The sequence below is a fragment of the Nycticebus coucang genome, chromosome 3 (assembly GCF_027406575.1).
Source record: "Nycticebus coucang isolate mNycCou1 chromosome 3, mNycCou1.pri, whole genome shotgun sequence".
NCBI classification, from domain to species: Eukaryota; Metazoa; Chordata; class Mammalia; order Primates; family Lorisidae; genus Nycticebus; species Nycticebus coucang.
In genome coordinates, this window is record NC_069782.1 from 58,023,437 (window position 1) to 58,167,615 (window position 144,179).

At 40.6% G+C, this 144,179-nt stretch overlaps 1 protein-coding gene and 1 pseudogene across 6 annotated transcripts; one reads left to right on the forward strand and one right to left on the reverse strand.

Annotated features, from left to right (window-relative positions):
- Positions 1-45,578: 45,578 nt before the first annotated feature.
- On the forward strand, positions 45,579-46,510 carry LOC128580950 (olfactory receptor 7A5-like; annotated as a pseudogene).
- Positions 46,511-56,574: 10,064 nt separating this feature from the next.
- Positions 56,575-108,834, reverse strand: ZNF317 (zinc finger protein 317). Of its 6 annotated transcripts, XM_053585496.1 has the most exons (9): positions 108,651-108,834; positions 63,208-63,333; positions 62,381-62,520; positions 61,750-61,876; positions 61,252-61,347; positions 60,441-60,523; positions 60,239-60,328; positions 58,626-59,964; positions 56,575-56,689 (listed from the first exon to the last, which is right to left on the reverse strand). In XM_053585496.1, the coding sequence occupies exons 2-8, from the start codon at positions 63,236-63,238 to the stop codon at positions 58,642-58,644; spliced, it is 1,890 nt and encodes a 629-aa protein (XP_053441471.1). In that variant the 5' UTR covers positions 63,239-63,333; positions 108,651-108,834; the 3' UTR covers positions 56,575-56,689; positions 58,626-58,641. The 6 variants fall into 6 exon arrangements, with proteins under 6 accessions (XP_053441471.1, XP_053441472.1, XP_053441470.1 ...); XM_053585497.1 differs by lacking the exon at positions 56,575-56,689 and having other exon boundaries at positions 57,403-59,961; XM_053585495.1 differs by lacking the exon at positions 56,575-56,689 and having other exon boundaries at positions 57,403-59,964.
- Between the last annotated feature and the right edge of the window lie 35,345 nt (positions 108,835-144,179).

Sequence of the window (144,179 nt, forward strand, 5' to 3'; positions counted from 1 at the left end):
CTGAAGACATGATCTTATACTTAGAGAACCCCAAAGACTCAACCAAAAGACTCCTAGAAGTCATCAAAAAATACAGTAATGTTTCAGGATATAAAATCAATGTCCACAAGTCAGTAGCCTTTGTGTACACCAGTAACTGTGAAGATGAGAAGCTAAATAAGGACACAACTCCCTTCACCATAGTTTCAAAGAAAATGAAATACCTATAAATATACCTAATGTAGGAGGTGAGGGACCTCTATAAAGAAAACTATGAAATCCTCAGAAAGGAAATAGCAGAGGATATTAACAAATGGAAGAACATACCATGCTCATGGATGGGAAGAATCAACATTGTTAAAACATCTATACTTCCCAAAGCAATCTACCTATTCAATGCCATTCCTATCAAAATACCAACATCGTACTTTCAAGATTTGGAAAAAATGATTCTGCATTTTGTATGGAACCGGAAAAAACCCCATATAGCTAAGGCAGTTCTCTGTAACAAAAATAAAGCTGGGGGCATCAGCATACCAGATTTTAGTCTGTACTACAAAGCCATAGTGCTCAAGACAGCATGGTACCTGCACAAAAACAAAGACACAGACACTTGGAATCAAATTGAAAACCAAGAAATGAAACTAACATCTTACAACCACCTAATCTTTGATAAACCAAACAAGAACATACCTTGGGGGAAAGACTCCCTATTCAATAAATGGTGTTGGGAGAACTGGATGTCTACTTGTAAAAGACTGAAACTGGACCCACACCTTTCCCCACTCACAAAAATTGATTCAAAATGGGTAAAGGACTTAAATTTAAGGCATGATACAATAAAAATCCTCAAAGAAAGCATAGGAAAAACACTGGAAGATATTGGCCTGGGGAAAGACTTCATGAAGAAGACTGCCATGCAATTGCATCAACAACAAAAATAAACAAATGGGACTTCATTAAACTGAAAAGCTTCTGTACAGCTAAGGAGACAATAACCAAAGCAAAGAGACAACCTACACAATGGGAAAGGATATTTGCATATTTTCAATCAGACAAAAGCTTGATAACTAGGATCTATAGAGAACTCAAATTAATCCACATGAAAAAAGCCAACAATCCCTTATATCTATGGGCAAGAGACATGAATAGAACTTTCTCTAAAGACGACAGATGAATGGCTAACAAACACATGAAAAAATGTTCATCATCTCTATATATTAGAGAAATGCAAATCAAAACAACCCTGAGATATCATCTAACCCCAGTGAGAATGGCCCACATCACAAAATCTCAAAACTGCAGATGCTGGCGTGGATGTGGAGAGAAGGGAACACTTTTACACTGCTGGTGGGACTGCAAACTAGTACAACCTTTCTGGAAGGAAGTATGGAGAAACCTCAAAGCACTCAAGCTAGACCTCCCATTTGATCCTGCAATTCCATTACTGGGCATCTACCCAGAAGGAAAAAAACCCTTTTATCAGAAGGACACTTGTACTAGACTGTTTATTGCAGCTCCATTTACAATTTCCAAAATGTGGAAACAGCCTAAATGCCCACCAACCCAGGAATGGTTTAATAAGCTGTGGTATATGTATACCATGGAATACTATTGAGCTATTAAAGAAAATGGAGACTTTACATCCTTTGTATTAACCTGGATGGAAGTGGAAGACGTTATTCTTAGTAAAGCATCACAAGAATGGAGAAGCATGAATTCTATGTACTCTTTTGATATGGGGACAATTAATGACAATTAAGTTTATGGGGGGGCAGGAAGAGCAGAAAGAGGGATGGAGGGAAGGGGTGGGGCTTTGGTGTGTGTCACACTTTCTGGGGGCAAGACATGATTGCAAGAGGGACTTTGCCTAACAATTGCAATCAATGTAACCTGGCTTATTGTACCCTCAATGAATCCTCAACAATAAAAAAAATAATAATAATAATAATGAAAATTTAAAAATTAAAAAAAATACATTACTGGGATTTGCTCAAACTAAAAAGCTTCTGCACTGGGAAGAACACAGTAAATAAAGCAAGCAGACAGCCCTCAGAATGGGAGAGGATATGTAAAGTTTATGTTTCTGACAAAGGTCTGATAACCAGATCTCAGAGAACTCAGAGAACAGAGAACTCAAACTTATAAGAAAAGAACAAGTGATCCCATTTCATTGTTGGCAAGAGACATGAACAGAAGCTTCTCTGAAGAAGACAGGCACATGGCCTACAGACACATGAAAAAATGCTCACCATCTTTAATCATCAGAGAAATTCAAATCAAAACCACTCTGACATATCATCTAACTCCAGTAAAATTAGCCCACATATCTATTCTAAATCTACCAATGTTGACGTGGATTTGGAGAAAAGGGAAGACTTCTGCACTGACGGTGGGAATGCAAGCTAATTTGTTCCCTTTGGAACAAAGTTTGGAGAACACTCAGGGATCTAAAAGTAGACCTGTCATTTGGTCCTGCTATTCCTCTACTAGGTATATATCCAAAAGACCAAAAATCACTTTATAACAAAGATATTTGCACCAGATTGTTCATTGCAGCTCAATTCATAATTCCCAAGTCATGGAAGAAGCCCAAGTGCCCATCAACCCATGAATGGATTAATAGATTGTGGTATATGTATACCATGGAATATTATGCAGCATTTAAAAAAGAAGAAGACTTTACCTCTTTTATGTTTACATGGATGGACCTGGAACATATTATTCTTAGTAAAGTATCTCAAGAATGGAAGAGAAAGTATCCAATGTACTCAGTACTTTTATAAAACCAATTTATAATTATTCAGACTTTTTTATGAAATATAGAGCACAACTATAGCCCAGGATGAAGGAGAGAATTGGAGAGGACGGGGAGGGTAGGGGGAAGGTTTGATGGAGGGAGGGTAAGAGTGCGACCACACCTATCGAGCATATTGCAAGGGTACAGGTCAAATCTATCAAGTATAGAACATAAACATCTTAACATAATAATTAAGTAAATGAAGTGAAAGCTATATTAATTAATTTGATGTAAGCACTCCATATTGTATAAAAAATCAACACATTGTACCCCACAAATGCATGAATGTATTCATGATCAATGTGTATATGACTTAATAAAAGGAAAAGAAAACAATAGCATAGAACAAATAAATATTTGACAAGAAACTGAATTCAGATGGAGATATCATTTTTAACTCTTGCAAAGAGAAATTCTATTTTAAAATAATAATATCAGGTTTTGTTAAGTGAAAATGGAAATAGCAATCTTATATATTGTCAGAGAAAAGGTAACATGTGTAAGTTAATTATGTGGGGAGAGAGAACAGAGTCAGAATGCAAGAGCATGGTTCTGTAATTAAAGACAATGAAACATGCAAACATCTAGTTAGTCCATGGGGGAGAGGGGCAGATAAAAAGAAAGAAAAAAGTAAAGCACAAATACACTCACAGAAAACCAGAAAAAATCTTCATGACACATAAAGGAAACATTGTAAATTAATAGAGATTATTGTGTACAAGTGGATGTTAAAATGTGAAACTCATGGAAATGGACATTTTTTTCCAAGGAACTATATGTCAACTCCAAGAAAACAGAATGCAGCAATAATGGAAATTAGGTAGACAAGAAATTGTCACCAACATCACACATATGTGGTCCACCCAGCTGGTATAAAAGGCTACCGCTTGGTGTGAGGAAGATCTACTCATTTTGGACGCCTTGAACCTGCACACAGCTGGTTCCTGACAACATTTCACTCTGATCAAGCAGAATAGTAGCTTTTTCTCTCTGAGCTAAAATATTATTGCCTTCTTAGGAGTCCTAAAAACAGCCACTCCCTCCTTATAGGGATGCTTCTCCTTTCGCACCTTTGCATTCCTGTGATAATTGCTGTCCTTGGCTCTCAGATCAAACATTACATCCTCAGAGAAGTTTTCCCTGAGCACCCCCTACCCTGGCCCACCTGGTACAGTCTCCCCAAGTCCATGCCTCACTAGTCTTCTGTGTATTCTTCATGCATGAATCATAGCTTTTGCATTTACCTGTGGAATTATTTTATTCAGCACTGATTCATAAACCACATATGTCTAGATCACATCTGAGAAAATCATACTTTATTCTGGTTTCCCCAGGGCTTTGTACCCAAAGAGCATTGAAAGCTGAATGATGGTTGAGACCAAACTGGATTGTATATAACACAAACAAGAAATCTACAAATTAATCTCATATTGACAAAACATGCAAAAGCCTGAAAGGGGAGTACAATGAAGTTATCTGACTGATAAAATCATACACTCCATTACTAATAAATGTTCATCATATTAACAGAAAAAATAATTAATATTTGATAACAATATAATATATATATAATTTATATATAATATAAAGTGGATAACAAATTATAGGCATGAACAGAGCAATGCAGAAAAATATCATAGTTTTAACATGAACTAACATTAATTTAATAAAATTTAATAGTCACTGAAAGGAAGGGAACAAAATAGAATTTCAGTCATGTAGAAAAGAAGGATACTGCTAACTGTGTTAAACCAAATTTTAAACCAAGATCTACCATTAAACCCTTTAAAAAACAACAAACAAAAAGCAGAGAGAAAATATTCCAACTGTTATCATTATTATTGAACATTGTTTCTAGTCATTCAAAAGAAATGCCATAAGAAGAGAAAAGTAAATGAGATGTGAAAACAGAAAACCAAACCCAAAATTGGTCAGTATCAGATACTGTTAGACTGATGGCTTAAAACACTAATTAACTTCCACTTAAACACAACTACAATAAATCAGGGTGATCTGCTTTCTGACATATGTGCAAACAATCATTAGACAAAGTAAGAGAAAAAAATTCCTTTTCATAACTGCAATAATAATGCAGATAAGATCTAGTGCAGAGTGGTACATACGTGTTGAATCTTAGTACATACATGTTGAATTGAAGGGTGTCTACAATCTAATAGACACTGATGATGAAGCAGGTGGGATGGAGAACCAAGTGCTTTGCTAGGGCATAGGTCCTCAAACTTTAGCATGCATTAGAATTACCTGGAGGGCTTATGAAACCTGATCACAGGCTGGGCTTGATGACTCAAACCTGTATTCCCCGGCCAGAAGGCTTGCTTGAGGCCTAGGAGTTCAAGACTAGCTTGGGCAATATAGTGAGACCCCAATCTCTACAAAAAAATAATAATAATAATTAGCTGGGCATGTGCACCTGTAGCCCTAACTACTTGGGAAGCTGAGGAATGCTTGAACTCAGAGGAGTTCAAGGTTACAGTGAGCTACAAAAATTCCACTGCACTACAAACTGGGCACTGGACAACATAAAACAAGGCAAAACACATTGATTGATTGGCCCCATCCCCAGTTTCTAACAGCAGGTCTTGGGTGTGGCATGAGACTCTGCATTTTTAACAAGCTCCCAGGTGATACTACTGTTGCTGCTTCAAAAATCTCACCATGAGAACTACTATAGTAAGGATAAATGAGGAAGAGTGTTTGACAGTGGGTTGGAAACTCATGAGAAAGATATACTTGAGGGAATGCTAATTCCTGCTGACAATGAGAAAGCCACTAGTTTCCAGAATGAAGGGGCACAAGAGCCAGAGGTGACAGAAAACAATTGCGACAGAATCAAGAAAAGGCTTATATAATGAGGGAAATTAACTCCAGCAACTAAAAAAAATCATCATAGGATATTGACTATGAATTGCGTTACCTCCACCTGTTTCTTTCTACACTGTTTTAAAAACCTTCCCCTTATCTAAGAGCTTGCTTGCATCAGTGCAAAAATGCAAAGCTGAAACTGAGCTATATGAGAACTCAGGATCCTTGAAGGGGTTTGTGAAAGATGAGGGAAGTGTCCTTGACCTATCCAGAATTTCTAATGCCTCTAAGTTTGCCTGAATTATATTTTTCTAAGAAACTGTCCTTCAGGTTTTAAAATTCACATGACTAAAAGAGTTCAGTATATCATCAGCTTTAAATTCTGCTCAATATGTAAGATGAATCCATGTAATTTCTTAATATAAGAACATAGTGGCTCCTCTATTGCTCCTATAATAGACTTTCTCAAGATGGATTTTTTTTTCAACAACCTTGTCAAATAAATTTGACTTACTATCTCATGAATTTAGATTCTTGTGTTTTATTCTTTATGAATTCTTTAGGATTACTTTGCCTTTTTTCTAACCTATTGACCAGAAAGCTTAGTTTGATGATTCTCCTCTTTTCTTTTTCTTAAAAATAATCATTTAAATATACATATTTTCCCACATGAAGTATGGCTTTAGCTTTATCCAATAATTTTTGTTAAGTAATAATTTCATTATTATTCAATTTTAAGAGCAATCTAAAAGTTATAATCTACTATTTGACTCATGTTATTTAAAAATTAGGAAACTTGAGGGGGAGACAAGATGGCTGACTGAAGCCAGCATTCCACAGAGGCTCCAATCCACTAGGAGAGTTAAAGGACAAAAATTCAGCAATTAACCTGGTGGATTTGAGCTGCACTAAGAGAGAAGGTTGAGAACGCATATCAACCCCGCTGAGGCGAGCTGCAACCACAAGGATAGAAACAAAAGCTGAGTATCTGTTTCACTAGGGTGGAAGAGAAACCAGCTGAAAACAAGACAGAACAACTTAGCCCCCACCACACCACACAGGGCCCCAGTTCCTCAGGCCACAACACTGTACAGGCCCTCGACAAAGCCCCAGGGGAAAAAAATCAAAGGGAGTAAAACAACCATGGGGCGGAATCAGCAGAAAAACTCTGGTAACATGAATAACCAGAATAGATCAACCCCCCCAAGGAAAGATATGGCAGATGTAATTGAAGATCCCATTCATAAACAACTGGCTGAGATGTCAGAAATCGAATTCAGAATTTGGATTACAGACAAAATTAACAAAGCAGAATTAGGAATTCGAGGAGAAATTCAAAAGTTGTCTCAAGAATTTAACGAATTTAAAGACAAAACCACAAAAGACTTAGACACACTGAAGCAAGAATTTGCAGCCCTCAAGGATATGGAAAATACAGTAGAATCCCTCAGCAACAGAATGGAACAAGCAGAAGAAAGGATTTCTGACATTGAAGATAAAGCTTTGAATGCTCCCAAACTCTCAAGGAGGAAGAGAAATGGAGAGCAAAAATGGATCATTCTCTCCGAGAGCTCTGGAATAATTCGAAGAAGGCGAATATCCTAATCATACGACTTCCAGAAACAGATGAAGTGGCCTCGCAGGGCTTCTGCATGAAATTATGAAAGAGAATTTTCCAGACATGCCTAGAGATTCTGAAATTCAGATAGCAGACAGCTTCAGAACCCCAACACGATTCAACCCCAATAAGACATCCCCCAGGCATATGATAATTAACTTCACTAAAGTTAATATGAAGGAGAAAATCCTCAAAGCTTTTTCTCTGCCAGGAGAAAGAAAACCATTACCTTCAAAGGCAAGAATATTAGAATGACTGCAGATCTCTCTGCTGAAACTTTTCAAGCCAGAAGAGGGTGGTCACCAACTTTTAATCTCCTAAAGCAAAATAACTTTCAACTGCAGAACTTGTATGCAGCTAAACTGAGTTTCATTTATCATGGAGAAATTAAATACTTTCATGACATTCATATGTTAAAGAAATTTGCGATAACCAAACCAGCTCTTCAGGATATTCTCAGACCTATCCTCCATAATGACCAACCCAATCCTATACCACAAAAGTAAACTCACTCAGAAACTTCAGATCAAACTCCAATTTCCACACTGGCAAAAGGATTAAAAATGCCCACTGGACTTTTGACAAACACAATACCCAAAACTTCACCAGACTTATCAATATTCTCCATTAATGTGAACAGCATAAACTGTCCTCTAAAGAGGCATAGGTTAGCTGACTGGATACAAAAACTCAGGCCAGATATTTGTTGCATACAAGAGTCACATCTTAACTTAAAAGACAAATACAGATGCAGGGTGAAAGGATGGTCATCCATATTTCAGGCAAATGGTAATCAGAGAAAAGCCAGTGTTACAATTTTATTTGCAGATACAATAGGCTTTAAACCAACAAATGTAAGGAAGGACAAGAATGGTCACTTCATATTTGTTAAGGGTATTAAGATCTCTCAATATGATGAGATCTCAATTATTAATATATATGCACCCATCCAGAATGCACTTCAATTTATAAGAGAAAATCTAACAGACATGAGCAACTTGATTTCCTCCAGATCCATAATAGTCGGAGATTTCAACACTCCTTTGGCAGTGTTGGATCGATCCTCCAACAAGAAGCTGAGCAAAGAAATCTTAGATTTAAACCTAACCATTTAACATTTGGATTTAGCAGACATCTACAGAACATTTCATCCCAACAAAACTGAATACACATACTTCTCATCAGCTCATGGAACTTACTCTAAAATCGATCACATCTTAGGTCACAAGTCTAACCTCAGTAAATTTAAAGGAATAGAAATTATTCCATGCATCTTCTCGGACCACCATAAAATAAAACTTGAGCTGAGTAACAACAGGAATCTGTATACTCATACAAAAACATGGAAGTTAAATAACCTTATGCTGAATGATAGCTGGGGCAGAGATGAGATTAAGAAAGAAATCGCCAATTTTTTGGAACAAAACAACAATGAAGACACGAACTATCAGAACCTCTGGGACACGGCAAAGGCAGTTCTAAGAGGGAAATTTATAGCACTGCAAGCCTTCCTCAAGAGAACGGAAAGAGAGGAAGTTAACAACTTAATGGGACATCTCAAGCAACTGGAAAAGGAAGAAACTTCCAACCCCAAACCCAGTAGAAGAAAAGAAATAACCAAAAAATTAGAGCAGAATTAAATGAAATTGAAAACAAAAGAATAATACAACAGATCAATAAATCAAAAACCTGGTTTTTCGGGGCAGCGCGTGTGGCTCAAAGGAGTAGGGTGCCTGCCCCGTATCTTAGAGGTGGTGAGTTCAAGCCCAGCCCCAGGCAAAAAAAAAAAAAAAAAGAAAAGAAAAAAACACCTTTTGGGCAGCACCTGTGGCTCAGTTGGTAAAGGCGCCAGCCCCATATACTGAGGGTGGCTGGTTCAAACCCAGCCCCAGCTGAACTGCAACCAAAAGATAGCTGGGCATTGTGGGGGGTGCCTGTGGTCCCAGCTACTCAGGAGGCTGAGGCAAGAGAATCGCTTAAGCCCAGGAGATGGAGGTTGCTGTGAGCTGTGTGAGGCCACGGCACTCTAACAAGGGCCATAAAGTGAGACTCTGTCTCTACAAAAAAAAAAAAAAAAATCTGCTTTTTCGAAAAGGTCAATAAAATAGATAAACCTTTAGCCAACCTAATCAGGAAAAAAAGAGTAAGATCTCTAATCTCATCAAACAGAAACAACAAAGACGAAATAACAACAGACTTCTCAGAAATCAAAAAAATCCTTAATGAATATTACAAGAAACTGTATTCTCAGAAATATGAAAATCTGAAGGAAATTGACAGATACTTGGAAGCATGTCACCTTCCAAGACTTAGCCAGAATCAAGTGGAAATTTTGAACAGGCCCATATCAAGTTCAGAAATAGCATCAACCATACAAAACCTCCCTAAAAGGAAAAGCACGGGACCAGATGGTTTCACGTCAGAATTCTACCAAACTTTTAAAGAGGAATTAGTACCTATATTACTCAACCTGTTCCAAAAGGTAGAAAAAGAAGGAAGACTACCTAACACGTTCTAGGAAGCAAATATCACCCTGATCCCCAAACCAGGAAAAGACCCAACAAGAAAAGAAAATTATACACCAATATCACTAATGAATATAGATGCAAAAATATTCAACAAGATCCTAACAAACAGAAACCAGCAACACATCAAACAAATTATACATCATGACCAAGTCGGTTTTATCCCAGGGTCTCAAGGCTGGTTCAATATACGTTAATCTATAAATGTAATCCAGCACATAAACAAATTAAAAAACAAAGATCATATGATTCTCTCAATTTATGCAGAAAAAGCTTTATCCAGCATCCCTTTGTGATCAGAACACTTACGAAAATCGGTATAGAAGGGACATTTCTTAAACTGATAGACACCATCTACTGCAAACCCACAGCCAATATCATATTGAATGCAGTCAAATTGGAATCATTTCCACTCAGATCAGGAACCAGACAAGGCTGCCCATTGTCTCCATTGCTTTTTAACATTGTAATGGAAGTTTTAGCCATTGCAATTAGGGAAGGAAAGGCGATCAAGGGTATCCATATAGGGTGAGAAGAGATCAAACTTTTGTTCTTCACAGATGATATGATAGTATATCTGGAAAACACTAGGGACTCTACTACAAAACTCTTAGAAGTGATCAAGGAGTACAGCAGCATCTCAGGTTACAAAATCAACATTCATAAATCAGTAGACTTTATATATACCAACAACAGTCAAGTTGAAAAAACAGTTAAAGACTATATCCCATTCACAGTAGTGCCAAAGAAGATGAAATATTTGGGAATTTATCTAAAAGGACGTGAATGATCTATATAAAGGGAACTATGAAACTCTAAGAAAAGAATAGCTGAAAATATTAACAAATGGAAAACATACCATGCTCATGGCTGGGAAGAATCAACATTGTTAAAATGTCCATACTACCCAAAGCAATATATAATTTCAATGCAATCCCTATTAAAGCTCCACTGTCATACTTTAAAGATCTTGAAAAAACAATACTTCATTTTATATGGAATCAGAAAAAACCTCGAATAGCCAAGACATTACTCAGAAATAAAAACAAAGCAGGAGGAATTACACTACCAGAACTCAGACTATACTACAAAACGATAGTGATCAAAACAGCCTGGTATTGGCACAAAAACAGAGAAGTAGATGTCTGGAACAGAATAGAGAACCAAGAATGAATTCAGCTACTCACCGTTATTTAATCTTTGACAAGCCAATTAAAAACATTCAGTGGGGAAAAGATTCCCTATTTAACAAATGGTGCTGGGTGAACTGGCTGGCAACCTGTAGAAGACTGAAACTGGACCCACACCTTTCACCATTAACTAAGACAGACTCTCACTGGATTAAAGATTTAAACTTAAGACATGAAACTATAAAAATACTAGAGGAGAGTGCAGGGAAAACCCTTGAAGAAATTGGTCTGGGCGAGTATTTTATGAGGAGGACCCCATGGGCAATTGAAGCAGCTTCAAAAATACACTACTGGGACTTGATCAAACTAGAAATCTTCTGCACAGCCAAGAACACAGTAAGTAAAGCAAGCAAACAGCCCTCAGAATGGGAGAAGATATTTGCAGGTTATGTCTCCGACAAAGGTTTAATAACCAGAATCCACAGAGAACTCAAATGCATTAGCAAGAATAGAACAAGGGATCCCATCGCAGGCTGGGCATGGGATTTGAAGAGAAACTTCTCTGAAGAAGACAGGTGCATGGCCTTCAGACATATGAAAAAATGCTCATCATCTTTAATCATCAGAGAAATGCAAATCAAAACTACTTTGAGATACCATCTAACTGCAGTGAGACTAGCCTATATCACAAAATCCCAAGACCAGAGAAGTTGGCGCGGATGTGGAGAAAAGGGAACACTTCTGCACTGCTGGTGGGAATGCAAATTAATACACTCCTTTTGGAAAGAGATATGGAGAACACTTAGAGATCTCAAAATAGATCTGCCATTCAATCCTGTAATCCCTCTACTGGGCATATACCCAGAAGACCAAAAAGCACATCATAACAAAGATATTTGTGGGCGGCACCTGTAGCTCAAGGAGTAGGGCGCCGGTCCCATATGCCGGAGGTGGCGGGTTCAAACCCAGCCCCGGCCAAAACCCACAAAAAAAAAAAAAGATATTTGTACGAGAATGTTTATTGCAGCCCAATGCATAATTGCTAAGTCATGGAAGAAGCCCAAGTGCCCATTGATCCACGAATGGATTAATAAATTGCGGTATATGTACACCATGGAATATTATGCAGCCTTAAAGAAAGATGGAGACTTTACCTCTTTCATGTTTACATGGATGGAGCTGGAACATATTCTTCTTAGTAAAGTATCTTAAGAATGGAAGAAAAAGTACCCAATGTACTCAGCTCTACTATGAAACTAAATTAGGGTTTTCACATGAAAGCTTTAACCCAGTTACAACCTAAGAATGGGGGAAGGGGGAAAGAGAGGGGAGGGAAGGGGAAGCGGGTACAGGGAAGGGGATTGATGGGATTACACCAGTGGTGCATCTTACAAGGGTATATGTGAAACTTGGTAAACGGTCTGTGAAGCTAGTGAATGATGCCCCATGATTATATCAATGTACACAGCTATGATATAACAAAACAAAAAAAATTGGAAACTTAAAATACATAACCTTTTTGTTTCCTTTAAAAAAAAATCTTCCTTTTTTTATACACAGTACTCACTAGGACAGTTCACTCAGCTGGCATTGCTCAAAAAACGTTTATACAACATTTTTCTCCCATCACTGTTGTATGCTGCAGACAGACTTACTCCCTGGGAAAGGCAGGGAGATGGAACTTGTGAAGAAGCCTTCCTAACTCACATCTCTAAGAAGCACAAGTGTGGTCTTCACCTCCTCAGGAAACTGACCAGGTGAGGGATCCTAGGGGATTATTTATAGATGTTCAAGCCCTGGGGAGGGAGGACTGATTTCTCATCATTCTTGATTAAATAAATTGTTCTGGGGATGTTGTACTCCCCAAGACATTCAGCTCCCTCAGGATAAAGAGCAAATGGCAAAAAGAAATGATGCAGTCTGATTATGTCTCAGAGAAGGCAGCTTTGGGGCCAGGTGGATCTGTCTTCCCTCTAGCCCTGCCATGGGGCCTCTTTCACTTGGAAGAACTTTTGTCACTATTTGGTTTGGCTTTAGATAAAGAGATCCTCCCTCAGAAACAGGTTTCTGCTACAAACACACCTCTCCCTGAAGTTCCAATACCTAAAATCTCAAAGTAACACTGAAGAAAATAAACATGCATCTGTCTTCAGTGAATTCTCTCTGATTGCATCAGCTACAGAAAGTAGAAAAATTTCTGTTTCAAGAGAGGGAGAGTCAACTATGTAAAATAACTCTATGAGGCCAAGTAAAATAAAGGCTGAAGAGTATCCATTGAAATTAGTGGTGTGAAAAATACAAGAAAGAGCAATTTTGGTATCATGATGGAGAGTATTTTATTTATAGTGGGTTTGAGAGAGACTGAAGAAATGAGGAAAAATTTTTTTCAACTTTTTATTGTAGTAAAATATTCATAACATAAAAATAACCATCTTATCCATTATTAAGTGAACAGTTCAGTAGTATTAAATATATCCATACTATTGTGCAACCATCACCACCAACCACCTCCACAATTCTTTTCATCATCTCAAACTGCTACTGTGTCTCCATGAAACAATAACTCCCCATTCTCCCTCACTCAAGGGCCTGATAATCTCTATTGCACAAACTATAAAACATAGAGGATAATGAACAAATGCTTGGAAATGTACAACCTCCCAAGCCTGAATCAGGAAGAAATAGAAACTCTATATAGATCAACAAATGAGTGAAAGATTGGGCAGTGCCTGTGGGCAGTGCCATATACCGAGGGTGGCAGGTTCAAACCCAGCCCTGGCCAAACTGCAACAACAACAACAAAAATAGCCAGGGATTGCGGCTGTCGCCTGAAGTCCCAGCTACTTGGAAGGCTGAGGCAGGAGAATCACTTAAACCCAAGAGTTTGAGGTTACTGTGAGCTGTGACACCATGGGACTCTATCAAGGGCAACATAGTGAGACTCTGTCTCAAAAAAAAAAAAATGAGTAAAAGATTGAAGCAGTGATTTAAAAAAAGAATTTCTCAACAAAAACAACTACTGGAGCCAGAAGAATTCACAGCCAAATTCTACCAGACCTACAAAGAAGAAATGGTAATTATCCTATAGAAATATTCCATAAGAGAATCTTACCTAATTCACTCGATGAAGCCAGTATCAACTTGACAGCAAAGCCAGTATTCAACAAGAAAACTACAGACCAATAGTCCTTATGAATATATATACAAAAATCCTCAACAAATAGTAGCAAATGAAATTCACCAGCACATTAAAAAGATAATTCATCATGATCAAGTGTGATTTATCCCAGGAATGCAAGGATGGTTCAATATGTACAAATCAATAAATGTGATTTGCCATATCACCAGAAGTAAAAACAAATACTATATGATTATCTCAATAGATGCAGAAAAAGCATTTGATAAAATTCAGCACTCCTTCCTGATAAAAACTCACAACAAATTAGGAGTAGAATGAAGGTACATCAAAATAATAAGAGCCACATATGATATACACACAGCCAATATCAAACTGAATAAGGAAAAGTTGAAAGAATTCCCTCTAAAAACTGAAACAAGATAAGGGTATCCACTGTCACCATTTATATTCAACAGAGCGCTGTAAGTCCAAGCCAGAGCAATTGGGTAAAATAAAGAAATAAACAGCAACCAAATGCGGAATGGTGAGGTCCAACAAACTGTGCTTGCCAATCATATGATCTTCTGGAAAACCATAAAGATTTCACCAAAATACTCCCAGAATTGATAAATAAATTCAGCAAAGTCTCAGGTTACAAAATCAACGCACAGAAACCTGTAGCATTTCTATATATTAATAAAAGTCAATCAGAGAATAAAAGCAAGAACTCAATACCATTTGCTATAGCTGCAAAGAGAATAAAATACCTAGACATATACTTAAACAGGGAGGTGAAAGTTCTTTACAAGGAGAACTACAAAACACTGATGAATGAAATATAGATGACACAAATGGGAAAACATCCCATGCTCATAGAATGGAACAATCAACATTGTTTAAATTTCCATAGTGCCCAAAGTGCTTTCCAGATTCAGCACGATTTCAATCAAAATACCAATGTTATTTTTCACAGATTTAGCTAAATTCATTCTAACCTTCATATGGAACCAAAAAATAGAATGCATAGCTAAAACAATCTTAAGCAAAATTAACAAATCTGGAGGCATTAGATTCCCTGACTTCAAATTATACTACAAAATAAGTGCAAAAATAAAATCATATAGCTACAACCAACTGATTTTGGGCAAAGCAGAAAAAACATACACTGGGGAAAGAATTAATGGCAATGGAAAATTGGATAGCCACATGCTGAAGAATGAAACAGGATCCATATCTCTTATCATATACAAAAATTAACTCAAAATGAATAGAACATATAAATATAAGCCATAAAGCCATTAAAATATAGAAAAATAAGAAAAACTCTTCTTGATATCAGCCCACACAAAGAATATATTACTAAATTTAAGACTAAATGGCAAATACAGCAACAATAAAAATAAATAAAATGGGGAATGCATTAACCCTGTAAATCACTTTGAGTAACATAGACAATTTAATGATATTGATTCTTCCCAGCCATGAGCATGGTAGGTTATCCTATTTGTTAACATCTTTTGGTATTTCTTTTCTCAGAATATACAACCAACATATTTTGAAGAATTTTTTAAAAACTAGTTATTTGATTTCTATGGAACCAGAAAAGAAAAAAGAAACACAAAGCCAAAGCAAATCTGTGAAATAAAAATAAATTGAGAGGCATCATATTACCAGACTTCAGGTTATACTACAAGTCTATAGTGATCAAAACAGCATGGTACTGGCATAAAAACAGAGACATAGATCTATGGAATGGAGTTGAGAACTTATAGATGAAACCAGCTTCATATCACCATCTTATCTTCAACAAATCAAACAAAATTGTTCACTTGAGAAGAGAATCCTTATATAATATATGTTGCTGAGAGAACTGAATAGTTACATGTAAAAGACTGAAACTGAACCTACACTTCTCACTACTTAACAAAAATTAACTCATGCTGAAGTTAATCAAATAATAAAAGCCCCAGAAGAAAGTGTGGAAAATAATAAAACACTGGAAATGATTTTTTAAAAAAAATAAAACCCTGGGCGGCTCCTGTGGCTCAGTCGGTAAGGCGCCGGCCCCATATACCGAGGGTGGTGGGTTCAAACCCGGCCCCGGCTGAACTGCAACCAAAAAATAGCTGGGTGTTGTGGCGGGCGCCTGTAGTCCCAGCTACTCGGGAGGCTGAGGCAAGAGAATCGCTTAAGCCCAGGAGTTGGAGGTTGCTGTGAGCTGTGTGATGCCATGGCACTCTACCGAGGGCCATAAAGTGAGACTCTGTCTCTACAAAAAAAATAAATAAATAAAAAATAAAACCCTAGAGGAAAGTATGGGAAAAACTCTTAATGACATTGGCCTTGGGAAAGAATTCATGAAGAAGATCCCATTGACAATTGGAGCAACAACAAAAATAGATAAATAGGACCCGGTCAAATTAAAAGGTTTCTGCACAGCTAAGGACACAATCAACAAAGCAAAGAGACAATAAACAAGCTTCAGAATGGGAGAAGATAGTCACATGTTATGAGTTGGACAAAAGGCTAGTGACCAGAACATACAAAGAACTCAAGCAGATCAACGAAAAGGAGCAAACAATCCCACCAATCAATGGGCAACTGACATGAAGAGAACATTTCCCAAGAAGACAGATAAATGGCCAAACAAATATATTTTTAAAATGCTCATCATTCATAATCATCAGAGAAATATGAATCAAAACCACTCTGAGATATCACCTAACACCAGTGAGAATGACCCACATCACAAGGTCCCAAAGCTGCAGATACTGGTGGGAGTGCAGACAAAGGGATAGACTGATGCACTATTGATGGGATTACAAACAAGTGCAGCCTCTTTGGAATGAGGTATGGAGAATCCTCAAAGAACTAAAAGTAGACCTTTCATTTGATCCCCCAATCCTATTACTATGTATCTACCCAGGGGAAAAACAATCATTTTACCATAAAGACATTTGCCCTCAAATGTTTATAGCAGCTCAATTCACAATTTCAAAGATGTGAAAACAACCCATGTGACCCATCAACCCATGAATGGATTAACAAACTGTAATATATATATACACCATGGAACTATTCAGCCATAAAATAAAAGATGGAGACTTTACATCTTTTTGTGTTTACCTGCATGGAATTGGAGAACATTCTTCTTAGCAAAATATCACCAGAATGAAAAAGCAAATATCCACTTTGGGGGGGTGAGACACAATTATAAGAGGATCTTTATCTAACAAATGCAATCAGGGTAACCTGGTTCTTTATACCCTCAAAAATACCCAACAATAAAAAAAGCAAATATGCAATGTACACAATACTAATATGAAACCAATATATAAATAACTACATAGCCACAGGAGAGAACACAATTGAATACAAATGGGGGGAGGCAGGAAGGTGGGAAAAGCAAAAGCAGAAGAGGGAGAGTGATTAGTAAGCTCTCACCTAATGTGCACAATGTGAGGGCATACAGCACACCCCCTGGGGAAAGGGCTCAACTGCAACCTGAACTTTACCTGACAAATGCAAACAATGTGACCTAATCATTTGTATCCTCACATTAATCTGAAATTAAAAAACATAGAGAGAGACTTTGCATCTTTTGTATTTACCTGGATGGATTTATAGAATATTTGCCTAAGTAAAGTCTCAAGAATGGAAAAGCAAGCATCCCATGTACTCAGTACTAACCTGAAACTAATGGATCAACAAATACAGGATTGTGTGAAAGGACACACTGGATCTGGGAGGAAAGGGGGGAGAAGGAGGGTGCTCAGTGGGTTCCTACCTATCAGGTGTAGTTTAGGGTATATGGCACATTTCCTGGGCTAGGGACACAACTACATCTCAGACTTTGAACTTTACCTTACAAACACAAATTATGTAACCTAATTGTATGTACCCTTACATTAGCCTGAAATTAAAAAAAAAAAAAAAAGGAATGAAAGTTATTTAACAATCTCAATCTGTGAGGGGCAATATTTGAAATAAATAAATAAATGAGACTCAGTTAATTATAAAGTTTATGCACAGCAAGGGAAAAAATCAACCGTAAATAATCTACAAAATGGGAGAAAATATTATCAAACGCTACATTGAACAAAAGAATCATATCTGGGGTGGTGCCTGTGGCTCAGTAGGTAAGGCGCCGGCCCCATATCAAGGGTGGTGGGTTCAAACCCAGCCCTGGCCAAACTGCAACCAAAAAATAACCGGGCATTGTGGAGGGCACCTGTAGTTCCAGCTACTCAGGAGGCTGAGGCAAGAGAATTGCCTAAGCCAAGGAGTTGGAGGCTTCTGTGAGCTGCCACGGCACTCTACCAAGGGTGATAAAGTGAGACTCTATCTCTAAAGGAAATAAAAATAAAATAAAACAAAATAAAAAACATAATGAAAAGAAGAATATCTGAAGTCTATGACAAACTCAAACAAATAAGCAAGACAAAAAACAAATAACCTATTAAAAAATGGGCAAAGATATAAAGAGTATTTGTGAAGGAAGATAGGCAAATGGCAAAAAATAAAAACATGAAAAAATGCTCAACATCACTAATCATCAGGGAAATGCAAATTAAAACTACAATGAGCTGCAATAAACATTCTGGTACAAATATCTTTGTTATAATGTGATTTTTGGTCTTCTGGATATATAAATAGTAGAGTAATTATAGGATCAATTGGCAGGTCTATTTTTAGATCTCTATGTGTTCTCCAAACATCTTTCCAAAAGGAACGTATACCACAATGTTTATTGCAGCTCAATTCATAATTGCTAAGTCATGGAAGAAGCCCAAGTGCCCATCGATCCATGAATGGATTAATAAATTGTGGTATATGTACACCATGGAATATTATGCAGCCTTAAAGAAGGATGGAGACTTTACCTCTTTCATGTTTACATGGATGGAGATGGAACATATTCTTCTTAGTAAAGTATCTCAAGAATGGAAGAAAAAGTATCCGATGTACTCAGCCCTTTTATTTTTATTTTTTTTAATTTATTTATTTTTATTAAACCATAGCTGTGTACATTAGTATGATCGTGGGGCACCATACACTTGGTTCATAGATCAGCCCTCTTATTAACATAATTATAGCTTTCATATGAAAATTGTAACCAAGTATAGCCCAAGAAGAAGGGGAAAGAGGAGAAGGAGGAAAGGGGAGGGGGAGGATGGGTGGAGGGAGGATAATTGGTGGGACCAAACCTATGGTGCATCTTACAAGGGTACATGTGAAATTTACTAGGTGTAGAATATAAATGTCTTAACACAATAACTAAGAAAATGCTGTGAAAACTATGTTAACCAGTTTGATAAAAGGCTATGTTAACCAGTTAGATGAAAACATTTCAAATTGTATATAAAACCAGCACATTGTACACCATGATTGCATTAATTTACACAGCTATGATTTAATTAAAAAAATAATAAAATAAAACTACAATGAGGGGAGGTGGAGCAAGATGGTGGCCAAGTAACAGCTTCCCTGCAACAGGGCACGGTGAGTCTGGGGAGATAAGACTCCAGACATCTCTGGCTGGTGGGATCTGCCTATAATCATCATTTTGAGGATTCAGGGAGTCAGCAAGAGATTTCTGGACCCCAAGAGAAGGACAAAAACAGTAGAAAACTGGGAAGTGGTTGCGTGTGTTTGATCAACCTAATCCCACCGGTAGCCGTAAGTACAAGCAGCAGTGAGACTGCAAACCAGAAAGGCCTTACCTGTGAACTGTTTTAGTGTTTTTGGACTTGGCACTCAGTTGAACTGCCTTGGGGAGAGATTGATCAGGAGTATGGAGAACTTTGGGCATGTCTATGGCCCCATACTGAGCCGCTGAGCCAGATAGAGATAATAGTGTTTAGCTGTGGGCTGCAGGGAGCCATTGTGAGAGAACTGCCCTGGCAAGCTCCACCCTCAGGGTCACAGAGCAAAAATTGGGCAGGAGCTAGTAACTTAGTGACTGAGCAGCCTAAAGGCAGGGACTGAGCTGCCTTACACCTTAACCCTCAGGGGCAGAGTGAGACCAGTTTTGGCACACTGGAGCCTCGAGCTGTTGCCCTGGGTAGAGTGCAGTGGCATCACAGCTCATGGCAACCTCAAACTCCTGGGCTTGGCACCACCAGGACCTCCATAAGAGCTGCACCCCGACCACTGACCCACAATCCGCAATCGCCGGGCATCTGCACGCCCTGACCAGGAACTGCAGGAGTGACATAACCCCGCATCATCCCTCCTGTACCCTCCCTGCCTCAACACTGGCCTGCTCATCTGGCCAGGGAATCTGGTAACCACGTGCCCTCAGGAGCCCTCCATGCCTCTGCAAAGAGCCCTTCTCCTGGCCAGAGACCGCTGGAGCCTTGGGCTCTCTGTGCCAAAGTCACCGGGCACCAGGCACTCCAAGAAGAGTGTGCACCTATCTCCCGCCCTGTTGCTGCATCTGGGCGTATCACACTCCGGAGCTGCTTCCACAACCAGAACTCCCTGGCTGGGGCAGCCCCAGAGGAACTACACAGGGTCACTCCCTACAAAGATCCAGCAACAATAAAGTGATCCCGCTGGGGTCTAATCTTGGAGAGACACCTCTACAACTCTGAGGACAGCCAGAGGAAATGGTGAAAAATAATCATGAGGTGAAATCAACAGAAAAACTCTGGCAATATCAATAATCAGAACATATTAACTCCCCCAAGGATCAATGGGGCAAACACAGGCAAATAGAAAGCAGAAAAAAGCAGGTGTTCCAATCCTATTCGCAGATACAATAGGCTTTAAAACAAACAAAATAAGGAAGGATAAGGATGGACACTTCATATTTGTTAAAGGTAATACTCAATATGTTGAGATCTCAATTATTAATATTTATGCACCCAACCAGAACGCACCTCAATTTATAAGAGAAACTCTAACAGACATGAGCAACTTGACTTCCTCCAGTTCCGTAGTAGTTGGACATTTTAACACCCCTTTAGCAGTGCTGGATAGATCCTCCAAAAAAGAAGCTAAGCAAAGAAATTTTAGATTTAAACTTAACCATTCAACATCTAGACTTAACAGACATCTATAGAACATTTCATCCCAACAAAACTGAATACACATTCTTCTCATCAGCCCATGGAACATACTCCAAAATTGACCACATCCTAGGCCACAAATCTAACCTCAGCAAATTTAAAAACATAGAAATTATTCCTCTCGTCTTCTCAGACCATCACGGAATAAAAGTTGAACTCAATAACAACAGGAACCTGCATACCCATACAAAAACATGGAAGCTAAACAACCTTATGCTGAAAGATAGATGGGTTATAGATGAGATTAAGAAGGAAATCACCAAATTTTTGGAATAAAACAACAATCAAGACACCAATTACCAGAACCACTGGGATACTGCAAAGGCAGTGCTAAGAGGGAAATTTATAGCACTGCAAGCCTTCCTCAAGAAAATGGAAAGAGAGGAAGTTAATAACTTAATGGGCCATCTCAAGCAACTGGAGAATGAAGAACACTCCAACCGCAAACCCAGCACAGGAAAATAAATAACCAAAATCAGAGCAAAACAAAATAAAATTGAAAACAAAAGAAGTATAAAACAGATCAAAAAATCCAAAAGTTGGTTTTTTGAAAAGATGAATAAAATAGATAAACCTTTGGCCAGCCTAACCAAAAAAAAAAAAAAAAAGATTAAAATCTCTAATTTCATCAATCAGAAATGGTAAAGATGAAATAACAACAGACACCTCAGAGATTCAAAAAATCCTTAATGAATACTACAAGAAACTCTACTCTCAGAAATGTGAAAATCTGAAAGAAGTCGACCAATACCTGGAAGTACGCCACCTACCAAGACTTAGCCACAATGAAGTGGAAATGTTGAACAGGCCTATATTAAGTTCTGAAATAGCATCAACTATACAAAATCTCCCTAAAAAGAAAAGCCCAGGACCAGATGGCTTTACGTCAGAATTCTACCAAACCTTTAAAGAAGAACTAGTACCTATACTACTAAACCTCTTCCAAAATATAGAAAAAGAAGGAATATTACCCAACACATTCTACGAAGCAAACATCACCTTGATCCCCAAACAAGGGAAAGACCCAACAAGAAAAAAAAATTATAGACCAATATCACTAATGAATACTGATGCTAAAATACTCAATAAGATCCTAACAAACAGAATACAACAACACATAAAAAAATTATACACCATGACAAAGTGGGATTTATCCCAGGGTCTCAAGGCTGGTTCAATATACGTAAATCTATAAATGTAATTCAGCACATAAACAAACTAAAAAATAAGGACCATATGATTCTTTCAATTGATGCAGAAAAAGCTTTTGATAATATCCAGCATCCCTTCATGATCAGAGCACTTAAGAAAATTGGTATAGAAGAAACATTTCTTAAACTAACAGAGGCCATCTACAGCAAACCCACAACCAACATTGTATTGAATGGAGTTAAATTGAAATCATTTCCACTTAGATCAAGAACCAGACAAGGTTGCCCATTGTCTCCATTGTTCTTTTACATTGTAATGGAAGTTTTAGCCATTGCAATTAGGGAAGAAAAGGCCATCAAGGTCAGAAGAGATCAAACTTTCACTCTTCACAGATGATATGATGGTATATCTGGAAAACACTAGGGATTCTACTACAAAACTTTTAGAAGTAATCAAGGAATACAGCAATGTCTCAGGTTACAAATGAACACCCATAAATCTGTAGCCTTTATATATACCAACAATAACCAAGCCGAAAAAAAAAAAAAAACAGTCAAGGACTCTATTCCTTTCACAGTAGTGCCAAAGAAGATGAAATATTTGGGAGTATACCTAACAAAGGATGTGAAAGATCTCTACAAAGAGAACTATGAAACTTTATGAAAAGAAATAGATGAAGATGTCAACAGATGGAAAAACATACCCTGCTCGTGGCTGGGAAGAATCAACATTGTTAAAATGTCCATACTACCCAAAGCAATATATAATTTTAATGCAATTCCTATTAAAGCTCCATTGTCATATTTTAAAGATCTTGAAAAAATAATACTTTGTTTTATATGGAATCAGAAAAAACCTCGAATGGCCAAAACATTACTCAACCATAAAAACAAAGCAGAATTAATCACACTACCACACCTGAGACTGTAGTGTAAATCTATAGTGATCAAAACAGCATGGTATTGGCACAAAAACAGAGAAGTAGATGTCTGGAACAGAATAGAGAACCAAGAGATGAATCCAGCTACTTACTGTTATTTGATCTTTGACAAGCCAATTAAAAACATTCAGTGGGGAAGATTCCCTATTTAACAAATGGTGCTGGGTGAACTGGCTGACAACCTGTAGAAGATTGAAACTGGACCCACACCTTTCACCATTAACTAAGATAGACTCTCCCTGGATAAAAGATTTAAACTTAAGACATGAAACTATAAAAAATACTTAAAGAAAGTGCAGGGAAAACTCTTGAAGGAATAGGCCTGGGTGAATATTTTATGAGGAGGACTCCCTAGGCAATTGAAGCAGTATCAAAAATACACTATTGGGACCTGATCAAACTAAAAAGCTTCTGCATAGCCAAGAACATTGTAAGTAAAGCAAGCAGGCAGCCCTCAGATTGGGAGAAAATATTTACAGGTTATACCTCCAAAAAAGGTCTAATAACCAGAATCCACAGAGAACTCAAACGTATTAGCAAGAAAAGAACAAGTGATCCCATCTCAGGGTGGGCAAGGGACTTGAAGAGAAATTTCTCTAAAGAAGACAGACACATGATCTACAAACACATGAAAAAAGCTCATCATCCTTCATCATCAGAGAAATGCAAATCAAAACTACTCTGAGATATCACCTAACCCCAGTAAGAGTAGCCCACATAACAAAATCCCAAAACCAGAGATGAGGGTGTGGATGTGGAGAAAAGGGCACACTTCTACACTGCTGTTGGGAATGCACACTAATACGTTCCTTCTGGAAAGATGTTTGGAGAATACTTAGAGACCCAAAAATAGACTTGCCATTCGATCCTATAATTCCTTTACTGGGTTTATATATTCTTCTTAGTAAAGTGTCTCAAGAATGGAAGGGAAAGTACCCAATGTACTCACCCCTACTATGAAACTAATTTAGGACCTTCACATGAAAGCTATAACTCAGTTACAACCTAAAAACAGGGGGAAGGGGGAAAGGGTGGGGAGGGCGGGGGGAGGTGGGTAGAGGGAAGGGGATTGATAGGATTACACCTGTGGTGCATCTTACAAGGGTATATGTGAAACTTGGTAAATGTAGAATGTAATTGTCTTAGCAAAATAACTAAGAAAATACCAGGAAGGCTATGTTAACTAATGTGATGAAAATGTGTCAAACATTCTGTGAACCAAGTGTATGGTGCCCCATGATCATATTAATGTACACAGCTATGATTTAATTTAAAAAAAGTCACAATATAACAAAGACATGTGTACCAGAATGTTTATTGCAGCCCAATTCATAATTGCTAAGTCATGGAAGAAGCCCAAGTGCCCATTGACCCACGAATGGACTAGCAAATTGTGGTACATGTATACCATGGAATATTATGCAGCCTTAAAGAAAGATGGAGACTTTACCTCTTTCATGTTTACATGGATGGAGCTGGAACATATTCTTCTTAGCAAAGTATCTCAGGAATGGAAGAAAAATTATCCAATGTACTCAGCCCTAGTATGAAGATAAATTATAGCTTTCACATGAAGGCTATAACCCAACTATAGCACAAGACTATAGGAAAAGGACCAAGGAAGGGGAAGGGAGGGAGGAGGTTAGCGTGGAGCGAGGGTAATGGGTGGGGCCACATCTATGGTGCAACTTAGAATGAGTACAGGTGAAACTTACTAAAGGCAGAATACAAATGTCTACATACAATAACTAAGAAAATGCCATGAAGGCTACATTGAACAGTTTGATGAGAATATTTCAGATTGCATATGAAACCAGCACATTGAACCCCTTGATTGCACTAATGTACACAGCTATGATTTAACCAAAAAAAAAAAAGTACAATGAGGAATGAAATGTCACCTTATCCCTATCAGAATGGCCATCATTAAAAATTTTTGTAAAAATAAATGTATGTGTGGATGCAGTGAAAAAGGAATGCTTAGACACTGCTAGCGGGATTGCAAACTAGCAAAATCTCAAGGGAAAACAGTAGGAAGATCCCTCAAAGAACTAAAAGTGGACCTAAAATTTGATCCAGCAAGCCACTATGGGGCATCTACCTAAAGGAAAAGAAATCATTTTATTACACCTGTGGCTGGACATTGTGGCTTATGCCTCTAATCCTAGCACTGTAGAAGGGTAATGCAGGAGGATTGCTTGAGAGTAAAAGTAGAAAAAAATTGCCAGGCATGGTGGTACATGGCTGAGGTCCCACTTACTAGGGAGATAGTAAGATACTAAATTGTTAACAGGACCTAAGGCCATGCAGGAGGACTGCCTGGTCCCAGGAGTCTGAGGTCACAGTGAGCTACAATGACACCACTGCACTCTAGCCAGGGCAAGAGAACAAAATTCTGTCTCAAGAAAACAAAAAAGAACACCTGCACTTAAATGTTTATCACAGCACAGTTCCCAATTGCAAAGACATGGAATCAACCCAAGTGCCCATTGACCGATGAGGGAATAAATAAAAAGTAGTGTATATACATGTATACAGTATATGTACACACACATACACACACCCATGGAGTACACTCAGCCATAATAAGGAACGATACAATGACTTTTGCAGCATGTTGGATAGAAGTGGAGAACATTATCCTGAGAGAAGTATTCTAGAAATAGAAAGACAAACATCACATATGTTCACTAATAAGCAGGAGCTAAACAAGGGGTTACATGATCCTAAAGTGGTGTAAAAGACATTGGAAAGTAAGAATGGGGGACAATGGGAGGGGTGTGCAGGATAAAGACACACCCATTAGGTCAATATACACTACTCCATTGTTCAAAGGCTTGGAATGTTTCAAGATACAGAAGTTTGTTAATCAAGCCACAATATACCAACTTAGCCAAGTTGATGGTCTGCAGATAATTTAAACTTTGCCCTGCATGGCCTTAGGTCCTATTAACAATTTAGTATCTTACTGTCCAACATGTGTCCCACCTCTCTTCCCTTCCCTTCAGGAACTCGATTTTAAGGATTTTCTGTGATTCCCTTGGCCAAAAGCGGGTTTGTTTACTTGGTAGCAAAGGGTATGGTGGGAGTGGAACTCAGGATTTTAGTCTAGTTCACAACCTACACCCCTTTTTAAGCCTAAGTGTGGTCAAGCTCATAGCTCTGTTACTCTGGTGTCTCTGCAGCAAACTACCTTTCCTCCCCAACTCTTCCTACACTGCCTTGATTTTTATTCCAAATCATGGTCCACAGGCATCCATAGAAATCTTGGAGAAGGATCCGGACACTGGGCAAAATTTGACTAAAGGTGTTTATTTTATGTTTTGTTTTGTTAGCGACAGGATCTTGCTCTGTCACCCGGGCTGGAATGCCATGGTGCAATTATAGCTCACTGCTTCCTTAAACAACTGTGTGCCAGCACAGATGGTTAATTTGTTTTTCATATTTTTTGTACAGACAGGGTCTTTCTATGTTTCCCAGCCTGGTCTCTAACTCCTGGCCTCAAGTGCTCCCCATAACTCAGCCTTCCAAAGTGCTGGGAATACAAGTATGAAGCACCACTGCTGGCATTCAAAAGCGTTTCTTAATCCTTTGACTTGCTAAGAGAATGGAGATGGAGTAATATTTTCCTGACAGGAAAGTAGGTATCCCACAGGTCATACCCAAGAGGAGAGGAATTGCTTTAGGAAGATAAAAAAGGCCCAGTGGGAGTTGGAGCAGTTGAGGGGACAGATCATACCTGTGGCTCTAATTCTGCTCAGAGTGGATAAACACAGCAGAATAGATAATTCCCTTGGCCCTCAAGAAGGGAGATCTCCAGATATAGACAGTCAAAACAGCAATTTATTTAATGACAAGCAAAGGGATTCAGACCCCAAATAATAACCCTGTGCCTTTTGCTTCCAGCTCACCTATCCCAGGCTGGGAAGAAATGCCCCTGGGCTACCCCAGGTGTCAGGCTGGCCCTGGGTCCCCTGCTTGGCTCTTTGTCTCTGTCCCTCTGGGGGGCATGGTGCTGTCCTTATTTGTCCTTCATTGGGAGAAGCAAAGATAATAAGACCCAAACTTCAGAATTGTGATGATGCTCTATCTTTGCTCAGAAAGTGCCATGGCAATCCCAGCTACTCAGGAGCCTGAGGCAGGAGGATTGCTTTAGCCTAGGGGTTTGAGGCTAGCCAGGACAACATACAAGACACCACCTCAGAAAAACAAAGAAAGTGCCATGGCAAAGAGGTAAGAAGGGATAGAAGTTTTTTTTTTTTTTTTGTAGAGACAGAGTCTCACTGTACCGCCCTCGGGTAGAGTGCTGTAGCATCACACGGCTCACAGCAACCTCTACTCTTGGGCTTACGCGATTCTCTTGCCTCAGCCTCCCCAGCAGCTGGGACTACAGGCGCCCGCCACAACACCCGGCTATTTTTTTTTTTATTGCAGTTTGGCCGGGGCTGGGTTTGAACCTGCCACCCTCGGCACATGGGGCTGGCGCCCTATTCACTGAGCCACAGGCACCGCCGAAGGGATAGAAGTTTTTACATGTGGTCTGGACTTTCCTGCTGGAGAGTCAAAGATTTAGAGAGAAAATCCACTCTGGAAAGGGCTTGAGAGAACATACACCTTATATTCTTATCTCTATCTCTAAGTAAAGATATCATATTCTTATCTCTACCTCTTTCTGTCCTTTTACTGTCTTGCAGAACCCCAGTTTCAGGCTTGTTTATCCAACGTGCAGTTAAAAGCAAACACCATGCCACCAATGATAGAAAAAGGTTTATTCATTCTGGCCAAAGTGAGAAGACGAGAGAGAAAACCTCTCAGATCTGCCTTCCCACAAAGATGAAGCAGGAAGCTTTCATGTGGGGCTGGGGTAAGGTAGAGGGAAGTCTCTGAATTTTCCATCTCAGATAACACCTTGAGTAACCAAACTTCTGAGCAGCATTAGCAGGTAAGTCACTGCTTTTTCAGGAATTGTCATTTATTCCTCAAAACAAACTCACAGATTCTCTTCCTGACTCTGGGGAGTTATCTCCTCCTCTTCAATGAAGAAATAATGGATCCATAGTTAATAATTGCTCTGAAAGCAAAAGGTACTCGGGATAAAGCAAGCAGCTACCTTGAGCAAAACAACCAAAGGCCAAGTCCAAGTTTACATTTCTTCAGCCATTAAAAATGCCAAGTTACTAAAATCTCAAGGGGCCAGGCTACAACTCTGCCTCAGTTTCTTCTTCTTTTTTCTTTTCCTTTTCTTTTTGAGACAGCCTCACTTTGTCACCCAGGTTAGAGTGGCATGGCATCACAGTGCACAGCAATATCAACCTTCTAGCTTCAAGCGATACTCCTGCCTCAGCCTGACAAGTAGCTGGGACTACAGGTGCTTGCCACAATGCCCAGCTAGTCTTTCTATTTTAATAGAGACAAAGTCTCACTCTCGCTCAATCTGGTGCCTCTCAGATTCCGGGCTTTCCACTTATAACCCTTTCCCCACTTACTTGAACATCTCCTCCTTCCCACCTCCAACTATTTTGTTCATTGAAGGGACATTTCCACATCTATATAGCTTCTTCCTGGTGTCTAACACTGAGCTAGGACCTGCACCTAAAAAAGTACAGTCATGCTCTGCTTGATGAGATTTTGATTAATAGATAGACACACACATGATGGTCAGCCCCTTAGATTATGATGCCATATTCTTACTGTACCTTTTCTATGTTTAGAGCCACAAATATGGTAGATTCTCCATAGGTGACCACCTCCCTACCCACTTCTTTGAGTTGACCTAATTTTCATAGCCAGACATGCACCACATGTACGGATCAGTATAGTAGGCCTAGTTCCTTATGTTGCCCACCTCCATATATTGACCAGCTTTTTACAGTCCCATGGGTGGTCAACTTACAGAGGTTCTACTGTACTTCTCATTGTGTTACAATTGCCAACAGGACTCAGAAATGACATGCTGTACAGGTTCACAGTCCAGTGTAGCCTAGATAGGTAATAGGCTCTACCATCTATTTTTACTTGTTTTCACTGAGCAATTGAGTCCTTCAAGCTATACCATATAGGTTTGCGTAAGTGCACTCTATGACATTCATGCAGTGAGGAAGTTGTGCATTCCTCTGAATACATCCTTGTCATTAAGTGACTCAGGCATGACCATATTTTCACAGGCAAAAAGACAAGTATATGAGGTAATGCTGACATTAAATCACTTATTTTAGCCATTGCATGATGTCCATATATCAAAATATCATATTGTACACCATAAATAGAGGATGTCCATATAGACAACTATTTTATAAAAAAATTCTATAATAGACCGATAGTTTAAATTGCACACAAAATGTATGGCCACCCTGTACATGCAATTTTTACTTATCCATTAAAAAAATAGGTAAGTTTGGGTAGGGTTCCATGGCTCAGCGGGTAGGGCACTGGCCCCATATACCAAGGGTGGCAGGTTCAAACCCACCCCAGCCAAACTGCAACAGAAAATAGCCAGGCATTGTGGTGGGTGCCTGTAGTCCCAGCTACTCAAGAGGCTGAGGCAAGAGAATCGCCTAAGCCCAGGAGTTGGATGTTGCTGTGAGCTGTGATGCCATGGCACTCTATGGAGGGTGATAAAGTGAGACACTGTCTCTAAAAAAAAAAAAAGCCAAAAAATAGATAAGTTAAAAAAAAAAAAGGAACCATTACATCTTGCTTTTCTAGAGAAATAAAAAATCCAGACCCAAACATACACTTGATCCATGTGTAGTTCATTTTTCCACGAGGTATGGTGGAGGTCAAAGGATGGTGGTCAGTGCTGCCTGGAGATGTCAGTGAAGAAGTTAGGACCAAGTATGGAGGGAAAGATAGAACGTTTCCAGGTGAATGTGGGACAAAATAGAACTCCAGTTTAGGGGGCCTGAGGGCCAAAACCCAAATCTATGAACCTCACAGGATGTTCCCAGAATTGTAAGACATGAGTATCTAATATCAAACTGTAATTTTCTAAGCCTTAAAAGCATGATTCTCTGCAAAAATATGTAAATATGTCAAAGGCATATTTAAATCACTAATGAGAGAACCAGCAGGAAAGTAGAGTTAGACTGCAGAGCCTTTGAGGAAAAAGAGTTTGTTTAGTCAGGAAAGGAATGATGAAATGAGTTTTCCAAGTTTGATGCAGAAATACAGGAAAATGAACTCATAACCTTTGGAGTTATTTTTTTCTGCCAGATGGAAATATCACACAGGGCATTAAACCATAACCTTTGGATTAATCTTTTTAACTGAACAAAGAAAATTTTCATCTCTATTGGACAAAACAAAAATTGCAATTTAGTAATCCCCTTTGAGTTGGCATGGCATCACAGCCCAAGCAAACAAACGGAACTTTTCCCTGAGAGAAGGAAAGAGTTAGGCAGACCTATCAATCAGATAATGCTTCAGTGTATTACTGAAAGAAAATGCAATCATTCTTTTGCCTCATTTAAAAGTTGTAACTTCCTCTCAATGGATTAGAAGACTTGAGGAGTGTAGTGGATGAGATGGGGAGCTAAACAACAAGGCAAGGTTATGGAGGGCCTTGGAGTTTGGGCTTTCTTCTGGAGGGCTATAACAGATATTTTGAAGATTCACACAATGATGTCACCCTAGAGAATGGACCAGAAGGGGGTCAACATATTTGTAGCCTGGAGGAGAGATTATGGGAACATGAATTAAAGCAGCGTTGGTGGATAGTCTAAAAAATGAAATCTATAAAAAGTGACATTTATTTCTTGGATTAATTTGGTTTTCACTGATTGGCACTTTTTCATGTTTTTATTCACTTGTATTTGGCTTTATTTTTATTTTTTCTATTTGTTTTTTACTGTCATTAAAAGCTATTATACCAAGTTACCACACTTCTTTTTATTAAGTCATATACACATAGATCATGAATACATTTATGCATATGTGGGGTGCAATGTGTTGATTTTTTTATACAATTTGGAATGCTTACATCAAACTAATTAATACAGCTTATGCCTCATTTACTTGGTTATTGTGTTAAGACATGTATGTTCTATACTTGATAGATTTGACTTGTACCCTTATAATATGCTCCATAGGTGTGATCCCACCATTTACCCTCCCTGTATCAAACTCTACACCCCTCCCTTCCCACTCAATTTCTCTCCTTCATCCCGGGCTATAGTTGTGATCTAACTTTCATAAGAAAGTGTGAGTAAATATGAATTGGTTTCATAGAAGTACTGAGTACATTGGATACTTTTTCTGCCATTCTTCAGATACTTTACTTAGGAGAATGTGTTCCAGGTCCATCCACGTAAACATAAAATAGGTAAAGGCTCAATCTTTTTTAAGGCTGCATAGTATTCCATGGTATACATATACAACAACTTATTAATCCATTCATGTGTTGATGGGTACATGGGCTTCTTCCATGACTTGGCTATTACAAATCGAACTGCAATGAATAATATGGTGCAAATATCTTTCTGAAAACTGATTTTTGGTCTTTTGGATATACTCCTAGTAGTGGAATTGCAGGATCCAATGGCAGGTCTATTTTTAGATCCCTAAGTGTTCTCTAAACTTCTTTCCAAAAAGAATGTATTAGCTTGCATTTCCACCAGCAGTGTAGAAGTGTTGCCTTTTCTCCACATCCATGCCAACATCTGTAGTTTTTGGATTATGTTATGTGGGCTAATCTTAATGGAATTAGATGGTATCTCAAACTGGTTTTGATTTTCATTTCTCTGATGATTAAAGATGACGAAACATTTTTTTCATGTGTCTGTAGGCCATGTACCTGTCTTTTTCACAGAAGCTTCTGTTCAAATCTCTTGCCCATAGTGAAATGGGATCACGTGTTCTTTTCTTATTAATAAGTTTGAGTTCTCTGTGGATTCTGGTTATCAGACCTTTGTCAGAAACATAACCTGCAAATATCCTCTCTCATTTTGAGGGTTCTCTACTTGCTTTACTTACTGTGTTCTTGCCAGTGCAGAAGCTTTTTAGTTTGATCAGATCCCAGTAAAGAATTTTTTATATTGATTCAATTGCCTTGGGGGGTCCTCCTCATGACATTTTCTCCCAGGCTAATTCCTTCAAGTGTTTACCCTGCACTCACTCCAAGAATCTTCATGGTTTCATGTCTTAAGTTTAAGGCTTTTACCCAGTGACAGTCAATTTTTGTTAATGGTGAAAGGTGTCGGTCCAGTTTCAGTCTTCTACAAGTCACCATCCAATTCACCCAGCACCATTTGTTAAATAGGAGTCTTTCCCTCAGTTTATATTTTTGATAGTCTTATCAAAGATCAAATGATGATAAGTGTCTGGGTTCATCTCTTGGTTCTCAGTTCTGTTCCATACATCTACTGCTCTATTTTTGTGCCAGTACCATGCTGTTTTGGTCACTATAGATTTACAGTATAGTCTGAAGTCTGCTAGTATGATTCCTCCTGATTTGTTTTTATTTCTTAGAATGTCTTAGCTATTCAAGGTATTTTCCATGTTCATATAAAATGAAGTACTAGTTTTTCCAGATCTTTAAAGTATGACACAGGTGCTTTAATAGGGATTGTACTAAATTTATAGGTTGCTTTGGGTAGTATGGACATTTTAACAATGTTGATTCTTCACTTGTTGACATCTTCAACTATTTCTTTTCTCAGAGTTTCATAGTTCTCTTTATAGAGATTTTTCGCATCCTTTCTTAGGTACACTTCCAGATATTTTATTTTCTTTGGCACTACTGTAAAGGGAATAGAGTCCATGACTGTTTTTTCAGCTTGACTAGTCTTGGTATGTATGAATGCTACTGATTTATGAGTAGAATTAGCCTGAGATGCTGCTGTATTCCTTGATCACTTCTAAAAGTTTTGTAGTTGAGACCCTGGAGTTTTCCAGATATACAATCATATCATCTGCCAAGAGTGAAAGTTTGATCTCCTCTGACCCTATATGGATACCCTTGATCACCATGTCTTGCCTGATTGCAATCGCTAAGACTTCCATTACAATGTTGAAAAGCAGTGGAGACAGTGGGCAACCTTGCATGGTTCCTGATCTGAGTGGAAATGTTTTCAATTTTATTCCATTCAATATAATATTGGCTGTAGGTTTGCTGTAGATGGCTTCTATCAGTTTAAGAAATGTCTCTTCTATACCTATTTTCTTAAGTGTTCTGATCATGAAAGGATGCTTGATATTATCGAAAGACTTTTCTGCATCAATTGAGAGAATCATATGGTCTTTGTTTTAATTCGTTTATCTGATGAATTATATTTATATATAGTATATTGAACCATCCTTGAGACTCTGGGATAAAACCCACTTGGTCATAGTGTAAAATTTATGTGATGTGTTGCTGGATTCTGTTTGCTAGGATCTCATTGAATATTTTTGCATCAATATTCATTAGAGATATTAGTCTGTACTTTTCTTTACTTGTTGGGCCTTTTCCTGGCTTGGGGAGCAGGGTGATGTTTGCCTCATAGAATGTGTTGGGAAGTATTCCTTCTTTTTCTATGTTTTGGAAAAGGTTAAATAATGTGAGTACTAGATCCTCTTTAAAGGTTTGTCAGAATTCTGATGTGAAGCCATCTGGTCCCAGACTTTTCTTTTTGGGAAGATTCTGTATAGTTGATGCCATTTCAGAACTTGATATATGCCTGTTCAACATTTCCACTTCTTCCTGGCTAAGTCTAGGAAGGTGGCATGCTTCCAAGTATTTGTCAATTTCCTTCAGATTTTCATATTTCTGCAAATAGAGTTTTTTGTAATATTCATTAAGAATTTTTTGAATTTCTGTGGAGTCTGTGGTTATCTCATCTCTGTCATTTCTGATTGATGAAATTAGGGATTTTACCCTTTAATTTCTGGTTAGGTTAGCCAAAGGTTTATCTATTTTCTTAACCTTTTCAAAAAACCAACTTTTTCACTCATTGATCTGTTGCATAATTCTTTTATTTTCAATTTCATTTAATTCTGCTCTAATTTTGGTTATTTCTTTTCTTCTGCTGGGTTTGGGGTTGGAATGTTCTTCCTTTTCCAATTGCTTAAGATGTCCCATTAAGTTGTTGATTTCCTCTCTTTCCATTCTTTTGAAGAAGGTTTGCAATGCTATAAATTGTCCTCTTAGGACTGCCTTTGAAGTATCCCATAGGTTCTGGTAGTTCATGTCTTCATTATCATTTTGTTCCAAAAATTTGGTAATCTCTTTCTTAATCTCATCTATGACCCAGCTATCATTTAGCATAAGATTATTTAGTTTCCATGTCTTTGTGTGAGTTTGCAGATTCCTGTTGTTACTGAGTTCAACTTTTATTCCATGATGGTCCAAGAAGATACAAGGAGTAATTTCTATTTTTTTTAATTTGCTGAGGTTAGCCTTGTGACGAAAAATGTGATCAATTTTGGAGGATGTTCCATGCACCGATGATAAGAATGTATATTCAGTTTTGTTAGGATGAAATGTTCTGTAGATGTCTATTAAATCCAAATGTGGAATGGTTAATTTTAAGTCTAAAATTTCTTTGCTTAGTTTCTTATTGGAGGATCTTTCCAACACAGCCAAAGGGGTGTTAAAAATCTCTGACTATTATAGTGGTAAAGGAAATCAAAGTTGTTCATGTCAGTTAGAGTCTCTCTTATAAATTGAGGTGCATTCTGGTTGGGTGCATAAATATTAATAATTGAAATCTCATCGTGTTGAGCATTTCCCTTAACAAATATAAAGTGATCATCCTTGTCTTTACTTACTTTTGTTGGTTTAAAGCCTATTGTATCTGCAAATAAAATTGCAACTCCTGCTTTTTTTCTGATTTCCATTTGCCTGAATTATAGATGACCATCCCTTCACCCCGAGTCTATGTTTATCTTTTAAGGTAAGACAAATTCTTGTATGCAGAAGATATCTGGCCTGAGTTTTGTATCCAGTCAGCCAACCTGTGCCTCTTTAGAGAGCAATTTAAGCCATTCTCACTAATTGAGAGTAGTGATAAGCCTGGTAATATTTGGGGATTTCAAAAGCCCTCTCTCTTTTCCTTTCACCACTGTGGAAGTTAGAATTTGATCAAAAATTTCTGAGTGAGTTTACTCTAGTGGTAAAGAATTATGCTGGTCATTGTGGAGGATGGGTCTGAGAAGATCCTAGAGAGCTGGTTTAGTTGTGGAAAATTTCTTCAGCATGTGAATGTCATTAAAGTATTTAACTTCTCCATCATAAATGAAACTCAGTTTAGCTGGATACAGGATGCTGGGTTGAAAATTGTTTTGTTTTAGGAGGTTGGAGTTAGATGACCATCTTCTTCTGGCTTGAAAAGTTTCAGCAGAGAGATCTGCAGTCATTCTAATATTCTTCCCCTTGTAGTTTATGGTTTTCTTATGTCTGGCTGCTTGCAGTATTTTCTCCTTCATATTAACTTTGGTGAAGTTAATTATAATACGTCTGGGAGATGCTTTATTTGGTTTGAGTCATGCTGAGGTTCTGAAAGTGTCTGCTATCTGGATTTCAGTATCTCTTGCCATGTTTGGGAAGTTCTCCTCAATTATCTCTTGGAGTAGAGCATCTGGCCCTTTGAAAGCAACCTCATTGCCTTTAGAAATTCCTATAAGGTTGGGCAGCGCCTGTGGTTCAGTGAGTAGGGTGCCAGCCCCATATGCTGAGGGTGGCGGGTTCAAACCCAGCCCCGGCCAAACTGCAACAAAAAAATAGCCGGGCGTTGTGGCGGGCGTCTGTAGTCCCAGCTGCTCGGGAGGCTGAGGCAAGAGAATCGCGTAAGCCCAAGAGTTAGAGGTTGCTGTGAGCCGTGTGATGCTACGGCACTCTACCTGAGGGTGGTACAGTGAGACTCTGTCTCTACAAAAAAAAAAAAAAAATTCCTATAAGGCAAACAGTAGTTTTCTTGGAATTATCCCAGAGCTCTCTGAGAGAAGGATCCTTTTTTGCTCTCCATTTCTCTTCCTCTTTGAGCATTTGGGAGCATTCAAAAGCTTTGTCTTTGATGTTAGAAATCCTTCTTCTGCCTGCTTCATTCTGTTATTGAGGGATTCTACTGTATTTCTCATATCTTGGAAGGCTGCAACTTCTTTTCTCAATGTGTCAAAATCTTTGGTGATTTTGTCTTTGAATTCATTGAATTCGTGAGACAACTTTTGAATTATTCCTAGAATTTCTAATTCTAACTTACTTCCATTCTGTTAATCTTATTTGCAATCCAAATTCTAAATTCTATTTCTCACATCTCAGCCATCTGTTTATGAATGGGATCCTCTGGTGTGTCTGCTTTGTTGTTCCTTGGGGGAGTTGATCTGCTCTGATTATTCATGTTGCCAGAGTGTTTCTGCTGATTCCATCCCATGATGGTTTTTCACCATTTGGCTAGATCAACACGTAAGGTGAAATTAGATTGGGGACTTCTGGGATTGTGGTTAACTAGCCCTTTACCAAAGAGCTGGAACTGGTGACTGCAGCTTTTCCCCTACAGCTTTGCAAAGGACGCATACAGTACTACAGCCTGAGACTCTGGAGACTTGCTTGGTGTGGTGGGGCTAGGTGGCCCTGTCTTGTATTCAGCTGATCTCTGTCCAATCCTAGTGAATCAGTGACACTGGGTTGAAGTCTCAGCTGTGGAGAAATATAAGCAACTAAGACATCCTGCTTCCCATAGGCTGCAACTGGAAGACGAAAGTCAAACCTTCCCACTACAACAGAATCAGGGTACCAGCTTGGAGGGTCCTCAGATGATTCATCCAGTTCAAAAGTTCAAAACCAATTGTCCTAGTCAGCACCCACTCTCTAATGGAAGAGTTCAAAAGGTCTCCAGCAACTAGATAGCAGGGGTCTACTGGCAGCTCCAGTGTGGCTCACTTCAGTACTCTGGGGAGTCAAAGGACCTGTCCAGTAGAAGGTTTGGACCAAGGGGTCTGATGCCTCTTTCCCCACCTTGCACCTCATTCACCACCAGTCTCTGGTAACTCCACAACCAGTCTCTGTTAACCCAGTCTCTATGGCCCAGTTCTGTCCAATAAGCAAATGTGCCAGGGCTTTGCACCTGCCAGAGTCAAAGTAAAGGCAATGCCTCCTCAGCCTGGCCACCACCTTCTGCCACCAGCTGGCAAGGGGAGGTGAAACCTGCCTGCCTTAGGTACTCAATGGCAACTGGGGAGTGTTCCACCCGAGCTCAGTCTAAACCTGAGGGTATAAAGACAGCAAATGTATTTCTCCCTCAGCCACAGCACCTTTGCCCCCGCTACTCTGCAGCTCTGGTATTCCTATAGGGCAAGGTCTGGCTCCCTCTGGCTGTCCACAGATTTGGGGAGGTGACTCTCCAAAATTAGACCCAAGTGGGATTACTTTATTTATGCTGATGCTGGGTGGGAGGTGTCTCCACTTGGGTTCCCTCACTTCAGCAGTTCCCAAGTCTCCACCCATTGCACAGAGACCCAAGCCTCCACCTGCTGCTGAGTTGCACTTTCTCAGAGCGAGGTCAGACACCTTCCCTTCTGTGCCTATCAGCACTGTTACTGGATTCACAGATACAGCATAGCTGCACTGCTGCCATCCATGCAATGCCCAGTCCTAGCCAAGAAATGAAGACATTCTGGTCTCTGCAGGGGTTGGACTTCTAGACCACCAGGCACAGGGGCAAGGGTGGACTGAAAGTTCAAGGTGGCAGGGAAAATATTTGTTCAAACTTTCTGCCAAGAGAATTCTCAGGCTCACAGCAAGGACTCTCTGTAGAAGGAGTCACAGCTTCCAGCAAGTCGCTCCAGTGGTGTGAGAGAAGAGAACCTCAGTTCACCACTCAGTAGTAAGAGATCCCACAGCAAGCAAGCAACTCTCTTGGGGGAGGGGACAGACATACATCTTCTTTGGAATGAGTTCTGTACCTGAAATGTGTTTTCTTAGAGTTGCAGCTTGCCTCAGCAGAGAAGACATGCAATTATCTCTCTCTTCTCTCAGCTCAGCTCCCACCCTTTGGCTTTGTTCTTTGCCTTTTTGGTTCTTTCTGGCCATTATCTCTCCCTCTGAACTGGAGCTTCTGTTGAAAGCTGGCTCCAGAAAGTCATCACCCCCCATATCCCTTTATTCTTTTTTTTTGGTTGCAGTTTTTGGCCTGGGCTGGGTTTGAACCCTAGTATATGGGGCTGGCGCCCTACTCCTTGAGCCACAGGCACTGCCAAGCCCCCTTATTCTAGTTGAATGTAAAAATTGGAGTTAGGGAAAATAGCCAACCCAAGGATTTAGCAAATACAAGACACGTTGAAACAAAATGAACAAATAAACAAAAAAGCAACCAGACACACATGCACACAGATGCACAATCAAAAACAAATAAACAGACAAAAAAATCCAAAAAGAGAGATGTAGCCTAATGTAAGCACTCACAGCAATCATAAAAAGGGAAGAAAAGAAATAGTATTGATAATAATTTTAAAAAATTAACATTAACTCCTACAAGAAAGAAAAGAAAATGACGCAAAAGAGCAAAAAGAACAAGCAACGAAAAAAGAAAAAAGGTACCAACAATAACAATATTATTCATACACACACACACACCCAGAGAGAGAGAGAGAAACGACTATATGTATGCTGTAGGGATTAACTTTAGCAGGAATATATTTATGTTGCAATATACTTTCTGGACAGTAGGTGGCTCCATGAGTGGTTCCCAGGCTTATACCAGATTCCCTGCTTACACTGTTCTTGGTGGTTGCCTGGCTACTGGCTTGGCACTTAGACTCTGCCCAACTGTTGATTCCACGGGTCTCAAATTCTCCCTGCAATAGCTCCCATGAAGTGCAGGATATCCTCTCCCTGCTTGGGTGCAGGATGGTTGCCTGCTGGTGAGACTCAAATTGCAGCACCTGGCCCAGGCAAAAAAGTGCCTGTGGCAGTTGCCATTGCCCAAATTTCAAAACATGTCTGTTTTGATCTTCCCCCATCTAAGTGTCTGTCCCACCACCTAGTCCTGGTGGTGCCACTCCAGACAGCACCCCTATCTGGCCGCCAAATTCCACTCAGGAGTCCACCCTTCACCAATCTTTCCACACGACACCTAGTTTCCCCACAAACTGAGAATTGTAATCCTCTGGGCTGGGGGCGGGGGGGTGGGGGGGGCTGGTTGCCGCAGCCCACTACTTACACAGAAATTTTCCTGGCAGTCTCCACAGCTCCAGATTACACTTCAAGTCCAGCAATCCGCCACTTTGCTGCACACCCCAAACTGCCTGTCCACACCAATATTCCACGCTGGGAATGATTTAGCACATTCACTCTCACCTGTTGTTCCAGGAGAGTTGACCTAAACGTCTATTCCGTCAGCCACCATGCTATGCCTCCAAGTTACCACACTTTTATATTTTCTTATATGTTATAAATTCTCCCTCCCTCAGGCTTTACTTTGTCTTTTAATGCTATTTTATGTTATTTGAGAAACAAATAATTTATTTTATCTATTTATCTATTAATACAGTAGAATCTCCTTAGTTGGCCATCTCCCTACATTGGCCACCTCCTTAAGTTGACCTAATTTTCATAGACCAGACATGCACCACATGTACACATCAGTATATTGGGCCTAGTTCCTTATGTTGACCACATCCATATGTTGACCAGTTTGTTACTATCCCCTGAATGGGCAACTTACAGAAGTTCTACTATACCTTAAATCACTGATTATTCCTTTGTGATTTCTTTCACTGCTCTTCTGCTTAGAACTTTGCACACCTGAAGAGGTCATATAAATATATTATCTATATTCATTTCTAAAAGTGTTTTGGGCTCAGCATCTGTAGCTCAGTGGCTAGGATCCTGGCCACATACACCAGAGCCTGCCAAACTACAATAATAACAACTACAACAAAAAAATAGCCAGGCATTGTGGTGGGTGCCTGTAGTCCCATCTACTTGAGAGGCTGAGGCAACAGAATCACTTAAGCCCAAGAGTTTGAGATTGCTGTGAACTGTGATGCCACAGCACTCTACCCAGGGTAACATAGAGAGACTGTCTCGAAAAAAAAAAAGTGTTCTGATTTTGGTTTTTCCAGTCACTCTCTTTTCTATTATTTATTTGGGAATTTCCTAAGCACCATTTTTTTAAACATCATTTATCTAGCTAGGTATTGTGGCAGGTGCCTGTAGTCCCTGCTACTTGGGAGGCTAAGGCAAGATCACTTCAGCCCAAGAACTGGAGGTTGCTGTGAGCTAAGATGCTATGGTACTCTACCAACGGTGATAAAGTAAATCCTGTCTCAAAAAAATAAATATTACTTACCTTTTTTGGATTGACTTACGATACATCTATACTGTGAACTAAATTTTCATATTGGCTAGTGTTTGTTTTCTCAACTATCCTATTTGTTTCATTGACCTATCTACTTATCTCTATGATGCATTTTAAAGTTGCCAATGTCATTGTTAATCTTTTTCTACAAACTTTCTTGGATTTTTAACTAAGTTAATAGAATATTCCTTAAGATTGACAAGTTAATATTCCTAAAGCATTTATGATTCACTATTTTCAAGTAGATCATAAGGGTCTTGAATTAGAATGATTACTACTGGAGAGTCTAAGGCATGGTTCTCAAAGCTCCCAGAAAGCAGAGCCCATGACTCTTACCTTTTTATTCTTAGCTCTAATCCAGTGCCTGGCATATAGTAGACAATTAATTGAGGAGTAAATGAGGGAGCTGGCGCCCATAGCACAGTGGTTATGGTGCCAGCCACATACACCAAGGCTGGGGGATTCGAGTCCAGGCCAGACTAACAGTGACAACTGCAACAAAAAACAGCCAGGCATTGTGGCAGGTGCCTGTAGTCCCAGCTACTTGGGAGGCTAAAACAAGAGGATCACCTTAAGCCCAAGAGTTTAAGGTTGCTGTGAGCTGTGATGCCATAGCATTCTACAAAGAGTGACATAATGAGACTCTGTCTTACAAAAAAAAGAAGAAAGAAAGAAAGAAAGAAAGAAAATGAGGGGAAATAAACAGTCAGTTAGAGGTTCTCAAATATTTAAACATTATCAAGGCAAAGATATATGATCTTCAAAGAGAGGAACTAAGACCATAATGCATATTTTGACTGAAAAGGTGGAACTTTTTCTTACATACTATATGTATAATGAAATTAAATATAACTGTCTCTGAGTTTATTAACACTCTCTTATGGCACAGACCTAATATTCAAACAGAAATTAAGACTTATTTGTATGCCAGGTGTGGTGACTCATGCCTGTAATCCCAGAACATCAAGAAGCTAAGAAGGATCACTTGAAGCTAGGAATTTGAGCCCCAGCCTGGGCAACACAGTGAGACCCCATCTGTACAAAAAAACTTAAAATGTGTTGGCTATGGTGGCACACACTAGTAGTCCCAGCTACCCGGGGAGGCTGAGGTAGGAGGATCACTTGAGCCTCCCAGTTTGAGGCTGCAGTGAGCTATCATTAAGCCACTGCACTCCAGCCTGGGTGACAAAGTGAGACTCAGGCTTAAATAAATAATTTTTTTTAAGATTTGTTTTATTTAGTTTTTATTAAGTCATATATACATCGATCATAAATACATTTATGCCTTTGTGGGATTCAATGTGTTGATTATTTATACAAACTGGAGTGCTTATATCCTACTAATTAACATAGCTTTCACCTCATTTACTTAATCACAGTGTTAAGACATTTATGTTCAACGCTTGATAGATTTGACTTGTACCCTTGCAATATGCTCCATAGGTGTGGCCCCACCATTAACCCTCCCTCTATTGAACCACCCTCCTCCTTTCTCATCTCCCTCCCCTTCCCTCCTTCAGATCCTGGGCTATAGTTGTGATTCATCTTTCATATGAAAGTGTGATTATAAATTGGTTTTATAGTAGTACTGAGTACATCGGATTTTTTTTTCCATTCCTGAGATACTTTACTAAAAAGAATATTTTCCAGCTCCATCCATGTAAACAAAAAAGAGGTAAAGTCTCCACCTTTTTTTAACGCTGCACAGTATTCCATGGTGTGTATATATATATATATCTCATAATTTATTAATCCATTTAATTTAATAAATTCCTAATTTATTAATCCAAGGGTCGATGGACACTTGGGCTTCTTCCATGACTTGGCAATTATGAACTGAGCTGCAATGAACAATCTGGTGCAAATATCTTTGTTGCCAAGTGATTTTTAGTCTTTTGCACATACACCTTGTAGAAAAATTGCAGGATCAAACTGCAGATCTACATTTAGATCCCTAAGTGTTCTCCAAAATTCTTTCCAAAAGGAACGTACTAGCTTGAATTCCCACCAGCAGTGCAGAAGTGTTCCCTTTTCTCCACATCGATGTCAACATCAGAAAATTTCATCCTAACAAAACTGAATACACATACTTAACATCAGCCCATGAAACATCCTCCAAAATTGATCACAGCTTAGGTCACAAGGCTAAACTCAGCAAATTTAAAAGAATAGAAATAATTCCTTGTATTTTCTCAGACCATCATGGAATAAAAGTTGAACTCAGTAACAACAGGTATCTGCATACTCATGGAAAATCACAGAAACTAAATAACCTTATGCTGAATGATAGCTGGGTCATAGATGAGATTAAGAAGGAAATTACCAAATTTTTGGAACAAAACAATAATGAAGACACGAATTACCAGAACCTCTGGGACACCGCAAAGACAGTCCTAAGAGGAAAATTTATAGCACTGAAAGCCTTCCTCAAAAGAATGGAAAGAGAGGAAATCAACAACTTAATGGGACATCTCAAGCAATTGGAAAAAGAAGAATATTTCAACCCCAAACCCAGAAGAAGAAAAGAAATAACCAAAATTAGAACAGAATTAAATGAAATTGAAAATAAAAGAATTATACAACAGATCAATGAGTCAAAAAGTTGGTTTTTTGAAAAGGTCAAGAAAATAGATAAACCTTTGGCCAACCTAACCAGAAATAAAAGAGTAAAATCCCTAATTTCATCAATCAGAAATGATAAAGATTTATTTTAATAGGATAAAAAGTGAGAAGGCTTTCATTTTCTTTATGTTCAGTAGACTAGCCTTCTTAATAAATGGTATCTTTGTCCTTGGTAAGGGGTTTTATGAGATGGAAATCTCTACCCTAAAAATTTTTTCTAATCTACTATTCACTCAACTAATATTTGCAGAGAATCATTTCTGTACCAGATACTGTAATAGGTGCCTGGGATAAGAAATAAAAATGAAATAGAAAAGTAAGGCACTTAAGAGCTACAACACAAATAGGCAGGATGTACAGTGGAGGATCTGACTTGGTCTCTGGAAGGAAAGCATATTATGAAACATCAATCACTATGATTGTGGTGGTGGGATAAATTGGGGCAGTCATGAATAAGTTACTATAATAATGGAGGAATAATGTACAATCTTTGCACAATGCCCTTCTCTGAATTAAACTTGAGAAAAGAGAATAGCCTGTTTCAGGTTACTGGCCAATAGCATGAGGACAGTAAAACATCAGTTCTGCAACCCCCAGTGATCTGTCTCTGTTTTCTAAAATTTCCCTGGGATTCAGACGGACCATATCTACAAGGCAGAAGAGAGACGTTCACAAGGATAACATCCCCTTCACAGGAATCATACAGCATTAATGGAATAGTTACAAGGCAGGACTATGTAAGATCTCTGCATTTTAAAGACAGGCATTCCTTCTTGTGTCTGTAGACCATGCTCCTTTCTTCTTTGGAGAAGCTTCTTTTCAAGTCTTTTGCCAAAATGGGATCACTTGTTCTTTTCTTGTTAATAAGTTTAAGTTCTCTGTGGATTCTGGTTATCAAAGCTTTGTCAGAAATATAACCTACAAATATCCTCTCCCATTCTAAGTGCAGTCAGCTTGCTTTACTCACTATTCTTGGCTGTGCAGAAGCTTTTTAGTTTGATCAGATTCCAGTAATGTATTTTTGGTGTTGCTTCAATTGCCCAGGGTGTCCTCCTCATTAAGTATTCTCCCCAGCCAATTTCTTCAAGTGTTTACCCTGTACTCTCTCCCAGTATCTTAATAGTTTCATGTCTTAAGTTTAAAACTTTTATCTAAGGAGAGTCAATTTTTGTTAATGATGAAAGGTGTGTGTCCAGTTTGTCTTCTACAGGTTGCCAGCCAATTCACCCAGCACCATTTGTTAAATAGGGAACCTTTCCCCTAATTTATGTTTTTGATAGGCTTAGCAAAGATCAAATGGTGATAAGTAGCTGGGTTCATCATTTGGTTCTCTATTCTGTTCCATACATCAACCTATTTTTGTGCCAGTACCATACTGTTTTGATCACTATAGATTTATAGTATAGCCTAAAGTCTGGTAGGGTGATTCCTCCTGATTTGTTTTTATTTCTGAGTAATGCCTTGACTCTTCATCTTTAATCATCAGAGAAATGCAAATCAAAACCACTTTAAGATATCATCTAACTCAGTAAGAATAGCTCACATAATAAAATCCCAAAACTACAGATGTTGGTGGGGATATGGAGAGAAGGGAACACTTCTGCACTGCTGGTAGGAATGCAAACTAATACGTCCCTTCTGGAAAGAAGTTTGGAGAACACTTAGGGAACTAAAAGTACACCTGTCGTTCGATCCTGCAATTCCTCTACTAGGTATATATGACCCAACATCACTCTACAACAAAGACATTTGCACGAGAATGTTTACTGCGGCCCAATTCATAATTGCCAAGTCATGGAGGCAGCCCAAGTGCCCACCGACCCATGAATGGATTAACAAACTGTGGTATATGTATACCATGGAATATTATGCAGCCATAAAAAAAGGAGACTTTACCTCTTTTATGTTCACGTGGATGGAGCTGGATCATATTCTTTTTAGTAAAGTATCTCAAAAATGGAAAAACAAATACCCAATGTACTCAATACTATTATGAAATCAATATATAACCACCCACACTTTCATATGAAAGATAAAACATGATTATAGCCCAGAAAGAAGAAGAAAAGAGGAGGGGGAGGGGATAAGGAGGGGGAATGGGTGGTGGTAAGATAATTGGTGAGACCTCACCTACTGTGTATATTGTAAGTGTACATGTCAAATATATTAAAAGTAGAGTATAAATGTCTAAACCCAAGAATTGAATAAGTGAGGTGAATGATATGTTGACCAGTTTGATGTGAACATTCTAGATTGTATATAGAGTCAGCACATTGTACCCCATAATTGCAGTAATGTACGCAGTTATAATCTAATAAAAAAAAAATAAAGACAGGCATTCCAGGGAATAGCGGTAGATGCCATGAGTGGACGGTAGTATTTAAGAGATTTTGGTCAGCTAAAGAAAGTGAAGCACTTAGATAAAACATAAATCTTTGTGAGGGAATGAGATTGACAATGTATAGTACATTCCTATTTTATCATTGTTTTAACATTATGCTTACCTCTTTCCATAAGTTATTACTATGGAATCAGGGAACCAAACGCCTATTTCAAAATTCATCCTTCTGGGACTTTCAGAGGATATGGACCTACAGCCTGTCCTCTTTGGGCTGTTCTTTTACATGTACCTGGTCACTGTGCTCGGAAACCTGCTCATCATCCTGGCCGTCATCTCTGACTCCCACCTGCACACCCCTATGTACTTCTTCCTCTCCAACCTGTCCTTTGTTGACATCTGTTTCACCTCCACCACAGTGCCCAAGATGTTAGTGAACATCCAGACGCAGAGCAAAGCCATCACATACAAAGGCTGCCTCATCCAGATGTGTTTTTTCATGATTTTTGCAGGGCTAGATAGTTTGCTACTGACTGTGATGGCCTATGACCGTTTTGTGGCCATTTGTCACCCCCTGCACTACAAGGTCATCATGCATCCTCATCTTTGTGGTCTTTTGCTTCTGCTTTCCTGGTTAATTAGCCTGACATATTCTCTGCTGCAAGGTTTGTTAGTTTTGAGGCTGTCCTGCAAAGAAACAGAAACCCCCATTTCTTCTGTGAACTTGCTCAGATCCTCAAGCTCACCTGCTCTGATAACCTTTTTAATGACATCCTGCTATATCTTCTATCTGGTCTGCTGGGTGTTATTCCCCTGACTGGGATTGTTTTTTCTTATTCTAGAATCATCTCCTCCATAATGGGCATTTCCTCTGCTGGAGGAAAGTACAAAGCCTTTTCCACCTGTGGGTCGCACCTCTCTATTGTCTGTTTGTTCTATGGTGCAGGCCTTGCAGTCTACCTAACGTCTGGAACATCCCAGCCCTCCAGAAGAGATTCCATAACCTCAGTGATGTACACTGTGGTCCCCATGCTGAACCCCTTCATCTACAGCCTGAGGAACAGGGACATGAAAAGGGCTCTCAGGAGACTTTTCGGCAGAGGAGCTTGCTCTCAGTGAGATAATGGAAGTCGAGGATGGACAGCAGAGATCCAGAGTGCTAATAACTGAACCAGTTACATGCCTATGTAATATATAGAAAAGAAATACCATTTGTGATATACTAGAAAAAAATCATTCCCAGCCTGAACATAAACTTGAAGGAGCACTTCGAAAGGCTCATCATCTACTGAGGAAAATGAAAGGTAGCCAATCTGTAACTAGAATTCTCATGAAAATATATTATTTCAAGGATAGAGACACTTACAAACATCAAGGGAGGAGAAATCAATGAAATGCAGCAAGGGAGGAAAGAGAGTGGGAGTGACAACACACATTTGCACATCACTGGCTCAGTTATGCTCTACTTTCTAGCACCATGCCTGCTTGGCAATTCTTTTCCTTGATCTCAGTTTGTAAACTGTTTTATATTGACCTCCCTCTCCCCATAAAATTTTATTTACTGAATCTTGCTTTGGTGATTGTCATTGACCTATTCTGATGACTTTCATAAGAAAATGCTTTAGGTCTATTTTAAGAGAAAGAAAATTCTGGTCTTTGTCAATCTGTATAAACCAGCAGATCAGACATAAAAGTCCAAAGCAATTTGCTCGTTGTTTTCCTTGCCAGCCCTACATTTCCCCAAAACTTTATGTCTGATTTCTCACAATTTAAGCTGTAAATAACTGTCAACTCTTCAGAGAAGCCTAAACACCATCGTCATACTCATTGTAGTTTTCATAACATATATTATGAGGGGCAGCAGAGCATAGTGGTTAAGAGGGCTCTCTGGGCTCAAACCTCTCTTCATCATTTGCTATTGGATCTTGGGCAAGTTACCTAAATTCTCTGTGCCTCTTTATTCTCATCTGTAATACTAAGGATGACAATACAGTAGTCCCCCCCTTATCTGCAGGGGATACCTTCCAAGGCCCCTTGTGGATGTACTAAACACAACTGCTCTTAATCAGAACATGTCCATGAATTCTGCCTGCAAATTTAATGCTCTTTCCATTTTCAAAAAGCAACTATCACACACCACAGGCATAATTTTTATAATTTTAAGTGTAATAGTAAAACCAGCATAAATTTCATTTTCCTCTTTCACAATTTCACCGGTAGATGTGTTCTTAGTATAAATCCTAGCAACCTCAACATACAATATTTTTCTTTCATTATTAAGTACAAAACATTCACTTTTTTTTTACAGGTTAATATGAGGGTACATATGATTAGATTACATTCTTTGCATTTATAAAGTAAAAAGTCCAAAGTCTGGGTTGTAGTTGAGTGCTTCACTTAGGAAAGTGCCATATACCCCTACGTTGTAGCCTATAGGTGGGAACTTACCAAGTTCCCACTTAAGGAAGCACTTTATGGCTTTTCTTTAGCATATTTTAACTGCCAGCATCATTACTCTTCCACTTAAGGGCCATTAATACATAAAAACAAAAATTACCTGAACACAAGCACTGTAACACCATGGTAGTGGATCTGATAACCAAGTGACTAACAGGCAGGGATGCAGACAGTGTGGAGATGCTGGATAAGGGAATAATCTGTGCCCTGCAAAGCAGGGCAACATTGAAATTTCATCACATTACTTAGAACAACATGTAGCAAATTTCAAAACTTATGAATTATTTATATTTGAAATTTTCCACTTAATATTTTCAAATCATGGCTGACCACAGGTAACTGAAACCAAAACTGTGGGTAAGGGGGGGACCTCTTTATCTTTTTTGAAGACTTGTAGTGGGGATAACTGTTTCACATAAAAGACTCCAGAACAGCTGGGTGTAGTCACAGCTATGCTGGAGTCTAAAGGAGAAGGATCCCCTGGGTCCATGAATTTGAGCCTAACCTGGGCAATATAGCAAGACCCTGGAGAAAGAGAAAAGAGAGGAGAGACGGAGGGAGGGAGGGAAAGAAGATAAAAGAGAGAGGAGAATGGGGAGGGAGGGAAAGGGAGAAAGAGAGAGATCCAGAACAGTGTCTGGCATAAGCAGCCTATGTTAGCCATCACAAGATCCATAAGGGTCTGTGACCATACAAAGGTGAAAAGAGATTGCAAGCCAGCCAGGTACTCTTCTTTTCCTTTAACTATAATAGCTTGTCCTGCCATAGGGGGTAGAGTGAGACTGGGAAAGAATCCCTTAACAGCAGAATAGAGTTGGAAAAACTGTGACTAGTAAGAGCACAGGTTGGATAGGATAGCACCCTAGTCCAGGCTCAGGGCACCCAGGAAGTCATATAGGAGAAAGTGCCCAGCGCAAAGTTTAGTGCTCTCAACAGGCTTAGGAGCACTGCATGCTAGACACTAGACCTGAGGAGTCCAGGAAATAACTTTCCCAGACATAGAGACTAAGGAAGGAAGTGGGCAGAAGTGGCCCTGAACAAGGACTCCCTAGAACAGGGAACCGAGAGGACAAGGTTTCTTTTACGAATAGTCTCTCAAACTAAGCAAAAAATAAAAAACGGCCCTGGGTTGAGCTGAGGACTGTTGAACTCTCTTGATGAGCATGGGATTTGGACTGGGAAACATTGAAATATTTCAGTTTTAACTTCATCTTTTATTAGGATATTTACATTTATCCCTAAGCAGCTTCAGATTCTTCACTTGTAAATGATTGTTGAAGTGATTGTGGAAAATTAATATCAAGTGTCTCATGTAAAGATTCTCAACTAAATCATGGACATATTTGTGAACACAGCATTTATTCGTTTACTTGTGCCAAAAGACACGGATCTCTTGGCAGGACCCTGCACCTCTGCCCACCTGCATTCTTCCCTGCAGGTGTCGGAACACGAGATACAAACTGATTGCTACAGTGGGGAAAAGTGCGCTTTATTCAGAGCAATAAGGTCTTAGCTTCCGTCCACTCTATGGAATGGAATCCGTGGTCCTGGTGACCTGGACATAATTAGGTAAGGCCAAGATGACCATCCTAACAAACTTAGAGCAGTAGCCGATCATCCTCCGTCTTTACCCATAATATCCTTGTCTAGAAACAATTCCTCTACCACAGGGTTTCCCTGGGCACTGTTGACATTTGCAGCCAGATAATTCTTTACGGTGCAGGCTGCCCTATACCTTGTAGAACATCTAGCAGCATCTGTGACCTTAACGCAATAGATACTAGCAGCACCCTCCAATCCCCATCATGTTGCAGCCACCAAAAATGACTCCAGATATTGCCACATCACCCCTGGATGAGAACCAGGGGTACCTACAACCCAGGTACGTCAAGGAAAGGAAAATAAAGAGGGAAAAATTGTAAGGGAAGACCTTGGTTGTCCTATAGCCCAGAAGAGAGTGGCCTGAAGATACCAGTCTCTGTCACAAGGCCCTAACATGGAAAAGGAGGCCTTCCGTTCAGAATAGAAGAAATACCAAAGTGCACTTATTGAATAAACATTTCTAGTGATCTCAGAACTCTAGAGGACGAGAACAAGGTTCTTTGGTGTGCTGGGGTGATTCTAGGATAAGCTTCTCAGAATCATAAACCTAATTTTCTTCCACCTGTGCACATTCTGCTCTGTTTCCACCTCTAGAACACTCCATGTGGCTCTTTCCAACATGTAGTTTCCAAAGAAACACTTGAAGGACTCCAAATAAGGGCCCAGATAGTTGCAGCTCAGCTTCTTCTGCTAGAGGACAAAATAAGACCTCCACTGTGGGCAGTCTCAGTGGTGAGGAAAGGATTGAGGGGGAGAAAAAGGAAACCAGTGGTTAGAAGTCAGGCCCTGATCTTCACAGAAAAATGTGGTTTGAGCTCTTCAATAAAGGAATAAAGCACCAGAAGCTGGACCCACTCCCACTCAAAAGCAGACTGTTGGTCACTTGGGAATGTACTGGAGGAATTACAAAGGCACATGAGGAAACTTTGGGGAGTTTGCTATCCTGTGGTGATATCATGGGGATGGAAAGGCCAAAATTTGTATCTTTTAAATATAGTAGAACCTCTGTAAGTCGACCACCCAAGGGACTGTAACAAACTGGTCAACATGCAGAAGTGGTCAACATAAAGAACTAGGCCTACTGTGCAGATAGGTACATGTGCCAGTTCTACTTAATTACATAAACTTAAAGAGGTAGGCAGCTGGTCAACTGTGGAGTTTGACATGTAGGTGAATTTCCTACATGTCAATAAGGTGGTTCCCTCTCAATTGGACTCATGCAGTAGAAATATGGAGGCCTTGTGGCCAATCACAAAAAAGAAAGGCTGTGATATCTCCCCTTCCTTGCACCCACGCCACTTCTGTTAACTCTGCCCTTTCATTCTAGGCTCACCCAAGTGGCTGCAGTGCACCAGGGCATGCAAGCAAAGCTGACACACACAGGGGCTTGCCAAGTGTTTTCTTGCTTGTGCAGTGGAGCTTGTGACTTTCTAGATTCCCCAGCAATGTGTAAACAGGCCCTACTCAGACCACTAGGGAGATCTTGAGTGAAGAACAAGCAACCCCCATGCCAGACAGGAGAGAGAATGCCCCACCAGCCGAGCACAGCCCAGAATGTCAACCAGCAAACTGTAAACCAAGGAAATGGAGGTCATGCAACAAAAGCTAATAGAAACAGGCCCCCTTCATCCCACTCCTTAATAGGATACCAGTTACCTGGCTCAACTGCAAATTGTTATCAAATGTCAGTGGATTTGTATCAGTTTCGAATTAACAATGAAACTGAGACTGACATTAACATACTTATGTTTGTCATACAATGTCCCAACAACACTCCGGCTTTGCCTCCTACTTCAAAGATCTTTGATCTCCAGAATGTGATATATTGTCCATTCCTCTATCCCTCTTGCAATCAGGAGTGGCATGCTTACTCAGGCCTGCGTGTAAACTCGCATAAGCCTTCTGCACTCAGGTTCCGCCATCTCTTCTGTGACTCTTCCTGATTGCCCTCCTTGGGGCCTCCCCGTGGATTCTGTTGTCATACCAGCTCTCTGGTTTACTGTTGATCTCTCTCTCCCCTAGATCTGTACTCCCATAAGGGCAGCACCATCTCTTATCAATCTTTATTCTCCAAACCCAATTAAGAGTGAGGCACTTAACTGACACTCAATAGGTTCCCTGAAGGGGAAAAATTCCTCAGTGGTTGAAGTTTACCCAAATGTCACACAAGGCAGAGCTGGTCCCTCTGGAATTGTATGATCTCAAGAATTGAAAACAACAGGGACAAGAAGAGTGTGTTAGTGTAATTAGAAGTTCCCTCCAGAGGCTGTATGAGATTCTTTGTCTATCCCAAGAACTGGCAGGTAAATACAAAGAGATGCAATAGCCCTGGGCCACTAAGGCTATCCATGGGATTCATTATCTTCCACTCCCCTAGTAACTGTTGACAGAGGAATGGGACAAAAAGGGAGCAGTGGTGCAGGACCACCCCTGGCTCCTCATTAAAGAAATGGCCCCATTCCACTCTTTCCCCACCTTAGGCCTCTAGGGTACATAACTGTTTTCCCAAACCTAGACAAAAGCCAGTAAGTGATTGCTACTTCTTCACAAATAAGCCTAGGAAAACTTTTGGCCAAGGATTCCTGTGCATTCAGCACTTTCACTAAAGATGTGCAGCTGCCCCTGACCACACACCCAAAGACTTGTGTGGAAGCACTGCACAAGAGAGAGGAGTGGGCAGGAATTTCAGGAAGCCTAAGGCAAACAGTGAGCCACACACTGGGAGCCCAGTGGCTCTGCCAGCTGATAGAAGAGGTGAGGTGAGGGCTATCAGAGGAAGTACTTGACTCTGGTCTCAGATTCCAGCTGCCAAGGCGACTCTGTACTTTCTTCTTCTTCTCCGGAAAGACAATGACAACACTCTAGTGAAGTTGGGAAGACTTGTTAATCTATGCAAAGAGCTCAAATAACCTACCATTTTCTTGGGAGAGGCACAGAGACAACTATCAAAAAATTATCATAAATGTTAGGTCAAAATAATTGTCAGTACATCTCTAGGCTTCATTTAACAAAATAATAGTATTTGTCAAGGCCCAAGGCTGGAACTTCTGTTTCTGGGAAGCAAACTGATTGAATTTAGATTCTCAAATTGGTTTTAAGAATAGATTTTATTCTGAATTCAGAAAAGTAGCAGTGAGCTAAAGACAAATAAAGGCCTTCACATGGCCTAAATAGGAAATATCTTCTTGGAAAAAATCCCAGAGTCCATGGCAGATAGAAGTGAATGGACTCAAGGACGTTATTTAAAAGAAAAAGAAAAATTTTAATGCAGACCCAATTGCCCTTGAAAACAAAAATGGAAGTTTTGACATGACCATGCAAACATTTTTCAAATCTTACAACCTGAGAACCAAACACATAAAGTAAGAGAGACCAAGAAGTCTCATAGAACAAACTGGAATTGCTCTGTACCAGCACTGAGAAGAGCCTGGGTAATCCAAAAAGCATTCCAGCCCTTTATTTTAGGAGAAGCTGAAATACACACAGAAGCCACCTCTTGAGATTCCTGTGAAGACTCTGTTTCCCGAAAAGGCAAAGTGGCAAAAAATGATTACGCAGTGTACACTATAGGTCTCATCCGTCCTGTACTCCAACTCCAAAGTTTAACATAAAGATCCTTACGACTGTAATCTGTTTTGTGTACTGCAGCATTTCTAGTGCCGAGAATACATAGAAGCAGAACACAAATACAGCATTAATGGAATTAATCAGTTAATTTCCAGTATTTACAAGAGTTTAATATGACCCATGTGTCATTTATAAAAGCATTTGTTTCATAAGTGATGCAGGCAAAATGTGTTGTCCACTCTGATGAGGTGTCTGAGTACAACACACCTTGCCACCAAATTGGTAACCACAACTAGATCTTTTCAAGAAACACAAATACACTCAGATTCAGAGGAATTGGGGATCTCTAGTCTAAGAAACCCATGTCTAAGCTCAGACTTGAGAGCTCCCAAAGCTTTTTACAAAGAAGACAGTCAGAATGACACATAAATCTTTCAGGTAAACCCAAGAGAGGAAGGAGCCCCACAGTCTTCTTGGACTCTGTACTCCAAATCCCAAACTCAGTCCCCAGGACACAAATGCTGAGTTTGTGTATGTACTATGTGCAGGTGAGGAATGATGCCCAGGCTACCTGCCATAGGCAGCACAAGGGTGTGGAACTAAGTGATGAGTTAAAGAAGTTCGAAAATGGCCTGAAGATGAACCAGGCAGGGGTGGAAGAGAATCAAGCAACAAATCTGGCCCTAAGTCAGTGTTCACCACCCACTCCTGCAAACACCCCAGATCCTGTGTCCTGCTGCAGTGGCTATGGTTGGATCTCCACGTGGCAGGGGAAGGGAGCTGAACAGACTCATTTGAGAGCATGTACACCTCCATCAAATATGCAAGGTCCAAGGTCAGCACAGTCATGAGACCCTGGTGGGCCCTCCAGGCTCATTCTTAGCCTTTCCAGCCTACAACTGGGATTCCTATGGGATTGGGTTCTACCATGTAACAAAATGTGGTTTGCAAACTGCCCAATGTTATCAGACCTACCTGTCATCCCTTAATGACTGCTGATGAGTACCTGAGACCTCCTTTCAGTAAGATTCTTTGTTCTTTACATGGGGTTCTCTCATGTCTGGTGGAACAAGGAAGAATGAGGTGGAAGGGAAGGTGTGTCTGTGGGGGGGGCAGTTACTTCATACCTCAACAATCAGGCTGGTAAGGTGTGTCTGGGGGGGGCAGTTACTGCACACCTCAACAATCAGGCTGGGAAGGTGTGTCTGTGGGGGGGGCAGTTAACTGCACACCTCAATCATCAGGTTGTGAAGGTATTATGTCTGTTGGGGGGCAGTTATTGCACACCTCAACAATCAGGCTGGGAAGGTGTGTCTGGGGGGGGGGGCAGTTACTGCACTCCTCAACAGTCAGGCTGGGAAGGTGTGTCTGTGGGGGGCAGTTAACTGCACACCTCAATCATCAGGTTGTGAAAGTATGTCTGTTGGGGGGCAGTTACTGCACACCTCAACAATCAGGCTGGTGTGTCTGGGGGAGTAGTTACTCCACATCTCAACAATCAGGCTGGGAAAGTGTGTCTGGTGGGGGGGCAGTTATTGCACACCTCAACAATCAGGCTGGGGAGGTATGTCTGGGGGGGACAGTTACTGCATACCTCAACAATCAGGCTGGGGAGGTATGTCTGTGGGGGGCAGTTACTGAATACCTCAACAATCAGGCTGGGAAGGTATGTGGGGGGGGTGCATTAACTGCATACCTCAACAATCAGGCTGGGGAGGTATGTCTGTGGGGGGCAGTTACTGCACACCTCAACAATCAGGCTGGGAAGGTGTGTCTGTGGCGGGGGAGTTAACTGCACACCTCAACAATCGGGTTGTGAAGGTATGTCTGTGGGGGGACAGTTGCTGCACACCTCAACAATCAGGCTGGGAAGGTGTGTCTGTGGGGGGACAGTTATTGCACACCCCAACAATCAGGCTGGGAAGGTGTGTCTGTGGGGGCAGTTACTGCACACCTCAACAATCAGGGTGGGAAGGTGTGTCTGGCGGTGTAGTTACTACACACCTCAACAATCAGGCTTGGAGGTGGGAGCAAAACACATAGTCTTTTCTACCTTATCTGCAAAGCAAGCCTTGTTGCCACAGATCCTCTCCCTCATCGCCTCCAGAGAACCAGGGTAGTTCCAAGCTGAACCTTTCAGAGCAAATCCACACTGAAGTGTGGAGGAACATCTATTTCCTTAAGGAGCTAAGACATACAGATTTTAAAGAATCACTAAATGGATTCAACAAATAAAATGGCACTCAGTGAACTTCAAGCTATATCTGATGTTCTACAAACTGAAAATAAAGAAAATTGAAAAGAAAAACAACTTGAATTCTGCAATGCTCTTCTAATGGATTTTTCTATTGGTATCTTGGTCCTCTCTTTAGCTTATCAACCCAGAAGCCACTGAGATGGGATCTGTTTCTGAAAACAGATACTAGTTGTCACCCTTTTATTCAAAATCCTCCATACTTCCTGCCACACTGAGAATGAAAAGCAAAGACTACTGCATTCTCCTGGCCTCTGAGCTGCTCCTGATCAGGTTACAATACAGTGCACGCTCACAGTTCACTTACATCGCTGCTCAAATGGCCCTTTAACAATTTCCCTACCCACCCAAAAACTCCACTCAAGCCCCAAGTTCCTGCTGTCACCATCATAAATGAGATTTCCTCCATGCACTTACCACTACATGAATACAACACATCTAACTCATCTGTGCATCAGTACCCCACCCCAATTAGACTCCATGTAATCAGTTCTCATTACAGACCCTGCGCAGCACAGAACAGTGCCTGACATAGAGGTGTGGACTCCGGAGCAAGGTACCAGGCGTTCAAACCCAAACAGCAGTACTAGCTCACAGACTGAACTAAACTTTCTTGCCTCAGACTGTACCCCATGCACCATGGAGATGGTAACAGGAGATGGTACCTCTTTCCTTGGGCTTTTGTGAAAACACACATCTATCAACAAATAAGAAAATAGCCCGGGTGTGGTTGCTCACACCTGTAATCCCAGCACTCTGGGAGGCTGAAGCGAGAGGATCACTTGACACCAGGAGTCCAAGACCAGCCCGAACAAGAGTGAGATCCCACCTCTATAAAAGATAGGAAAATGAGCAGGTCTGGGATTGTGCCTGTAATACCAGCTACTCAGGAGGCTGAGGCAGGAGGATCATTTGGGTCCAGGAGTTCGAGGTTGCTATGAACTGTCATGATGCCATGGCAGTCGACCCAGGGTGAGAGAGCAAGACACTACCTCAAAAAAAGAAAAAGAAAAAGAAAGAAAAGAATGTAAAACCTATATCCAACAATTAAAAGCATAAATGTTTTGTCCATACATTCAGGTAGCAGTTATAAAACCTACTACCAGGTATGTGAGTTCCAGACAGCATCCACCTGGGTACAGAACCCTCCTCCCACCATAAATAAAGTAAGTAAATAAAAAAGCAATGACACAGCCATAGAAGCTTAAACCAACAGTCAATTTTATTTCTTCTCATGTATTAGGAAGTTTGGGAGCAACAAATCCAGGGCTAGTGCAGACACTCATGGAAGTGACAGAGGGGTGAACAGGGTCACTGCAACCTTTCTTAAGTGATGTTCCTAGAACATGGCTTTCATCCTCATGGTTACATGATAAAACTTTTGACACCAGGTACTGGCTCTCCTTGCAAGGTGAGAACTAGGGTGTAAAGCAAAGAACAGAACAAAAAGAAAAGAATTCAGGTAAGAATGAATGACTTCTTTTTAAAGACCTTTCCCAGAAGCCCACATAGTGACATATATCTGCTTGTCTGTCAAAGGCCAGGGCTATGGAACATGGACAACACTAGTTGCAAGAAGCACTGTATGAGGTTCTTTAAAATAGCACACCTTATGGGCAGCGCCTATAGCGCAACAGGTAGGGCACAGGCCACATGTACCGAGGCTGGCAGGTTCAAACCCAGCCTGGGCCAGCTAAAAACAATGACAACTGCAACAACAAAAAAATAGCCAGGTGTTGTGGCAGGTACCTGTAGTTCCAGCTACTTGGGAGGCTGAGGCAAGAGAATCGCTTAAGCCCAAGAGTTTGAGGATGCTGTGAGCTGTGACACCACAACACGCTACCCAGGGTGACAGCTTGAAACTGTCTCAAAAAAAATAATGAAATAGCACACCTTATTAATCTGACAAAACCTGGATTCTCTTGATGGGGAAAAAGGTGAGAGTGGACACCAGAGGAACAAATATGTGCCACTCTTGGCTGCACAGCAAGCTGCCAGAGGATCCAATGAAGACACCATGCTCTAATCACAATGCACGTGAATTAGATACCAGTAACAAACAGGTACTAAAAAATACCCACATGTTACACAGCACATAACACAATCCTAAGTAAGCCATTGATCAGGTGAGTTATCACAAAGGAAATTAAGACGTTTTGAGGATGAGGCTCTAGTAAACATGCTATATACAGACTTTTCGTGATGCAGGTTATTTGGAAGAACATAAACTTAAAAATAAAAACTAAAAGTTAATGAGCCGGGCTCTGTTTCCATGAAGAAAGATTGGTTAAGTGCAATTTCATATCCACTGGAAGAATCCCACTGGGGTCTCTCAAGAACTCTCATATGCACAGCAAGTGAGGCAATCAAGGCTGATGTCACAACCACATAGGGATTATCACCACTATTATATTGTCTAAGTTTGAAAAGAACTTTCTCCTATTTAAGTGCTCACAAGAATTCATAAAAATGGATTACTGTGGGTAAAATCTAAGAAATAAAACAGTGATTATTTGCAACCTCAGCAATGGTGATATTTGAGGGCACATAATTCTTTCTTTGAGGGTGGGAGGTCCTAAAGGTTGTAGGAAATTTAGCAGCACCTCTGATGTCTTCTTGCTACATGCCGCACCACCTGCCTCCCTCTTTGACCTCCCCTCCAGTTCTAATAAATCAAAAATGTCTCCAAAGGACACTGCCAAGTAACCCCTGGACAGCAAAATCATCCCCAACTGGGAACCACTGCTGTAGGTCAAGGGTCAACATTGCTTTTCTGCAAAGGGCCAGATAGCTAGTATTATAGGTTTTGTTGGCCACAGATGGTCTCTGTCATTTATTCTTCCTCTTTACAAATGGAACTGTTGTCAGTCTGCAAGCTATATAAACCATGGTCTGCTGTGACCTGTGTTAGTGACTTTCCTACATTCCTCTCTTCAGTGTGATTTCTCTCATGGATAAAAAGAGCATGAGACCAGGGAAAGTTTCCCCAGTCACTGCAGAGATTCACAGAGACTCTCCCCAGTGCAGTTAACTCTTGTGCCCAGGTGAGAGGTGATGCTATAGTCATCTTGACATTAGATGCCAAGCCAGGGCTTCTGTTCCCTAAGTTCTCATATGTTTAAAAGCAGAATGCACCCTGAAGGCTTCTCCATACTACAAAGTATGTTTTCTACCCCAGAGTAAAGTCTCACAAATCTCCTAAGGGATGAGAACAACTTGTCTTTCCATAGTCTCTCCAGGAACTGGATTTCTCCCAAGCTATGTGTATTCTCTTATGCCCAGCAAGGTGACAGCTCATAAGAAGCTTTCTGCCTTCTCACGTGCACAAGGCTCATTTCCAGTCTGAGTGCTCACATTAAAGCAGGCTCGCTCACTGGAGTCTTTTCCACACTTGTGACACAAAGAGCTTCTCTCCTCGGTGAGTTTTCACATGACTCCTCAGGGATGAGTGGTCACTGAAGGTTTTCCCACAGACCAGGCATTCATAGGGCTTCTCCCCAGTGTGGATTCTCCTGTGCACATTCAGGTTAGAGCCTATGCTGAAGGCTTTCCCACAGTGATCACACTCATATGGTTTCTCTCCTGTGTGACTCCGCATGTGTGTCTTCAGGGTCGACTGGTTTCTAAAGGCTTTCCCACACTGCCTACACTCCACGCGTTTCTTTACAAGATGAATGCTCATGTGCCTCCTCCGGGATAAGTAATCACCAAACACCTTCCCACAGGCCGTGCATTCATAGCGTCTCTCTTGAGTGTGAATTTTCCTGTGTGCAGTTAGGTTTGAGCTTGCACTGAAAGCTTTCCCACAGAGATCGCACCCGTAGGGTTTCTCTCCAGTGTGAGAGTTCATGTGTGTCTTCAGGATAGACTGGTTCCTGAAGGTTTTCCCACACTGTCGGCATTCAACAGGCTTCTTGACAATATGAATTCTCATGTGTTTCCTCCGTGACACAAGATCGCCGAAGGATTTCCCACATTCCTTACATTCATAGGTTTTCTCTACCATGTGGTTCTTCTTGTGCAAATTAAAATTAGATTTCCATCGGAAGGCTTTGCCACACTGCATGCACTCATAGGGTTTCTCCCCAGTGTGGTTCCTGACGTGCTCTTTAAGATGGGAGGGGTGCTGGAAGGCTTTCCCACAGTCGTGACACTCGTAGGGCCTCTCTCCAGTGTGTGTTCTCTTGTGTGCAATGAGGTGGCAGCTCCTACCATAGGCCTTCCCACACTGATCACATTTGTAAGGCCTCTCACCAGTGTGAACTCTCATGTGTATCTTCAGGGCTGAAAGGGTCCGGAATGCATTTCCACACTGACTGCAGTCAAAGGGCTTCTCTTTGAGGTGAGTCCTCGCATGACTTCTAAGGGCTGAAGGGTCATTGAAGGCTTTCCCACAGTCAGTGCATTCATAGGGTTTCTCCCCAGTGTGTATTCTCCTGTGCCGGGTGAGGGAAGCACTTGTGGTGAAAGCTTTTTGGCACTGATGACATTCATGCATTTTTCTGCCGTCAAACAGGCTCACATGTTGAGTCAGCTGTGGTCTGCTCTTGAAAGCTATCCCATAGTTGCGGCGGTGATAGGGCCTCTTGCCAGTATGCCTTCTCATTGGCTGGGTAAGATGAGCACCCATGCTGAAGACTTCAAACAAGTGAGCATATTCAGTGGACTTCTCTCCAAGACGAGCTCTTTCCTGCTGGTTAAGAGATGAGTGCTAAGCATTTCGCACATTCGTTACATTCCTACGGATCAACCCTGCATACACTGCTATGAATAGAAGCATGCTAGACAGATGTCATATTTTGCAGTGCAAATGTACTATTCCTGTTCCATTTGAACGCTATCAGAGAACATGCAAGTGCTAAGCTGTAAGGCTCCATGACTGTAAATTTTACAATGGCTTCTGCATGCAGTTTGTTCACTACTTAAAATTGAACTAAGACTTAATGCTCAATATTGGAAATACTTACTAATGAGAACTTGGAGTGAAGAACTTTGAGACTAGGTGGAGGGTTTTTCCCAACTTCACAGTATTCAGTGTCTCTGGAACATGCTTCCTCCTGGGGAATTCCCATGTGCCTGGTTCTCAAGCTGCTTTTCTAACATGCGCTGCCCCAGTCTCTATGAGAATGTGGAAGGAATAACTAAAGGAATATCCCAAGGAACTCTTACCATTGTCACAACACTGGACGTCTCCTTTCCAAAGATATCTTCCATAAGAATTGACCACTTGGTTTTAGATGGAGTCTCCCAATCTGAAACACATTGGAAAAGTATGAACTTTCTCAAAAAAGAATATGTTGTAATCATGGTGACAAAAACAGGTGGATTGTGTTGCAGATACTAACCCTAAGGGAAGGTGATACAAAAGGACAGGACACAAATGTAAACAAAAATAATTGTTGAAAATCTGATTGTGTGAGGTATTTGCCAGTGACGGGGAGAAATTTAAGTCAATTCAGATGGATGCTGATAATGACAGAGTATGATCAGAAATATCGAATATGGGCAGCACCCATAGCTCAGTGGGTAGGGCACTGGCCACATATACCGAGGCTGGTAGGCTTGAGCTAGCCTGGGCCAGCTGAAATCAACAACGACAACTGCAACAAAATAATAGCTAGTGGGCGCCTGTGGTCCCAGCTACTTCGGAGGCTGAGGCAAGAAAATCGCTTAAGCCCAAGAGTTTGAGGTTGCTGCGAGCTGTGATGCCACAGCACTCTACCAAGGGTGACACAGGGAGACTGTCTCAAATAAAAAAAAAAAAAGAAGAAAGAAATATTGAATATGAAAGAATGGGACAAAAAGCCCACATGGAAACACCAAATGCTAAGATAGAGGCTAAAGAATTTGTGAGAGAATGGATGGGCAACAAGAGAGAGAACACTTCTCAACTTCCCTGGTTGACACTTTCCAAAGCACCTCCCCCACTCGCTGAGTGGAGCTGAGTCACAGCACAGTTACTTTCCTGATGCTCACGCACCTGGACGAGGGCCTTGCTGGGTGCCCCTCTCCTCGATCCTCAGCTCTTCCTCTTGCTCCAGGTGAGAAATGAGGCTGGGCTTGCCAACCTGATACCCTGTACTCACAGGAAAAATACAGTTGAAGGAGAGCCGTAGGGGGAAACCCCATTCCATTAGACTGGGATCAACACTTTGGTGTGCAGTGTTCTGAAGGTGGACAAGTCTGACTTAGGAAGAGAAAAATAATGGTGCCAAGTTTCTAAAGAACACACTTAATATCTTTCATAGAAAACAAAACTGCAAAGCCCCACACGCTGGCCTTCCAAAAGAAAGGCACCTGTGCCTGAGCTCAGACACACGCTGGAGACCCTCCAAGATCAATGGTCATGGAAGACAGCATGAGGCTGGGCGCCAGAGCTGCCTATGTTCTGAACTCTTGCACAGATCCTGGGTCACAGCAAGTACTTTAAAACATCTGATTCACAAGTGAAGAAACAAAGAAATGGTGCCAGCCATACCCAGCGAAGTGAGGTTGCTATAGTTCTCCAGCATCACATCCTTGTACAGTTTTCTCTGGGAAGAATCCAACAGGGGCCACTCCTTCTCAGTGAAGTCCACAGCAACATCCTGGAAAGTCACTGATTCCTGAAACACCACACATGTTTGGGATCAGTGAGGAACCAGCCTACTGGTGTTCACAGAAGGCAGGCTCAGGCTGAAGACTGGGCATGAAAGACCCAACACGGGATTTTCAGACAGTGTGCTACGTAGATTTCCTCTGGACATCAGTCCTCAGGTATCTCCTCTTCCCTATGAGGTAATCTTGTCCCATTTCATTGCTTCAATTCTGACAAGGGACAAAATCTCTCCACTTCTAGCCTGGTCTGAATGCTTTCAGTTTTACTTCCTCTTTGAGGGTGTGTGGACCTGAGAACCCTGCAAGCATGGGAGAACATTTGCTACATGAATCATTTCCCCTAACTTCCCCAATACCAGGACAGCCTCTGCATATTCACTGGCTCTCTTTCAGGCCCTGCTCAGATGTCCACCAGTCAAGACGAAGATCTGAAAGAATTCTGATAGGTGCTGGTGGGGGTGGTGCTGGGAAGTGCCTCTTCCATCCTCAGGGGCCCGGAAAGCATGGTGTACCTGGGAACCAAACCCAGCTGGTATGTGAGGCTCCAGATCACTACAAGCACACAGGTCCAAGTTCTGAGGACAGGAATGGTCTTTTGAAGAAAGAGGAAATTCTGGCTCTTGCAGACAGGTGGGGTCCTGGGTAGACACAGCTAGAGGGGAATAGAAGATCTATATGAATCAGATAGTCACCTGCTGTGACCCAGGAACCTGCTCTGCATCACAACCCCTGCAAACAGGGCAATTGCTCCACACTAACTCTTCAGCGTCCACCACAAACACACTCTACATCACAACTCCCACCCCATAAACAGGGCAACTGTTCCACACTAACTCTTCAGCATCCACCCCCAAAACACACTTTACATCACAACCCCCACAAACAGGGTAATTGCTCCACACTAACTCTTCAGCGTCCACCCAAAACACACTCTCTCTCACACACATGTGTTATAAAAAGCCAGGGCAGCCTTGTTCCACTCAAAGACAGAAGAGAGGCTGGTAGGCCTACATACCAGCAGGAAGAGACATATATTCCCAAGTATGAGTGAAGAAATAGAGGCCCTGAGAGAGACAATTGTTACCTTGCTCAAATTCATCAAAATGATAAATAGAATAATGCAAGATTACCCATCACCTGTGCCCTCTTTGCACACCAAATACAAATCTGTTCTCCCTGTCCCAGACACACCAAGACCCTAAGTCAGACACAGTGACCAGGTGGCTGCTGGGGCTCTGCTCCTCTTGACTCACCCACCCTCCCTTGGTAGCCCAGAGAGGCTATAGCAGAGGCCACTTACACTCAATTCCCCAAGGTAGGCACTGACCCAAGAACTTACCGAATGTGGGAGACAGCCCAAGAGCAGTCATCCTGTGAGAACGACAGACAATTTGCCTGAACAACAGCGCACTGGGAGAACCAGAAGGCTACTCTCTTGCCCTCACAGGACTCTTCACACTGGCATCTATAGTAAATGAAAGAACATCAGGAGTAAGTAATCAAAGGCTGCCCTCTCCTGCCCACCAAGGAAAACTTTTTTTTTTTTGCAGTTTTTGGCCAGGACTGGGCTTGAACCCTCCACCTCTGGCATATGGGGCCTGCGCCCTACTCCTTTGAGCCACAGGAACCACCCAAGGAAAACTCTTTTTTTTTTTCTTTAATTAAATCATAACTGTGTACATTAATGTATTGAGTTTTGTTTCTTGGCATTTCCTCTTTTGAACAGCAAGTTCTGCCTGATCCTGGGTCTTTCTCTTACTTAGGTGAAGCCTCCAAGCAGTGTGTATATGTGTGTGTGTGTGTCGGGGGGGGGGTCCCTGATCTGCCTCAAGTAGAATTCAATGTGACCCTCTTCCTAAGTGATCTGCCACCAACCACAACTCGAACTCTTTTTGTTTTTTTTTTTTTGGTTTTGGGCCGGGGCTGGGTTTGAACCCACCACCTCCGGCATATGGGACCGGCGCCCTACTCCTTGAGCCACAGGCGCCGCCCAAACTCAAACTCTTTCACTCCTGAAATACACCGGTCCCAGGCTCTTCCTCTCACCTTCAAGGTACACCATAATTTAATATGGTTCTATCCATGAGGAGGGTCCAGCCAGGACCACACACTCTAGTCGCCAATATCTTTTGCACCCACATTCCACATCAATAGATACATCCTTGGGCCACAGTGTATGCTGCAGCATCACTACGATCAGCCTCACCTCCCAGACAATTCAGAAATCTGCTCTCTGGGCCAAACCTCCTACACAACCTTCTTCTCACAGTAATTCCCCCACTTTAGAGAAATTCTGAGCCACCTGTGCTTTTGCCATCTGTGCCCTAAAAGCCACCTCCTGCTCTCACCTATCCAACCAAGATTCATTACAACTCACCACTTCAACAGTTTATTTTTCCAAAATCCTTTATCTGTTAGAAACCCTAAATAGCAAAAGGCCAGCATGGAAAATTCCAACCATCTGCCTCCCCCCTGGAGGTCCCTGGGAAGACACTACCAGTCAGAACTGTAGAGTAGAAACTCAGAAGTCATTAACTCCAAGGGGAATCTACCCTACAGAAAAGCAGACTAGTTGATCTAATCTTCCAGTCTCCCAAAGATCATTTATAATCTGGCCAGTTTTTCTGAAATAAAACTTTTCTTACAGTTACCTTTAGTGTCAGCAAATATTACTGCATTTCATTTAATGGTAATCATAACTTAAATACACACAACAGCAAAGAACTGGGAAATGAAGATTAAAACACAATTTCATTTATGATAGCATACATCAAATACCTAGGAACAAATCAAGTAAAAACTATGCAAACACCTAGACAATTAAAAACTATGGAAACAGTTGCCTTAAAGTTACCTTAAAGAGATAAGTAAATAGGAGCTATTTCGTTTTCATGGACATTTAAGACTCAGTATTACCTGTATTAAAGTAATCAAACCCTTCAAATTCATTTGTAGACAAACACAGTCCTTATGAAAATCCCAGTGACTTCTTTCTTAAAATTGACAAACCAAATCTAACTTAATGGCTCAGCGCCTATAGCTCAAGTGGCTAGGGAGCCAGCCACATACACCAGAGGTTCAAGCCCAGCCCGGGCCTGCCGAACAGAAATGAAAACTACAGCCAAAAAATAGCCAGGCATTGTGGTGGGAGCCTGTAGTCCTAGCTACTTGGGAGGCTAAGGCAGGAGAATCGCTTAAGCCCAAAAGAGTTTGAGGTTGCTGTGAGCTGTGATGCCACAGCACTCTACGGAGGGTGACATAGTAAGACTCTGTCTCAAAAAAAAAAAATCTAACTTAAGAATGCAAAAGATCTAGAAGAGTTAGAACAATGTTAAGAAAGAAAAACTTGGAAGATTCACATTACTAATTTGACCACAGTAATGAAGGGTTACTAGAATAACTACAGACCTACATATATGCAGTCAAATGTTTTCAATAAGAATGCAAAACTTGAAACAAAGGAACTTTGACCTCTCTTCTCACTCCATACACAAAAATCAGTAGGAATTTGAAAAAAAACTTTGCAATTAATCAGATAACAATAAATAAAAATTCATAAGCCTTTCATGACCTACCTTAAGTTACACAACAGTATCTTAGACTAAACTGAAATGGAAATTTAACAAAACCACAAAAAATTGACTTTACCAAAATCAAAAATTCTACTCATCAAATGACACCTTTAAAATGAAGACTGGGAAAAAACATATGCAATACATATACCATATTTTGCAGTGTACAGTGCACACTTTTGCCCAAATTTTTGAAGGAAAAATAAGGACATACACTATAAGTAATATTAACTCCCTATCTGTTTTAAATTATTTTATTTATTTATCTACATTAAAAGTAAAACTAGAGGTTGGGCACAGTAGCTCACGGCTATAATCCTAGCACTCTGAGCAGCTGAGGCAGGTGGACTGTTTGAGCTCAAGAGTTCAAGATCAGCCTGTGCAAGAGTGAGACCCCCATCTCTACTAAAAATACAGAAAAGTAGCTGGGTGTAGTGGTGCACACCTATAATCTCAGCTACTCAGGAAGCTAAGGCAAGAGGATTGCTCAAGCCAAAGAGTTTGAGGTTGCTGTGAGCTAGGATAGCACCACAGCACTCTACCCAAGGCCACTGAGACAAGGTGTCTAAAAAAAGAAAAAAAGGTTCTTAGAACTCTAGAAATCAATGACAGTATCAATATGCAAAATAAAACCAAGAATATAGTAATCATTTTCATTGAACTTATGATGAAAGCCAATATTACACAAAATATAAAAGCAATCACAGTGGACTTGCAAGCCCAACTTGCTATGTTATCTGGTGGGCTATCCAGTTAATGGGAAAAGAGTGGGCATCACAAACATAGTCAGCTGGTAATGGCTACCTACAATTAACACCTACAAGCAGAAACAAGAAAACATCTATCACCCAGGTTTGGATCCTAAGATGGAACAGTGTCAATAAGAAAGCAGATGTGAAATCATTTAAAAATGCAGCATCAGCAATGCTATGGAACAGAGGATGATGAAAGTTACCGAGATGAGGAAAGTGACCCTTCAGAAGATACCATTAATGCTTAAATTGAAGAAGATGATAGTTCTCATATTTTGACAGTGTTGAAGAGCTCTTGGCCTTCTATGATGCATAAATATCATAAATTTGTTACTGGTACATAAAATTTCTTGTAGACGTACATCTGTTATGTGTTTTATTAATTTTTTTGTTACATTAAACTTCTTATACCATAATATACTAAAAAACAACGTTAATCGGCTCGACGCCCGTAGCACAGTGGTTACAGTGCCAGCCACTGCAACAAAAGCAAACAATTGCCAGGCATTGTGGCAGGCGCCTGTAGTCCCAGCTACTTGGGAGACTGAGGCAAAAGAATCACTTAAGTCCAAGAGTTGGCAGTTGCTGGGAGCTGTGATGCCATGGCATTCTATCAAGGGCGACATAGTGAGACTCTGTCTCAAAAAAAATAAAAATAAAAACTATGTTAAAATTCCTTTGTAATACAAAAAAAGTTAATTTTTTAAATTAAAAAATTAAAACAAAAGATATTTTTTCTTCAAAGTTTGGGCAAAAATGTGGGTGTGTATTATACACAGAAAAATGTGGTAACTGGCAAAGAATTAATATTCAGATTACATAAAGAACTACAAAACAACTGGGAGCTATGGTTCATGCCTGTGATCCTAACACTTTGGGAGGCCACGGCAGGAAGATCAATGAGCTGTGATGATGCCACTGCATTCTAGCCTGGGTGACAGAGACACTGTCTCAGAAAATAAATTAAATAAAACAAAGAAATGAATGTTAGGCCAACAGCTGACTGCTTCTCAGCAATAAGGGAAGCCAGAAAATAGTGCAATGTCTTCATAGTTTTGGCATAAAATAAAAATCCTATAACCACTGAAATGTCCATTGAGAAAGAGAGCAAAACATTTTTTTTTGCTTTTGCAGTGTACCATGTCCCAGAAAAGAGATAGTCTAAAAGATGTTACTTCAGAGATAAAGTAGTAATCAAAGAAGGAAAGCAAAGAGTGTGAAAACCAAGTAAAGCACACACGTGAATAAAGCAAATGTGTGAATAAAATGAAACAAAAAAAGACTATGCAATTATCTCTCCTGAGATCTAAAACAGAAGGAAGTATGTACAACTACATTATATCAATAAAAAACATGGCACTAAAATGCATAAGAAAGGCATGTGAATCAGGAGAGTGAGAACATATAAGAATCTAATAAACAAACATACATAAGAGCTGCTCATGAGAACCACTGAAATAATACAGTGAATAAAGTCAAACTGTTCAGTGAAAAAGTAGAACGAGAAAAAAATAAGCCTAGAATAAAGAAAAAGTAAAGATATGACAAATGTAACATTCAAATATATTAATACATTGTTAATGAACTTAATGGTTTAACTAAAGTACAGATATTCATAAAATGGATTAAAAATAATTATATGCTATTGCAAGAGACACCTAAAACATAAGGATATAGGCTGCATATTATTCCATGGTATACATATACCAAAATTTGTTAATCCATTCATGGGTCGATGGGCACTTGGGCTGCTTCTATGACTTGGCAATTATGAATTGGCTGCAATAAACATTCTGGTGCAAGTATCTTTGTTGTATAGTGATTTTTGGTCTTCTGGATATATACCTAGCAGAGGAATTGCAAGATGGGACAGCAGGTCTACTTTTAGTTCCCTAAGTGTTCCTACCAGCAGTGCAGAAGTGTTCTTTTCTCTCCACACCCACACCAACATCTACAGTTTTGAATTTTTGTTACGTGGACTACTCTTACTATAGTTAGATGGTATCTCAATGTGGTTTTGACTTGCATTTCTCTAACGATTAAAGATGATGAGTGTTTTTTCATGTGTCTGTAGGCCATGCACCTGCCTTCTTCAGAGAAGTTTCTGTTCAAGTCTCTTGCCCACAATGAAATGGGATCACTTGTTCTTTTCTTATTAATTAGTTTGAGTTCTCTGTGAATTCTAGTTATCAAACCTTTGTCAGAAACATAACCTGCAAAAATCTTCTCCCATTTGGAAGGCTGTCTGTTTGCTTTACTTACTGTGTTCTTGGCTGTGCAGAAGCTTTTGAGTTTGATCAGATCCCAGTAATATATTTTTGGTGTTGCTTCAATTGCCCAAGGGTTGGGGCTGGGGGGGGGAGGATTGGGGGTCCTTCTCATAAAATACTCTCCCAGGCCAATTTCTTCAAGTGTTCCCCCTGCACTCTCTCCAAACCTCTTTTATGTTTACATGGATGGAGCTGGAACATATTCTTCTTAGTAAAGTATTTCAAGAATGGAAGAAAAAGTATCCAATATACTCAGTACTATTATGAAACCAATATATAATCACCCACATTTTCATATGAAAGACAAAACAAAATTATAGTCCAAGATGAAGGAGGGAAGAGGAGGGCGAGGGGAGGGGGGAGTGTAATCGGTGGGATCTCACCTATGGTGCATATTGCAAGGATATATGTCAAATCTATTAAGAGTAGAGTATAAATGTCTTAACACAATAATTAAGTAAGTGAAGTGAAGGCTATGTTAACCAGTTTGATGTAAGCATTCCAAATTGTATATAAAATCAGCACATTGTACCCCATAAATCATTAACGTACACAGTTATGATTTAATAAAAAGTTAAGAGAAATAATTAAATAAATAAATTCATTGATAATTTTTAAAAAATAATTAAAACATAAGGGTATAACAAGAATGGAAATAAAAATACATAATGAATGTTTTATCCATTTCAGTGAGAATGGATAAAACAAAATGCGTCATGGAGAGAAATGTGGTATTATCTCATGAAAAGAGACACGAATCATAGATGGGGTGTATAGTGGTATATAGATGTTCCCAAAAAAAAAAAAATTGGGAAAAAAGGAGGTGGGCAACTCTAATGAAAAATAAGCAAAATCACACTAGAGTGTCACAAATACAGTTCAAGTATACATTAACAACTACCATAAACAGACTGAATACGATGCAACAGCATTTCCTAAGTATAAAATCAACCACATACGGGACCACGATATTTGGGAAAAAAAGAAGGGGCAACTCTAATGAAAAATAAGCAAAATCACACTAGAGCTCTCACAAATACAGTTCAATTATACGTTAACAACTACCATAAACAGACTGAATACGATGCAACGGCATTTCCTAAGTATAAAATCCAACCACATACGGGATATTTGTCTCAAAAAAATGCACCAATCTCTTTATTATGGTGCAATGAAGTCAGCAAATAATGACCAAAGGAAAAAAAGTCACAGAGACTGAAATTAAATTCTAATTACACATGTCAAAGGAGCCATGATAATTTGATACTTAGAAGTGAAACATATAAAGTACTATTTTACAATTCATTGGGATATGATAGGCATCTAATGTAAGAAAATAGAAAGAATCATATCAAAAAGTAAAAAGAAGAAAATGATCAGTAACAGTATAGAAAACATAAGTATGTTAAAACAGTCAAATCAAGTCAAAAGTTCTTAGAGAAAAAAACAGAATTCTGACAATTGTTCTACAAAGCAACATACATTTTCTAGTTGGTGAGCAGAAGCACCCTGCACCTGCCTCTCTAGAGCAGAAGACCAAGGGCTATAAAAGGATGCCCACCTGCAGGTGGACCCTCTTGGACAGAGCATTGTGGATCATCACAAAGGTGACAGCAGACAGTGAAAGAATGAAGGAGAAGGGGATGGGGGAGATTCACTCACTAAAACTGGAAGGTATCTGGAGGACACACTGACACTAGGGGGAAGGATATAGGAGAGGATCCTGGGGCCCTCACCACCACCGGGGGCCTCCGTTCTGATCAGGGAACTGCTTGAAAACTGTATGGAAAAGTTCTATTGCCACCACTCTGAGATCTCCAGTCTGGACCTCCTGATTTACACAGGGATCAGTTTCACTGTAACTGATCCCACATCACTTTTTGCTGGGGTGGGGAGGGAGCAGATACAGCAGATGCTCTTTCACACACCCCCACCAGGGAATTTGAAGGGAGTAGACAATGACACTAATTGAAGGGTCCCATAGTAGCAGCCCAGACTAGAGAGCCCTGCCCACCAACTAGTGGAAGAAGCACCCTGAGCCTGCACACTGCCACACAAAGATCTAGAAACCCTATGCCCCTAAAACCTGCACTCAAGACTAGAGGATCAAGTCTCCCAAACCCCATATCCCATGTGAGATCCAAGCCCCCACAGACCTACGCATCAGGTAGAGGGCCACATCCTCATAACACACATCCCCACAATCCAGCTCTCTATGACAAACCCACCAGTCAGAACCCCCCCCACAGCTAACCTCACTAAGTAGCCACTGCCACCACTGTGGGAAGACCAGGGCAGAGCAATCTCCTACAAAACCTGCCTCCACAGAGCAGGACTCACACAATCCTGAGCTTCCAACAGCAGCCTGAGTACCAGCTTGGACTATGGCAATCAAAGGGGAATAGGATACCACAGAACAATGACATTACAAGATCACAGCACATCTGCCCTCTCTTACCAGATCAATCTTCTGGAACAGGACCAAAAAATGCTACCTAAAGACCTCTCTTTCTTTTCACTAAACAGGAGAGCTCCCAGCAAAGGAGAACAGAACTGCAAACCTACCTGCCCTGAACTGAGAGATGAGTTTTTAGCTGAGAAGACATCAGTAAAAGAACTCTAGCTACATGAAAAGAACAAAACAGTTCAACACTCCCAAGGAATTACAATGGATCTACAGCAATGGACCCCGCAAACAAAAGGAAATTGTTGAAATGTCAGAAACGCAATTTAGAATATGGATGGCAAATAAGATGAATGGACTTGAAGAGAAAGAAAGATCATATGAAGAAGCTTAGAAAATATAACTGGACATGAATAAAAAAATAAAACTCACTGAAGAGCTAGACAACATAAGAAAGGATAAAACAGGGGGGAAGAGGCAAGATGGCCGACTGAGCCAGCCTTCAGCAGAGGCTCCCATCCAGAGGGAGAAATAATGGCCAGAACCAACCCAATAAAGGGGAAGATTGGGAGCTCAGCTAAGAGAGAGGATTGATAGGTTTTCACATCACCCCTGCTGAGGCAAGCTGGGACTCCAAGGAAACAAATTTCAGGTACAAAACCCATCCCAAACAGGACAGGAATCCTTCCCCTCTCCCTCCTCGGGACAGCAGCTTGAGGTGAGTAGTTAACAGAGGACCTTTTGTTTCATCAAAGGGGAGAGAACAACTGAGGACCAGGACTCCCTCCACAAAGAGATACCAATGCAAGCCCAGGCAGTCTCTTGCGTGGGACTCTCAATCCACCCCTCCCCTCTCTCCTGGCAGCCTGGAGGACAACCCCCTGCAGAATCCAGAGTGTCTGGCAGATTTTGCTAGGGGGGAAATCTCACGGGCTGTGGGGTAGTTGTGCTGAAACTGTAACTTTAATAGAGGCAGGGAGTCACAAGGGGAAAGAAACTTGCCCCATGTTGGAAAGAGCATAGAATGGGATCAGCACCACTGACCACTGGGGACCTGGGTGGTGCCTGCCAGAACCCGCCCACTTCTGCTACCCACAGGGCACTGCCCTCCAACTCCCTGGCTCCCAGTCCAGGTCCTGCAACCCATGCTACCAGCAGCTCTGCCCTCCAGATCCCCCACCCTCCAGCTCCCAGCCTGTGACCTGCAGCCAGCTCACGCAGCAGTACCCCAGACAGGCAGCACCACCCCCGACAGTGGCAGTGCCAACCCTGACAGTGGTGGCTGCTCCACGGTCCCTCCCACTGGGGTGAAATTTGGGAGAGACACCTCCCCGAATCTGTGGAATGCAGAGGGAACCTGACTTGACCTGCAGGGGCTCCAGAGGTGGGTGTGCCCACGGCAGAGGCGTGGCCTCTGAGGGATAGAATCACACTCCTTGACTGTAACACCCAGCTGGGTACAGATGGAGATGGAACACTCCCCAGTTTCCAATAATCAGTGGAGGAAATCAGGCCTGAACTCCTCCCACCTGCAGGTGGCTCAAAAAGATGGCCTGGGGGAGGAGGCATTGTCTCCTCTTTGACTTAGGTGCAAATCCCTGGTGTACTTGAGTATTAGAGAGAGCTGGGCTGCAGCCCTGCAGGGTAACCAATGACTGGGGGTGATGGTGATGCCAAGTGGGAAAAGAGGCACCAGACCCCCACTGGGAATAACTGTTTTTGGGGTGGGCCTTTCTGACTCCATGGACCACTTGAGCTGCTAGTGAACCCCTGCTGTCCAGTTGCTAGAGACCTTTTAAACTCTCCCATTTGATCTGTCTTTGTGCTGACAGGGACAATTGATTTGGAACTCTTGATTTGGGCCGATCACCCAGGGATTCTCCAAGGTTATACCCTGCTTGGGTTGTAGAGGGAGGGTCTGATTCTCCTCTCACCGTTATTGCCAGTGGGGAGACAGGGTGTCTCAATTGCTTGTATTCCTCCACAGCTAAGATTTCAACCCAGAGTCATTGATCCACTAGGATTGGTCAAAGTCTAGCTAAATAAAAGACAGGCCCACCTAGCCCCATCATACGAAGTGGGTCCCCAGGGTCTCAGGCTGTAGTACTGAATGGGACCTTGGTAAAGCCATAGGGGGAAAGCCGCAGTCAACAGTCCCAGCACTCTGGTAAAGGGCTGGTTAACTACATCTCCAGGAGCCCTCGATTTAATTCTACCTTACCAGCCTCACTAAATAAATGGTGAAAAATAACCATAGGGCAGAATCAGCAGAAAAACTCAGGAAACATGAATAACCAGAGTAGATCAACTTCCCCCAGATACAACAAAGGAGACATAACAGAAGATCCCATTCATAAACAAATGGCTGAGATGTCAGAAATTGAGTTCAGAATTTGGATAGCAAATAAGATTAACAGAATTGAAATAAAATTGGGATTAGAAGTTCAAGGAGTAATTCAAAAGTCTCAAGAATTCAATGAATTCAAAAATAAAATCACCAAAGATTTTGACAAATTGAGGAAAGAATGTGCAGTCCTCAAAGACCTGAGAAATACAGTAGAATCCCTCAGTAACGGGATGGAGCAGGCAGAAGAAAGGGTCTCTGACATTGATGACAAAGCTTTTGAATAGCTCCCAAATGCACAAAGAGGAAGAAAAATGGAGAGCAAAGATGGATCACTCCCTGAGAGTTTTGGGACCACTCCAAAAAAGCAAACATTCGCCTTATTAGAATTCCTGAAGCTGATGAGAATGATCTGAAAGGCAAAGATGCTCTACTCCAAGAGATATTAGAGGAAAACTTTCCAAACATGGCAAGAGATACTAAAATTCAGAGAGCAGTTTCAGAACCCCAGCACAACTCAATCCAAATAAACCATCCCCTAGACACATTCTGCAATTAGCCAGATGTAAGAAAATCATAACCTACATAGGGAAGAATATTAGAATGACTGCAGCTTTTTCTGCTAAAACTTTTCAAGCCAGAAGAGGATGGTCATAAACCTTCAATCTCCTAAAACAAAACAACTTTCAGCCCAACATCCTGTATCCAGCTAAACTGAGTTTCATTTATGATGGAGAAGTCAGATACTTTAATGACATTCACATGTTGAAGAAATTTGCCATAACTAAACCAGCTCTTCAAGATATTCTCAGACCCATCCTCCATAATGACCACCACCACTCTACCACCAAAGTAAGCTCACTCAGAAATTATTGACCCAAACCAAACTTCCACAGTGGTGAAAGGATTAAAAATGTCCAGCAGTCTTTCAAAAAAATTGACACACAAAATACTACCAGACTTATCAATACTCTCAATTAACATTGAGAGTTAAATTAACATTGGCTTAAATTGTCCACTACAGAGGCACAGGTTGGTTGGCTGGATACAAAAATGCAGGCCAGATATCTGCTGCATACAAGAATCTCATCTTATCTTAAAGGGTAAATATAGACTGAGGGTGAAGGAATGGACATCTATAATACAGACAAATAGAAAACAGAAAAAAGCAGGGGTTGCAATTTTATTTGCAGATACATTAGGCTTTAAATAAAAATAAGTAAAGACAAGGATGGTCACTTCATATTTGTTAAAGAAACACTCAACATGATCAGATATCAATTATTAACATTTATGCACCCAACCAAAATACTCCTCAATTTATAAGGAACATGACATGAACAGACACGAACAATTTGATATCTTCCAGCACCATAAAAGTCAGAGATTTTAACAACCCCTTTGGCAGTGTTGGACAGATGAGCCAATAAGAAAAAAGCAAAGAAATTTTGAATTTAAACTTCACCATACAACAATGGAATTTAACAGACATCTACACAACATTTCATCCTAACAAAATTGAATACACATTCTTCTCATCAGCCCATGGAACATCCTCCAAAATTGATCACAACTTAGGTCACAATTCTAACCACAGCAAATTTAAAAGAATAGAAATTATTCCTTGTATTTTCTCAGATCATCACAAAATAAAAGTTGAACTCACCAATAACAAGAATCTGCATACTCATACAAAAACATGGAAACTAAATAACCTCATGATGAAAGATAGCTGGGTCAAAGATGAGATTAAGCAGGAAATTACCAAATTTTTGTAACAGAATGATAATGAAGACACGAATTATCAGAATCTCTGGGATACAATAAAGGCAGTCCTAAGAGGGAAATTCATACCACTGCAAGCTTTCCTTAAGAGAATGGAAAGAGAGGAAGTCAACAACTTAATAGGACATCTCAAGCAACTGGAAAAGAAAGAAAATTCCAACCCCAAATCCAGCAGAAGAAAAGAAATAACCAAAATTAGAGCTGAATTAAAAGAAATTGAAAACAAAAGAATTATTCAAAAGATCAATGAATCGGAGGCACCTGTGGCTCAAAGGAGTAGGGCGCAGACCCCATACATGAAAGGTGGCAGGTTCAAACCTGGCCCCAGCCCCCAAAAAAACCCCAAAAGATCAATGAATCAAAAAGTGGTTTTTTGAAAAGTTTAACAAAATTGATAAACCTTAGCTAGTCTAACCAGAAATAGAAAATTAAAATCCCTAATTTCATCAATCAGAAATGACAAAAGCGAAATAACAGACACCTCAGAAATTCAAAAAATTCTCAATGCATACTACAAACAACTCTATTCTCAAAAATACAAAAATCTGAAAGAAACTGACCAATACTTGGAAGCACACCACCTTCCTAGACCTACCCAGAAAGAATCGGAAATGTTGAACAGACCTGTATCACATACTGAAATAGCATTAACTATACAAAATCTCCCAAAAAACAAGAGTCCAGGACCAGTTGGCTTCACATCAGAATTCTACCAAACGCTTAAAGAGGAACTAGTACCTATATTACATAACGTTTTCCAAAGCATAGAAAAAAAGGAATACTCCCCAACACATTCTCTGAAGCAAATATCACCCTGATCCCCAAACCAGGAAAAGACCCAAAAAGAAAAGAAAATTACAGACCAATATCACTAATGAATATTGATGCAAAAATATTCAATAAGATCCTTTAGCAAACAGAATCCAGCAACACATCAAACAAATTATACATCATGACCAAGTTGGTTTTATCCCAGGGTCCCAAGGATGGTTCAATATATGTAAACCTATAAATATAATATATCACATAAACAAAATAAAAAACAAAGACCGTATGATTCTCTCAATCGATGCAGAAAAAGCTTTTGATAATATCCAGCATCCTTTTATGATCAGAACACTTAAGAAAATCGGTATAGAAGGGACATTTCTTAAACCAATAGAGGTCATCTATAGCAAACCCACAGCCAACGTTGAATTGGATGGAGTTAAATTAAAACCATTTCCACTCAGATCAGGAACCAGACAAGGTTGCCCATTGTCTCCACTGGTTTTTAACATGATAATGGAAGTCTTAGCCATCGCAACCAGGCAAGAGAAGGCGATCAAGTGCATCCAAATAGGAACAGTAGAGATCAAACTTTCACTCTTCACAGATGATATGACTGTGTACTTGGAAAACCCCAGGGATTCAACTACAAAACTCTTAAAAGTGATCAAGGAATACAGCAATGTCTCAGGTTACAAAAATCAATACTCACAAATTTGTAGCCTTTAAATATACCAACAAGCATCAAGCTGAAAAAAAGTCCAGGACTCTATTCCTTTCACAGTGGTGCCAAAGAAGATGAAATATTTGGGAGTTTATCTTAAAAGGATGTAAAAGATCTCTATAAAGAGAATTATGAAACCCTGAGAAAAGAAATAGATGAAGCTCAACATTCCATTGATGTTAACAAATGGAAAAAACATACCACACTCATGGCTAGGAAGAATCAACATTGTTAAAATGTCCAAAGCAATATACAATTTTAATGCATTCCCTTTAAAGCACCACTGTCACAGACCTTGAGAAAATCATACTTCATTTTATATGGAATCAGAAAAAACCTCAAACAACCAAACATTACTCAGAAATAAAAAAACAAAGCAGGAGGAATCATGCAACCAGACCTCAGACTATACTATAAATCGATAGTGAGCAAAACAGCACATACTGACACAAAACCAGAGAAGTAGATGTATGGAACAGAATAGAGAACCAAGAGATGAACCCAGCTACTTACCATCATTTGATCTTTGATAAGCCAATTAAAAACATTCAGTGGGGAAAAGATTCCCTATTTAACAAATGGGGCTGGGTAAACGAGCTTGCGACCTGTAGAAGACTGAAACTGGACCCACACCTTTCACCATTAACAAAGATAGACTCTCACTGGATAAAAGATTTAAACTTAAGACATGAAACTATAAAAATACTAGAAGAAAGTACAAGGAAAACACTTCAAGAAATTGGCGTGGGAGAATATTTTACGATGAGGATCCCCTGGGCAATTGAAACAACACCAAAAATACATTACTGGGATCTGATCAAACTAAAAAGCTTCTGCACAGCCAAGAACATGGTACGTAACAGCAGAAGACATTTGCAGGTTATGTCTCTAGCAAAGGTTTAATACCAGAATCCACAGAGAACTCAAACATATTAGCAAGAAAAGAACAAGTGATCCCATCGCAGGCTGGGTAAGGGACTTGAAGAGAAACTTCTCTGAAGAAGGCAGGCGGATGACCAACAGACACATGAAAAACTGCTCATCATCCTTAATCATCAGAGAAATGCAAATCAAAACCATTTGAGATATCATCTAAGTATAGTAAGAATAGCCCACATCACAAAATCCCAAAACCACAGATGTTGGCATGGATGTGGAGAAAAGGGAACACTTCTGCACTGCTGGTGGGAATGCAAACTAATACTTTCTTTTTGGAAAGATGTTTGGAGATCACTTAGGGATCTAAAAAAAAAGACCTGCCATTCAATACTGCAATATATCCTAGGTACATATCCAGAAGACCAAAAACCATTTTGCAACAAAGACATTTGCACCAGAATGTTTATGGCAGCCCAATTCATAATTGCTAAGTCATGGAAGAAGCCCAAGTGCCCATCAACCCATGAAAGGATTAATAAATTGTGGTATATGTACACCATGGAATGTTATGCAACCTTAAAAAAAGATGGAGACTTTACCTCTTTCATGTTTACATGGATGGAGCTGGAACATATTCTTCTTAGTAAAGTATCTCAAGAATGGAAGAAAAAGTACCCAATGTACTCAGCCCTACTATGAAACTAATATATAGGAGGTGGAGCATGATGGTGGACAGGACGGATGTGTAGCCCACCTCTCCCAAGCCATCAGGTGAGAGGAAAGGGGATCTGGACCTTCCCTGTGTGTGAATTATTGGAGTGGACAGACAGCTGGAGACACTCAGTGAACTGGCGGATTGCTATATATGAGAGGTAATTTAAAACCACAGACTCTGTTGTAGAGATTCTTCCCTGCTCAGCTGTGATGGCCAGCAGGCCCCTCCCATACGGAGGTCAGCAGCTTGTAAATGCTGACAAAACCTAATTGACAAATATTTATTCCTGAACTGAGGGAGGCATCGGAAAGGAGAGCCACTCAAAACCACGGGGAGCTGGGCAACCTGTTGGACAATTGAAGGGAAGGGATCCAGCGCGGGAAACAGACATTTTGAACTACCCAAAAGGGCGGGCACCTTTCCCCCAGGTGTTGGAGGGGGCTGGCGGTTCAGGCTGCACAGCGAACTGTCAGGTGCCGATCCAAAAGGGAAACTCTGAACCATAAAACTCAGAATAAGGTCCCCGAATGCTCCAACCACGGGAACCGGCTTCAGCCGCTAAAGCCGCGAACTCAGCTTCAGTCCCGGGAACCAGCTACAGCCGCTAAAGCCGCAAACCCGCCAGACACGGCGCAAACCCAGCACCACTCTCCCCACAGCTGACTGCAGTCGCCAGTTGCAGGAGAACCTGGGAACAGAATGGAAAGACTTAAGAAGCCTGGACACCTGCACTGAGTGAGAAGGTCGGTCGAAAGTGCTATCTGGAAAAGAACAGCCGAGGTTACACGATTCTTAGGCCACAAACTTTTACAGAAATTCCAAAATGGTGATCGGCCACCATCGGTGGTTACCATGGTAACAGTATAAACTGTAAATCAGGTATAAGCCTCGGAACCACTCACAGCGCCACCTGGTGTCCAGAAAGTATATTGCAGTATCGATACATTCCTACGAAAGTCGATCCCTACAGCAGACATACAGATGTATATAGGTATATTTCTACACACAAGAATATTTTTGTAGTTGGTGCCTTTTTTTTGTTTTTTTTTTTGTTATTTTTTTGTTTTGTTTTGTTCTGTTGTTTCCTAGAGGAGCTTTCAATAATTTTTTATTATTACTTTTTATATAGATATATTTTTTATTTCTATGTTTTCTAATTATAATTACTTCTGTCTTCTCTTTTGACATTTGTACTAACACCATTTTTCTCTCCTTTTTTTTCTTTCTTTCAATTATTTTACGATTATCACTATTTTTATTGCAGTTGTTTTTGCATTGCTGTTGTCATGGGTGTTGCCTGTATGTCTATGTGTTTCCGTCTGTTTCTGTATCTATAGGACCGTGTACCTGGTAACCTTTGTATCTGTTTATTTGTTCATTTGGTCTCAATGAGCTTGGTGTTATGACCTGCAACTCTGAGCTACCAGCACTCCCGCCCACTCTCACGCCGTGATCTGGAGAACTGGCCCCCCAGGAGTCCAGATTCTTGGGTGAACTCTCGAGAGGTGTAGACAGGACCTGGACTGCAGCTGCCCAGGGCTGATTCTGCAGCACAGGAGTGAGAAGACGACGGTCGAGTAAGAGGGAATTACACTGGAGCGGTGGAGCCCGGAGGTGCAGAGCAACAGCCATCTTCAGCAATAACAAGGAACACCACCAGATATCCCATAGCCTCTCCTCCTGTCTCCCTGGGCACCAGATGAGGCCAAGCACCTTCTCAGACAGCAACCACCACAGAACAGACCTGGTACTGAAACACAGGCCCCATGAGTAAAGGGTTTGCCTGAGGCGGTACTGACATGGGTGGAACACGGGAACTAGAAAACACACCCGCAGAGCTGGGAAACTCCCAGGGTAGGGCTGATCCAGAGGACCGCTTTACTGAGCGTTAAGATTCACCTGGCCCTCAAGGGATCACCAGCCTATAGACAAAGGGGGCCAAGAGGCTACAGCTGACAACTACTTGTGCTGCGAATACAAACCCGCAGGACTAAAGACAGGACCTGAGGCACAGGTTCTGGGAACTCAAATCAGCCTATCCTCTGCAGAGGAGTCTAGGAGGGTCAGAAACAAACTCCCATGGGATTGTTCCGTTCACCCAGTCACATAAACTAAGGGTGGGGATGGAACTGAGTGAACACCTCCAGCCTCCATCAAGTGCCCGAGGTTGACAGGCCACACCACCCCCTGCTGGATAAAGACAGAGAGTAGTGGCCTAGACGAGCAGACTCAGACTACCCTGTGACTTAGGCAGGTGCAAACCCCTGGAGTATCTGCTTACTGCAGACAACTGACTGGGTCACAGCCCTGTGAGGCTAGCAGTGACTGGGTGTGACAAAGCTGCAAGGTGGGGAAGCAGGCATCAATCTTCCCAGACTGATCTATTTACTGGGTGGCTCCTCCTAACTCCACGCTGCACTGGAGCAAGCCATATTAGAGCAGTCACCAGACCCCTGTGATCCAGTTCCCAGGGACCTCTTGAACTCTCCCACACGAGACAGCTGCTGACTGAGACAATTGATTTGGACTTTTTCAACTTAGACACTCACCTGGGGACTATCCAGGTGGTGCCCTGAGTGTGTGATTGTAAAAAGGTTTGATTTTCCTTTTCCATTTGTTACCTGTGGTAGATGGGATGACTTAATTGGTGGTATTTCTCCACAGCTGAGAATTCAACCCAGAGTAACTGTTTCACTAGGGTTAAATAGAAACCAGCTGAAAATAAGACAGAACCACTTAGCACCTCTACACCAAACAGGACCCCATTTCTCAGGCCACAGCACTGTACAGGTCCTCGACAAAACACCAGGAGAGAAATCAAAGGGAGCAAAACAATCATGGGGCAGAATCAGCGGAAAAACTCTGGTAACAAGAATAACCAGAATAGATCAATCCCCCCAAGGAAAGATACGGCAGATGTAATTGAAGATCCCATTCACAAACAAGTGGCTGAGACGTCAGAAATCGAATTCAGAATTTGGATGGCACACAAGATAAACAAAATGAAACTACGAATTCGAGGAGAAATTCAAAAGCTGTCTCAAGAATTTAACAAATTTAAAGACAAAACCACCAAAGACTTAGACACACTGAAGCAAGAATTTGCAGCCCTTAAAGATCTGAAAAATACAGTAGAATCCCTAAGTAACAGAGTGGAGCAAGCAGAAGAAAGGATTTCTGACATCGAAGATAAAGCCTTTGAACACTCCCAAACTCTCAAAGAGGAAGAGAAATGGAGAGCAAAAACGGATCATTCACTCAGAGAGCTCTGGGATAACTTGAAGAAGGCAAATATCCGACTCATAGGAATTCCTGAAACTGATGAAGTGGCCTCACTGGGCACAGAGGACCTTCTGCATGAAATTATGAAACACAATTTTCCAGACATGCCTAGAGAACATGAAATTCAGATAGCAGATAGCTTCAGAACCCCAGCACGACTCAACACCAATAAGACATCCCCCAGGCATATCATAATTAAATGCACTAAAGTTAATGTGAAGGAGATAATTCTCAAAGTGGCCAGGCGAAAGAAAACTATTGCCTTCAAAAGGAAGAACACCAGAATGACTGCAGATCTCTCTGCTGAAATTTTTCAGCCAAAAGAGGGTGGTCATCAACGTTGAACCTCCTAAAGCAAAATAACTTTCAACCCTGGATCTTGTATCCACCTAAACTGAGTTTCATTTACAATGGAGAAATTAAATACTTTAATGACATACATATACTGAAGAAATTTGCCATAACCAAACCAGCTCTTCAGGATACTCTCAGACCTATCCTCCATAATGACCAACACAATCCTCTACTAAAAGTTACCTCACTCAGAAAAATCTGATCAAACTCCAACTTCCACAATGGTGAAAGGATTAAAAATGTCCACTGGACTTTTGAAAAACTCGATACCCAAAATTTCACCAAACTTATCAATACACTCCATTAATGTGAATGGCTTAAACTGCCCTCTAAAGAGACATAGGTTAGGTGACTGGATACAAAAACTCAGGCCAGATATTTGTTGCATATAAGAGTCACATCTTAACATAAAAGACAAATACAGACTCAGGGTGAAAGGATGCTCGTCCAGATTTCAGGCAAATGGTAATCAGAAAAAAGCAGGTGTTACAATTTTATTTGCGGATACAATAGGTTTTAAACCAACAAAAGTAAGGAAGGACAACAATGGTCACTTTATGTTTGTAAGGGTAATATTCAATATGATGAGATTTCAATTATTAATATCTATGCACCCAACCAGAATGTACCTCAATTTATAAGAGAAACTCTAACAGACATGAGCAACTTGACTTCGTCCAACTCCATAATAGTAGGAGATTTTAACACTCCTTTGGCAGTGATGGATCAATCCTCCAACAAAAAGATGAGTAAAGAAATTCTAGATTTAAACATAAACATCCAACATTTAGATTTAGCAGACATCTACAGAACATTTCATCCCAAAAAAACGGAATACACATACTTCTCATCAGCCCACGGACTCTGACTCCAAAATCGATCACATCTTAGGTCACAAGTCTAACCTCAGTAAATTTAAAGGAATAGAAATTATTCAATGCATCTTCTCGGACCATCATGGACTAAAACTTGAGATGAGTAACAACAGGAATCTGCATACTCATACAAAAACATGGAAGTTAAATAACCTTATGCTGATTGATAGCTGGGTCAGAGATGAGATCAAGAAGGAAACTGCCAATTTTTTGGAACAAAATGACAATGACGACACGAACTATGAGAAACTCTGGGACACTGCAAAGGCAGTTCTAAGAGGGAAATTTATAGCACTGCAAGCGTTCCTCAAGAGAACGGAAAGAGAGGAAGTAAGCAACTTAATGGGACATCTCAAGCAACTGGAAAGGGAAGAACACTCCAACCCCACATCCAGTAGAAGAAATAACCAAAATCAGAGCAGAACTAAATGAAATTGAAAACAAAAGAATAATAGAACAGGCCAATAAATCAAAAAGCTGGTTTTCCGAAAAGATCAATAAAATAGATAAACCTTTTGCCAACCTAATCAGGAAAAAAAGGCAAAGATCTCTAACACATCAATCAGAAATAACCAAGACAAAATAACAACAGACTCCTCAGAAATCAAAAAAATCCTTATGAATATTACAAGAAACTTTACTCTCAGAAATATGAAAATCTGAAGGAAATTGACCATTACTTGGAAGCACGTCACCTTCCAAGACCTAACCAAAATCAAGTGGAAATGTTGAACAGGCCCATATCAAGTTCGGAAATAACATCAACCATACAAAATCTCCCCAAAAAGAAAAGTCCGGGACCAGATGGTTTCACGTCAGAATTCTACAAAACCTTTAAAGAGGAATTAGTACCTATATTACTCAAGCTGTTCCAAAGGTAGAAAAAGAAGGAAGACTACCCAACACGTTCTATGAAGCAAATATCACCCTGATCCCCAAACCAGGAAATGACCCAACAAGAAAAGAAAACTGTAGACCAATATCACTAATGAATACAGATGCAAAAATATTCAACAAAATCCTAACAAACAGAATCCAGCAACACATACATCATGACCAAGTCGGTTTTCTCCCAGGGTCTCAAGGCTGGTTCAATATACTTAAATCTATAAATGTAATCCAGCACATAAACTAATTAAAAAACAAAGATCATATGATTCTCTCAATCGATGCAGAAAAAGCTTTTGATAACATCCAACATACCTTCATGATCAGAACACTTCAGAAAATTGGTATAGAAGGGACATTTCTTAAACTACTAGATGCTATCTACAGCAAACCAACAGCCAATATCATATTGAATGGAGTTAAATTGGAATCATTTCCACTCAGATCAGGAACCAGACAAGGCTGCGCATTGTCTCCATTGCTTTTTAACATTGCAATGGAAGTTTTAGCCACCGCAATTAGGGAAGAAAAGGCGATCAAGGGTATCCACATAGGGTGAGAAGAGATTAAACTTTCGCTCTTTGCAGACGATATGACGGTACATCTGGAAAACACTAGGGACTCTACTACAAAACTCTTAGAAGTGATCAAGGAATACAGCAGCATCTCAGGTTACAAAATCAACATTCATAAATCAATAGCCTTTATATATACCAACCATAGTTAAATTGTAAAAACAATTAAGGACTCTATCCCAGTCACAATAGTGCCAAAGAAGATGAAATATTAGGGAGTTTATCTAACAAAGGACATGAAAGACCTATATAAAGAGAACTATGAAACTCTAAGAAAAGAGATAGCTGAGAATATTAACAAATGGAAAAATGTACCATGCTCATGGTTGGGAAGAATCAACATTGTTAAAATGTCCATACTACCCAAAGCAATATATAATTGCAACGCAATCCCCATTAAAGCTCCACTATCATACTTTAAAGATATTGAAAAAACAATACTTCATTTTATATGGACTCAGAAAAAACCTCGAATAGCCAAGAAATTACTCAAAAATAAAAAGAAAGCAGGAGGAATCACGCTACCAGACCTCAGACTATACTACAAATCAATAGTGATCAAAACAGCATGGTACTGGCACAAAAACAGAGAAGTAGATGTTGGGAACAGAATAGAGAACCAAGACATGAATCCAGCTACTTACCATTATTTAATCTTTGACAAGCCAATTAAAAACATTCAATGGGGAAAAGATTCCCTATTTAACAGATGGTGCTGGTTGAACTGGCTGGCAACCTGTAGAAGACTGACACTGGACCTACACCTTTCACCATTAACCAAGATAGACTCTCACTGGATTAAAGATTTAAACCTAAACATGGAACTATAAAAATACTAGAAGAGAGTGCAGGGAAAACCCTTGAAGAAATTGGGTTGGGTGAGTTTTTTATGAGAAGGACCCCCCGGGCAATTGAAGCTGCTTCAAAAATACTTGAAGCAGCTTCAAGTATTGAAGGACTTGATCAAACTAAAAAGCTTCTGAACAGCCAAGAACACAGTAAGTAAACAAGCAAATAGTCCTCCGAATGGGAGAAGATATTTGCAGGTTATGTCTCCAACAAAGGTTTCATAACGAGAATCCACAGAGAACTCAAACGCATTAGCAAGAAAAGAACAAGGGATCCCATCGCAGACTGGGCAAGGGACTTGAAGAGAAACTTCTCTGAAGATGACAGGCGCGCAGCCTTCAGACATATGAAAAAATGCTCATCGTCTTCAATCATCAGAGAAATGCAAATCAAAACTACTTTGAGATAGCATCTAACTCCAGTGAGACTAGCCTATATCACAAAATCCCAAGACCAGAGATGTTGGCATGGATGTGGAGAAAAGGTAACACTTTTGCACTGCTGGTGGAATTGCAAATTAATACATTCCTTTTGGAAAGATACAGGGAGAACACTTAGAGATCTAAAAATAGATCTGCCATTCAATCCTGTAATTCCTCTACTGGGCATATACACAGAAGACCAAAAATCAAATTGTAATAAAGATATTTGTACCAGAATGTTTATTGCAGCCCTATTCATAATTGCTAAGTCATGGAATAAGCCCAAATGCCCATCGAATCACGAATGGATTAATAAATTGTGGTATATGTACACCATGGAATACCATGCAGCCTTAAAGAAAGATGGAGACCTTTTACCTCTTTCATGTTTACATGGATGGAGCTGGAACATATTCTTCTTAGTAAAGTGTCTCAAGAATGGAAGAAAAAGTACCCAATGTACTCACCCTTATTATGAAACTAATCTAGGACCTTCACATGAAAGCTATAACCCAGTTACAACCTAAGAATAGGGAGAAGGGAGAAAGGGAGGGGAGGGAGGGGGGATTAATGGGATTACACCTGCGGTGTATCTTACAAGGGTATATGTGAATCTTAGTAAATGTGGAATGTAAAGGTCTTAGCAAAGTAATCAAGAAAATGCCAGGAAGGCTATGTTAACTAGTGTGATGAAAATGCGTCAAACGGTCTATGAACCAAGTGTATGGTGTCCCATGATCATACTAATGTACACAGCCATGATTAAATAAAAATAATAATAACAATAAAATAAATAAAGAAAGAAAGAAACTAATATATAAGCACCCACACTTCCATATGAAAGCTATAATCCAACTACAGCCCAAGGTGAAGGGGAAAGGGGGGGAGGGGAGGGAAGGGAGAGAACGGGTGGAGGGAGGGTAATTGGTGGGAACATACCTATGGTGCATTTTACAAGGGTCCATCTTAAAGCTACCAAGTGTAGAATATAAATGTCTTAACACAGTAACTAAGAAAATGCAGTGAAGACTATGTTAACAAGTTTGATGAAAGTATTTCAAATTGTATATAAAACCAGTACACTGTACCCCATAATTGCATTAATGTACACAGCTATGACTTAATAAAAAAAAATAAAAAGGATAAAACAGAAATTAAAGAAATTAAAAAGTATAGAATGTCAGGCACATCTGTGGCTCAGTGAGTAGGGCACCAGTCCCATATACCGAGGGTGGCGGGTTCAAACTCAGCCCCAGCCAAATGGCAACAACAAAAAAGTCTGGGTCTTCTGACAGGTGCCTGTATTCCCAGCTACTCAGGAGGCTGAGGCAAGAGAATCACCTAAGCCCAACTGGAGTTTGCTGTGAGCTGTGATGCCACAGCACTCTACTGAAAGCGACAAAGTGAGACTCTGTGTCTTAAAAAAAAAAAAAAGTATGGAATGTCAAGATACAAGAGAAAACTTCAACAATAAACTAGACCAAGCAGAAGAAAAAATTTCAGAGCTTGAAGACAAGGCTTTCAAATTAACCCAATCAGTCAAAGATGCAGAGAAAAGAACAAAGAATAAACAATCACTCAGAGAAATATGAGACTATGTACAGTGAATCAATATACAAATTACAGGTATCCACAAGGAAGAAGAAGGAGCAAAAAGCATGGAAAACTAGTTTGAGGGAATTACTGAGAAAAATCTCCCTGATAACACTAGAGATTTTGATATCCAGGTACAAGATCAAACATCAAAGATTCATACCAGGGCGGCACCTGTGCCTCAGTGAGCAGCACGCCGGACCTCATATTCTGAGGGTGGCAGGTTCAAACTCGGTCCCAACCAAAGTGCAATAACAAAAAAACCATAGCCAGGCGTTGTGGCAGGTGCATGTAGCCCCAGCTATGCAGGAGGCTGAGGCAAGAGAATGGCCATCTTCCGAGGGCAACAAAGTGAGACTCTGTCTCTAAAAAAAAAAAAAAAAATTCATACCAAAAATATTATCTTCAAGACAAACACTCACCAAAATGGCCAAAGTCAAAATGCAGGAGAAAATTCTATAAACTTCAAGAAGGAAAGCAACAACTATCCTAATGAATGAAAGCCCGGCAGGCTAACAGCAGCCTTCTGGGTGCAGACGTTACAAGCCAAAAGAGACTGGAGTCCTATTTTTAATCTTGAGAATAATTACCATTTAAGAATTTTGAATCCATCAAAACTGTTTCATAAGTGATAGAGAAATACTTTTCCAAACAAGCAAACACTAAGGGAAATTTTCACTGGTAGACCTACCATACAGGAAATACTCAGAACTTCATTATACGTGGAACAGCACAACAGGTACCCACCAATGTAAGAACATCAAAAGAGAGCACAATAGGGGAAATAAGATATCATTCAACATAATGAACAAAACAGTTTCCCATATATCAATGCTAACATTGAATGTAAACGGTCTTAACACTCCAATTAAAACACACACACTATCTGAATGGATGAATCACCACCCCCCTAGTACATGTAGTCTCCAAGAAATACATCTCACAAGTATGCATACAGATTCCAGGTAAAGGAATAGAAAAAAATATTCCAAGCAAAGACAAACCAAAAGCAAGCAGGTATAGTCATTCTGATAATAGACTACATCAGCCAGGTGCAGTGGCTTATGCCTATAATTCCAGCACTTTGTGAGGACAAGGACTGCTTGAGCTCAGGAGTTCGAGATAAACCTGAGCAAAAGCAACACCCTGTCTATACTAAAAACAGAAAAAAACTAGTGGGTTGTAAGTGACGAGTGCCGGTAGTCCCAGCTACTCAGGAGGCTGAGCCAAGAGGATTGCTTGAGGCCAAGAGTTTGAGTTTGCCATGAACTATGGTACCACAACACTCTACCCAAATGATGGAATAAGACTCTTCCCTGCCCCCCAAAATAGACTAAATCAATGATAGTTTAAAACAAAAAAAAAAATGAGGGGGAGGAGACAAGACGGCTGATTGAAGCCAGCTTTCCACAGAGGCTCCCATGCAGAAGGAGAGTTAAAGGAAAAAAATTCAACAAGTAACCTGGTGGATTTGAGCTGCACTAAGAGAGAAGGTTGTAGAACGCACGTCAATCCCGCTGAGGCAGGCTGTGACCACAAGGATACAAACAAAAGGTACAAAATCCATCACCAAGCGGACAGGAGTCCCCTCCCCCATGAGAACGGCTCAGAGTGCCCCACAAACAACCGGGCAGAGTTCAAAGGTCCTCCCACTACACTCCACGGGAGAGACCCTCTAAAAACTGGACCTACCTCCCCTACTAGGGTGCCACGGCGTACTGCTGCCAGGCATAAAACTGTATAAACTGTATATAGTCTCTACCTGGAATTCTGAGCTCCCAGAGCTCCCCTGCGCTCACACTGCGGTCTGGAGGCCAGTCCCGGTCGGTCGGCAGAGAGGGGTCTGCACCAGAGTGGCAGTTCCCTGAGGCACTGTGTGAAGCCGTCTTTTGGTGACAATACGGCCAGGCGTAAAACTGTGTAAAGCTGTGTGTGTACTCTGCCCACAACCCCAGGCTTCCAAAGCTCCCCGCACTCCCCTCTACTCTTGCTCCAAGGTCTGGAAGCCTGTCCCCCAGGGGTCCAGACTCTTGGGCGATTGCTCGAGGGGTGTAGTCAATGCTGGCCTGCAATCGGTCGGTGCAACCTCTGAGGTACGGGAGCGGAGAAGACGGTTGGCCAGAGGGGAGCTACACCGGAGCAGCGGTTGCCTGAGTCATAAAGCAGCAGCCCTCTTTTGCTAGCAATACGGCTCACTACTGAATATTCTGAAGCCACACCCCCTGTCACCCTGGGCAACCAGAGACTCTGAGTTTGCCTGAGTCAACCCCAGCTTGCAAACCAGGGAAACTCCCAGGGCAGGGATGACCCAGAGGTCCACTTTACTAAACCTAAGACACACCTGAACCTCAGGATATCGTCAGCCTACAGACAATATAAGAGCAAAGACAAGCTGATTTGAAACTCAATTCAGCTTCTCTTCTGCAGGGGAACCTCAGAGTTGTTCTGTTCTGTTCTGTCAGTAACATTAATCAGGGGTGAGACTGTACCTGAATGAAAACCCCTTAACCTTCATCAAGCACCCGAGGTTGTCAGGCCTCACCTCCTCCTGCTGGAGAGAGGCAGAGCGAAGCAGCCTGGCAGACTTCCTTGTGATACAGGCAGGTGCAAACTCCTGGAGTAACTAATTCACTACAGGCAACTAGGTCAGCCAACTGCAGGGCTATCAGTGACTGGGTGTAAAGTGGTGCACTCTGGGGAAGGAGGCAGAAACCTTCCCAGAATGCTCTATTGTCTGGGTGACTCCTCCTGACTCCACGCAGCACTGGAGTAAGCCACACCAGAGTAGTCACCAGACCCTTGTGATCCAGTTCCCAGAGACCTCTTAAACTCTCTCACCCGAGACAGCTGCAGACTGAGACAATTTATTTGGACTTTTTGAACTGAACCAATCACCTGAGGACAAATCAGGTGGTGCACTGGGTGCACAGTGGTAGGAAGGTTTTTGATTTTTCTTTTCCAATTGTTTGCCACTGGGTGACGGGGTGACTTAATTGCTCATATTTCTCCACAGCTGAGACTTCAATCCAAAGTATCTGTTTCACTGGGGTGGAACAGAAACAAGCTGAAAACAAGACAGAACAACTTAGCCCCACCACACCACACACAGGGCCCCAGTTTCTCAGGCCACAACACTGTATAGGCCCTCGACAAAGCCCCAGGGGAAAAAATCAGAGGGAGTAAAACAACCATGGGGCGGAATCAGCGGAAAAACTCTGGTAACATGAATAACCAGAATAGATCGACCCCCCAAAAGAAAGATATGACAGATGCAATTGAAGATCCCATTCATAAACAACTGGCTGAGATGTCAGAAATTAAATTCAGAATTTGGATTACAGACAAGATTAACAAAGTGGAATTAGGAATTTGAGGAGAAATTCAAAAGTTGTATCAAGAATTTAAAGAATTTAAGGACAAAACCACCAAAGACTTAGATACACTGAAGCAAGAATTTGCAGCACTCAAAGAAATGAAAAATATAGTAGAATCCCTCAGCAACAGAATGGAGCTAGCAGAAGAAAGGATTTCTGACATGGTAGATAAAGCCTTTGAACGCTCCCAAACTCTCAAAGAGGAAGAGAAATGGAGAGCAAAAACGGATGATTCTCCCCGAGAGCTCTGGGATAATTTGAAGAAGGCGAATATCCGAACCCTACAAGTTTCAGAAACAGGTGAAGTGGCCTCACTGGGCACAGACACCCTTCTGCATGAAATTATGAAAGAGAATTTTCCAGAAAAGCCTAGAGATTCTGAAATTCACATAGCGGACAGCTTCAGAACCCCAGCACAACTCAACCCCAATAAGACATCCCCCAGACATATCACAATTAACTTCACTAAAGTTAGTATGAAGGAGAAAATCCTCAAAGCTGCCAGGAGAAAGAAAACCATTACCTTCAAAGGGAAGAATATTAGAATGACTTCAGATCTCTCTGCTGAAACTTTTCAAGCCAGAAGAGGGTGGTCACCGACTTTTAATCTCCTAAAGCAAAATAACTTTCAACCTAGGATCTTCTATCCAGCGAAAGTGAGTTCCATTTATGACGGGGAAATTAAATACTTTCATGACATTCATATGTTGAAGAAATTTGCCATAACCAAACCAGCTCTTCAGGATATTCTCAGACCTATCCTCCATAATGACCAACCCAATCCTATACCACAAAAGTAAACTCACTCAGAAACTGCGGATCAAACTCCAATTTCCACACTGGCAAAAGAATTAAAAATGCCCACTGGACTTTTGAAAAACTCGATACCCAAAACTTCACCAGACTTATCAATATTCTCCATTAATGTGAACAGCTTAAACTATCCTCTAAAGAGGCATAGGTTAGCTGAATGGATACAAAAACTCAGGCCAGATATTTGTTGCATCTTAACTTAAAAGACAAATACAGACTCAGGGTGAAAGGATGGTCGTCCATATTTCACGCAAATGGTAATCAGAAAAAAGCAGCTGTTGCAATTTTATTTGCACATACAATAGGCTTTAAACCAACAAAAGTAAGGAAGGACAACAATGGTCACTTCATATTTGTTAAGGGTAATACTCAATATGATGAGATCTCAATTATTAATATCTATGCACCCAACCAGAATGCACCTCAATTTATAAGAGAAACTCTAACAGACATGAGCAACTTGATTTCCTCCAGCTCCATAATCGTCGGAGATATCAAAATTCCTTTGGCAGTGTTGGATCGATCCTCCAACAAGAAACTGAGCAAAAAAATCTTAGATTTAAACCTACGAATCCAACATCTGGATTTAGCAGACATCTACAGAACATTTCATCCCAACAAACCTGAATATACATACTTCTCATCAGAACATGGAACTACTCCAAAATCGATCACATCTTAGGTCACAAGTCTAACCTCAGTAAATTTAAAGGAATAGAAATTATTCCATGCATCTTCTTCGACCACCACGGAATAAAACTTGAGCTGACTAACAACAGGAATCAGCATACTCATACAAAAATATGGAAGTTAAATAACCTTACACTGAATGATAGCTGGGTCAGAGATGAGATTAACAAAGAAATCGTCAACTTTTGGGAACAAAACAACAATGAAGATACAAACTATCAGAACCTCTGGGACACCGCAAAGGCAGTTCTAAGAGGGAAATTTATAGCACTGCAAGCCTTCCTCAGGAGAACAGAAAGAGAGGAAGTTAATAACTTAATGGGACAACTCAAGCAACTGGAAAAGGAAGAACATTCCAACCCAAACCCAGTACAAGAAAAGAAATAACCAAAATTAGAGCAGAATTAAATGAAATTGAAAACAAAAGAATAATACAAGAGATCAGTAAATCAAACAGCTGGTTTTTCGAATAGGTCAATAAAATAGATAAACCTTTGGCCAACCTAATCAGGAAAAAAAGAGTAAAATCTCTAATCACATCAATCAGAAACAACAAAGACGAAATAACAACAGACTCCTCAGAAATCAAAAATATCCTTAATGAATATTACAAGGAACTTTATTCTCAGAAATATGAAAATCTGAAGGAAACTGACGGATACTTGGAAGCACGTCACCTTCCAAGAGTTAGCCAGAATCAAGTGGAAATGTTGAACAGGCCCATATCAAGTTCGGAAATAGCATCAACCATACAAAACCACCCTAAAAAGAAAAGCCCGGGACCAGACGGTTTCACGTCTCAATTCTACCGAACCTTTAAAGAGGCATTAGTACCTATATTACTCAAGCTGTTCCAAAAGGCAGAGAAAGAAGGAAGACTACCCAATACGTTCTATGAAGCAAACATCACCCTGATCGCCAAACCAGGAAAAGACCCAAAAAGAAAAGAAAATTATAGACCAATATCACTAATGAATATAAATGCAAAAATATTCAACAAGATCCTAAAAAACAGAATCCAGCAACACATCAAACAAATTATACATCATGACCAAGTCAGTTTTATCCCAGGGTCTCAAGGCTGGTTCAATATATGTAAATCTATAAATGTAATTCAGCACACAAACAAATTAAAAAACAAAGACCATATAATTCTCTCAGTCGATGCAGAAAAAGCTTTTGATAATATCCAGCATCCCTTCATGATCAAAACACTTAAGAAAATCGGTATAGAAGGGACATTTCTTAAACTGATAGAGACCATCTACAGCAAACCCACAGCCAATATCATATTGAATGGAGTTAAATTGGAATCATTTCCACTCAGATCAGGAACCAGACAAGGCTGCCCATTGTCTCCATTGCTTTCCAACATTGTAATGGAAGTTTTAGCCACCGCAATTAGGGAAGAAAAAGCAATCAAGGGTATCCATATAGGGTCAAAAGAGATCAAACTTTTGTTCTTCGCGGATGATATGATAGTATATCTGGAAAACACTAGGGACTCTACTACAAAACTCTTAGAAAGTGGTCAAGAAATACAGCAGCATCTAAGGTTACAAAATCAACATTCATAAATCGGTAACCTTTATATATACCAACAACAGTCAAGTTGAAAAAACAGTTAAGGAAAAAAAAGAAAGAAAAAACAGTTAAGGACTCTATCCCATTCATAGTAATGCCAAAGAAGATGAAGTATATGGGAATTTATCTAACAAAGGATGTGAAAGATCTCTATAAAGAGAACTATGAAACCCTAAGAAAAGAAATAGCTGAAAATATTAACAAATGGAAAAACATACCATGCTCATGGCTGTGAAGAATCAACAATGTTAAAATGTCTATACTACCCAAAGCAATATATAATTTCAACGCAATCCCTATTAAAGCTCCACTGTCTTACTTCAAAGATCTTGAATAAACAATACTTCATTTTATATGGAATCAGAAAAAACCTCACATAGCCAAGACATTACTCAGAAATAAACACAAAGCAGTAGGAATTATGCTAACAGACCTCAGACTATACTACAAATTGATAAGTGATGAAAACAGCATGGTATTGGCACAAAAACAGAGAAGTAGATATCTGGAACAGAATACAGAACCAAGAGATGAATCCACCTACTTACCGTTATTTAATCTTTGACAAGCCAATTAAAAACATTCAGTGGGGAAAAGATTCCCTATTTAACAAATGGTGCTGGGTAAACTGGCTGACAACCTGTAGAAGACTGAAAGTGGACCCACACCTTTCAACATTAACTAAGATAGACTCTCACTGGATTTAAGATTTAAACTTAAGACATGAAACTATAAAAATACTAGAGGAGAGTGCAGGGAAAACCCTTGAAGAAATCAGGCTGGGTGAGTATTTTATGAGGAGGATCCTCTGGGCAATTGAAGCAGCTTCAAAAATACACTACTGGGACTTGAACAAACTAAAAAGCTTCTGCACAGCCAAGTCACAGTAAGTAAAGCAAGCAAACAGTCCTCAGAATGGGAGAAGATATTTGCAGGTTACGTCTCCGAAAAAGGTTTAATAACCAGAATCCACAGAGAACTCAAACGCATTAGCAAGAAAAGAACAAGGGATCCCATTGCAGGCTGGGCAAGGGATTTGAAGAGAAACTTCTCTGAAGAAGACAGGCGCAAGGCCTTCAGACCAATGAAAAAATGCTCATCATCTTTAATCATCAGAGAAATGCAAATCAAAACTACTTTGAGATACCATCTAACTCCAGTGAGACTAGCCTATATTACAAAATCCCAAGATCAGAGATGTTGGCACAGATGTGCAGAAAAGAAAACAATTTTGCACTGCTGGTGGGAATGCAAATTAATACATTCCTTTTGGAAAGATGTAAGGAGAACACTTAGAGAGCTGAAAATAGATCTGCCAATTCAATCCTGTAATCCCTCTACTGGGCATATACCCAAAAGACCAAAAAGCACATCATAACAAAGATATTTGTATCAGAATGTTTATTGCAGCTCAATTCATAATTGCTAAGTCATGGAAGAAGCCCAAGTGCCCATCAATCCACGAATGGATTAATAAATTGCGGTACGTGTACACCCTGGAATATTATGCAGCCTTAGAGAAAGATGGAGACTTTACCTCTTTCATGTTTACATGGATGGAGCTGGAACATATTCTTCTTAGTAAAGTATCTCAAGAATAGAAGAAAAAGTACCCAATGTACTTTCAGCCCTACTATGAAACTAATTTAGGGTTTTCACATGAAAGCTATAACCCAGTTACAACCTCGGAATAGGGGGAAGGGGGAAAGGGAGGGGAGGGAGGGGGGAGGTGGGTAGAGGGAAGGGGATTGGTGGGATTGCACCTGCGGTGCATCTTACAAGGGTATATGTGAAACTTGGTAAAAGGTCTGTGAAGCTAGTAAATGATGCCCCATGATCATATCAATGTACACAGCTATGATTTAATAAAAACAAAAACTTTTAAAAAGACAATTGTGGCGGGCGCCTGTAGTCCCAGCTACTCGGGAGGCTGAGGCAGGAGAATCGCGTAAGCCCAGGAGTTGGAGGTTGCTGTGAGCTGTGTGAAGCCACGGCACTCTACCGAGGGCCATAAAGTGAGACTCTGTCTCCACAAAAAAAAAAAAAAAAAAGACAATATATATTATATATAATAATATAATGGCAAAAGGGGCAATTCAACAAGAAGACACAATCCTAAACATGTGCATATGTACATATGCACCTAACACAGGTCCTCCCACATTCAAAAAGCAAATTCTATTACAGCTAAGCAACAAAATAAAGAGTAACATCCTAATTGGTGGGGACTTCAACATCCCACCAGTATATGTAGGCACCGAGGCAGGTGCCTATAGTCCCAGCTGAGGGGACTGGGAGGCTGAGACAAGAGAATCATTTAAGCCCAAGAGTTGGAGGTTGCTATGAGCTGTGATGCCACAACACTCTACAAAGGGCAACATAAGACTTTCTCAAAAGGAAATAAAAAAAAATAAATCCCGCCAACAAAACCTAACAGATCATCAAAAAAGAAATATTGGACTTAAATGGAACACTAGAACAAATGAACCTAACAGACATTTACAGAGCGTTCAACCTGAAAACTACAGAATATACACATACATTCTTTTCATCAGTGTATCAGACATTTTCCAAGATCGATCATATCCTAAGCCACAACGCAAGTCTCAGCAAATTCAGAAAAATCAAAGTTGTATCACATTTCTTCTCAGACCACAGTGGAATAAAACTAAAAATCAATGAAATAAAACTAAAAATCAATTCCAAGAGAAATTCTCAAATCTATACAAACTCATGAAAATTAAACCACCTGCTGATGAAAAATCCTTGGGTTAATGATGAAATTAAGATGGAAATCAAAATATTTCTCCAAATGAAAGACAAAGGGCAAATAAAGCACCAACAAAAATAAATGGGACTTAATTAACTAAAAATCGTTTGCATAGCAAAGGAAGTCATTAACAAAGTAAGAAGGCAACCTACAGAATGGGAGAACATTCACAAATTAAATATCCAAGGAAGGATAATTTCCAGGATCTACAAAGAACTCAAACAAAACAGCAAGAAAAAAAATCAAACAACCCCCAAAAGTGGATAAAAAGTATAAGCAGAATTTTTTCAAAATGTAACTTGTTCCATAAGCAAGAACTTTTTTCTTAACTTTTAAAATAATTCTCTTACATTTCAAGTTTCCCGGCCAGTAAGATTTGCTAACCAGAACTTTGTTTTTCTGTTGCACTGAGGCTTTTCCCCAGAAATAATGGAACTTCCTTGCAGTCATGAGATAACTACAAAGCCTTACACCAACTGTCCAGAAAAGACAAGATAAACAATACCTTACCACAAATTGTGCCCAACAACCCACTCAGCAGCCTCCTCCCTGAATCCCACCTGTCAACAGGTGAAAGAATGAGCATTAACCCCTAGCTCTTTCCACTAACTTCTTGCTCTGGGAGGTACTTACCCATCATTTTTTAATCATGGATGTATGCAACAGCATGATGTAACACCGCACTTACATGCTCTACACTTCACCCCAAACGTAATAATGCTCATTCCCCTCCTGCATCATTCATTTCACCTCCAGACAAACCTCTGACTCTGTTGGTCACAGGGGCAGATTTGAGGTAGTCAATTCCTCCCACCTCCCAGTTGATAACCCCTCCACAATAAATTCTTTCTTCTTTGACAATCCTCATCACAGTAATTGGCTTTCTGTACATAAGCAATGGAGAACCGCCCTTATGGGATTATTAACAAAAGAAGACAAATAGCCAACAAACATGAAAAAATATTCAATGTCATTAATTATCAGGAAAATGCAAATTAAAATCACAATGAAATACCATATTACCCCTGTCAGAATTGCTATTAAAAAGTCAAAACAGAGGGAGAGGAGACAAGATGGCTGACTGAAGCCAGCTTTCCACAGAGGCTCCCGTCCAGTAGGAGAGTTAAAGGACAAAAATTCAGCAAGTAACCTGGTGGATTTGAGCTGCACTAAGAGAGAAGGTTGAAGAACGCACGTCAAGCCCGCTGAAGTGAGCTGCAACCACAAGGATACAAACAAAAGGTACAAAATCCATCACCAAGCGGATGGGAGTCCGCTCATGAGAGCGGATGAGAAAGGCTCAGAGTGCCCCACAAACAATGGGCAGAGTTCAAAGGTCCTCCCACTACGCTCCACGGGAGAGACCCTCTAAAAACTGGACCTACTTCCCCTACTAGGGTGCCACGGCATCCTCCTGCCAGGCATAAAACTGTATAAACTGTATACAGTCTCTACCTGGAATTCTGAGCTCCCAGCACTCTCCTTCACTCACACTGAGGCCTGCAGGCCAGTCCTGGTCGGCGAAGACGGGACCGCAAAGGAGTGGCAGTTCCCTGAGGCACAGTGCAACAGCCATCTTTTGGTGACAATACGGCCAGGCATAAAACTGTGTAAAGCTGTTTGTGTTCTCTGCCCGCAACCCCAAGGCTCCCAGCACTCCCTGCACTCCCCTCTGCTCTTGCTCCAAGGTCTGGACGCCTGTCCCCCAGGGGTCCAGACTCTTGGGCGATTGCTCAAGGGGTATAGACAGTGCTAGGCTGCAGCTGGTCGGTGCAGACTCTGGGGTACAGGAGCGGAGAGAGGATGGTTGGCCGGAAGGGAGCTACATCGGAGCAGCGGTTGCCTGAGCCATAAAACAGCAGCCCTCTTTTGCTAGCAATACGATCCATTAACAAATATTCTGAAGCCACACCCCCAGTCTCCCTGGGCAACCAGAGACTCTGAGTATAGGATTTGGCTGAGGCTACTCCAACTTGCAAACCGGGCAAACTCCCAGGGTGGGGCTGACCCAGAGGTCCACTTTACTAAACCTAAGACGCACCTGGCCCTCAGGGGATCGTCAGCCTATAGACAATACAAGAGCAAAGACAAGCTGATTTGGAACTCAATTCAGCTTCCCTTCTGCAGGGGAACCTCAGAATTGTTCTGCTCTGTTCTGTCAGTAACATTAATCAGGGGTGAGACTGGACCTGAGTGAAAACCCCCCAACCTTCATCAAGCGCCTGAGGTTGTCAGGCCTCACCTCCTCCTGCTAGACAGAGGTAAAGTGCAGTGGCCTGGCAGACTTCCTTGTGATGCAGGCAGGTACAAACTCCTGGAGTACTGATTCACTACAGGGAACTGGGTCAGCCAACTGCAGGGCTATCAGTGACTGAGTGTGACAGTGGTGCAAGATGGGGAAGGCGGTATCAACCTTCCCAGACTGATCTATTCACTGGGTGGCTCCTCCTGACTCCGTGCAGCACTAGAGCAAGCCACACCAGAGTAGTCACCAGACCCCTGTGATCCAGTTCCCAGAGACCTCTTAAACTCTCTCACCCGGGACAGGTGCAGACTGAGACAATTGAATTGGACCTTTTGAACTCAACCAATCGCCTGAGAACAAATCAGGTGGTGCCCTGGGTGCACGGTGGTTGATTTTCTTTTCCAATTGTTTGCCAGTGGGGTGTGGGGTGACTTAACTGCTGATATTTCTCCAAAGCTGATATTTCAATCCAGAGTATCTGTTTCACTAGGGTGGAACAGAAACCAGCTGAAAACAAGACAGAACCACTTAGCCCCACCACACCAGACAGGGCCCCAGTTTCTCCAGCCACAACACTGTACAGGCCCTGGACAAAGCCCCAGAGGAAAAAGTCAAAGGGAGTAAAACAACCATGGGGCAGAATAAGAGGAAAAACTCTGGTAACATGAATAACCAGAATAGATCAACCCCCCCAAGAAAAGATATGGCAGATGTAATTGAAGATCCTATTCATAAACAAATGGCTGAGATGTCAGAAATCAAATTCAGAATTTGGATTGCAGACAAAATTAACAAAGTGGAATTAGGAATTCGAGGGGATATTCAAAAGTTGTCTCAAGAATTTAACAAACTTAAAGACAAAACGACCAGAGACTTAGACACTGAAGCAAGAATTTGCAGCACTCAAAGATATGAAAAATACAGTAGAATCCCTCAGCAACAGAATGGAGCTAGCAGAAGAAAGGATTTCTGACATGGAAGATAAAGCCTTTGAACACTCCCAAACTCTCAAAGAGGAAGAGAAATGGAAGGCAAAAATGGATCATTCCCTCCAAGAGCTCAGGGATAATTCGAAGAAGGCAAATATACGAATCATACGAGTTCCAGAAACAGATGAAGTGGCATCGCTGGGCACAGAGACCCTTCTGCATGAAATTATGAAAGAGAATTTTCCAGACATGCCTACAGATTCTGAAATTCAGATAGCGGACAGCTTCAGAACCCCAGCACGACCCCAATAAGACATCCCCCAGACATATCATAATTAACTTCACTAAAGTTAATATGAAGGAGAAAATCCTCAAAGCTGCCAGGAGAAAGAAAACCATTACCTTCAAAGGCAAGAATATTAGAATGACTGCAGATCTCTCTGCTGAAACTTTTCAAGCCAGAAGAGGGTGGTCACTGACTTTTAATCTCCTAAAGCAAAATAACTTTCAACCCTGGATCTTGTATCCAGCTAAAGTGAGTTCCATTTATGATGGAGAAATTAAATACTTTCATGACATTCATATGTTGAAGAAATTTTTCTCTGACCTATCCTCCATAATGACCAACCCAATCCTCTACTACAAAAGTTACCTCACTCTGAAACTTCTGATCTAATTCCAACTTCCACACGGGCAAAAGCATTAAAAATGCCCACTGGACTTTTGAAAAACTCGATACCCAAAACTTCACCAGACTTATCAATATTCTCCATTAATGTGAATGGCTTAAACTGTCCTCTAAAGAGGCATAGGTTACCTGAATGGATACAAAAACTCAGGCCAGATGTTTGTTGCATACAAGAATCACGTCTTAACTTAAAAGACAACTACAGACACAGGGTGAAAGGATGGTCATCCATATTTCAGGCAAATGGTAATCAGAAAAAAGCAGCTGTTGCAATTTTATTTAGATACAATAGGCTTTAAACCAACAAAAGTAAGGAAGGACAACAATGGTCACTTCATATTTGTTAAGGGTAATACTCAATATGATGAGATCTCAATTATTAATATCTATGCACCCAACCAGAATGCACCTCAATTTATAAGAGAAACTCTAACAGCCATGAGCAACTTGATTTCCTCTAGCTCCATAATCGTCGGGGATTTTAACACTCCTTTCGCAGTGTTGGATGGATCCTCCAACAAGAAGCTGAGCAAAGAAATCTTAGATTTAAACCTAACCATCCAACATCTGGATTTAGCAGACATCTACAGACATTTCATCCCAACAAAACTGAATACACATACTTCTCATCAGCCCACGGCACTTACTCCAAAATCGATCACATCTTAGGTCACAAGTCTAACCTCAGTAAATTTAAAAAAATAGAAATTATTCCATTCATCTTCTCGGACCACCATTGAATAAAACTTCAGCTAAGTAACAACAGGAATCTGCATACTCATACAAAAGCATGGAAGTTAAATAACCTTATGCTGAATGATAGCTGGGACAAAGATGAGATTAAGAAAGAAATCACCAACTTTTGGGAACAAAACAACACTGAAGACACGAACTATCAGAACCTCTGGGACACCGCAAAGGCAGTTCTAAGAGGGAAATTTATAGCACTGCAAGCCTTCCTCAAGAGAACGGAAAGAGAGGAAGTTAACAATTTAATGGGACATCTCAAGCAACGGGAAAAGAACATTCCAACCCCCAACCCAGTAGAAGAAAAGAAATAACCAAAATTAGAGCAGAATTAAGTGAAATTGAAAACAAAAGAATAATACAACAGATCAATAAATCAAAAAGCTGGTTTTTCGACAAGGTCAATAAAATAGATAAACCTTTGGCCAACCTAATCAGGAAAAAAAGAGTAAAATCTCTAATCTCATCAATCAGAAACAACAAAGACGAAATAACAACGGACTCCTCAGAAATCAAAAAAATCCTTAATGAATATTACAAGAAACTGTATTCTCAGAAATATGAAAATCTGAAGGAAATTGACAGATACTTGGAAGCATGACACCTTCCAAGAGTTAGCCAGAATCAACTGGATATGTTGAACAGGCCCATATCAAGTTCAGAAATAACATCAACCATAAAAAACCTCCCTAAAAACAAAAGCCCGGGACCAGATGGTTTCACGTCAGAATTCTACCAAACTTTTAAAGAGGAATTAGTACCTATATTACTCAACCTGTTCCAAAAGGTAGAAAAAGAAGGAAGTCTACCTAAAACGTTCTATGAAGCAAACATCACCCTGATCCCAAAACCAGGAAAAGACCCAACAAGAAAAAAAAATTATAGACCAATATCACTAATGAATATAGATGCAAAAATATTCAACAAGATCCTAAAAAACAGAATCCAGCAACACATCAAACAAATTACATCATGACCAAGTCGGTTTTATCCCAGGGTCTCAAGGTTGGTTCAATATAGATAAATCTATAAATGTAATCCAGCACATAAACAAATTAAAAAACAAAGACCATATGATTCTCTCAGTCAATGCAGAAAAAGCTTTTGATAATATCCAGCATCCCTTCATGATCAGAACACTTAAGAAAATCGGTATAGAAAGGACATTTCTTAAACTGATAGAGACCATCTACAGCAAACCCACAGCCAATATCATATTGAATGGAGTTAAATTGGAATCATTTCCACTCAGATCAGGAACCAGACAAGGCTGCCCATTGTCTCCATTGCTTTTTAATATTGTAATGGAAGTTTTAGCCACCTCAACCAGGAAAGAAAAGGCGATCAAGGGTATCCATATAGGGTCAGAAGAGATCAAACTTTCACTCTTTGCAGATGATATGATTGTATACCTGGAAAACACTAGGAACTCTACTACAAAACTCTTAGAAGTGATCAAGGAATACAGCAGCATCTCAGGTTATAAAATCAACATTCATAAATTGGTAGCCTTTATATATACCAACAATAGTCAAGTTGAAAAAACCGTTAAGGACTCTATCCCATTCACAGTAGTGCCAAAGAAGATGAAATATTTGGGAATTTATCTAACAAAGGATGTGAAAGATCTCTATAAAGAGAACTATGAAACTCTAAGAAAAGAAATAGCTGAATATATTAAAAAATGGAAAAACATACCATGCTCATGGCTGGGAAGAATCAACATTGTTAAAATGTCCATACTACCCAAAGCAATATATAATTTCAATGCAATCCCTATTAAAGCTCCACTGTCATACTTTAAAGATCTGGAAAAAACAATACTTCGTTTTATATGGAATCAGAAAAAAAACCTCCAATAGCCAAGACATTACTCAGAAATAAAAACAAAGCAGTAGGAATTATGCTACCAGACCTCAGACTATACTACAAATCAATAGTGATCAAAACAGCATGGTATTGGCACAAAAACAGAGAAGTAGATGTCTGAAACAGAATAGAGAACCAAGAGATGAATCCAGCTAATTACCGTTATTTAATCTTTGACAAGCCAATTAAAAACATTCAGTGGGGAAAAGATTCCCTATTTAACAGATGGTGCTGGGTGAACTGGCTGGCAACCTGTACAAGACTGAAACTGGACCCACACTTTTCACCATTAACTAAGACAGACTCTCACTGGATCAAAGATTTAAACTTAAGACATGAAACTATAAAGATACTAGAGGAGAGTGCAGGGAAAACCCTTGAAGAAATCGGCCTGGGCGAGTATTTTATGACGAGGACCCCCTGGGGCAATTGAAGCAGCCTCAAAAATATACTACTGGGACTTGCTCAAAATAAAAAGCTTCTGCACAGCCAAGAACACAGTAAATAAAGCAAGCAAACAGCCCTCAGAATGGGAGAAGATATTAGCAGGTTATGTCTCCGAAAAAGGTTTAATAACCAGAATCCACAGAGAACTCAAACGCATTAGCAAGAATAGAACAAGGGATCCCATTGCAGGCTGGGCAAGGGATTTGAAGAGAAACTTCTCTGAAGAAGACAGGCGCAAGGCCTTCAGACATATGAAAAAATGCTCATCATCTTTAATCATCAGAGAAATGCAAATCAAAACTACTTTGAGATACCATCTAACTCCAGTGAGACTAGCCTATATCACAAAATCCCAAGACCAGAGATGTTGGCACGGATGTGGAGAAAAGGGAACACTTCTCCACTGCTGGTGGGAATGCAAATTAATACATTCCTTTTGGAAAGAGGTATGGAGAATACTTAGAGATCTAAAAATATATCTGCCATTCAATCCTGTAATCCTTCTACTGGGCATATACCCAGAAAACCAAAAATCACATCATAACAAAGATATTTGTACCAGAATGTTTATTGCAGCTCAATTCATAATTGCTAAGTCATGGAAGAAGCCCAAGTGCCCATCGATCCATGAATGGATTAATAAATTGTGGTATATGTACACCAGGGAATATTATACAGCCTTAAAGAAAGATGGAGACTTTACCTCTTTCATGTTTACATGGATGGAACTGGAACATATTCTTCTTAGTAAAGTATCTCAAGAATGGAAGATAAAGTACCCAGTGTACTCAGCCCTACTATGAAACTAATTTAGGGTTTTCACATGAAAGCTATAACCCCGTTACAACCTAAGAATAGGGGGAAGGGGGATACAGAGGGGCAGGAAGGGGTGGTGTGTAGAGGGAGGGGGATTGGTGGGATTACACCAGCAGTGCATCTTACAAGGGTATATGTGAAACTTGGTAAATGGTCTGTGAGGCTAGTGAATGATGCCCCATGATTATATCAATGTACACAGCTATGATTTAATAAAAAAAAAAAAAAGTCAAAACAGAATATATGCTGGTGTTTACTAGCAGGTTTAATGTTCATGAGTTTGTGTAGATTTGAGATACAGAGAGATATGTACACTTATACACTGCTGGTGGGCTGCAAACTAGTAGAACCTCTATGGAAAACAGTACGGAGATTGCCAGCATTCTGAATACTGGATATCAACGCAAAGGAAAGAAGGTCTTTTTTTTTTTTTTGAGACAGAGTCTCACTTTGCTGCCCCATGGCATCATAGCTCACAGCAACCTCAAACTCTTGGGCTAAAGTGATTCTCTTACCTTAGCCTCCCAAGTAGCTAGGACTACAGGTGCCACAATAATGCCTGGCTAGAAAAGAAAGTGATTTCATCAAAAAGATACCTGCACTCAGATACTAATCACAGCACAATTCACAACTGCAAGGATGTGGAATCAATCTAAGTACCCATCAATTCATGAGTGAATACAGAGAATGTGGTATGTTTATGCATATACATGTACATACACCATGGAATACTACTCAGCTGTTAAAAAGAATAAAATAATGTCTTTTGAAGCAACTTGGATGCAACTAGAGATCATTATCCTAAGTTAAGTATCTCAGAAGTAAACAGGATTGGCACCTGTAGCTTAGTGGCTAGGGTTCCAGCCACATACACCAGGGCTGGCAGGTTCGAACCCAGCCGGGGCCTGCCAAACAACAATGACAACTACAACCCAAATATAGTCAGGCGTTGTGGCAGGCACCTGTAGTCCCAGCTACTTGGGAGGCTGAGGCAAGTGAATCACTTAAGCCCAAGAGTTTGAGGTTGCTGTGAGCTATAACACTATAGCACTCTACAGAGGGCAACATAGTGAGACTGTCTCAAAGAAAAAAAAAAAAAAGAAAAGAAAAGAAAAAAGAAATGGAACAATAAACACATGTTCCCAATAGTAAGTAGGAGCTACACAACAATACACATGGGTAGAAAAAGATATAAACAGCATTGGAAACTAAGAAGGGGGAAGACTTATTGTTGGGTACAATGAACACCGTCCTACTGGTAGACACACTGAAAGTCCTAACCACCATTATAGAGTGTACCTATGTAATGAAAACATTTGTACTCCCTTAATATTTTCTAAGAAAAAATAAAATTAAAAAAAAAGCAACATATAACTATTAGGAATTAAAGAGCATAAATCATTACACATGTAGGAAGCATTCAAATTATAATAAGAGTATGCTATGAATAATTTTGACCATACAATTTAAACCTTAAATCTAATGGCTAAATTCTTGAAAAAATCTACTTACTATAACAGATAATCTGAATGGTCCATGACCATTATAAAAGAACAGAAACAATAGCTTTAAAATTTTCCACAAAGTCAGCCTGGGCAAATAGCTAATACACTGTCTCTATAAAAAATAGAAAAATTAGCTGGGCATGGTGGTGAGCACCTGTACTACCAGCTACTCAGAAGGCTGAATTGAGACAGGAGGATAGCTGGAGCCCAGAAATTTGAGTTTGAAGACAGGTATGATGACATCACTGCAATCTAGCCTAGACAGAGACTCTGTCTCAAAAAGAAAAGAAAGAAAAAAGAAACAAACAACCTTTCCACAAAGAAAACTCCAGACCAAAAAGGTTTCTTTAGGTACTGCTCACTTTTAAAGGGAAGAAATTATTCCATTCTTATGTAAAATATTGCAGAGTTTAGAAAAGAAATGAAAGAATACTCCCCACCCCATTTTATGAGGCTGACCTAAAATATGAAATAGAAAAGGAAAATTTAACTCAAATAGATCCCAAAACACCAAAACAAAATACTAGCAAACCGATGCCCCAAATGACAAAACAGTACATGTCCTTTCCACATTGTTATTCACCATATGAACTTCATATAACATTAGAAAATCAATTGCTTTAATTCACCACACTATCAGATAAAGCAGTGATTTTCAACCACTGTGCTACAGGTTGCACCATGAGAGAATCTTAGGTATGCCACAAAAATCTCTAAACATCATTAATAAAATTATTTTCTAAAGAAGTTCAAAGCACAGAAAGTATATTATTTTACTCTCTCTTTTGATCAGCGTAATTCAAGTGTGCCATGGAAATTTAACCATAGGTTCAAGTGTACCATGAGATAAAAAGGGTTGAAAAACAGAAGAAAAGCATATCATCACTCAATTATTCAATTCACAAGTTCTGAGTGCCATCATTTAAGGTGCTTGAAATACAGCAGTAAACTGATACAGTAAATATCCACTGATACGGTGGATGATGAAAAAAAAAAATCACTTGTTAAAAGCCTGCCACCATGCACAAGAAAAACTCTTCCTTGGCTCAACAAAAACTGTTTTCTACAATTCACAACAAATACTCTTCAACTAGGGGGAAAAAAGAGAGCTTCAGTGGCCTAATAAAAACTATCTTAGAGAGGAAGGCTTCCAGCAAACATGAAAGGTATAACATCAAAAAGAAAAAAGGCCAGGCTAGAGTTTGCTATCCAAACTCCAGTCAGTGATACTAGAAGTCCCCAGCTGCTCTACCAAAGAAAGAAAATAAAAGATGTGTATGAGTCAAAATTAAAATATTTGTTTATTTTATACAGATGATAAAATTGAATAGGAAGAGAATACAAAATAAACCACACAAAAATTAAGAGAATTATAAATTGATAGACAGTAGCAAGCTCAAAGAACTTTGTTAATAAACAGAAAACATGTAACTCCTGAGTATAAAAAAAAAAAAATTCTTAGGAACAAATGTAACTAAAACAACCTAAATCCTCTTTGCAAATAACTTAAGCAATACTTGCACCAATATGGAAAAAAAAATGTCTTCAAAAATACTGAAGTGACTTGTGCTCATTCACAAGTCAATACTAAAATTAAAAAATATATATTTTTATATATTTTTTTATTTTATATAAGCAGTAAAAACCATAAGGAAAATCATGGGAAGCAAGGATGCAGTCTAGAAGGAACACACAGCTTTCTGAGGTTAAATAATCTCTTTCTTGGCCTGGTTTGTGTATTCATTAATTGTCCTTTGATGAGTTGTGCATGTGTGTGCCCATGTGTGAGATCTTTTTTTTTTTTGGCACGTGAGTTCTATTTTCCAACGTTAAAATATTTGAAAGGAAAACAACAGAAGGCATAAAATAAGATGGTAAAATTCAATGCAAAATATTAGTAATCACAATAACCATTAGTGGACTAACTTAATTTATGGAGTGCTAAATTGAATGTTAAATCTATTAACAAACTATTCACACAAGAGTCAACTAAAATAAATAAGATAAAAAGAAATAAAATGGGCTCAGTGCCCGTAGCACAGTGGCTACAGCGCCAGCCACGTACACGGGGGCTGGCGGGTTCCAGCTGGGGCCGGGACAGCTAAAACAAGGACAACTGCAACAAATAATAGCCGGGAGTTGTGGCAGGTGCACCTGTAGCCCCAGCTACTTGGGAGGCCAGGGCACTCTACCAAGGGCAACATAATGAGACTCTGTCTCAAAAAAAAAGAAAAGAAAGAAAGAAAATGAACCGAAGAACAGTTTAAGTTAAAAGCATAAAAGGTATTCAAGAAGAAGCACAGAGAATCCTCAAAGAACTCTAACTAGACCTCTCATTTGATCCTGCAATTCCATTACTGGGCATCTACCCAGAAGAAAGAAAAAATTCATCATAAGGACATTTGCACTAGACCGTTTATCGTTGCTCAATTTTCAATTGCCAAACTGGAAACAACCTAAATGCCCACCAATCCAGGAATGGATTAACAAGCTGTGGTATACTATACCATGGAATACTATTCAGCCACTAAAAATGACGGGGACTTTACAACTTTTGTATTAACCTGGATGGAGTTGAAACAGATTCTTCTTGGTAAAGCATTACAAGAATGAAGAAGCAAGACCCCAAGATACTCAATTCTGACAGGAGTACAATTGATGACCTAGTATATGGTGCGGAGGGAGAGGAACCGGGGAGGGGGTGGGGGGTCACGGTGTGCGACACACCTCTTGGAGGTGGGACATAATTATAAGAGGGACTTTACCTAACAAATGCAAAACTAAATAAATAAATTAGAAAAAAATAAATATTTAAGAAGGTATTCAAGGCAAATGCTGACAAAAAGGAAACAAGTGTGCCTATGATAATATTAAGACAAAATTTACTACAGAGCAGAAGGAAGGTGGTTTATCTTGCCGGATTTCCAATTTCTGCCGGCACGCCCCCTTCTCAATCCCCAGAACTCACTTTTGCCGCGCTTTTCCGCCCCCACCCCAAGGACTCAGTCGATTTATCTGACCAGGTTACTAACGCCTCGCACGTAGATCACCAAATGCCTTCCTCGAATTTCAGTCCTGTGTCACCGTTGTTTCGTATCTCTAATCGCGGGGCCTAAAACGCGCTCCTCGCCTGGTTGCTGGCTTGTTGGTCCCGATCCTTGTAACCCCTTATTCTTCCAGGATCAGGATTGTGGAACTTCCCGTGACCCCAGGGACACCCCAGGGAAAGGGTTAGTAAGGAAATTGGGGCTTACACGATTTGGAAAGAAGAATCGGAATAGCGGAGATCACGAAGGGTGCCGCCGAACGGATGAGAAGTTCATACGGAGGTTCCGTCTACAGCGGGGAAGCGGAAGGCCCCCAACAGCTCCAAAAATGAGGCCTCGAGCCCCTTCTCTACCCATGTGTCTAGCTAGGTGGACTCCCGGGACTAATGGCTTCCGCTTCACTTCCGCCTTTAAATCTCACGGGACTTCACCGTCTCTAACCAGGCAACCGGACCAAGAGGATTCTGGGAAGTGCAGTTCTAAGGCTTTCCCTGACACTGCGGCGGCGGGCCGGTGAGAACCTGCTCTCTGGCCCAGGCAACAACATTTACTTGTTCCAGTGCCCTAGGACTCGGTCTGCAGCCTTCTTTTCTTTTTATAATCATTCACTTTGTGTTTGCAAGACCCAATCTCTAGACACAGCCCATACCTTTATCCTGAATTCCAGACTGTTGGAGATATTCTCCACTTGGGTATTTTATACATCTGTTAATATGTCCCAGATCAAGCTTGGGACTCCACCTTCTCAACCTCAAACAATAGTCAGTGAGGCCGGTGCCATGACTCAGCCCTGTAACCTACTACTCTGGAAGGCCGAAGTGGGAGAATTCCTTGAAGTCAAGAGTTTCAGGCCAGCCTGAGCAAGAGCAAGACTTCCTCTCTACTAAAAATAGAAAAATTAGCCCAGCTACTTGGGAAGCTGAGGCAGGAGGATTGCTGGAATCCAGGACTTTGAGGTCTCTGTGAGCTAGGCTGAAGCGAACACACTCTAGCCTGTGGCAACAAGGTGAGACTCAGTCTAAAAAAAAAAAAAAAGAAGGAAAGAAATGTAGCCACCGCATTTTTCATCTCGTTCCCAAGTGTAAATCTTGGCAATATCCTTGACCTTTTCTGTTTGTCCCTCCCATATCCATAGACACTTCAGAGACTGTTGCCAGTTCTGCCTTGAATATCGACCCATTTTCCCTGCTTAAGACGTTCCTAGAGAGAGACCTGGGTGAAAGGAGAAATTAAAAGCTGTGACTATGCAGTTGAGACCACGCACAGAATGTTAGTAATCATAGAATGGCAGCTTCCTAGGACCCCAGGAGCTGAACTTTCCCTGGATTACCAAGGAATTGCACATCCTCCTGTAACAAAGTCCAAGCTTGTACCAGGGACCCTTTGACAGCCACTAAATGTAGAGAAGAGGTGACAGAGTGCTGGGGCAAAGAAGGTGACTTTTATTCAGAGATCCAGCAAACTGAGAAGATGGCAAAATAATGTACTATAAAGGACCATGTTTGGTATGAGCTTTAGGCTCCTTTTTATGTTAAGGGAAAGGGATTCAGTACCTGTGTGTTGGGGCGGGGAGGGGTTGCAAAAGGTAACTGGGAACTGCAGACATCTGGGTGTCAACAAGGGTCCCAAAAGGTTATGAAACTTCTTTGTGGTTGGTTAGTTAACTTGGAATGACTATAACTCAGGTCACACATATTCCTGTACATCTCTAATACAACATTGCTATTTGTGTACATAATTTCCTTAACTCCTGCACCAGGAAAAAGGAGAGTTATCAACATTCCTCTAGCATTGAACTACAAGATAAATTCTTCCTATATATAATGGCCCACATCCAGAGCTAAGCAGAAGCTTTTAACCTAAAAGATATTACCATAGGGGGTCAGAAGCAAATTGGAGCTAGTTATGTTGAAGCTCAAGGACTTCTATTTTTATAGATAACATCGCTATGATAAAACCTAAAAGTGTTTCTCTAAAGCATCATTTTTTGGACTCTGTGCCCTGGGGGGACCCATGGAAACACGTGGGAATGGATCTAATAGCTCCAAGACTCCCCTGCCCAGGAAATCTCCCAACTGAGACTCTCTGCTTTTTCATCCCTTGCCAATCAGCAGACCCAATTCCCAAGCCCTTTGTTCTTCAAACTATTTTTAAAAACCCTTTCTCCTAAATTCTCTGGGAAATGGATTATAGAAATTCCTCCCATCTCCTTGCATGGCGCCTGACGATATTATACTCTTTCTGTGCTGTAACTCCTGCTGTCTCAGTGTAGTGGCTTCCTCTTGAGCAACTGGCAATGAACCTGGTTGAGCTATAACAATGTTAAACTTTCCTTTCACTGTTGCATAACCTCCAACAGAAGGGAAGAGCAACTGCTGTAAGTTCGTCTGAATATAATAGCATAATTCAACAAAATAGTCTACAAACTGTAAAAGTGAGAAGTTGGAGCCTTTCCTCGTGGTCCATGAAGGCTTTATTTTAGAAACTCATATAAATTGCATATAAAAGGGTCTGAGTGTTACCAGATGAAGAGGGTCTGGCCACCTTTCCCTGTCAGCGAATATGCAGAGATGGGGATAGGTGCACCAATCCTTGTTAGCAGAAAGGCTAGCAAAGAGCCTTTTGGAGAACAGTGATAGTAGCCTCTTCCAAGACTGTTCTGTTCTTCCGTTTCCAAAACAACAGTTTTATACATAAAAGTTAAAAACAAGAACCGTGCTAACCCCTATCATGAACAACAGTAATTAACTCTTACCTTAAAAACAGTAATTGTCCTAGCCTGAAGACCCCTAGATAAAAGAGCCCACATGGAAGCTCCCGAGGGAGTTCTTCAGTTCTTTTCCCCTTCTGGAAGCTCTGGTGCTTTTTACTTCTTCTGTATTCCTTTATAACTTCTAATAAAAGTCCTATCTTACCACTGGGGGGGGGGGGGAAACAGTAGTTGTCATAACTCATGACCCATAATAATAATTGGCATAACCTATGACCCTTATAACAACATTACAATTCAAAAGTTAATCTCTTAAATGAATTGCCCTAAATTACTCAGATATATGCTTTTGGTTAAAGACAAATTTACAAAACAAGGACAATGAGAGACATGAGGTAAGGTCTTATAGGACCAAAACAGATCAGACTAGCTGTGTTGTGTCATCCCTAGCCTGACTCTACATGTTCCCACTGCATGTGCTCTCTTGTGAGTGCTGCTGCTTTCCCATCTCCTTGGTGGGCAGATGTAGAATTCTTCTTTGAGTGTTCCACCAGAATTATTGCTTCTTCTCCAGGGTCCACACTTTTATAACATCCATGAGAGCCATTCAGGATTCAGGTCTTATCTACTAGTAAGACCCAGGAGAGCATATTGATCCATGACTATAAATAAGTTAATACTGTCAACAAGATGAAAGTTTAGGATTGCATTTCCAGGCTGGCTGTTGATTTATCTATGGCTCTGGTGTGCCTGGAAAACAAAACTTTTTCATGGCCTTTGGACGTACAGATGATTCTTTTAAATGAATTACAGTGTCATAATTTTTCCATACGACATCAGAAGTTAGAATGATGTGTTGGGGTGGGCAGTGGTTTTTTTCTTTTTTTTTTTTCATCTTTACCTTGTTTTGATTCCACTTTCATGCCTCCTAAACTTGGAGGGGTCCTCAAACTATGGCCAACAGGCCACATGATGCAGTGTGATTATATTTGTTCCCATTTTGTTTTTTAACTTCAAAATAAGATATGTGCAGTGTGCAGAGGAATTTGTTCATAGGTTTTTTTTTTTTTTTCTTAAACTATAGTCCGGCCCTCCAAGGGTCTGAGGGGCAGTGAACTGGCCCCCTATTTAAAAAGTTTGAGGACCAGGAGAGAGCAAGATGGCGGCCGAGTTACAGCTTCCTTGCATCTGGGCACTGTGAGTCTGGGGAGATAGGACTCCAGGACTCTCTGGCTGGTGGGATCTGCCTATAATCATCCCGATGAGGATACAGGGAGTCAGCAAGAGACTTCTGGACCCCAAGAGGAGGACTAAAACAGTGGAAAACCGGCAAGTGGTCACGTGTGTTCAATCGGTCTAAACCCGCCCGCAACTGTAAGTACAGTAGCATCAAGACTGCAAACCGGAAAGGCCTTACCTGTGAACAGTTTTGGTGTCTTTGGACTTGGCACTCAGTTAAACTGCCTTGGGGAGAGCCTGAGCAGGAGTGCGCAGAACTTTGGCCATTATCTAGGGCCCCACCGCTGAGTGTTTGGCTATGGGCCACAGGGAGCCACTGTGAGTGATCTGCCCCGGCAAGCTCTGCCCTCAGGGTCGCAGAGCAAGAATCAGGTGGGAGCTGGTAACCTACCGACTGAGTAGCTTAAGGGTGGGGTATGAGCCACCTTACAGCCCTAACCCTCAGGGGCAGAGTGAGACCGGTTTTGGCACACTGGGCAAGTGGATAGCCACTTCAGCAGTGATTCCAGCAACAAACACTTTCCTGGGAAATCTTCTGCTCAGCAAGTTTACAAGTTCAAAGTGCCTTTTAAGAGGGCTGAAGAGAAATTTAGGGTGTCTACCTAAACAGGGTGTCTACCTTGGGGTTTGAGAAATCAGCAGCCTCCAGTCGTATCAGCACTATGATTAACATCCCATAGCCCGGAAGACCACGTGTTGCCCAGACAATATTCAACAACATATATATACTGCTTTGTTTTTGCTTGTGTTTTTTTTTTTCTTTTCTCTTTTTTTGGTTTGGTGGTTTTTTTGTTTATTTTGATGTTGTTTTGCTTTTTAATTTCAACCTTTTCTGTACATATATTATTCTTTCTCAATTTTTCTAGTTTAATTATAATTTAACATTGCTGCCTTTCTCAATAACTAGAACTTCACTTTTGCTAGTCCTTCTACCACTATTATTTAGTTTTTCACCAAATTTTATCCCGTAAAGTTTTCTGTTTGCTTATTTTGGTTTCATATATAGCATTTTTGTAATTCCTCTCTATTTGGTGGAGGTGGGGTACTGTGTCTGATCAGATTAGCAAAGAGCTGCTGACCTCAAGTGAACCACACAACTGGGCATCCCCAGAAGGTTGGGTTTTTTTAAGTTGTGTCAAAGTACCCTACTGTACACCTATATTGCTCTGTCTCCCTCTTTCAGTGCCTCTCTTCTTTTTGTCAATATTCCTTTTACCTACCTCCTCTCCTTTCTCTAATGTTTTTTTCTATTCACCCATTCCTCCTTTCTTTCATCCCTTTCTTGCTCTTCAACCTTCTCATCCTTCTGATCTTGTCCCAAAAGGACTCATCGAAACCTTAGTCCACAGGCATGAGAACGTAAAGAGCAAGAGGAAGTGAAAGGAAAATTAGGGCAAGGAAACACATAAAAGAAATCACTCATGAGGAAGAATCAGCAAAAAACTCCAGGCAACATGAAGAACCAGTCCAGAAAAACCCCGCCAAGGGACCATGAGGTAGCTACTGCAGAGGATTCCACCTATAAAAAAATGTTAGGAATGACAGAAAGGGAATTTAGAATACACATGATGGAAACAATAAAGGAAACTGCTAATAAAGTGGAAAATAACCAAAAGGAAATCCAAAAACAGAATCAAATAAGAGATGAATGATATGAAGAATATAGAAAGGATATAGCAGAGCTGAAGGAACTGAAACAGTCAATTAGGGAACTTAAAGATGCAATGGAAAGTATCAGCAACAGGTTAGACCATGCAGAAGAAAGAATTTCAGAGGTAGAAGACAAAGTTCTTGAGATAACTCAGGTAGTAAAAGAGGCAGAAAAGAAGAGAGAGAAAGCAGAACGTTCACTGTCAGAATTATGGGACTTTATGAAGCGTTCCAACATACGAGTTATAGGAATCCCAGAAGTGGAAGAAGAAGGCTCCAGAGGAATGGAAGCCATACTAGAGAATATTATAAAAGAAAATTTCCCAAATATCACCAAAGATTCTGACACACTGCTTTCAGAGGGATATCGGACCCCAGGTTGCCTCAAATCTAACCGAGCTTCTCCAAGACACATTGTGATGAACCTGTCCAAAGTCAAGACAAAACAAAAGATTCTGTAAGCTGCCAGGAGTAAGCGCCAGTTGACCTACAGGGGCAAATCCATCAGAGTGACTGCAGACTTCTCTAATGAAACTTTCCAAGCAAGAAGACAATGGTCATGTACCTTTAATCTACTTAAACAGAACAATTTCCAGCTCAGAATTCTGTACCCTGCAAGGTAAGCTTTAAAATTGATGGAGAAACCAAATCATTTACGGATATAAAAACATTGAGTAAATTCGCCACAACAAGACCAGCTCTACAGGAAATACTTCAACATGTTCTGAACACTGACCATCACAATGGGTCAGTAGCAAATTAAGAACTCAGAAATTAAAGGACAGAACCTAACCTCCACACTGATGCAAAAGATAAAACTAAGCAAAGGACTCTCACAAAATAAGATGAATAGAATAGTACCACACTTATCAATTATCTCAATAAATATTAATGGCTTGAATTCCCCACTGAGGAGAAATAGATTGGCTGACTGGATTAAAAAACATAAGACATCCATATGCTCTCTGAAAGAAACACACCTGGCTTCAAAAGACAAATTAAAACTCCAAGTCAAGGGTTGGAAGACAATTTTTCAGGCAAATGGAATTCAGAAGAAAAGAGGAGTTGCAATCTTATTTTCAGATACATGTGGATTTAAAGCAACTAATGTCAAAAAAGACAAAGATGGTCACTTTATATTGGTCAAGGGAAAAATACAACAAGAAGATGTTTCAATTCTAAATATTTATGCACCCAATTCAAATGCTCCCAGATTCTTGAAACAGACCTAACTCAGTCTGAGCAATATGATATCTGATAATACCATAATAACAGGGGACTTTAACACTCCTCTTACAGAGCTGGACAGATCCTCTAAACAGAAATTAAAGATATAAGAGATTTAAATGAGACTCTAGAACTACTGTGCTTGATAGATGCATATAGAACACTCCATCCCAAAGATAAAGAATATACATTCCTCTCATCACCCCATGGAACATTCTCCAAAATTGATCATATCCTGGGACACAAAACAACTATCAACAGAATCAAAAGAATCGAAATTTTACCTCGTATCTTCTCAGACCATGAGGCACTAAAGGTGGAACTCAACTCTAACAACAATGCTCGACCCCTCACTAAGGCATGGAAATTAAACAATCTTCTGTTGAATAATAGATGGGTGCAGGAAAAAATAAAACAGGAAATCACAAACTTGAGCATAACAACAATGAAGACACAATCTACCAAAACCTGTGGGATACTGCAAAAGCAGTTTTGAGAGGAAAATTTATCACTTTGGATGCCTACATTCGCAAATCAGAAAGAGAGGGCAAAAACAATCTCACAAGCCGTCTTATGGAATTGGAAAAAGAAGAAAAATCTAAGCCTAAACTCAGTAGAAGAAAAGAAATATCCAAAATCAAATCAGAGATCAGTGAAATTGAAAACAAGAGAATCATTAAGAAAATTAATGAAACAAGAAGTTGGTTTTTTAAAAAAATTAATAAAATTGATAAACCATTGGCCAGACTAACGAGAAATAGAAAAGTAAAATCTCTAGTAACCTAAATCAGAAATGATAAGGGGGAAATAACAACTGATCCCACAGAGATACAAGAGATCATCTCTGAATACTACCAGAAACTCTAAGCCCAGAAATTTGACAATGTGAAGGAAATGGATCAATACTTGGAATCACACCATCTCCCTAGACTTAGCCAGGAAGAACCAGAACTGTTGAACAGACCAATTTCAAGCACTGAGATCAAAGAAACAATAAACAAGCTTCCAACCAAAAAATGCCCTGGTCCAGATGGTTTCACACCAGAATTCTATCAAACCTTCAAGGAAGAGCTTATTCCTGTATGGCAGAAATTATTCCAAAAAATTGAGGAAGAAGGAATCTTTCCCAACACATTCTATGAAGCAAACATCACCCTGATACCAAAACCAGAAAAGACCCAAACAAAAAGGAGAATTTCAGACCAATCTCACTCATGAATATAGATGGAAAAATTCTCAACAAAATCCTAGCCAGTAGATTACAGCTTATCATCAAAAAAGTCATACATCATGATCAAGTAGGTTTCATCCCGGGGATGCAAGGCTGGTTTAACATATGCAAGTCCATATATGTTATCCACCATATTAACAGAGGCAAAAATAAAGATCATACGATCCTATCAATAGATGCAGAAAAAGCATTGGATAAAATCCAGTATCCTTTTCTAATTAGAACACTGAAGAGTATAGGCATAGGTGGCACATTTCTAAAACTGATTGAAGCTATCTATGACAAACCCACAGCTAATATTTTACTGAATGGAGTAAAACTGAAAGCTTTTCCTCTTAGAACTGGAACGAGACAAGGTTGTCCTCTGTCACCTTTACTATTCAACATAGTGCTAGAAGTTCTAGCCAATACAATTAGGCAAGACAAGGAAATAAAGGGAATCCAAATGGGAGCAGAGGAGGTTAAACTCTCCCTCTTTGCTGACATGATCTTATACTTAGAGAACCCCAAAGACTCAACCAAAAGACTCCTAGAAGTCATCAAAAAATACAGTAATGTTTCAGGATATAAAATCAATGTCCACAAGTCAGTAGCCTTTGTATACACCAATAACGGTCAAGATGAGAAGCTAATTAAGGACACAACTCCCTTCACCATAGTTTCAAAGAAAATGAAATACCTAGGAATATACCTACCAAAGGAGGTGAAGGACCTCTACAAAGAAAATTATGAAATCCTCAGAAAGGAAATAGCAGAGGATATTAACAAATGGAAGAACATACCATGCTCATGGATGGGAAGAATCAACATTATTAAAATGTCTATACTTCCCAAAGCAATCTACCTATTCAATGCCATTCCTATTAAAATACCAACATCGTAATTTCAAGATTTGGAAAAAATGATTCTGCGTTTTGTATGGAACCGGAAAAAAACCCGTATATCTAAGGCAGTTCTTCGTAATAAAATAAAGCTGGGGGCATCAGCATACCATATTTTAGTCTGTACTACAAAGCCATAGTGCTCAAGACAGCATGGTACTGGCACAAAAACAGAGACATAGACACTTGGAATCGAATTGAAAACCAAGAAATGTAAGTAACATCTTACAACCACCTAATCTTCGATAAACCAAACAAGAACAAGCCTTGGGGGAAAGACTCCCTATTCAATAAATGGTGTTGGGAGAACTGGATGTCTACATGTAAAAGACTGAAACTGGACCCACACCTTTCCCCACTCACAAAAATTGATTTAAGATGGATAAAAGACTTAAATTTAAGGCATGAAACAATAAAAATCCTCAAAGAAAGCATGGGAAAAACACTGGAAGATATTGGCCTGGGGAAAGACTTCATGAAGAAGACTGCCATGGCAATTGCAACAACAACAAAAATAAACAAATGGGACTTCATTAAACTGAAAAGCTTCTGTACAGCTAAGGAGACAATAACCAAAGTAAAGAGACAACCTACACAATGGGAAAGGATATTTGCATATTTTCAATCAGACAAAAGCTTGATAACTAGGATCTATAGAGAACTCAAATTAATCCACATGAAAAAAGCCAACAATCCCATATATCAATGGGCAAGAAACATGAATAGAAACTTCTCTAAAGATGACAGATGAATGGCTAGCAAACACATGAAAAAATGTTCATTATCTCTATATATCAGAGAAATGCTAATCAAAACAACCCTGAGATATCATCTAACCCCAGTGAGAATGGCCCACATCACAAAATCTCAAAACTGCAGATGCTGGTGTGGATGTGGAGAGAAGAAAACACTTTTACACTGCTGGTGGGACTGCAAACTAGTACAACCTTTCTGGAAGGAAGTATGGAGAAACCTCAAAGCACTCAAGCTAGACCTGCCATTTGATCCTGCAATTCCATTACTGGGCATCTACCCAGAAGGAAAAAAATCTTTTTATCATAAGGACACTTGTACTAGACCGTTTATTGCAGCTCAATTTACAATTGCCAAAATGTGGAAATAGCCTAAATGCCCACCAACCCAGGAATGGATTAACAAGCTGTGGTATATGTATACCATGGAATACTATTCAGCTATTTAAAAAAATGGAGACTTTACATCCTTCATATTAACCTGGATGGAAGTGGAAGACATTATTTTTAGTAAAGCATCACAAGAATGGAGAAGCATTAATCCTATGCACTCAATTTTGATATGAGGACAATTAATGACAATTAAGGTTATTGAGGGGAAGCAGAAAGAGGAACAGAGGGAGTGGGGTGGGGCCTTGATGTGTGTCACACTGTATGGGGGCAAGACATGATTGCAAGAGGGACTTTATCTAACAATTGCAATCAGTGTAACCTGACTTATTGTACCCTCAATGAATTCCCAACAATAAAAAAAAAAAAAAAAGAAAAAAATGTTTGAGGACCTCTGCTGGAGCTAAAGTCTCTCCGGGTCAATACTGGAGGGTGAGCTTTCATTAATACTCACCTTAGATCTCTGCTGAGGTTCTCAATATTCTTCAGTCAAGTTGATTCATTCTTCCCTCTCATGTTTGTGCTATCTTTTGTCAAATAACAACAAAAGCTAAATAAGTAAGGAGATTAATTTTATTTAGATTATTTAAATTTTCTAATTTTTAATTATTATTGACACATACCAGTTGTACATATTTATGGGTGCATGTGATATTTTGATATAAGCATATAATGTGTAATGATAAAATCATGGTAATTGGGATATCTTATTCAGGATATTGTTTTAGAGGCATGAATAGTTTCTCTCTCACAACCCCAGAAAGAACTACTCTGCCAACTGAAAGGGGTGGTCTTCCAAAAATTACAAAAATAACAGGAAAATACCTAATCCTGCAATTTGCTAGTAACAGTTAAACATTAATCCTATAAATTCTTTTGCAGGGAACCCTGTGGAATTTTGTTCTCAGAAGCTCTAAGCAGGAGCCCAACAGATTAAAAGGGAAATGTAAATTTTTGTAACAATCGCTGAACCTATTGACTAAATATGCCCTTTAAAATTCATGCTGGTAGCCCCAAGTGATTCCTGAAAAGCCCCAGGACAGACCATAGGGAGAACAGACTCCACAGCAACAAACCTGCTAAAATCATATGTTTAAGGCAAGATCACTGACAAGATTTCTTAATCGCCATTTCTGCTAAAGAGAAGAAAGGATACAACAGTTTCACCCAGCCAATTCTATTTTTTTTCCGCCACTAAAAAGAACGGAAGGAGTGGACAGGATGATTGACCACTCCTTGTTAATTCAAGTGCAACCATCAACCATCTCTCATCCGTTTTTTTCCTCATTCCCCAAATTAAAAAGTGAATAGCTGGGCTTCTAGGTGACAGCACACCCTTCCTTTCCTCCTTTGTGTTAGCCATTTTTCATCTATTATAAAGTAAATAAATTTCTTTCTATTCTAATCTTTGTCCAGAGAAATACTTTTCTCATCTGTCTACCTACTGAGTCTTTTTTTTCTCAACCTACCACTGACACTTTGTTCTTCATCTTCTGGCATCCAGGAGAGTATGACAATAAATTTCTATTGTTTAAGCCACCCAGTTTGTGGTACCTTACTATGATAGTCCTAGCCTGTAATCATAGCACTCTAGGGGGCCAACAGGAGGATCCCTTAGATCTCAGGACCAGCCTAAGAAAGAGTGAGACCCCATCTCTACAAAAAATAGAAAAAAAAAATAGATCAGCATGTTGGCACATGCCTGTAGTCTCAGCTACTCAGGGGATGAGGCAGGAGGGTCACTTGAGCTCAGGAGTTTGAGGTTGCAGTGAAGTCTGATGATGCCATTGCACTCTAGACAACAGAGAGAGATGGACAGAGACCCTGTCTCATAAAAAAAAAAAAGTAAGAACTTACCCAATGTGGGCAAGTCATGGTGTTGTAGGAAGATGAAGCCGAATGGAGAGAAAGAGCACCCAAACACCATAAGAGGAAGTGAGAGAGGGTACCAGAGAAGGGTGAGGTCTAGAAGAACAGGTCTTCTCAAGGAGACCACAAGGATACACCTGCAGGGTCCTCTCCATGGTGACTCAGCTCTTGGGAATTTGTAAACTTAACTTCCTGAAACTTAGAAATTTCCAATTTCTGTGAAATCCTCTAGTTCTGTAGGGGAGGGAATAGCATCTCCCACTTGATTCAAACTGGCCAATGAGAAGGGTACCTGTGGGGTGGAACTTTTTGACTGTCAATAAAAAGGGAAAGACCAAGGCAGTTGGGGAGAGTGGCCATTTGGAATTCTATGCCATAAGCTCCTGGCTGGTGAATAAAGCCCTTACTCTTATAAATGTGGTGATTGGGTGCTCTTTCTCTCCATTGGGCCTCGTCTTCCTGCAATATTTTTGGTTCCCTGACCAGGCAGCGAGATCATCCCTTGTGAGAACACACACCTGGTAGTTGCCGCGAATCCTCTGGACACCCATGTGGGGTCCCCTGATGGGAACCACTGAGTGCACCAGTGAGGCAGTTTGGCCTCCCTGTGTGGACGCCTCAACTGGGCTGAGAAAGGACCCCATTGGCGGATCTTCAAGGAGTCAAACACCAGGAAGAACTGGCATGCAGGAACAGGTACCTACACAGGGGGACGTCTAAGGCAAGGTATGATTGATCTGGGCATCCCACTACAGTTTTAGTGGAAGAGGAGCCTGATCAACTCCTCGGGCATTAGATTGCTGACAGGTCTGTTGAGAGGTGTGTGAGTATGTGGATGTGGTGTGACTGAGAGAACTCTGAGGGTGGAGTTGGACCTCCATTCACAGGGCCAAAGGGACTGTTGGTTTGCCTCCTATGGCTAAGTAGCAACTTGAGTGGGAAATCAAGGATGCCCAGGTTAAGAAATGGTTGGAATTGTGTGCATCTGAGTGATTGGAGAATGACTGAGATAGGTAAAAATAGGTGGGGTTTCGTCCCTCTACCCCCCATTCATGGGGTGAAACAAATGTGTGAGTGTGCCCTTCTTCCCTGCTCCAACTTTGCCCCCTGGCTATTCTGAGAGAAACTGGAAGTTCCAGGTTTTCTGCTTTCTGTCTTCGGGGTGGCCACAGGGCCATGTGGGTCTTGGGGGAAAATGAAAAGAAATTAGAAAGGATGTTGTAGTTTTGTTACTGGAATTTCTTCAGTGAGTCTTTGGTCTTAGGAATTTGAGAATTGAGCCCATGGGCCACAGATCAGTGATAAAATGGCATTTTGTTGGACTGAGGGTCATGCAGAGAGAGTAGAGAGTGCCAGAGCTATTGGCGGAGGGGTCATGCCTTGGAAAGTGTTGCAGTTCAGGCAGTCTAATGAGCTCTGGATGGCCCTTGAAAATCTGGAGAAGAGAGTGTAAATCTTGTGCTGGATGAGACTGTATCCATATAAGCAACAGGTCTCCAAGGAGAATAGCCTCTGAAAGGGGGAGGAGGCCCAGATCGGAAGTTTCCTGCATAAGTCCTTTTTCTAGGGGTAAATAATTGGCCCTGAGAGACATTTTACCCAGGACTTGGTAGATGGAAAAATACCTTTATAAACTGAAGGGGTGTTCTAGCAAATGAATGAATGCAGCGCCTCACCTTGGACAAGGTCATTAGGTCTTTGCTATAGTTTTTTTGTCTGGTGAGAGGATTAGGGTGTGTGCTCCTTAGGGTGGAGTCATCCAAAAGGTTTCAGGCTGCTTTGTTCATGACCTTGCTGGGTCTCAGAGGATTTGTGCCTGAAGATGGGAGTCTGATGTCTGAGCTCAATTGAGCCTGAAAAATTGGGGTTTCCTGTCCATCCCTGTGTGGGATAATGCTGTATCAACATTACCTCTCATAAAATGTCTCTCATTTGTAAAATGTAGTAATTTGGTTGTGGAAATTGTTGGAGAAAATGAGTCTTTGTCAAATGACAGGATTCTTGCCTTTTAAACCTTCTAATTATCAGTTCGGTTGAGTGAATGGGTGACTTCATGGTAAACTGGGATTCTGTTTTGTGGGAAGTGAGTTTTTGAGAGTAAGAGAAATTAAACAGAAAGGAGAATAACATAGTGTAAAGAAAGAATCTTGTGTGATAAGTTTTGTCCTGAAACAGAATGGTTGTGTAAGAAAGTGGACGGCAGGATGGAGACAAGATGGCTGACTGAAGCCAGCTTTCCACAGGGGCTCCTGTCCAGAAGGAGAGTTAAAGGACAGAAATTTATCAAGTAACTTGGTGGATTAGAGCTGCACCAAGAGAGAAGGTTGAAGAACGCACATCAACCCCGCTGAGGCGAGCTGCGACCCCTAGGATACAAACAAAAGGTACAAAATACATCACCAAGCAGACGGGAGTCCCCTTCCCTGTGAGAATGGCTCGGAGTGCCCCACAAACAAATGAGCAGAGTTCAAAGGTCCTCCCACTACACTCTATGGGAGAAGCCCTCTAAAAACTGGACCTACCTCCCCGACTAGTGTGCCACGGTGCTCTCCTGCCAGGCACAAAACTGTAAAAAACTGTATATATTCTCTACATACAATTCTGAGCTCCAGCACTCCCCTCCACTCTCACTCTGAGGTCTGGAGGCCTGTTCACCAGAAGTCCAGATTCTTGGGTGATTTCTTGAGGGGTGAAGACAGGGCCTGGACTACAGCTGGTCAGTGCTGATTCTGTGGCTCAGGAGTGAGGAGATAACATTCGGTTGAGAGGGAGCCACGTCAGAGCAGCATTGCCCTGAGGCACAGAGCTGCAGCTGTTTTGGCAACAATAGGGCTCACCCCCAGATATTCAGAAGTCACATCCCCTGTTTCTCTGGGCAACCAGAGTTGGCCGAGCATCTTCCCAGGTGGCAACCACCGCGGAACAGATCTGGGATGGAAATGAGGGCCCACGAGTAAAGGGTTTCCCTGAGGCAGTACCACCCTGGGTGGAGTGTGGGTACTAGAAAATGCACGCACAGAGCTGGGAGATTCCCAGGGTGGGGCTGACCCAGAGGATCACTTTACTGAGCATAAGATGCACTCAGCCCTCAGAGGAGTGTCAGCCTATAGACAAAGGAAGGCAGGAGGCTAGAACTGACAGCTAACCGTGCTGTGAATACAAACCTGCAGGAGCAAAGACAGGGCCTGAGGCACAGGTTCTGGGAACTCAAAACAGCTTCTCTTCTGTGGGGGAATTTAGCAGGGACAGAAACTAATTCCCACAAAGTTGTTCTGTTCTGTCAGTAGCATCAATCAGGGGCAGGGCTGAAACTGAGTGAACACCCCCCAGCCTCCATCAAGCACTCAAGATTGTCAGGGCTCACCACCCCCTGCTGGATAGAGGAAGAGAGCAGCAGCCTGGCTGAACAGATAAAGATTTCCTTGTGATTCAGGTAGGTGCAAACCCCTAGAGTATCTCCTCATTGGAGGCAACTGGTTCACAGCCATGTAGGGTTATCAGTGACTGGGTATGACAGAGGTGCAAGGTGGGGAAGGAGGCATCAACCTTCCCAGAATAATCTATTTGCTGGATGGATCCTCCTGATGTCATGGAGCACCGGAGCAACTCATCTTTGAGTTGTCAACAGACCCCTATGTGATCTAGTTGCCAGAGACTTTTTAAACTCTCCCGCCTGAGACAGCTGCTGACTGAGACAATTGATTTGGACGTTCTGAATTGAGCCAATCACCTGAGGACTATTCAAGTGGTACCCTGGGTGTGTGGTTGTAGGAAGGTTTGATTTTCCTTTTCCAATTGTTGCCTGCGGAGAAGGGGATGACTTAATTGCTGGTATTTCTCCACAGCTGAGACTTCAACCCAGAGTAACTGTTTCATTAGGGTTGGACAGAGACCAGCTGAAAAAAAGACAGAGCCACTTAGCCCCACCACACCAAACATGTCCCCAGTTTCTCAGGCCATAGTAATACACATGTCCTTCACAAAGCTCCAGGGGGAAAGTCAAACGGTGTAACATAATCATGGGGCGGAATCAGCGGACAAACTCTGGTAACATGAATAACCAGAATAGATCAACCCCACACCCCAAGGAAAGATATGGGAGATGTAAATGAAGATCCCATTCATAAACAACTGGCCAAGATGTCAGAAATCGAATTCAGAATTTGGATTGCAAACAAGATTAATAGAATGGAGGAAAATTTGAAAGTAGAAATTCAAGGAGCAATTCAAAAGTCAGAATTAGAAAGTCGAGGAGAAATTCAAAAGTTGTCTCAAGAATTTAAAGAATTTAAAGACAAAACCACCAAAGATTTTGACACCCTGAAGCAAGAATTTGCAGCCCTCAAAGATCTGAAAAATACAGTAGAATCCCTCAGGAACGGAGTGGAGCAAGCAGAAGAAAGGATTTCTGACATCGAAGACAGAGCCTTTGAACACGCCCAAACTCTCAAAGAGGAAGAGAAATGGAGAGCAAAAAATGGATCATTCTCTCAGAGAGCTCTGGGATAATTGGAAGACGGCTAATATCTGCCTCACTAGAATCCCTGAAAGTGATGAAGTGCCTCGCAAGGCACAGAGGCCCTTCTCCATGCAATTATGAAAGAGAATTTTCCAGCCATGCCAAGATATTCTTAAACTCAGATACCAGACAGTTTCAAAACCCCAGCATGGCTCAGATAAGACAGATAAGACATCCCCCAGGCATATCATAATTAACTTCACTAAAGTGAATATGAAGCAGAAAATTCTGAAAGAAGCCAGACATAAGAAATCTATTACCTACAAAGGGAAGAATATTAGAATGACTGCAGATCTCTCTGCTGAAACTTTTCAAGCCAGAAGAGGATGGTCATCAACTTTTAGTCTCCTAAAACAAAATAACGTTCAACCCCGGATTCTGTATCCAGCTAAACTGAGTTTCATTTATCATGTATTAATTAAATACTTTAATGACATTCATATGTTGGAGAAATTTGCCATAACCAAATCAGCTCTTCAGGATATTCTAAGACCTGTCCTCCATAATGACCAGCCCAATCTTCTGCCACAAAAATAAACTCACTGAGAAACTTTTGATCAAACTCCAACTTCCACGATGGAAAAAGGATTAAAAATGTCCACTAGACTTTCGAAAAACTCGATACTCCAAATTTTACCAGACTTATAAATATTCCCCATTAATATGAATGGTTTTCAATGGCCTCTAAAGAGGCACAGGTTATCTGACTGTATACAAAAGCAGGCCAGATATTTGTTGCATACAAGAATCACATCTTACCTTAAAAGATAAATATAGACTCAGAGTGAAAGGATGGTCATCCATATTTCAGGCAAATGGTAATCAGAAAAAAGCAGGTGTTGCAATTTAATTTGCAGACTCAATAGGCTTTAAACCAACAAAAGGAAGGAAAAATAAGAATGCTCACTGCATATTTGTCGAGGGTAATACTCAATATAATGAGATTTCAATTATTAATATTTATACACCAAACCAGAATGCACCTCAATTTATAAGAGAAACTCTAACAAACATGAGCAACTTCATTTCCTCCAGCTCCATAATAGTTGGAAATTTCAACACTCCTTTGGCAGTGTTGGATATATCCTCCAACAGGAAGCTGAGCAAAGAAATTTTAGATTTAAACCTAATCATGCAACATTTGGATTTAGCAGACATCTACAGAACATTTCATTCCAAAAAAACTGAATACACATACTGCTCATCAGCACATGGAACATAGTCCAAACTTAAGCATATGTTAGGTCACAAGTCTAACCTCAGTAAATTTAAAGAAATAGAAATTATTCCTTGCATCTTCTCAGACCACCATGGAATAAAAGTTGAACTCAGTAACAACAGGAATCTGAATACTCATACAAAAACATAGAAGTTAAATAACCTTATGCTGAGATAGCTGGGTCAAAGATGAGATTGAGAAGGAAATTGAGAAATTTTTGGAACAAATCGACAATGAAGACATGAATTATCAGAAACTCTGGAATACCACAAAGGCAGTCCTATGAGGGAAATTTATAGCACTTCAAGCCTTCCTCAAGAGAACAGAAAGAGAGGAAGTTAACACCTTAATGGGACATCTCAAGTAACTGGAAAAGGAAGAACATTCCAACACCAAACCCAGTAGAAGAAAAGAAATAACCAAAATTACAGCAGAGTTAAATGAAATTGAAAACAAAAGAATTATACAACAGATCAATATATCAAAAAGTTCGTTCTTTGAAAAAGTCAATAAAGTAGATAAACCTTTGGCTAACCTAACCAGGAAAAAAGGGTAAAATCTCCAATTTCATCAATCAGAAACAACAAAGATGAAATAAAAACAGACTCCTCAGAAATTTAAAAAATCCTTAATATTACAAGAAACTTTATTCTCAGAAATATGAAAATCTGAAGGAAATTGACCAATACTTGGAAGCACGTCACTTTCCAACACTTAGCCCATATCAAGAGAAAATGTTGACCACACCAATATCAAGTTCCAAAATGGCATAAGCCATACAAAATCTCCATAAAAAGAAAAGCCCGGGACCAGATGGCTTCACGTCAGAATTCTACCCAACCTTTAAAGAGGAATTAGTACCTGTATTACTCAACCTGTTCCAAATATGGAAAAAAAAAAAAAAAAGACTACCCAACACATTCTATGAAGCAAACATCACCCCGATCCCCACACAGGAAAAGATCCAACAAGAAAAGAAAATTATAGACCAATATCAATAATGAATATAGATGCAAAAATATTCAACAAGATCCTAACAAACAGAATCCAGCAACACATCAAACAAATTATACATCATGACCAAGTTGGTTTTATCCCAGGGTCTCAAGGCTGGTTCAATATACGTAAATCTATAAGTATAATTCAGCACATAAACAAATTAAAAAACAAAGAGCATATGATTCTCTCAATTGACGCAGAAAAAGCTTTTGATAATATCCAGCATCCCTTCATGATCAGAACACTTCAGAAAATTGGTATAGAAGGGACATTTCTTAAACTAATAGAGGCCATCTACAGCAAACCCACAGCCAATATCATATTGAATGGAGTTAAACTGAAATCATTTCCACTCAGATCAGGAACCAGACAAGGCTTCCCATTGTCTCCACTGCTCTTTAACATTGTAATGGAAGTTTTAGCCATTGCAATTAGGGAAGAAAAGGCGATCAAGGGTATCCACATAGGGTCAGAAGAGATCAAACTTTCGCTCTTCGCAGATATGATTGTATATCTAAAAAACACCTGGGATTCTTCTAGAAAACTCTTTAGAAGTGATCAAGGAATACAGCAGCATCTCAGGTTACAAAATCAACATTCATAAATTGGTAGCCCTTATATATAAAAACAATAGTCAAGCTGAAAAAACAGTTAAGGACTCTATTCCATTCACAGTAGTGCCAAAGAAGATGAAATATTTGGAGTTTATCTAACAAAGAATGCAAAAGATCTCTATAAAGAGAACTATGAAACTCTAAGAAAAGAAATAGCTGAAAATGTTAACAAATGGAAGAACATACCCTGCTCACTGGGAAAAATTATAATTGTTAAAATGTCCATACTACCCAAAGCAATATACAATTTTAATGCAATCCCTATTAAAGCTCCACTGTCATACTTTAAAGATCTTGAAAAAATAATACTTAGTTTTATATGGAATCAGAAAAAACCTCTAATAGGCAAGACATTACTCAGAAATAAAAACAAAGCAGGAGGAATTAGGCTACCAGACCTCAGACTATACTATAAACGATAGTGATCAAAACAGCATGGTACTGGCACAGAAACAGAGAGGTAGATGCATGGAACAGAATAGAGAAGCAAGAGTTGAACCCAGCTACTTACCGTTATTTGATGTTTGACAAGCCAATTAAAAACATTCAGTGGAGAAAAGATCGCCTATTTAACAAATGGTGCTGGTTGAACTGGCTGGCAACCAGTAAAAGACTTTAACTGGACCCACACCTTTTACCATTAACTAAAATAGACTCTCACTGGATTAAGGATTTAAACTTAAGACATGAAACTATAAAAATACTAGAAGAGAATGCAGGGAAAACTCTTGAAGAAATCGGTCTGGGTGAGTATTTTATGAGGAGGACCCCCCGGGCAATTGAAGCAGCTTCAAAAATACACTACTGGGACCGGATCAAACTAAAAAGCTTCTGCACAGCCAAGAACACAGTAAGTAAAGCAAGCAGACAGCCCTCAGAATGGGAGAAGATATTTGTAGGTTATGTCTCCAACAAAGGTTTAATAACCAGAATCCACAGAGAACTCAAACGTATTAGCAAGAAAAGAACAAGTGATCCCATCGCAGGCTGGGTAAGGAGCTTGAAGAGAAACTTCTATGAAGAGGACAGGCCCACAAGCTACAGACATATGAAAAAATCTTCATCATTCTTAAGCATCAGAGAAATTCAAATCAAAACTACTTTGCGATATGATCTAACTCCAGTAAGATTAGCCCATGTCACAAAATCCCAAGGTCAGAGACGTTGGTGTGGATGTGGAGAAAAGGGAACACTTCTACACTGCTGGTGGGAATGAAAATTAATACATTCCTTTTGGAAAGATGTTTGGAGAACACTTAGAGATCTAAAAATAGATATGCCATTCAATCCTATAATTCCTCTACTAGGTGTATACCCAGAAGACCAAAAATCACATTATAACAAAAATATTTGTACTAGAATATTTATTGCATTCAAATTCATAATTGCTAAGTCATGGAAAAAGCCCAAGTGCCCATCAATCCACGAATGGATTAATAAATTGTGGTATATGTACACCATGGAATATTATGCAGCCTGATGGATGATGGGAAGATGGCGGACTGAAGCCAGCTTTCCACAGAGGCTCCCATCCCGAAGGAGAGTTAGGGGATGAAAATTTAGCAAGTAACCTGATGGATTCCAGCAACACCAAGTGAGAAAGTTGAAGAACGCACATCAACCCCGCTGAGGAGAGCTGCGACCACAAGGAAGCAAACAAAAGGTACAAAACCCATCACCAAGCGGACGGGAGTCCCCCCTCCCCCACCTGATCAGCTTAAGGGCCCCACAAACAAAAGGGCAGAAATCAAAGGCCATCTCACTACACTTCACGGGAGAGACCTATTACAAACTGGACCTACCACCCTTACTAGGACGTCTAGGCGTTATCCTGCCAGGCATAAAACTGTATAAATCTGTAAATATCCTTTGCCAGCAACTCTGTGAACCCAGCACTTCCCTCCACTCTCTCTGAGGTCTGAAAGCCTGTCCCCCAGGAGTTCGGATTCTTGGGTGGCTCCTAAACGGAAGAGGACAGTCCCCAAGCTGCGGCTGGTCAGTGCTGATTCTGGGGCATGGGAGAGAGGTCAAGACAGTCAGTGGAGGGAGACCCTCACCAGGTGGCACTTCCCCGAGGCGAGGTGCAGCAGCCCTCCTTGGGCAACAATACAACCAGGCATATAGCTGAGTCGAACTCACTACCAGCTCCTCTGAGTGCCTGGCGATCCCCCCACCCTCGCTCTGTGGTCCGGGGACCTGAACGCCTGCCGTGTGGCTGGGCAGGGAACTGGAGATAGCCAAGTCTGTTCGTTCTGGCCTCCAGCCGCTCCCTCCCACCCCGCCCCCACTCTGAAGCCTGAAGGCTTGAGCTGTGGCGGTATAACCAGGCGAGAGACTGGAAGAAACTGAATTTGCTCACTGCCGACTGGACTCTGGCTCTGGGCTCCCAGCGCTCACCCCGCCCTTGCTCTGTGGTCCAGAGACCTGAATGCCTGCGCGGTTCTGGGCTCCAGCCACTCCCTCCACCCCACCCCCACTCTGAAGCCTGAAGGCTTGAGCTGCGGTGGTACAACTGGGCGAGAGACTGGGAGAAGCTGAATCTGCTGGCTGTCGACCGGGCTCCCTATGGCTCGGAGCCCCTGCTGGCTCTGAACTCCAGGCGCTCCCCCGCCCTTGCTCTGTGGTCTGGAGACCTGAATGCCTGCCATGTGGCTGGGCAGGGAACTGGGGATAGCCGAGTCTGTTCGCTGCCCAGCGGTTCTGGGCTCCAGCCGCTCCCTCCCACCCCGCCCCCACTCTGAAGCCTGAAGGCTTGAGCTGTGGCGGTATAATCAGGCGAGAGACTGGAAGAAACTGAATTTGCTTGCTGCCGACTGGGCTCTGGCTCCGGGTTCCCGGTGCTCACCCCGTCCTCGCACTGTGGTCCAGAGACCTGAACGCCTGTGCGGTTCTGGGCTCCAGCGGCTCCCTCCACCCCACCCCCACTCTGAAGCCTGAAGGCTTGAGCTGCGGCAGTACAACTGGGCGAGAGACCGGGAGAAACTGAATCTGCTCGCTGTCGACCGGGCTCCCTACGGCTCGGAGCCCCTGCTGGCTCTGAGCTCCAGGCGCTCCCCCACCCTTACTCTGTGGTCTGGAGACCTGAACACCTGCCGTGTGGCTGGGCAGGGAACTGGGAGTAGCCAAGTCTGTTCGCTGCCTGGTGGTTCTGGGTTCCAGCCGCTCCCTCCACTCTGCCCCCACTCTGAAGCCTGAAGGCTTGTGCTGCGGCGGTACAATCGGGTGAGAGTCTGGGAGGAACTAAATTTGCTTGCTGCCGACTGGACTCCCTGCGGCTCGGAGCCCCTGCTGGCTCTGGGCTCCTAGAGCTCTCCTTGCCCTCGCTCTGTGCTCTGGAGACCTGACTGTATGCCGTGTGGCCAGGCAGGGAACTGGGTGGAGCTGAGTCTGTTCACTGCTCGGCGGTCCTGGGCTCCAGCTGCTCTCCCCCAACTCTGAAGCCTGGAGGCTTGGGCTGCAGCGGTGCTGTGGAGCCAAAGATTGGGAGAAAAGGAGTAAGCTTGCTGCCGGTGGCTCTGAGTTCCCAGCACCCCACCCCACCCACACTCTGGGATCTGGAGGCCTGTCCCCCCGGGAGTCCAGATTCTTGAGGGATTTATCGGGGCATGGACAGTGCCCGAACTGCGGCTTGTCGGTCCTGACTCTGGGACACAGGAGTGAGGCTGAGGGAGACCCACATCAGAGTGGCAGTTCCCTGAGGCGGCTGAAGCCATACCCCCTGCCTCCCTGGACAACCAGAGGAGGCCACCCCTGAGTATAGGATTTGCCCGAGGTGACTCACAGACCACTGAAACATCCAGGGTAGGGCCGACTCAGAGAACTGAGACTTCAACCCAGAGTAAGTGCTTCACTCAGGTCAAACAGAAGCCAGCTGACAAGAAGTCAGAACCACGCAGCCCCACCACATCAGACAGGGCCCCAGTCTCTCAGGCTACAACACTGAACGGGCCCTCAACAAAACCCTAGGGGAAAAAAATCAAAGGGAGTAAAACAACCATGGGGCGGAATCAGCGGAAAAACTCCGGTAACACGAATAACCAGAATAGATCAACCCCCCAAAAAAAGAAATGGTGGATGTAATTGAAGATCCCATTCATAAACAACTGGCAGACATGTCAGAAATCAAATTCAGAATTTGGATTGCATACAAGATCGATAAAATGGAATTAGGAATCCGAGGAGAAATTCAAAAGTTGTCTCAAGAATTTAACGAATTTAAAGACAAAACCACCAAAGACTTAGACACACTGAAACAAGAATTTGCAGCCCTCAAAGATATGAAAAACACAGTAGAATCCCTCAGCAACAGAATGGACCAAGCAGAAGAAAGGATTTCTGACATCGAAGATAAAGCCTTCAAATGCTCCCAAACTCTCAAAGAGGAAGAGAAATGGAGAGCAAAAATGGATCTTTCTCTTAGAGAGCTCTGGGATAATTCGAAGAAGGCAAACATATGAAAAATAGGAGTTCCGGAAAACGATGAAGTGGGATTGAGGGGCACAAAGGCCCTTCTGCATGAAATTATGAAAGAGAATTTTCCAGACATGCCTAGAGTTTCTGAAATTCGGATAGCAGACAGTTTCAGAACTCCAGCATGATTCAACCCCAATAAGTCATCCCCCAGACATATCATAATTAGCTTCACTAAAGTCAATATGAAGGAGAAAATTCTCAAGGTTATCAGGCGAAAAAGCCATTACCTACAAAGGTAAGAACATTAGAATGACTGCAGATCTCTCTGCTGAAACTTTTCAAGCCAGGAGAGGGTGGTCATTGACTTTTAATCTCCTAAAGCAAAATAACTTTCAACCCCAGATCTTCTACCCAGCTAAACTGAGTTTCATCTATGATGGAGAAATTAAATACTTTAACGAAATTCATATGTTGAAGAAATTTGCCACAACCAAACCAGCTCTTCAGGATATTCTCAGACCTAGCCTCCGTAATGAGCAACCCAATCCTCTACTACAAATGTAAACTCACGCAGAAACTCCTGATCAAACTCCAACTTCTACAATGGCAAAAAGATTAAATTCGTCCACCGGACTTTTGAAAAACTCGATACCCCAAATTTCACCAAATTTATCAATAATCTCCATTAATGTGAATGGCTTAAACTGTCCTCTAAAGAGACATAGGTTAGCTGATTGGATACAAAAACTCAGACCAGATATCTGTTGCTAACAAGAGTCACATCTTAACTTAAAAGACAAATACAGACTCAGGGACAAAGGATGGTCATCCATATTTCAGGCAAATGGTAACCAGAAAAAAGCAGGTGTTGCAATTTTATTTGCAGACTCAATAGGCTTTAAACCAACAAAAGTAAGGAAGGACAAGAATGGTCACTTCATATTTGTTAAGGGTAATACTCAATATGATGAGATTTCAATTATGAATATCTATGCACCAATCAGAATGCACCTCGCTTTATAAGAGAAACTCTAACAGACATGAGCAACTTGATTTCTTCCAGCTCCATAATAGTGGGAGATTTTAACACTCCTTTGGAAGTGAGGGATCGATCCTCGAACAAAAAGCTGAGTAAAGAAATTTTAGACTTAAATCTAACCATCCAGCATTTAGATCTAGCAGACATCTACAGAATATTTCACCCTAACAAAACTGAATACACATACTTCTCATCAGCCCACGGAACTTACTGCAAAATTGATCACAACTTAGGTCACAAATCTAACCTCAGTAAATTTAAAGGAATAGAAGTTATTCCATGCATCTTCTCGGACCATCATGGAATAAAACTTGAGCTGAGTAACAACAGGAATCTACATACTCATACAAAAACATGGAAGTTAAATAACCTCATGCTGAATGATAGCTGGGTCAGAGATAAGATCAAGAAGGAAATTGCCAAATTTATGGAACTAAACAACAATGAATACACGAACTATCCGAACCTCAGGGACACCGCAAAGGCAGTTCTAAGAGGGAAATTTATAGCGCTGCAAACCTTCCTCAGGAGAACGAAAAGAGAGGAAGTTAGAAACTTAATGGGACATCTCAAGCAACTGGAAAAGGAAGAACACTCCAACCCCAAACCCAGTAGAAGAAAAGAAATAACCAAAATCAGAGCAGAACTAAATGAAATTGAAAACAAAAGAACAATATAACACATCAAAAAGCTGGTTTTTTGAAAAGGTCAACAAAATGGATAAACCGTTGGCCAACCTAATCAGGAAAAAAACAGTAAAATCTCTAATCTCCTCAATCAGAAATGACAAAAACGAAATAACAGACTCCTCAGAAATCAAAAAAATCCTTAATGAATATTACAAGAAACTTTACTCTCAGAAATATGAAAACCTGAAGGAAATGGACAGATACTTGGAATCTCGTCACCTTCCAAGACTTAACCAGAATCAAGTGGAAATGTTGAACAGGCCCACTTCAAGTTCTGAAATAACATCAACCAGACAAAACCTCCCCAAAAAGAAAAGCCCGGGACCAGATGGTTTCACATCAGAAATCTACCAAACCTTTAAAGAGGAAGTAATACCTATATTACTCAAATTCTTCCAAAATGTAGAAAAAGAAGGAAGACACCCCAACACGTTCTATGAAGCAAACATCACCCTGATCCCCAAACCAGGAAAAGACCCAACAAAAAAAGAAAATTATAGTGAGAATGGCTCACATCACAAAATCTCAAAACTGCAGATGCTGGCGTGGATGTGGAAAGAAGGGAACACTTTTACACTGCTGGTGGGACTGCAAACTAGTACAACCTTTCTGGAAGGAAGTATGGAGAAACCTCAAAGCACTCAAGCTAGACCTCCCATTTGATCCTGCAATCCCATTACTGGGCATCTACCCTGAAGGAAAGAGATCCTTTTATCATAAGGACACTTGTACTAGACTGTTTATTGCAGCTCAATTTACAATCGCCAAAATGTGGAAACAGCCTTAATGCCCACCAACCCAGGAATGGATTAACAAGCTGTGGTATATGTATACCATGGAATACTATTCAGCCATTAAAAAAAATGGAGACTTTACATCCTTCATATTAACCTGGATGGACGTGGAAGACATTATTCTTAGTAAAGCATCACAAGAATGGAGAAGCATGAATCCTATGTACTCAATTTTGATATGAAGACAATTAATGACAATTATGGTTATTGGGGGGGGAAACAGAAAGAGAGAAGGAGGGAGGTGGGTGGGGCCTTGGTGTGTGTTACACTTTATGGGGTCAAGAAATGATTGCAAGAGGGACTTTACCTAACAAATGCAATCAGTGTAACCTGGCTTATTGTACCCTCAATGAATTCCCAACAATAAAAAAAAAAAAGAAAATTATAGACCAATATCACTAATGAATATAGACGCAAAAATATTCAACAAGATCCTACCAAACAGAATCCAGCAACATATCAAACAAATCATACATCATGATGAAATTGGCTTTATCCCAGGGTCCCAAGGCTGGTTCAATATACGTAAATCTATAAATGTAATTCAGCACATAAACAAATTAAAAAACAAAGACCATATGATCCTCTCAATCGATGCAGAAAAAGCTTTTGATAACATCCAACATCCCTTCATGATCAGAACACTTAAGAAAATTGGTATAGAAGGGACATTTCTTAAACTGATAGAGGCCATATACAGCAAACCGACATTTCCACTTAGATTGGAACCAGACAAGGCTGCTCATTGTCTCCATTGCTTTTTAACATTGTAATGGAAGTTTTAGCCACCGCAATTAGGGAAGAAAAGGCGATCAAGGGCATCCACATAGGGTCAGAAAAGATCAAACTTTCGCTCTTCGCAGATGATATGATTGTATATCTGGAAAACACCAGGGACTCTAATACAAAACTCTTAGAAGTGATCAAGGAATATAGCAACGTCTCAGGTTACTAAATCAACATTCATAAATCAGTAGCCTTTATATACACCAACAATAGTCAAGTTGAAAAAACAATTAAGGACTCTATCCCATTCACAGTAGTGCCAAAGAAGATGAAATATTTGGCAGTTTATCTAACAAAGGATGTGAAAGATCTATATAAAGAGAACTATGAAACTCTAAGAAAAGAGAGAGCTGAGAATTTTAATAAATGGAAAAACATACCATGCTCATGACTGGGAACAATCAACATTGTTAAAATGTCCATACTACCCAAAGCAATATATAACTTCAACGCAATCCCTATTAAAGATCCACTGTCATACTTTAAAGATCTTGAAAAAACAATACTTCATTTTATATGGAATCAGAAAAAACCTCGAATAGCCAAGACATTACTCAAAAATAAAAACAAAGCAGGAGGAATTACGCTACCAGACCTCAGACTATACTAAAAATCAATAGTGATCAAAACAGCATGGTATTGGCACAAAAACAGAGAAGTAGATGTCTGGAACAGAATAGAGAACCAAGAGATGAACCCAGCTACTTACCGTTATTTAATCTTTGACAAGCCAATTAAAAACATTCAGTGGGGAAAAGATTCCCTGTTTAACAAATGGTGCTGGGTGAACTGGCTGGCAACCTGTACAAGACTGAAACTGGACCCACACCTTTCACCACTAACCAAGATAGACTCTTACTGGATTAAAGACCTAAACTTAAGACATGAAACTATAAAAATACTAGAGGAGAGTGCAGGGAAAACCCTTGAAGAAATTGGGTTGGGTGATTTTTTTATGAGAAGGACCCCCCGGGCGATTGAAGCAGCTTCAAAAATACACTTTTGGGACTTGATCAAACTAAAAAGTTTCTGCACAGCCAAGAACACAGTAAGTAAAGCAAGCAAACAGCCCTCAGAATGGGAGAAGATATTTGCTGGTTATGTCTCTGACAAAGGTTTAATAACCAGAATCCACAGAGAACTCAAATGCATTAGCAAGAAAAGAACAAGGGATACCATCACAGGCTGGGCAAGAGAATTGAAAAGAAACTTCTCCGAAGAAGACAGGCGAGCAGCCTTCAGACATATGAAAAAATGCTCATCATCTTTAATCATCAGAGAAATGCAAATCAAAACTACTTTGAGATATCATTTAACTCCAGTGAGACTAGCCTATATCACAAAATCTCAAGACCAGAGATGTTGGCATGGATGTGGAGAAAAGGGAACACTTTTGCACTGCTGGTGGGAATGCAAACTAATACATTCCTTTTGGAAAGATATATGGAGAACACTTAGAGATCTAAAAATAGATCTCCCATTCAATCCTGTAATTCCTCTGCTGGGCCTATACCCAGAAGACCAAAAACCACACCATAACAAAGATATTATGCCAGAATCTTTATTGCAGCCCTATTCATAATTGCTAAGTCATGGAAGAAACCCAAGTGCCCAACGATGCACGAATGGATTAACAAATTGTGGTATATGTACACCATGGAATACTATGCAGCCTTGAAGAAAGATGGAGACCTCACCTCCTTCATGTTTACATGGATGGAGCTGGAACATATTCTTCTCAGTAAAGTGTCTCAAGAATGGAAGAAAAAATATCCAATGTATTCACCCCTACTATTAAACTAACTTAAGACCTTCACATGAAGCTATAACCAAGTTTCAACCTAGGAACAGGGGGAAGGGGGAAAGCGTGGGGAGGGAGGGGGGAGGTGGGTAGAGGGAGGGAGATTGAAAGGATCACACATGTGGTGCATCTTACAAGGGTACATGTGAGCCTTGGCAAATGTGGAATGTAAATGTCTTGACAAAGTAACTAGGATAATGCCAGGAGGGCTATGTCAACTAATGAGATGAAAATGTGTCAAATATTCTATGAAACAAGTGTATGGTGCCCCATGATCATATTGATGTACACAGCTATGATTTAATAAAAAAAAATAAAGAATATTATGCAGCCTTAATGAAAGATGGGGACTTTACCTCTTTCATGTTTACATGGATGAAGCTGGAACATATTCTTCTTAGTAAAGTATCTGAAGAATGGAAGAAAAGTATCCGATGTATTCAGTCCTAGCATGAAACTAATTTATGGCTTTCATATGAAAGCTATAACCCAGTTATAATCTAAGAATATGGGGAAGGGGAGAGGCTGGGGAGGGAGAGGGGAGAATGGGCAGAGGGAGGGTGATTGGTGGGATTACACCTGCGGTGCATCTTACAAGGGTACATGTGAAACTTAGTAAATGTAGAATGTAAATGTCTTAACACAATAACTAAGAAAATGCCAGGAAGGCTATGTTAACCAGTGTGATGAAAATGTGTCAAACAGTCTATAAAACCAGTGTATGGTGCCCCATGATCACATTAATGTACACAGCAGTGATTTAATGTTTAAAAAAAAGAAAGTGGAAGGCAGGGCAAAACTTAATGAAAGTTTAGAATGTTTGTAGATTGTCTGTGCGGGTTGAATGAAGCTTATAAAAGAGAATTTGTGAAAGAATTTACATGTGATGCAGTTGACTATGTATTTCCTTTAAAATCTTTTGGCTTGTAATTTTCTTTAAACAAATGTTTTAGGTCTTTGATATTTGACAAATCTTCCAAAATAAAAACTCTAAATCTGGGGCTTGGCGTCCATAGGGCAGTGGTTGCAATGCTGGCCACATGCACTGAGACTGCGGGTTCAAACTCGGCCCAGGCCAACAAAAAAACCCACAACTCTAAATTTAGTCTTCTTGAAATATTAAGACCACTCAAAGTCATGGGAAAACACATTAAACATATTTGAGTTATTAAAAATATATAAGAAACGTCAAATATGAAATGGTAATTAATTTTGTATCAGTTATGGATATTTGTGTTTTCCAATATTACAATTTGATCTGTCCTAATGTATAAGACATTGGTCTGTCCTAACATTTATTGTCAGTAATAATTTTTTTCATCTAAAAAAAAGAAAGTGTTTTTTTTTTTTTTTATGTAACTGGTTGAGTCCATAATTTATTCTAAAAAAAAAAAGAAGAAGTATTAATAGAAGCTAACAAATTCTCTCAAATTAAAATTTCTGATGTCTTTGGAAATTTGATACCTTCGGACTAAACAGCAGATTTTTAGAACTTTCATTGGAAAGTTAACATGTGTATGAGTATTGCTAACCTAACTTCAATAGAACAGAAATCAGTTACGTGAAACTGGGCTAGTTTGTAATGTCTTTTTGTTTTAAATATTGTTGATTCTTTCTGTGTTCTGTTTTCCAGAAGTCAAGAAAATAATTTTCTGTCTTTTGAGCTATTTGTAGCTTTTCAAGCAATGTATGTACTTATGAGCAGAGTTTGAAACATGTATTTCTCTCTCTCCTTGATTTCTCCAGAATTTGAAAGCCATTTGTAAGTATTCTTAATTTCTGACAATACAGTTATTTGCACAAGTTCAATAAGAATCTGTTTTGCTCTATAGGATATGATGAAGGCACTGGTTATTTTACCAAGGCTTTGGCTTGAATAGCATTTCCAGAGATATCCAGACTGCATTAAGGAATTAAGGCTTTATAAGACCAATAAAAAGGCCCTTTGAAAAACTGACCAGATACCCATCAGTAACATTTCCTGACCTGTGGTAAGTAATGAAGGTTGCTTGCTGACAGGTCTGGGAATCGAAATGTGCTTGGGGCCCTCAAGAGAAGAGGGTTTTACCCAATGCATACAGGTGTCTAATGGTACAATGAAACCTAGGCTCTGAAAGTCTTTCAAGAAAGTCCAGCCTCAGATTCCTTATAAAAAGTCCGGAAAAGCCAATTTTAAATAAAAGAAGAGCCTAGATGACTAATAATCAATTATTCTCACTGCACTTTATGCAAATAATCAGACTGCGTATACTGAAGGTACAGTTTATTTTGGCAGATAAGTTAGTTCTACTATAATTTGCCTTTAGTAAAGAGAGAAATTGAAGAGAGAAAAATAGTTTAAAAGGAGGAAAAAGAGGCTGTGGTCCACCTGTATTTAGATCCCAGCCTTGTCTGTACTGTCAACTCATAAAACAAGATGTAACTGTTTTACTAAATTGATCTGTTAAATGGGACTAAGAGACTGGCCAAAAAGTATAGAATTATATATAGTAGTTATATTTACTCTGAAGCCTTAAGACTCAACAAAAGACGCCTGTTACAATGGAAAAAATTGTGCAGTGTTAAATATTATCTACTGTGTCTATGTAGAACCTAGGAAAAATGAAAACCTAAAATGAGAATTTCCCAGCAAATGGTATAACGTAACACTGCATACTACTGTTCCTAATCCGTATACTCTGCTGAGTCTGCTGCCAGCAGAAGCCAAGTAGCCCGCTTGCCTGGACTTAAAAATGCCTTTTTCAGCAGAAGGCTGGCTTTAGAAAGCCAGAGGCTGTTTGCTTTCCAGTGGGAGAGACCAGACATGGAAACAGTACACATGGACCAGGTTGCCATGGAGGTTCAAAACACCCACAATTTTTGGAAAAAGGAAACCTCTAGGAATTCCTGGCTGAGGAATTAGAATGTGAGTTGTTCCAATATGTCAATGACCTCCTTTTAAGTCACCCTATCCAGGAAGGCTGCACCCCAGGCATGGACTGTCTTTTATGACATCTAGAGCTATGTTACTATAAAGTATCCAAATGGAAGGCCCAGATTTGCCAGCAGCAAGTACGTTAGCTAAGATTTACTATCCAGCAGGGGTAGAGGTATCTAGGCATGAAATGGAGGCAGGTCATTAATTGCCTCCTCAGCCCCACAAGGTAAAAGCAGATTTGGAAATTCTTAGACCCGGTCAGCTTCTGTCATCTTTGGATTCCCAACTTCACCATCTTGGCTGTCTTGGCTAAGCCCTTGTATGAAGCAACTAAAGAAGAGGAAGGAGAACCCTTAGAATGGGAAGTAGAACAGGAACATGCCTTCTCCCAGCTAAAGATGAGGCTGATACCAGTCTTGGACAGTTGCAAACTGGAACTTGCATGAAGACTGAAGCAGTTTTATAACAGTGCAAGGTGAGTGGTGGGCTGGGTATGCAGTGGTTACCTTAACATAGACTGTAGAGGCTAAGCCCCTACCCCAAGGAACATTGGCTCAAAAGGTTGAGTTAATTGCTTTGACTTGAGCCTTAGAACTAAGTCAAGGGAAAAATGTGAATGCTTTTCTGACTGTCCAAGCATGCAGGGCATTGTACAAGGAGAAGGGACTATTAAATTCTGGGGGAAAGGACATTAAGTATCATCAGGAGATACTTCAGTTACTAGAAATAGTATGAAAGCTCCAGAAGATGGCAATGATGCATTGTGGACATCAAAGAAATGCTTCCACCATTGCTAAGGGGAACACCAGAGCCGATACTGAGGCAAAGAGGGCTGCCTCCCAGCCATATCAGGTGTCGCAACTGGCTCCCCTCATCCCATGGGTTCCAGAGCTCACCCCTATCAACTCCCGGGAGGAGAAGGAATGGTTGGCAGCGGAGAGGAGCAGGAAGCAGAGGGAGGATGGATAAAGATGCCAGACAGATGAGTAGCAGTCCCCCAGCTTCTAGAAGCCACCGTGGTGACAGGAGTATTTTATGAAGTTGCTGGGCAAGTACTTCTACATCTCCCACCTGGCAGCCATGGCCAAAACTGTCAGTCTACAGTGTGTCACCTGCAGACAGTTCAATGCACACTAAGTACTAATGGTACCCCCAGAAATCCAGTCGTATGGAGAAATGCCCTTTGAGGACTTCCAGGTAGACTTTACTGAAATTCCCAGGTTTAGAGGGAACAAGTACTGGCTGGTTATGGTCTATCATACTTGGAATAGGTAAAAGTCTTCCCCACTGGGATAAAAAGGACTCCTAAAGTAGTAAAAATATTGCCCAGAGAAATCGTCCCATGGTTTAGGCTGCCACTCTGGTTTAAATTTGGCAATGGGCTAGCCTTCATAATGGAACTAGTGCAAATAATAAGCTAAAGCTTTAAATAACTCATAGTCCTCAAAGCTTAGACAGGGTAAAATGCATGAACAGGACCATAAAAATAGACATTGGTAAACTCTGCCAGGAAGCAAAGCTTAACTGGATGCAGGCCTTGCCATTGGTGTTGTTCAAAGAGGCCTGTCAATCCTCTGCAATTTAGCAGGAACTCCTAAAAGAACTGGGAAATACTGAACTGAATAGACAAAAACCCTAGAAAGAGTAACAAGGAAAATCTCCACTGGGGTAATTAACTGTGTTCTGTTTAGTCTTTTGTGTCTGTACATCCTTTCTCTCTGGAGGATCAAGGGGACCAAGTCTAGGGCCAGAATTAGAACCTGGTCCCCCTGAAACCAAGGTAAAAAGAACTTTATACCATTATCCTGACCACATGCGCAGCAATGAAGATAAAAGGAATACTCACCTGCAGTCATCATAGCTGGCTAACTAGAGCTTCACTGCCCCTTGGAAAGTAAAGGTAACTTTTAAGACAATCAACATGCCCTGCTCCAACCACATACTGGGAACTGGCTAGTCAACACACAGCTGAAGCCTGAAGAAACTCCTCAAGGGACTTATCTTAATTGGACTTTGAACTTTGGGAAAAGGGGGGAAAATGTCACAGGAAAAAGTAAAAACTCGTATGTATATTAGCCCACCACCACAGTACTATTAAGGCTTGAATAGAGAACCCAAGAAAAATCACAGTCCCTAAAACCTCAGTGCTAAAAAGTAATTAATATTAGCACCTACAGAAACAAGCTGATATTGAGACCCCAAATTAAAATATATTGGAGTCTCAAATGGGGGGAATGAGAGAGGCTACCTGAGAAGGGTGAGGTCTAGAAGAACAGGTCTTCTCAAGGAGACCACAAGGATACACCTGCAGGGTCCTCTCCACAGTAACTCAGCTCTTGGGAATTTGTAAACTTAACTTCCTGAAACTTGGAAATTTCGAAGTTCTGTGAAATCCTCCAGTTCTGTAGGGGCAGGAATAGCATCTCCTGCTTGATTCAAACTGGCCAATGAGAAAGGTACCTGTGGGGTGGGACTTTTTGACTGTCGATAAAAAGGGAAAGACCAAGGCAGTCGGGGAGTGCAGCCATTTGGAATTCTATGCCGTAAGCTCCTGGCTGGTGAAGAAAATCCTTACTCTTATAAATGTGGTGTTTGGGTGCTCTTTCTCTCTACTGGGCCTCATCTTCCTGCAATAGAAGGGCTTTATTCACTGGCCAGGAGCTTATGGCGTAGAAGAATTCCAAATGGCCATGCTCCCTGACTGCCTTGGTTTTCCCCTTTTTATTTCCAGTCAAAATGTTTCAACCCATAGGTACCTTTTTCATTGGCCAGTTTGAATCAAGCGGGAGATGCTATTCCATACCCTACAGAACTATAGGATTTCACAGAAGTGGAAATTTCCAAGTTCTGGGAAGTTAGATCTACAAATTCTCAAGAGCTGAGTCACCATGGATAGGACCCTGCATGCGTATCTTTGTGGTCTCCTTGAGAAGACCCGTTCTCCTAGACCTCACCCTTCTCAGGTATCCTCTCTCAATGGTGGCTCATGCCTATAATCCTAGCACTTTGAGAGTCTGAGGCAGGATGATTTATTGAGCTCAGGAGTTTGAGACAGTCTGGCAATAGCAAGACTTGATCTCTACAAAAAATAAATAAGAATTTACTTAGTGTGAACTAAAATGAAATTTTAAGCCCTTCTAGCCAACTGAATAGATCCCGTGTTGGCCCAGGGGACCCCAGAAAAATTTTAAAGCTGAGTTACTGCCCAAGAGGAGAAGTGAGGTGAGACATGCCCCATTATGTCCCCTCAGTTTTTGTCTTATTCCCTGTAACAAGATACGAAATCATTAATAGGCCTAAGGCCATGTAAAACAGTTTAAAGCACACTTGAAAGGCCATCAATGTACTTAACAGAGCACTTCAGTTTCAGTAAATGTCTTTTGGGGACAGGGAACCTGTGTGGCCTTCTGGATCCTTGAATGTGAACTTTTGACTGAATCCTTATTTTACAGAACAAATCCTTTCAATAAATGTGTATCATTCCATAGACTACTTACATGCTGGTGCACAAATCAGGGTAATTAGAGATTAAAAGGGAAAATATGGCTGGGTACAGTGGCTCATGCCTGAAATCTCAGCACCATGGGAGGCCGAAGCAGGAGGATTGCTTGAGAGCAGGAGTTTGAGACAAGCCCAAGCAACATAGTGAGACCCCAAACCTGCCAAAAATAATTTAAAAGTGCCAGACATGGGAGTCTGTTCTTATGGTCCCAGCTACTAGGGAATCTGAGGCAGGAGGAGCTACATGAGCTCAGGAATCAGAGCTTGCAGTGAGCTATGATGATGTCAGTGCACTCAAGCCTAGGTGACAGAGCAAGACCCTCTCTAAAATAAAATTGGCATAGTTAGATTAATTGATATATTTGGGTGAATTTGAGATACCCAGCTCTATCAAAGAAGATGCCTTCAACAACATGTCTTGATGCAAGTAGTCAAATTGAAGCCAGAAGTCTGGGCACAGTGGCTTAGGCCTGTAATCCTACCACTCTGGGAGGCC

What these genes read in the sequence shown, in the direction of transcription:
- ZNF317 (XM_053585496.1), bottom strand. Translation starts at nt 63,238, where the DNA reads ATGACTGCTCTTGGGCTGTCTCCCACATTCG. An exon ending in CCAGCAAGGCCCTCGTCCAG is followed by an intron (nt 60,524 to 61,251) that starts GTGCGTGAGCAT and finishes AATGTGTTTCAG; the next exon opens with ATTGGGAGACTCCATCTAAA. An exon ending in CGTCCAGTGTTGTGACAATG is followed by an intron (nt 60,329 to 60,440) that starts GTAAGAGTTCCT and finishes GGAATTCCCCAG; the next exon opens with GAGGAAGCATGTTCCAGAGA.